This window comes from Pelophylax lessonae, assembly GCF_965119305.1.
Source record: "Pelophylax lessonae genome assembly, chromosome: 3".
NCBI lineage: Eukaryota > Metazoa > Chordata > Amphibia > Anura > Ranidae > Pelophylax > Pelophylax lessonae.
In genome coordinates, this window is record NC_138770.1 from 416549734 (window position 1) to 416693912 (window position 144179).

The window sequence follows — 144179 nt, forward strand, 5'->3', positions numbered from 1 at the left end:
TTTTCCTTGCATGCCCCCTTCAGGTTTTCAGAGACTGCACTTCCAAGTACACTTGCAGTGCACTTATAGTGCACAGTGGATTTGCCTTTAGTAAATAAACCCCAAAGGCTAACATGCAGGGGTATTTAGAGGCAGGAAAAAAAGACAGCCCATGCCAGACACCCCTAGGATCAGCTGTAATAATGTCCAATGTGCGCGAGGCCTTAGGGTGTAACATGGAACATGTTAATGCCTTCATTAGGACCCATAAGGCTGCATTCTTTAGGTGTGAGCATCAGATGAGCAACCTAAAAAAAGAAGATAAAAAAAAATCAAGCCTGTAGAAAAAACATTTTTGTAAAGTATAGTACAACGTGTATATATATATATATATATATATATATATATATATATATATATATATATATATATACATACACACACACACACACACATATATATATACATATATATATTTATTTTTTATATATATATATATTCATTATTTACACACACATATATACATATATAGCATATATAGTATAAAATCAGCATTAACCACTTGGCAGGCAGCAGCTGCAGGCACTGCAACATACTGCTACATCATGGTGCCTATGCGCACTGGCACGTGTGTAGACACAGTGGAATGCGGCACTCAGTAACTGGCCACTATGAGTAGCCGGGTATCATGTGATCACTATGATTGGTCATAGCAATCACACGATTACAATATAAACAAAACAGTCACAATGACTTCCATTCATGACTGTTTTGCTTACTATTGTAAAGCTGTGATTGGCCCACAGCTATCACATGGCCAGCTACAGCATCCTGTACCATATAATTAGCTGTAGCCAATCACAGATCACAATAGTAAGCAAGCTTTAATGAATGAAAGCCATTCATGACAGCTAAAACGATTGCTTATAACAGTGATCGTCTCTCTTATACGCAATAAAAAAAAAAAAAAACCCTGATTACCCCCCTCACCCCCCAGAGTAGTATAATGTCACTATGGTGACATTGAACTACTCTATAGGGAGTATGTAAAAAAAAGTCTGAAAAAAAAAATTCTTAAAAAAGAAAATAAAAAAAATAGTTTTTTTTTTTTTCTAACATACTGTCACTAGTTAGTATCCCCGATCACCTCCACTCCAGTTAAATGAAGATGAGAACTGCACTGGTGACAGTATGTATTAAGAAAAAAAATTTGAAAAAGAAAACAATTTTTACTGTGACAAAAAAATGACAACTTCAAAAAACGCCCCATGCCTCTTACTAAATACCTCAGACTGTCTACTTTCCAAAAAATAGTCATTTAAGGGGCGTCTGTACTGTTCTGGCATTTTAGGGCCTCAAGAAATGAGTTAGGCCCTCAGTACTTCAGGATTGATCAATTTTTAATACTCTATAACATTCATACAGACTAAATAATATACACTGATTTGGGTTATTTTTAACCGAAGAAATGTAGCAGATTACATTTTGGTCTACATTTATGAAGAACGATAATTTGTTTGCAACATTTTATAACAGGAACAAAGAAAAAATAAAATAAGTTAAAAATAGTTAATTTTATTGAAACCAAGGGGTGGAAAGGGTGTGATATGTGATATTCACTAAACTATTAAAGGAAGTGCACCTTCAATGATGTCACTATTTTGCATTGGGATGCTAGGACAATACATTGTATTCTAAAACACAATTTTCCACTAACTAGGGATGCTAGGACAATACATTGTATTCTAAAACACAATTTTCCACTAACATCAAGAGCTAGGAAAATACAGTACATGACACTGTGAAACCAAAGATTAGCAATGTTATTTACAGTGTCTTAAGACAATGTTGATATTTTTTTTTCCCATTTGTATGTAATTTAATTTATTATAGTTCTACCTATATGAATAACAAGAAAAAAAAAATAATATTAGAGATAGAGTTTTTAATAAATAAGGGAGGAACAGTTCATATACTGTAAATCACAGCGGTGGTACTGGTATGTGATCCTTAGACAATGAACTTTGACCGCCTGTTAAAGCGTTATTAAACCCAAAACAAAAACTGAAATATACAGCTTACTTATCATTAGATGAATTGACCACATTTGTTTCTTTTTTTGGCCCTTTCCCCTCTTTTTTCACCTGGTGACCTGGCCAATAAAAGTGCCTTCTTTATTAGAGTGCCTCCACTCTGGATGAAGGAAAAACAGAGACACCACTGGACAGCAGCATTGCCAATCTGGGAGGGCGGGGAGTGTTAGATGTACCAACAGATTTAAATACACTAACAAATTGAAGCCAAACTCCAGCTAACACTTTTAAGCAGTTACAGCAAATAGTTTTTTTCTTTTGGGATAAATAAAAGCAGACCATTGTAAGCAACCCTGCCAGTGGTAAATGGTTTGTCTCAATCCTCTAACTACTACATCTGCAGGACCACTTGTTCTGTTAAAAAATAACAGACTTACTGGCCAGATCACCATGAAAGAGTGTCTAAATAAGAAAACGAATGTAGCCAGCACATCTAAGAATTGGTAAGCTGCAATATAATAAATGTTTGCTTTTGGGGTTTATTACCAATTTCAATCTGAACTCCAAGCAAGCAGCTAAATACACAGATGAAATTCAGGTAAGGGAGATGTTTTCCCTGCCTGTAAGATTTGCATTTTTGCCCATTCAGTTCAGAGATTTGCACAGTTCTGACACACTACAAACCTCTACTTGCCAATAGAAAAGATCAGATTTTTCTCTGTTGCAGTTAAGACATACTCACCACACCCACCCCAAGAGGTGGCATATGGATGAGCTTGTCTCTTTGTCACTCTGCTTGGACTGCAAGAGGCTGATATAAAGTTAAATAAAAGATTGGCACCACCTTGCATTTAGAAATACATTTAAAGTTATATTAATCAATATCGAGCTGCATTATTCTGTGTGTCTTATTTTCGGTGTTGGGGTAGTTACTCAAAAAATGTAAATTGTAACGAGATTACTTTACTAGTTACTGCATTTGAAAAGTAACTTCACTACTTATTACTTTACTTTCCTCTTTCTTAATTGACCGTGTAGAAGATACGTGACACTCTTTCTGCATAGAGTTTATTGTATAAACACAGGCTTTGGGAAACATGAGAACAAAACCTGAAAAAACTGAATAAAACATAAAGTGCGAGAAAAAGTCATAAACTTCATCCCTCTCTATTCTTCGAAATAACGATTGTATCGCACGGCTTGGGTAACGCAGGAAAGCGCGTTCCTACAGCCTAGTAAAGTAGTGTAGTTACCAATATTAGTATTGTAACTAGTTACATTACTTAGTTACCAAAAAAAGTAATGTAGTTACTGTAATCAGTTACTTTGTAACTAGTTAACCCCAACACTGCTTATTTTCTTAGTTTAGGCTTAAAGGAATCCTACACAAAGAGTAATTTACAGGGACTACCAATGCCGACTTCTGTCTAAAAATACTAGTTTTCTAGCTGTCTGTAGACATTTTGAGTAAATGACCTGGAATATGCATGTAGCAAGTGAATACCTGATTTCCAAAACATACTATCAAGAAGTTTAAGGCCTCGTTTCCACTAGTGCGACTTGTTGTGCGACTTGACATGTGTCAAGTCTCATAACAAGTCAAAACCCATTAATTTCAATTAGGACCGTTCTAACTGCTGCGACTCAAGACAGAAAAGGTTTTTGCATTACTTTTGGACGACTTCAGTGTGACTTGTCCCTCATAGAAGGTAGTCCCCAGAAGTAGCCGCAAACAAGTCGCACTACAAAGTCGCGCTTGAAATCGAGCGACTTTGTAGGCGCATTAGTGGAAACGTAGCCTTAACGATTAATCAAGACAGCAATATCAATTATTGAATTACTTAATATACAACAGTGTTTCAGCCTTCTGGGGTGCAAATTAGCATAAAAAAATTGTTAAATAGAAACCACACTGACTTGATTAATTTCCTGAGTTTTTAAGTCTATGAAGAGATTTTTTTAACACAATAAATGTTTTCAATCAAAGCATGGACTACCTAACAATAAAATAAATACCAATTTATTCACCGTCAAGTCACTAATAATAACATATATACAGAATGTCTGATTTATCGCCATACATAAATATTTAATGTTGCATCAACGGTAATCAGTACAACTATAGCTTTAGGCCTAGGAACTTAGGAGAAATTAGATTTATTTTTCATTCAGCACGCATCATCGCCACTGTCTGAGAATACAATTTGGACTACACTGGTAGACAACAAGGTACACCCTAATCAGTCCCTCCCCTCAAATTCCCTGCAGCAGAATGCAAGAATCAAGCTTTGTTACTAGTTAAAGCTCAACTGAATTGCTTGATTTTTTTTAGTGGAGAGGACACTAGTGAATAGGATTTAATGCCACCAGTCTTTCATATAAAACAATGAAATACATATTTAGAACAATTTAGAAGTGAGATAAAACATTTTCAGGAGTGGTTATTAAATTATACCTTACCAGCAAAGATATTTGTGGTGGAATATGGGACCACACCTGGGGATTCATAAGGCTGCTTATGTGATGACCTGTAGAGAATGTGCAAAAGGCTTCCAAGAGATTGATTGATTGAGAGGATGTTTAGATCTAGAGAGCATGTGTGTCTGACACATGTATGTGTATGTCTGCTTTACACCCATCTGATTGAAAGGTATTATTATTGATTAGCCTAATGTTTACTTAGATGTTGACTATACCTGTCCACCAGATGGCGCTTAAAGACCATAAATTCCTCTTTGAAGTCTCTGAAAATTAGATTTCCTCAGATGAACCCTATCTGGGACACTATATTTTTACCTATAGGTTATTTTAGATATAATAGCAGCATAATAGTAGGAATGGAATTATCCCTGTTGGATAATATCATCTGCGATGTTCATTTTTAATATATCTTAATTTTAATCAAGGGACATTTGCTAAAGATGCATGGTGTATCTAGAGACCAATTTTGAGGTAGTAATATTATATAGTACTAGTATATTAATAATATTATAGTAATAATAAGACATAATTATTTTGTATTTTAGGTATTACAATTTACTGTATACACACAGTACCATAATTCTTGTCAAAATTGGGTCCTTTATATGGAATGATGCTCTGTATATAAAGAAATGGAAAAGTGTTTGAACACCTTATATTAATTTATATATATTTTTTTCCAATTGTGTCCCTGAAATCTAAACAATTTTTTAAATTCAGAAATTGTTCTTAGTTGAAATCGTGAAATAAAATTAATTCCACCCAAAGTGACTGCTCTCCAGGTTTTTTCTTCTGTGGAGAAATTCACAAAAAGTTTTTTTCTTTGTATACCAACTCAGTTTGTTAGCCATTTTATGACTGAGGAACAATAAGAACAGCAGAACAGGAAATGTGTATTGGTTCTTCCCAGCTAAATAAATACATTCTGTCTTTCTCAGTTATAAACTGGTTGGTGTCTGTTTGAATATCCAATCTTCCCATTGTTCATCAGCTTTGAGTGTCTTTGGTTGCAATTGGGCCTTTCTATATGTCTTTGGAAATCAACCCTTCAAGGACCTTTAGTTTTCAGACTTGTAAAGACCTGTTGTTTTGGGTTCATGTGAAGTCAGTCTGCATATTTCATTAATATTCATTTCATTCATAATTTTATTTCAGAAAAACCCTGACAATACTGAAGAATTTTGATCAGCCAAACAGCTCCAACTAGTTTTTCAGAAAAAAGGGCTCAACAATGTCTCTTTTACAGAAAATACTAGTTGCATTTTACCAACGATTTTAATACAATCAACTCACTATTCTCCCTTTATAGATACCTAGCAGCATAGTATGAAATATAGAATATACCAATCAAGATGGAAGCCTCAGTGTGATAGTATCCATCAGGCTGTCTTTCCTTATCCATTGAGCAAAGATCAATTCTGGACACTGTTTCGTCTCCAAAATAATGTTTCTTGAAGGTTCTGTACAAATTAGGGTAAATGATTACTCCCTGAAAAGAGAAGAATTAACATCACTCCATGTATCTTTAAAGTGTTTAAATATATACACCGATCAGACATATCATTCTGAGCACCCACCTAATATTGAGTAGGTCCCCTTTTTGCCACCAAAATAGCCCTGACCCATTGAGACCTATGTAGTAGTATTACATGCTTTTTGAGAATATGGGAATCTTGTTTATCATTTGGGTACAGCCGTACACCAAACCTTGTTCTTACAATAAGTGCATTGTAATTTAACTTCTACTTCAACACCTTTTCAGCTGCAAGTGGTAAACATTTTCTCTCTGTTTAAAAGGGTAGAAAAGATCGCTTAGAGACTTGTACCTACAAGTAAGCTTATAATAAAGCTTAACTGTAGGTATAAGGAATTTCTCCTAAATGTGCACCGATATTCTCTACTTCTACTGCCGGTGACATCTCTGGCGCATGAGCACTTTGTTGTCAAGGGACGGCATACTGAGTGTGCATGCGCGGGAGTGATGTCATCAGGGCTTGGCCATTCAAATGGCCGGAGCCCACAAATCTGGAAGGATGACCGGGTGAAGATGGAAGTCTTGTCAGCGGTGATAATGTGCTGACGGAGGGCTTTGCTGTAAGGTACGTTTTTCATAGGAGCCCACAAATCTGGAAGGATGACCGGGTGAAGATGGAAGCCTTGTCAGTGGTGATAATGTGCTGACGGAGGGCTTCAATGTAAGGTAAGTTTTTCATAATGTGCTAGTATGCGATGCAAATTAGCACATTTTTCTATTGCTTTGCAGGGGACTGGAGTTTTTTTTTTTTTTTCACAGAGTTTACTACCGCTTTAAGTCTCTTCCTTGGTTTACACCTCTTCTTCTTGTCTCATCCTTGTTTCCTTGCCACATATAACCCTTTTGCTACCAAAGCTGTTTTTGTGTTTTTGAACAAATTAAAGTGGTTGTAAAGCCACTTTTCTTCTTCCTATAATCCCATTGCTGATCTCTCCCTCCTGCTGCAAAAATGATTGTTTTCTTCCTATAATGCCCAGTGTTAAATTATAGTATGTGCCCGAGTGCATTTTATTTAAAAAAAAAAAAATGCTGCTTCATACCTAATTTCACAGCTCTGATTGGCACTCACGTGGCCGCAAGCCGCTGTCTTTCTCGATCCGACAGCTACAGTGGGTGGGGCTGAGAATACCCAACTGACGTCACCCGTGAGGAAGGGAGGAGAGCTGTGGGACATCACGTGAGCGCAGAGTGGCGCTTTGAAATTAGGTATGAAGCGGCATTTTTATTATTAAATAAATTATTCGGGATACATACTGTTTTAAAACACAGGGCATTATAGGAAGAAAACAATAATTTTTGCAGCAGAAGGGGAGCGATCGGCAATGACACAGCTGACAGGCAGGGAGGGGGTGGGGTGGGGAGAGAAGAGACAGCAGATGACGAAGGCACATAAACTGACCACGGTGTCAGGGCTCAGCAGCCACGATAAACCACGGTCAGTTTCCAGGGGCAGAGCAGAGCCAGGCAGGATCAGCCAGGTATTTTAGGTGATACAAAGAGCAAAATAACACAGCACAAGCAATGTGCTGTATATCATGCTTTAAGGGAACGGGATCCATTTTTTTTTTTTAGAATAACAACCACTTTAAAATGGATATTTTTGGCCTCAGGATAAGTTAAAACTGCAAACCTTATATATTTTCTAAAAGCGGAGACCCTTAAGAATAAAATGTATACCACATGACATTAGTGCAATGGTTTATATAATACACATTTTCAGTAAAAAATACACTAGTTAATTTTAGTACATACAAATGCAATATATTACCAATTTTTTTGGTCAAATATAAAAGTTAAGATTGTAAAAGGCAACAAATAAAAAGAGATTTCACACATATTGCAAACATTACGGGTATTGCTTGTGACACTGAGACATTTGCAAAGCAATTATTTTTAAAATAATAATTCTTTGCAGGGCTAATGTTTGCCTTTTGTTTGATTCCTGTTTTATTTATCACAATGTGTAAGCCATTCATTAAGGTGAATTTTTCTGAATCTAAATGTGATGGGCCAGAGGTAGCCCATAGATCCAATATGGGTTTGGAAACCTCTGGTTTGTAAATGCAGGAAAAAAAAAAACTGAACAGCCACAAATGTCACAAAAGTGATATCTGTCTTGTTCTGCTCTGATACAGCAGGGGATCTCCTGATGATTGAACCTAATGGTGCTAATGTGAAAGGGACCTAATGGATAGGTAAAAAGAGTTAGGGTTGGGACCTCAAAAAAGGAATAACACACAAAATGAACATGTAAGAATATATAGAGAGCAGTTAAATTTACACCTATTATATTTTACACACAATGTGGAGTGCGATCCACCTGATCTGCTATCATGAAATGCATCCTCTGCATTTTGCCCCTTTTCAGCAGATATATATGTTAAAGTAATAATACATTATTCTATTTTATAATACCAAAAGGGGGTTTATTTGGAACAGGCAACTTTATGTAAATTATATATATATATATATATATATATATATATATACAGTATCTCACAAAAGTGAGTACACCCCTCACATTTTTGTAAATATTTTATTATATCTTTTCATGTCACAACACTGAAGAAATGACACTTTGCTACAATGTAAAGTAGTGAATGTACAGCTTGTATAACAGTGTAAATGTGCTGTCCCCTCAAAATAACTCACAGCCATTAATGTCTAAACTGCTGGCAAAAGTGAGTACACCCCTAAGTGAAAATGTCCAGATTGGGCCCAAAGTGTCAATATTTTGTGTGGCCACTATTATTTTTCAGCACTGCCTTAACCCTCTTGGCCATGGAGTTCACCGGAGCTTCACAGGTTGCCACTGGAGTCCTCTTCCACTCCTCCATGACGACATCACGGAGCTGGTGGATGTTAGAGACCTTGCACTCCTCCACCTTCCGTTTGAGGATGCCCCACAGATGTTCAATAGGGTTTAGGTCTGGAGACTTGCTTGGCCAGTCCATCACCTTTAACCTTAGCTTCTTTAGCAAGGCAGTGGTGGTCTTGGAGGTGTGTGCTGGGGTTATTATGTTGGAATACTGCCCTGCAGCCTAGTCTCTGAAGGGAGGGGATCATGCTCTGCTTCAGTATGTCACAGTACATGTTGGTATTTATGGTTCCCTCAATGAACTGTAGCTCCCCAGTGCCGGCAGCACTCATGCAGCCCCAGACCATGACACTCCCCCCACCATGCTTGACTGTAGGCAAGACACACTTGTCTTTGTACTCCTCACTTGGTTGCCACCACACATGCTTGACACCATCTGAAGCAAATAAGTTTATCTTGGTCTCATCTGACCACAGAACATGGTTCCAATAATCCATGTCCTTAGTCTGCTTGTCTTCAGCAAACTGTTTGCAACATTTTTTGTGCATCATCTTTAGAAGAGGCTTCCTTCTGGGATGACAGCCATGCAGACCAATTTGATGCAGTGTGCAGCGTATGGTCTGAGCACTGACAGGCTGACCTCCCACCCTTTCAACTTCTGCAGCAATGCTGGCAGCACCCATGTGTTTATTTCCTAAAGACAACCTCTGGATATAACGCTGAGCATGTGCACTCAATTTCTTAGGTCGACCATGGCGAGCAACCATTCTTTTTTTGAGATCCTCATTGAGTGAGAGCAATAACACCAAATTTAACACACCTGCTCTCCATTCACACCTGGGACCTTGTAACACTAATGAGTTACATGACAACGGGGAGGGAAAATGGCTGATTGGCCAAAATTTGGACATTTTCAATTAGGGGGGTACTAACTTTTTTTGCCAGTGGTTTAGACATTAATGGCTGTGCGTTGAGTTATTTTGAGGGGACAGCAAATTTACACTGTTATGCAAGCTGTACACTCACTACTTTACACTGTAGTAAAGTGTAATTTCTTCAGTAATGTCACATGAAAAGATATAGTAAAATATTTACAAAAATGTGAGGGGTGTACTCACTTTTGTGAGATACTGTATAATATATATATAATATGAAAATAATCAGCTATTTCCTTTCAGGTACAGATGCAAAAAAATAAATTTTTTACAGAACAATATTGAAGGGTGAAACTTTCCAACAGGAAAATTTAAAGAGTGAGATACTTTTGCTACTGAAGTCTTTTTTTCTTGTGTCAGATGTTTATACACTTGCCATGCACACAACAGCAGGTTGCAGGTCAGGGCTTGCCAATGCAAATTTTATCTACTGGATCTTGGAACACAGGCTTATCCTTCATGGGGGCTATGAGGAGATTGATAAGGTAATAAAAGGCCAGGTCTACCACAAGAATTGCCTATTTCCAAAAGAAACCTTCCTCATTGGGATATTGGTGAGCGAAACATTTGGAGGTGAAACATTTTTTCTAGGTGAGGCCAGTCTCCCTATAAGACAGGTTCAACCAGCATGTGAATCGGAAAGGTCTTAGCTGGTGTGTGGAACTTTAGGGACCTAGACACCTTAGGGTGAGAAAACTTATGCCTCGTACACACGCAACGATTATCGGCCGACCGATAGGCCGTCTTTTGTCCAGAGTTGTGTTTTGTTGGTTGGAATGTGCCTAGACTGCACACGAATTTTCTCGGCCAAAAAAAATCAACTTCAGAAGTGATGTCATGTGCTGGTTTACTTTCCGTGTGTTTTTCTTCTCTGGGGATGCCCAGTCTTGCTCATCAGATTTTTGTCTGCCGAAATCTGTACTGACTGACGGAAAATCGGCCGTTTTGTTGACAGCCAACAAAAATTTTATACTGAAAAAAATTAAGATATGTTCCCATATTGGCCTCTGATCATAATCAAAAAATGATGATATATCAAAATGAAGATGATTAAACAACGCCTAGACAGGTAACCGTTGATCAGGGCATATATGGAAAAAAGGTTAAGTGGAAAGCAAAGTGTCTTTCCCCCTGAAAGCGATCAACTATGGGTAGGCAAGAGATATACAAACAATTCAAAAAAGCATGTTTTTATTAGGCACGTATGCCTTGAAAAAAAGGCAAGACTACACAAAGGACAGGGTGTGGCACCACAATATGTTAAAACGAATTAATTGGTTTTAACATATTGTGGTGCCACACCCTGTCCTTTGTGTAGTCTTGCCTTTTTTTCAAGGCATACGTGCCTAATAAAAACATGCTTTTTTGAATTGTTTGTATATCTCTTGCCTCACTGGTACCCATAGTTGATCGCTTTCAGGGGGAAAGACACTTTGCTTTCCACTTAACCTTTTTTCCAACAAAAATTTTATAGCCTGCACACCAGATTTTATTCAGCCGAAAAGGCGGAGTCGGTTGTCGAAAGCATCATACTAACAAGCCGAAAATCGGCCGATCGGACGTTTGCCGAAAATTCATGCCCAACTATCGACACGTGTGTATGGGGCATTAGGCTGCTCCAATGCTAAACAAGAGCATACACTTTCAACCAGAGTAGAAATAGTCTCCCTGAGTTTTGGAAAAATGTTTGCAGCAGGCATGCCATCCTGCTTAGATTCCTCAGAAGGAGAGGATTCTTCTCCAGCAGATTGCTCCTCCACTTGTACTGCATCTGGCTCAAGGGCAAAGTGAAAGACTGAATTCATAGGGGAGGTAGAAGAGGCTCAGCAATGATCCCTGCAGGGCAGAAATTCTGGCCATGAACTTTGACACTGTGACAGAAAATTCCTCTCTAGATGGAGAGGATGAGAGTAGTGTTCCAATGGGCCAGAGGAATGACCAGTGGAAGGCAGAGAGTCAGAATGGGGGTAACCATTAGAGGAGAGGGTAACAGAGCCCTGTCCGATGTAAAGGCTGTGCTTTTCAGCTCATCTGATCCATTAACTTTTGGCTCTGATAAGCCATGAACGTGAACAAAATGTCCCTGCTGGGGTTCTCATGACCTCTGAAGCAGTGGTGCAGGGAGGATACCTCAGTGCAAGCACCTGTAGGCTGCTGTAAACCAGGATCAGCAAAAGTTAATCGCTATTAACCACTTGCCGTCTGCTCACTAGAGCTCTACTGTGGCAAAGTGGCTCTTGTAGGTCTGACGACGTAGACCTACGTCGGCAGACACTCCCCCTTCTCGGCGGCGCGCTGTATTCAGTCACAGCGGGAGTCGGGCCAGGGGAGGAGCAGCGGCGATCGCCGCTGCTCTTCCCCGATTGTCAGGGAATTGAGTCTGGAGATCCGCCCGCTTGTGTAAACAAAGCGGGCGGATCTCCTAAGTGACAGGCAGGGTCAGATTGCAGGGTTCAGCACAGCTGAACCTGCGATCTGGTCCTTGTGTCACTCAGTCACCTCCCCCCACACACGTCAGTAAGCACCAGGCATACATTAACCCCTCCCTCTCCAATAAAATTAACCCCTTCCCTGCCAGTGTCATTTTTACAGTAACAGTGCATATTTATAGCACTGATTACTGTAGTAATGTCACTGGTAACCCCAAAAGTGTAAAAAATGACAGTCAAGGGTCCGATCTGTCCGCCGCAATGTCGCAGTCCTGCAAAAAAAAAAAAAAAAAAATCGCAGATCGCCGCCATTACAAAAAAACACCAAAAACGACAGAAATCTTTCCCTTAGTTAGTAAATGCAAACCAATCAAAATACGCTTATTGCGATTTTTTTTTACCAAAAATATGTAGCAGGAAACAAATTGGCCTAAAATGATAAAAAAATTAGATTTTTACATTTTTTGGGGGGGGATTTCATATAAAAAAATGTGAAAAATATTGTTATTTTTTCAAAATTGTCGCTCTTTTTTTGTTTATAGCGCAAAAAGTAAAAATCGCACAGGTGATCAAATACCACCAAAAGAAAGCCCTTGTTGTGGGAAAAAAAGGACGTAAATTTCTTTTGGGTACGGCATTGCATGACCGCGCAATTGTCAGTTAAATTCGCACAGTGCAGAATCGCAAAATGTGGCCTGGACGTAAGACAGCAAAATCCTCCGGTAGTAAAGTGGTTAATGTGCTCACAGGAGATGTTGCTTGGCCGGTGTCCTGAATCCAAACTGGAAGGGACAGGGTGCACATTTGCAGTAAACTCCTTCAAAACAAGGCAGCACATGTTCTGGTGCAGTACAAAGCCATAGTGGAAAGGGTGAATGGCACAACAGTGCCACCTACAGAAGTCATCTAGCAAAATACCTAAAACTGGCTTTAAAGCCATTAACTCTGGGCATCCTAGAATGTAATGGGCCATACACACTATACAATTGTCTTTAGATTTTTTCCTTTAGATTTACCAAAACCATATAATATGAGGTCAAATTTAAATGCTTTCAATTTGTATGCAATCAGGCCGACCCTTGCACTACATAGTTGAAGGTAAATCTAAAGGAAATCTAACAACAAAAGTTGTATAGTGTGTATCCAGCTTTAGGGTTGACAGCGGTTTTTGCACACCTCAAAAGTAAAATCAAATGGGTGCCCTGGGTGAATGTTTAAGGGACTTCCACCCTATATTTATTATGTTCAGTAGAAGTAATCAAAGGGATTTAACCCCATCCTAGTTTCGCCCTCCATGGTGGGCTTTTACTTGCAGGGGTCATCAAAAATTGGGATCTGTACCAGGCAGACCATGGCTCTGAACCTGAAAAGCACCCTGTGGCTCACTTCACATGCTGCACTATGTCTCACGGGGAGCAGCCACAGCACGATCCAGTGCAAGGAAACATTACAGTGCAGCCCCCTATCTTCCACCAGGAATGATCTGGGTAGGGTCCTCCAAGGCTCTGCCGAGGAGCCTACTGGTCTGAAAGCTGCTTAGAAACTTGCAGTGGCTATGATGCAGCTGAAGAATAATTTTGGTAGGAATAATTTTGGAAGAAATCATCAAGAGTAGGAGAAAAACAATCTCCAGGTAAGAAGGTTAGCTTCTCGGTAGATGAGATCAATCACCAATGGCACGAGCAAATAAAAATGTAAGCTAGCTGGGAGTGGGAGGGGTTATATATAGGGAGGTCCTTGCAGCCTTTCTATTTGCCAATGTCCAGTCACCTAAAGGTAGATGCATATAACCCAGTCATAATGATTAAAAGAAGCCTGTGTCCTGTACTGTATCATCAGAAGAAAAAAAATGTATCTACTATGTCTAGCTCCTTTCTCAATCTTCACCAGTTCAGAATAGGTTCACTGTAACCAACAATTCTTTCAATTTTTAGGTTTTAGGGGTGGAACACGTAACATGTTCCCAATGCTGCTCAGCCCCCCCCCCCCCCCCCCCGTACTAGCTGTCACTTTTTTAAATCAGCACAGCCAGCTCTGTGTGTGAATGTCAGCTGTCGGCTAGTAGTTTGTTGATTCTTCCTGTCAGTGTATTTGCCTGCCAGTACAGTATATACGGGCACACAGAAACACTGACAGGTCTGCAGGAGACCTGCGTGGCACCAGCAATCTGCTGATCGCTGGTGCAATGCTTTATAGGCTCCAAAATAAATAAATAAATAATAAATGCACATTTTTGTACCTGCAAAAAACTGTGCATTTATTTATTTATTTCTAAAAAGTGAACTTATTCTTTAACCACTTGCCGACCGCCAGCAGTACATATACTGTGGCAGGTCGGCTCTGTCCCGCAAAACGATGTAACTGTATGTCGTTTCGTGGGACCGCTAGCGGGGGCACGTGCGTACCGATTGGCTACAGGGGGAGCCAATCTGCGGGTCCAGCGATCGCTCCACGTGGAGACAGAATGGCGGTCTGTCTTTGTAAACACGGCAGACCGCTGTTCTGTCAGTAATGAATACAGGGCTTCTGTGTTTCTCTTAGTTCGGAACACAGGTCTCTGTGTTCATTCAGCAAGTCCATCCCCCACACAGTTAGAAAGCACCCCCTAGGGACACATTTAACCCTTTGATCGCCCCTGGTGGTAACCCCTTCCCTGCCAGTGTCATTAGTACAGTAACAGTGCACATTTTTAGCACTGATTACTGTAGCAATGCCCTGGTTCCCCCGAAAGTTTAAAAAATAATAGTTAGGTGTCCGATCTGTCCACCGCAATGTCGCAGTTCCACTACAAATCACTGATCGCCGCCTATACTAGTAAAAAAATAAAATAAACAAACATGACATAAATCTTTCCCCTAGTTTGTAGACGCAATACACTTATTGGGATTTTTTTTTTACCAAAAATATATAGCAGAATACATATTGGCCCAAAATGATCGAAAACATTTTTTTATTTTTTTATTGGGAATGTTTTATAGCAGAAAGTAAAAAATACAGTTTTTTTTTTTTTTTCCATAACTGTCGCTATTTCTTTGTTTATAGTGCAAACAATAAAAATTGCAGAGGTGATCAAATAACCCCAAAATAAAACTCTATTTGTGGGGAAAAAAACAACATAAATTTTATTTGGGTACAGCTTTGTACGACCACGCAATTGTCAGTTAAAATAACGCTGTACCGTATTGCAAAGACATGGCCTGGTCATTAGGGGGTAAAACCTTCCGGTCCAGAAGTGGTTAAGGTATAACTAAATGGAAAAACATTTTTAGATTTATATAGAGCAGTGAGGGATTAGAACAATTGTCAGGTTTTAACTGATGTGTGTAACCCCATTGGGGAGATTCACTCCCTTGTCCTGATTACCAATATTAGAGCGGAAATCTTAAAAAGGGGACACCTATTCAGTGACACCTGCCTAAGGCCCTTTTCACACAGGGCGGACGTTGGCAGCGGTTTTCCCCCCTCAGCAGGGGATCTCTCCGCTGATCCCCGCTAAGCAGGTGGAAGACAGGTCTGTGTCCACTCCGCTGATGCAGAGTAGACCCAGCCTGCTATTCTCTATGGGGTGGTTGGATGGAAACAGACCGGCTGCCCGTTTTCATATGACTGTCATCTGATCCGATCCGCCAGACAGATGGGGAATGGATCTGTCTGTTGTTAGCAGACCAGATCGGATGCCGGCAGATGTCATCGGACACATGTCCGCTGACATCCACCACTCCATAAAGAAGAATAGAGGTTTCAACCGGGTCCGCCTGAAAAACTGACAGGTGGACCTGACCGAAGAAGGAACTCTCCCAACGGAAAGGGAAATCTACCTAATAGGAAACATATGGAAAAAAAGAAAAATAAACATGTTCTAACCCCTCCCTATGCAATCCAAAATAAAAAAGAAGGTTTTGGTTTTGGATACTGTATGCTTTTAGGAGAAAATCAAACACAGAATAAGAATACATGAGAGTAATCCCTTCCTCTGTTCCAGATTCTATTAGACTCACATACCAACAACTTCAGCCAGCACTATTTGGTAGCATGTTTCAATTTACTTTCTGTCTATAGGCAAAGAAAAGCTCTGAGCAAATGCCCTTTCGTAGTGGATAATATTTTCAATATAGAAAAGAAAGTAATTTTATTTAGCATATTTCTTACCTCCAGTAAACAATGTTAAGTATACTTTTCCACTGCAAGATTAAAATAAAGGCAGATTAAATGGCTTATTTTTCTACTTTATTGGTATATTCTTCTAATATCCTACTGAAAGGTAAATGATAAAAATGCCAGCTATGACAGGGATTTCATGCTATTATTACCCCTAAATGACCATTAACTGTTGGGCAGGTGGCTTTAGCCTAGCTGCCATGACCATTCTAAACCCGCTCTTCCTTTTCAGCATCAAAAGTATTAATGCAGCAATGACATGACCTTGCACTACCGGGAAATCCATCAATATCATGCCTTGGAGTTGCTGGTGTAGTTTTAGAACATCTAAGGTTGGTAGACAGGAGAAAGGCAGTTGAAGGTGGCAAAGGTGATAAGGTGATAGTGAAAAAAAAATCTAGAATCCCCCTTTAAAGGACTCACCTGCTCTTGTAAATCCGGTGCACTTTCCATCTTCATAAGTGTCAAATGTGGTATAGAGCTTTTATTTACTACTTTAAAAAGCTCTTTGTCTTTGAATGTGTTTTTTACAGTATCTGCAGATTAACGAAAGAAAACAGTGTTAAAAAACAAATGTGCAACTATATGTTTAAAGTGTTCAATCTTAGCACAAAACACTTGAAAAAATAAGAAAAATTCCCTTTAAGAGAACTAGTTGCACATGCGGGTTAGGATGTTAATTTAGACTGGTGTGTTATTTTATTGAAGGCTAAGTGTCATTAGTTATGTTTCTTATGTAATACTACTTCATTGTTCTTAGGAAGGCTTTAAAAACATAGGTATTGAATTGAGGGCTTCACAAATAAAGAAGATACCACCAGGGGTCATTTATAATGGATTATGAGTTAGGATAGCTACAGTAATCAAATGTAAACTCCTATTTGGCCAAACTTTGCATTTTACTTGCCTCTAAATTAGTGACATCATCACAGGGGCCGCCAAGGTCTTTCCACTGCTAGATTCTACAGGAGGGGTCCAACAGAGCACATAGGGATTTACCTACTAAAGCTAAAGAGGGCGAAGTCAGTCATACTTCTACAGAGAAACCAATCAGTTTCTAACCTCAGCTTGTTTAATTAAGCTTTGGCAATAAAACCTGGAAACTTATTGGTTTCTCTGCAGAAGTGTGACTAATTTGCCCTCTTTAGGTTTAGTAAATAAACCCCATAGTTGTTGAATAGTTTTCGTTTTAAGGGTCCGATCCTATCTGCTATACTAGCCTTATCCTCATGCCCCTCAGCCCAAATCTTCCAAACCATTCCAGATCACGAACGGCACACGCCAAGGATGACCTCTCTTTCCCACTATCTTCAACTTAGTCATAGAGCCACTAGCGGAAAAGATTCGCACACATCCCTACATCTCACGGTTCCGGTTTAAAGACCGACCGCACACAATAAACGTATTTGCAGACGATGTCATACATTTCCTGACAAATCCCTTGACCTCACTCCCTCAAGCACACCAAATTCTGGAACACCTTAGCAAAATATCCTATTATAAGGTAAACCATAACAAAACCCTAATTCTAAAGCTAGGAATCCCTCTTTCAGAAAGCCAAATTCTACACACCCAGGTACCATTTATATGAAGCTCAAGAGGCATACCTTGCTTAGGTATCACTATAACAGAATCCTCAACCTCCGTAGCCCACTCCAACCACGCGCCACTTGCTTAGGTATCACTCTAACAGAATCCTCAACCTCCGTAGCCCACTCCAACCACGCGCCACTTATTTACAAAAAAAAAACTCACACACATGTCTCTGCATGAGCTTTCTTGGTCTGGCAGACTAGCAGCCTTTAAAATGGTAATTCTTACCCAGATACTCTATCTCTTTAGAGTGTTACCGATCTATATCCCGCCATCTTATCTTAAAAACTTAAAATAACTACTAAAGAGCTTCATTTGGGAAAACAAGAAAGCCAGATGCATACACCAAACTCTAATCAAACATAAATCTACAGGAGGAATAGCATTAGTAGACATACATAACTTCTTCTGAGCGACACTTATGGAACAACTCAAACACTGGTCTGGGAATAAGGATGACCCACTCTGGCTAGATATTAAAACCTATCTCTCACCCACTTGGGACCTTCACTCGTTACTTATTAGTGACATATGGAAACCCTTGGATGTACTCACCCTATCACCTCCCATCAAAGTCTCACTCCTTGCATGGAGGACATTGCTCCAACAATCCTCCAAATACCCCTTAGTCCAACCTTCTCACACTCCCCCTCCAAGTTTTAGATTCCATGTTACAAATACTCCACACACTCCCGCTTCACTCTTGTGGTCTAAATACGGTACAACAACTAATGAACGAATTTGGCATCAAACCATGGACCAGCCTAGGAGAGGAAATTATTCTCCCTACATCTACACAATTCACTTACATACACATTCAACACTTCGTTTCCAAACACCTAAGCATCCACCCTGGAGCTTGGGAATTCTACTCGACCCAGAAGTCTAAGACCAAAGGTATCTCCCTCTTTTATAACCTTCACAGGACAAAACTGGCCCCTCAAATCCCATACCATGCAAAGGTGGGAAAACGACCTTGGCGCATCCTACTCCCTGAAACAATGGCAGTTAGCCTTCAGGTCAATACACCGTTTCTCACACTGCATCAACCATTGGGAGATGACGTTCAAGATTACTCACAGGTGGTTTTACACCCCCTGGAAATTAGCTACATTTTTCCCTACCTTTTCCCCTGAATGCTGGGGCAAGTGTGGAAACACGGGTAACCTAATGTATATATTGTGGAAATGCCCTAGCCTAACTAGCTTCTGGAGACAAATCTTCCATATGCTATCATTCATCACTGGCATGTTGCTACCTCCAAGCCCTAGCCTAGCTATTCTCAATCTAGAAATAGATTTACACCCACACCACATGAGGCCTGTAGTACCACATATTCTTCTAGCAGCGCGTGGCGTACTGCTTAAAAATGGAAATCCCAAGAATCCCCGAATATCTCGGAAGTAGTGCACTGGGTCCGACTGAACCACCAATATGAGCACTTACTGACAATAAATGCTTCAACTTGCATCAAATTTGATCAACATTGGTCAATATGGACAGCGGAACAACCCCCCTTATGATAAGTGTATCAATACGGTTGACTAACCATAAAAACTGTCTCATACAAATTACATTCACTGTACTATAGATATGCCCCTGTTCTTTAACAAACACAATACAAATGAAAGGAAACTAGCTATGGCCATGTGAAAGAGCGAAGCATTGCTTACATCAGAGCCACCAGACCCCTAAAGGGAAGACATGCCTAAGTAGGCCCCTCTGGCCAGTGTGAGAGAATAGATGTGGGCTTACAACTTAGATCTCTGATAAGAATAATACAAAAAAAAAAAGAATAATACATGTTCTTCTTCACGCACAAATCTCTACCATGGTATAACTATGCACTTTGTTAACTGTGTACTGAACATGCAATGCTTGTTTGTTATCCTTTCTATGAAAACCAATAAAAAGATTGAAACAAAAAATAAACCCCATAGTGTCACTTCCTTTAGATACAGGGTACCCCACTGAACAAATGTCCTATGTTGATATGCAGTGAAGGTGCAATGCTGATACCCCTGCCCTTCAGTATGCGTAGTAGAGCAGCCCTGTAGTCCAAACAGGTATAGTGCCTCTCAGTTTTACAATGCTGCAATTAATTTTTCACTGTGCTAAACAGCTTTGTCACCCTGTAGGGCAGTGGTTCTCAACTCCGATCCTCGGGACCCACTAGCAGGCCAGGTTTGCAAGATAACTGAAATACATTACATGTGATATATTTTGCTGATCAGTGATTGCAGTATTCTAGTCTGCATCTCCCCAAGGTGATACTTAAAATCTGGCCTGTTAGTGGGTCCGAGGACCGGAGTTGAGAACCACTGCTGTAGAGGAAGACCCTTGGATTGGCAGGATCACCAGGAATTCATTCTATGAAGCAAAGAGCTTTAGACAACCTAAAGGATACACTTTTATTTATTTGTAAGAGGGGTTTGGCATGATAAATGTTACTTTTTGGATATAGATATAAATGTAATTATAGTTCAGATTAATTGGGATATTTGGACTAGTAGGCAGCCTATTTTTGTTAGGGGACTTGCCTTTGTTCCTACTTGGCACAATCTTCTTGTTCGCATCAGTGCAGTCCTGTCCTTTCCATGTTATGCCCTGTACTACATACATTTTGACATAAAATATTATTAAATATTCCACTAATCTGATTAGTTATTTACATAATGATGGATGTATATGGATCTTACTATGAAAATTTCAAGAATAAGGAGGTAATGGACATTAGGATCAGAGCAGGAGTACAATGAAGCACCCAGAAAAAAAAATAGTGATTGACTGGGGAAGCAGAGGAACTAGGGTTGGAGTGTACAAACAGAAGAGGATTACACAATGAAGGCAAATGTAAAACTAAAGATGAGAGCGGAGGAACAGAAAAAGGATCACATAGGAAGGCAACACTGTAAAGCAGAGCAGTAAGAGAGGGAGGGCCATAGTAAGCAATAGAGTTGAGGGAGAGGTAGGGCATGCATCGGAATTGTGTAGCACTACATTTATCCAAGAATCCTTTAGTACCGATGAAAGCAAACAGAAAGTGCCCTTCTCTTTTTATATTATAAAGCATACAATGTATATAACTTTACCTTTTGTTTGTACTCCAACATTCAATTTCTGCAACTACATAATATGAACACTAGATGGCCTCAGAACAATGTATCTCATATTGCCTTTTAAATTATTGCAGCTGTTCTTTGGGCACTAGATGTTCTTATGCTGTTTAGTCATGTGCACACACCCATGTGTCTTTGCATATACAAAATGATGTGTAGAACTCATTGTTGGCTTCTGAGACAGCAGTATCGATAAAACATCTATCTTCCTTCAGCTGCTGTGTTTCCGCTCTTTAGGGCTCATGCACACAGGACGTTCTTGCAGCTACTTTTTGGGGCGTCTGGCTTTTTTTTTTTTTACTTCCTTTGAAATCTCCTCCATGATAGACTATGTGTCCATGCACACATCATTTTTAGATGAGTTTGGAGGCATAAGTGTTTAGGGGCAGTAAAAAAAAAACAAAAAACAAAAAAAAAACAACTGCCAGTGTGTCTAGGAGAAGAGGCTGTTTGGCTGTAAAAATGCAAAACACCAAAAAAAGGTGCTAAACATGGCTAAACGCTGTAACAAGCTTTTAGCCGCGTTTGGCGTTTTTTTTTCATTTTAGAGGGTACTTTTACTGTAAAAACGCTTAATAACACTAACGCTCAAAAACGTGGGAAAACTCCTATCCTGAAGCAATCACTTGGACGATATGGGATAAAGACAGTGGGCTCAGTGGTTGGAAATGGGTTACTGTTTATGTTTGAGGAGCTTAAACGCAAATACCAGCTCCCTAACTTGCACCTATCTCGCTTCCTCCAGTTTAGGCATGCCTTTTCTGCCCAGTTTGGGTCTTCCAATCTAGATGTGCATGTTGGTGATCTGGAATCCTTGCTCAGAGACAAAGACCCCCCTAAAGCCCTGTCTGGTATTTATAAACAGTTATTCATAGATACTACCAAGGTTCTGGCCTCCTGTCACACTGCATGGTTGTCGGACTTCCCGCAGCTTTATAGTGATGGTTGGGATGATGTATGGAACTCTACCTTTACAAGGCTGGTGTCCACACAGGATCACTTGATACAGTTCAAATTTCTCCATAGAATATATTACACTGCAGCTAAACTTGAAAGGATTTTTTTCAGCGCATCCCTGCAAACTGTTGGAGGTGTGCTGCCCCTGGGGCAGATTTTCTGCAAATTTTTCGGCATTACACACCTATCCAGCAGTTTTGGGGGGAGGTTATGGACTGTGTTAAGTCAGTCACAACAATTACCATAAGACCTTCCATAGCAGTCTGTCTGTTGGGCCTGGTAGACCCATTAGCAGCCATAAAGGTGATCCCTACGCTACTTATGCTGCTTCTGTACTATGCACGTAAAATAATACTTTGTACTGACGTCATGATATTTATTCACTGCACCTGAGCAGTGCATTGTGGGGCGGTTTGTGATGTCAAATCTCTATAAAAGAGCTGTCAAACTCAAAACAGCTCATAGCGCGGGAAGCGTCCGGAGAAGCAGGAGCTTCTTTTTTTCTTTTTTGTATTTTTGGGGCGGGCGGGAGACTGATCATCAGGGGAAACTATTTTTTAATAAAGGACTTGTCCAAAACTGCCTTTTGTCTTTATTTTTTTGTACACTTTTTTGGTGAATGGAAAGGGGTGCAATGTACCGATATCCATTCACATAGGGGGGGGGGCGGGATTTGTGGGCCCCCTTGTTAAAGGGGGCTTTCAGATTCCGATAAGCCTCCCCCCGCAGACGCCCACAACCACAGCCCAGGGTTGTGGGAAAGAGACCCCTGCCCCCATCAACATGGGGGCAAGGTGCTTTGGGGTGGGGGGGTCAGAGCCTCCCCTGCCTCAAAGCACCCACCCCCCATGTTGAGGGCATGTGGCCTGGTATGGTTTAGGAGGGGGGGGACTCTCGCTCGCCCCCACACCCATCCTGGCCAGCCAGGCTGTGTGCTCGGATAAGGGTCTGGTATAGATTTTAAGGGGAACCCCACACCATTTTTATATTTTTATTTTGGCGTGGGGTTCCCCTTAAAATCCATACCAGACCCGAGAGGCCTGGTATGGAGGGGGGACCCCGGGCCTGGTATGGAGGGGGGGGGCTTTTTTTGGAGGTATGGTATGGAGACCGTTTTTTTTTTCAATTTTTTTATCTGTATTGCCAGGAGCCGACACTACATTACAGCCGCGAGCAAGTTTAAATTAAATTTTTTCTTTAGATATGTCAGTATTGCTGCAGCAGGCTACATACATCGCACAATGCGCCACTTTACAGGCACATTAAGGGGCCCCCCAGGCACGATATTTAAAGGAATTTTTCATTTTTCTTGTTTCACTTTAAACATTATTAAAATCCTTGCTCCTGTAAAAACGATAGTTTTTGCATTGATTCATGTCCCTCAGGGCAGTACCCAGGTCCCCTTACACTTTTTTGGGCCAATAACTTGCATTTAAGCCTTTAAAATTAGGACTTTTGATTTTTCATGCTCGTGTATCATAGACTTAAATGGAGTTCGCATGTTCGCTAGAACGTTTCCGCTGTTTAAGATCAGAGGAGTGTTCGGCTCATCACTAATGCTGAATATTTGTAGACCTTAATGGGCACCTGACTCAGTTACTGTTGGTATTTCTGGGGTGATTTGGTATTGCCTCTGTAAATCTTACTTTATTTCTTTTCATATACCTTTTTACAAGAAAACTGTCACTATTATTGGTCTGGGAGCTGCATTGTTTACTGGTGCTGATGCTTTTTAGGGCTGAATTTTGAATCTGTCTCTATGTTCGTAACTTTAATGTCTAAAATTTTAATAAAAATAATAAAAAAAAAAAATGTGGGAAAACGTGCATAAACGCTCAAAAACGTTATTCAAAAACAAAAAGTGCATTTTTAACGCTGCTTTTTCCTGACAGCAGCGCTGGCATTTTTTTAAACATCCTGTGTGTGGGAGTCTTTGGTGATCAATTTTATTACTATGCTTCATTCACACTTGTGCTGACGCCTGTACAGGGGATGACGCCATTCATCTCTATAAGATGCAATTGAGCAAGCATGGCCATCAGGGATATAGTATAGTATAAAATGTATACAAAGCTAAGGCCACTACTATCATTAAAGTGGAGTTCCGGGCACAAAATCTACCTTTTTTTTTTGTGCCCATCCGCTTGGTCTCCTTCACCTGAAAAGGAATTGGATAGTTAGGCATTTTTTTTTTTTTTCACTCACCTTGTAATTGTAGATTGAAAATACTCACCTATTCTGTACTTCCTCCCTCTGTGCCGCGGCTCCGCCGTCACTTCCTGTCTTGCGATGATTCCTGGGAGCTGAACGTCATGGCTTCCAGGAATCAATGCGACGGCACCGGCCCCGCTCGTCACTTCCGGGGCGACGCCGAATTCCCTGCCCTCCGGTGCTTCTACCGGGTCGTCTGTTAAATCAGCCGTTGTCGGCTGTCTACCAAAGAGCTGATTGAGGACCAGATGGTCCCTGGTCATCTTTATGACTTTCGGAGCCTGGGTGTGACGTTATGATGTCACGTCCGGCCTCGGCAGTTGTAAACACTGCCGTTGCCTCAGCTGGAAAGCCAAGATCGTTTTTTTTATTTCAAGTTTTCCAGCATAGAGGAGAGATCTGGGGACTTACAGACCCCAGATCTCTCTGTAAAGAGGACCTGTCATGCCCTATTCCTATTACAAGGGATGTTTACATTCCTTGTAATAGGAAAAAAGTGATCAAAAGAAAAAGAATGTAAAGGGAAATGCATATGTAATTGGTGTTTAAACCATACATGTGAGGTATCACCACAAATGTTAGAGCAAGAGCAAAAATTCTAGCCCAAGATCTCCTCTGTAACTCTAAACAGGTAACCAGTAAAAATCTTTAAAGTGTCGCCTATGGAAATTTTTAAGTACCAAGTGTGTGCAATTTTAAAGTGTGACATGTTAGGTATCTATTTACTTGGCACTTTTTTTACTTTTTTATTCCCTAGGAATATTAGTTATTTACTTTTTTATTCCCTAGGTTCTCTGCATAAAAAAAAAAAACATATAAAACGTTTGGGGGTTCTGAGTGATTTTCTAGCAAAAAAATTATGATTTTTACATGTAGGAGAAAAGTGGCAGAATTAGCCTGGGTGGGATGTGGTTAAAGACTGTCTCACTGATGAACAGAAAGCAACTACTTATCAGGTATATGCTGGCTACAATGGTTCCCCAATCACTATTTTTTAATTAGTGGAGCTTTATACACTTTTACTGGCCTCTTTCTGATTTAAAAAAAAAAAAACCCCAGTAATTACTTAAAGAGGAAGCAGCCCTATTAGTGATGTCCCATGGAATACTATTTTCAAAATGAAAATGGAAATATGAAAGTAGTGAAATATATAAACAGGTGCTACATTGAACACGAAACCTAAGTTATCACTATTTGCTGAGATTTTTTTTTTTTTTGTGGAAAGCTCTTACCAGTAATTTCTTTAAGCTTTGCTTTTGAAGAATCCTCAGCTATCTTTGCAAAGACAACTTGATTATTAAAATCAGATACACCAAGAAACTGAAGGACCAAATCTTTACCCTGCAGAATGTGCTCGATCTTCACCTTACTCTCCAAAAGTGCATCAATCGCTCTAGGAAAGAAAAAATAGATAAAATGCATGTCAGGGCAACTCAACAGATGTGTACTTACTTTCCCTTCATGCCCTGGCCACACTTTTCACCACCGGGAGCAAAGAATAAAGGTGATTGTTCCTCTCATGACAACACTGGTGTTTGTAAATTGGCTTACTGAGATTGATACAGAAGCTGCACACGGATCCTCCTGGCCATGTTGGGAAAGCAGCTGACTTGTATTTAACCAGCTTTAAGCTGCTTTTGCATTCCCATAGACTTTTATGGGAAGAAGGGCAAGTCTGATGTGAACAAAAGCCTATTGACTCGGGTTCCACCTGGCTGGTATTTCCTGGCCAGGATAGTAAAAATAGGACTGGACTGTAATGTGATTAATAGGCAAAAGATTATAAAGCTAAGTATTTTTTCCTAGAAAAGATGGCAGCCTTATCATCCACACAGGCCCTTAAGTGAACCTATTGATTTTCCCCTTGATGTTTAAAAAAAAAATGTGGGAGAGACATAATTTTGCCCCCGCACAAATTCACCTGGAATATGTAGTTCAGTTTTGTGCACCAGTTCACAAAAAGGATATCTTAGCTGAAAACTAAAAAAAGTACAGAGAAGGGCAACTAAACTGATAAGAGGCATGGAGGAGCTCGGCTATGAGATAGATTAGCAGAACTGAATTGATTCTCTTTTGAGAAGAGGCGATAAAGGGGGGATATGATTACCATATATACTGTAAATGCATGTGGTCCATATAGTAAACTTGGTGTTGAGTTATCAAGTTTAAGGTCATTACAGAGGACATGGGGGAAAAGCTTCTTCACAGTAAGAGCTGTGAAAATGTGGAATAGACTCCTTCAGGAACTAGTTCTGGACAGCTAAGTAGATTGTTTTTAAAAACAGCTGGATGTGTTCCTAAATGCACAATCTATAAATTGATATTAACATATATAAGTAATACCACTAGAGATTGTTGTTTCAGGGAATATATCGAATTACAGTAGGGTATTGTGAAGGATTCTTTTACTTGTTTTTTTTTCTTGTTGGAGCAAGTGGGACCAAGGTCATGGTGGACCATGGCTTTTTTTTTGCTTTCCTCTTAGTTAACTGTGGGTATAGGGTTCTGTATGTGGAGGTTTTCTGTATTGGCCGAACTCCATAAACTTGTGTATTTTTTAAATTGAATTATGTTACTATGTATATGTTGCTCATAGCAAACCTATTCCTTCTGGTGTCAATGAGGGTTTCAAAAGGAGAGAGAGAAATGATTCCCTGTTGACAACATATACATTTTATTTAGGGGTGCACCGATCCGACTTTTCTTGTCCCGATACCGATATCTGGCATTGTGTATCTGCCGATACCGATCCGGAACTACACACATACACAATATGCATGTGGCTGCAGTACAGAGCAAAGCCGCTGCTTCATGTGTATGGCTCCTCCATTCACAGGCGGAGTGCATCTGATATCATTCCGCCTGTGAGCCGGACCTATACAGGAAGTAGCGGCTCCCATCCCATACTACTACTACACCAAGTAAGGGACGGCAGAGGCGGGACTCAGCAAAACTGGATCGGCCCATGGATCGGCGGCTCCGTGCAAGTAAGGGACGGCTGAGCCGGAACTCAGCAAAACCAGATCGGCCCGTGGATCGGTTAATTTTACCGATCCCCCGATCCAGCTATTGTGGCAGTATCGGCGCCGATATCCGATCCTAAAATCGGATCGGTGCATCCCTAATTTTATTTTAGGTAACTTTATACATGAACCCCATTTGTTGCCATTCAATGACCAAGTGGACCCATCTGCTTTTACATCTCAAGTTGCTTCTCCAGTAAAGCTTTATTTTTTTTTTTTTTTTATGGTATTAGTTTTTCTGGAAAGAGAAATAGAAATAACTGTAACAGCTTATTTGATCACAGAATACTTTATACTTACACGCTCACATCTTCTTCTCTGGTTATTTGCATCAGGCAGAGCGTAAGGTGAAATGAGCCCTTCTTTTTCATCACCGAAGAAAACCTGTCATCCTTCTGTACAACACTATCTTGAAAAGTCTGGATGTTTTTAAGAATCTAAGCATGAAATTAAAGTGATAGTTATCTCTCTCACTTGTAACATACTGTATGTAAGTTCATGCTAGCATTGCATTTTTCTAACGAGCCTGGCTCTGTGATGTCAGCCGACAGCAGACTTCAGCTGAAAAACAGAAAACGGGTCACAGGAGTGCAGAATGTACTGCACTCCTGTGATCCACAGGAGAAGTACAGCCAAACGAGTTTTGGCTGTACTTCTCTTTTAATACTGCTTTAAAGCCTACGTTTATTTAAAAAAAAAACGCAACCTCCCAACCCTGCCATCATAATCTAACTAAATGTAGTCTTTAAATATATTGCATCGTTGGTATTGTTAGGGAAAAAAATCTAATCATGAACATGGTAATATATATTTTCTACAAACTTTGGACAGCACTCATTGGGGTTGGTTTACTAAAGGATTATCTGCTTTGCAAGAGAATGTTCCTTTAACTTATCGAATGAGGTGAAACTGTGTTGACTTCTGTCATCCAATCATTTGCAAGAAGGGATGAACTCAAATTCGGTTCGAACACTGGCTGTTAAGATGTTTGTCTGAACACCTAATGTTTTAAGTGTTCAGGACAGATAAGTGTGACAGCTTCCAGCTGTCATTGGTTGCTAAGGAAGAAGCAAGTACATGCACCTGCCACATCCTTACCAACCACTTACATCACCTGGCCCATTTACTTACATGTATGGGGGTTACATCATTGCTTATATTTGACCACAATGAGGGACTTTTTTGGATTTTTTTTAAAGGACTTGTAAAACATTTAGGTATCTTTTTTTCTAGGTTACATCATTTTTTGGGTTACTATGTAACCCTAACCCATTCACATGGGGGAGGGGGTTACCAGTATCTGGGCTTCTATATTTCAGAAAAAGACCCTTTCCCACAGATTCCCCCAGGTACCCCCCACCCCCATGGTGCAAGTGGTCTGGTATAGTTCGGGGAGAGGGGGGCATACTCTTTCTGCCCCTTTCCTGGCCAGCCAGGCTGCATGCTTGGATTAATGGATGGATATGGATTTTTAGGGGGACCACACATTTGTCTGTTTATTTTGCATGGAGACTCCACTTAAAATCCCTACCAGACGAGACTCAACGGGTTTATAATGTTTCACTTTTTACCATTCATTGGGTATTTTGTGCATAGAGAATTCTCACCACATTCACTGAGCCATAGCTCCTAATTGTCTCTTCTTTGGGGGATTGCACCCCTTTTGAGACCTTCATGCAGCCTCAGTTGTCCTCTTTTTGGTCTGATGCATACAAAATGTATAATTTTACTACCAAAGGTGTTATGTTGCGGTAAAATTTTTATCTAACCTCTATGTTGCTGCATTTGTTGTTTTGAAACGTCAATATTAGGGCAAAATAGAGGTCAAACCAGCATTTGTGTGGTTCAGCCCATACTTTTCTGCATATTAGATCTTTGTGGTCTACATAACCATGGCCATGGCAGGGATGTATCCTTAGCCTACATATCACGCACTAAAATGTGTTCCTGTTTATCATTTTAGAAAGTTGGGAGATATGACTAAGCTAAGTGAAAATTCCCATGCAAAGTAAAAATTCAAGCAAATGTGCTCTACTTAGTCAACCACATTAAATCAACCCAATTATGCCATGCAATGAGAAACAGGAAAAAAGAGCAACTGCCTTGCCACCTTCATCATCAAACTGCACAAGGTTATTCCTGCATTGATCCTTAACACGTACAACTTACGAAACAAAGAGCTTTAGATGTATACTGTGAGTGTAGAATTTGTCTTGTGTTTATAGTCAATGGTGTATTGTCTATGCTTGCATCCATCTTGTTGACTTATACTGTGGCATATACACCACTTTGAACAGGAGTGCTATTATACATTCACTGTAGAAAATACACCTGTAGCACCCTCTAGCGTGTGCTAGAAGTTAGTGTAGGCTAACTATACTCCGACTCACATTTTAAGTTGGCAACTTGGCATGTCTTAAAGAGGTTGTAAACCTCAGGGAACAAAAAAAAATTAAAAACTTGAAAAACAAAGGAAATATGAGCTAGTATGCATCGCATACTTACCTTAGAACGAAGCTCACCGCTGACACGGCCGACATGTTCAGACGTCATCCTTCCAGGTTTGCATCCTCAGGCCATCTGATTGGCATGACATCACTCTAGCGCATGTGCGCAGGAGCCGCCGTTCACAGCACAGGGCTCTGAAGGAACGGCATGGGCGGCCGTTCATTCAGAGAGCATGCGTCAATGATGTCACTGGCTGCATGCAAAGTAAATATCTCCTAAACTGTGCCAGTTTAGGTGATATTTACAGTACCTACAGGTAAGCCTTATCATAGGCTTACCTATAGGTACAAGTTACAGAGGAAGCTTTACTTCCACTTTGATTGGGTCAGGGTTTATTAGAGGTCAGGGCAGGATGACTCATCTCCGCTGCCTCCCCTTTTAGCAGAGTGTTGGAGAATGTTCTGGAAGATAGTGGGTGGAGACTAGGGGGGCCGCTTAGCATATTTAGAGGTATATTGATGAGTCATGCCAGCAGGGGCAGTTTGGTGGAAGATGGAGATGCGGTGTTGAGGAGGCTGTCGGTGGCCCTTGAGGTCTGGAGAGGGGTGTTAAGGAGGCTGTCGGTGACCCTTGAGGTCTGGAGGGGCATCCTGCCTCGGGCTGGGGCTAGGGTGCTGGAAGGATCCTGCCAAAAACACAAAGGGAGGAGGCTTTTCTGGAGGCACGGAAACAAGAGAGGACAGAGAGAGTAGAGCAACACTGTTGGGTACTAGCAAGAGGGGGAAACTGCCACACGTAGCCAGTCTCCCTTAAAGACAGGGGTGTGCTTCAAGTGGAGTTCCAGTCATTTTTGTGTTTTTTCAAAGTCAAAAACTGTAGCTGCTGACTTTTAATAAACACATACTCGACTGTCCCACAATCCAGAGGTGCACTCACTTCCTCGGCAGCGCCAGCATCTTTACCATGGGCACCTAGCTGTGACAGCTTGCAGCTTCACAGCCGGGTGCCCACTGCACATGCGCGAGCGGTGCTGCGCTCTGTGACTGGTCCCAAAGTCTTTGTGTCCTAGAAGCCTGCAGGACGGAGGGGGGTAGGAGAACTTCCGCTTCCACTCACCTAAGGCGACCAGAATGGAAGTGGGAGCAGGTACCTGTCAAAATCTGGTACCCGCTCCCCCCCTCCTCCCCAAAAGCTCATTTTCACAAACAGGACCTGGGGAGGAGGCCTTAAAGTGGATTGTCCACTTTTGGGTGGACCTCTGTTTTAAGCCTTCAGTGCTTTCCCTGAGAGATCTCCTGAGAGTCAGCCGGGTGGGCTGCTGAAGAGTTAGTCAGGTAGACTGGCGTGGAGAGGCAGCCAGGAGGGCTGGTGAAAGGGGCAGCTGAAGCCAGGTGGGTTGGCAGCTCCTGAAGAGGTGGTGCTGTGATAAGTGGCCACAGAGGAAATGTTACATGCTGTTTCACTATATCTGAGCTATACTTAAAGGGGCTGAGAGTTCCTGCCTGTAATGGGCTGTTGCTAAATCTGACTCAGAGCCTGTCAGATCATTTCAAGAGAGATTCAGCTGGAGCAAGCAAGTGTATGTGCTGGTGGAAGGAGGAGAAGAGACTGTATACAGAAGTATATAGGAAGTTGTCCCTGAAGTTGCTGAAGTCAAGTGGGCATCCCATAACCTCTCATTCCCATCCAAGCTATTAAAGCTATTAACCATCTAATAAAAACACACACAAAAAAACAAAGCCATGCGCTGTTCTCTGACTCTGAGTGCTTGTGAAGAGGTGTGCCTGGCTGCGCAGGAGTGGGGGATCCATTTCATCTGCAACCCCTAACGGGCTAGGGCTACATACCTTTTCATTTGTAACAGGAAGAGAAACAAAATAATTGGCAACCAAGCGTTTCTTTTTTTTATTGCCTCTTTGATGCGAAAACATGTTTTGATTTGTTTCCTTTTTTCTCTTTTTTTTGATCCTAAAGAAAAAAAAGTTTAATTTTAGGGTAAAATACAGCATATAAAATTATCACGTATCTTTTCTTAAACTTAGTACTGTAGGGAACCATGTTGTTTTTATTGAGATGATCCTCTTGAAACCCTTAAATGTGTTCTTGTTCATGTGCCTAGCTTATAGAGGCAAGTTCATTGTATTTAGGGGGTAATATGTAATATATTCAGCACCCCCCACCTCATTTCCCATCCCTCCCACCTCGTATCTCTGTGATAGTGGGCAGGGGTTCTTCTCACCATGGCCGCTGTCACATTTTGAAAGCAGTAAGTCAGTAATGGGGAAAAGATCAGAAGCAAGGACACCAAAGGCAATATTAGTGACTATAAACAGGCAAAAAATTTGGGGGAGCATACCCATGTATTTCTAAAGCTGCTGCAGCTATGAACCAAAAGACATGTATATAACCCCCATTTTTATTTATGGATTGTCTTCAGATTTGGTAGTTATTTCTTTTGCATTTGCGCGCTATTCTTTTTTAATACACATGTCTTTTGGTTCATAGCTGCAGCAGCTTTAGAAATACATGGGTATGCTCCCCCAAATTTTTTGCCTGTTTATTATGTATTCGGTCTGACCAGACTATCGAGGTTGAGCAACCCTCCCCACCCCCCCACACACACCTGTACTCAATCAGTGTCCACCATCAAGTTGATATAGGAGGAGTCCCCTGTAGTGCATTTGCACATCCTTCCCAGCAAGGAGTATTATCTCCAAGGGTTAGGCTGGATTCATCTCTTTTTCATGGATAGTGTAGGACCCACTGATAATGGGGTACTTTGACGCAGTAGTGGGCTTGAGCACGATATGGCCATATGGTGGGACCAAACCCCCATTTTTATTTATGGATTGTCTTCAGATTTGGTAGTTATTTCTTTTGCATTTGCGCGCTATTCTTTTTTAATATACATGTCTTTTGGTTCATAGCTGCAGCAGCTTTAGAAATACATGGGTATGCTCCCCCAAATTTTTTGCCTGTTTATTATGTATTCGGTCTGACCAGACTATCGAGGTTGAGCAACCCTCCCCACCCCCCCCACACACACCTGTACTCAATCAGTGTCCACCATCAAGTTGATATAGGAGGAGTCCCCTGTAGTGCATTTGCACATCCTTCCCAGCAAGGAGTATTATCTCCAAGGGTTAGGCTGGATTCATCTCTTTTTCATGGATAGTGTAGGACCCACTGATAATGGGGTACTTTGACGCAGTAGTGGGCTTGAGCACGATATGGCCATATGGTGGGACCAAACCCCCATTTTTATTTATGGATTGTCTTCAGATTTGGTAGTTATTTCTTTTGCATTTGCGCGCTATTCTTTTTTAATATACATGTCTTTTGGTTCATAGCTGCAGCAGCTTTAGAAATACATGGGTATGCTCCCCCAATTTTTTTGCCTGTTTATTAAATATTAGTGACTATACCTTTGCCTTTTACCTGTCTTCACTTTGGGTACTGCTTCTGGAGTTCAGTTCTTTTTTAATGCACCTGAAGACATGCTGCCCCTCTGCACAAGCCCTATGAAGATAACTCTATTCAATTTTGTTAATTCCCAAAGACGTTAGAGCAGTGGTTCTTAACCTGGGTTCGATCGAACCCCAGGGGTTCGGTGAGTCAGTCTCAGGGGTTCGGCGGGAGGGCAACTGGGCAATTGCTCCCCCCGAGAAAATATTACTGATTGTGAGGCCAACCCCCCCCCCCCCCCCAGGAAATCACAGCTGCGGTCGGGACGACTCACAGCCATTACACATAGACACTTGACGCTCTGCCCTCTGTACCTCCCCCAGCAGGTTTCCAGCCTATCTCCTGCAGGCTGCTTTCTGCTTGAGTGGGCGGGATGGGGATGTACCTGACCACGGAGATCGCGCCCGCCTGGAAGAGGGAAGTGTGAGCAGCTGAGCAGAGGGAGCCGAGTGAATGTTCCTGGAGGTAGACTCAGCTAGCTGTACATGGTGGATTAGTTTGCAAGCACCTCTATGCTAAGTCTGCTGAGTTACTGCAGCTTAGCATAGAGGTGCTGTTAGCTGACAAATGGAAATGCATGTCCTTTTCATTTAGCTCAATAAGCATTGCGAATGCCCCCTGGTGTGTGCCCTCCCAGCCCCCTGTTGTGCGGCTTTACTGATCCATGTACACTGTCCTATCCTCTGTCCTGTCAAGTCCTATCCTCTGCCCTATTCTCTGTACACCGTCCTACAGCCTACTGTCCACTCTATCCTTCCCTACAATCAACTGACCCGTATACGCTGCCCTACATGCTACTGGCCTCTGTACACTGCCCTACATCCTACTGACCTTTCTACAACGCCCTAAAAACTACTGACCCCCTATACACTGCCCTACATGCTACTGACCTCGCTACACTGCCCTACAAACTACTGAGCACTATACACTACCCTACAAACTACTGAGCACTGTACACTACCCTACAAACTACTGACCACTGCCCTACAAACTACTCACTACTGCACACTGCCCTACAGCCTACTGACCTCTGTACGCTGCCCTACAGCCTACTGACCTCTGTAGGCTGCCCTACATACTACTGACCTCCTGTACATTTTACTTTGTATGATACGTTTAATTCAGTTCTGTAAAAAACACCTTTTTTTCTGGCAGTGCCCCTCCCGAGACTAGACTCATAAAATCATATTTTATTTTTCCAATTAAGAAGGGTTCGGTGAATGCGCATAAGAAGCTGGTGGGGTTCAGTACCTCCAACAAGGTTAAGAACCACTGCGTTAGAGGCTTAGGCTGGGCTCACATATATGCGAATTGGATGTGGGTTTCTGCGCATCCAATTCGCATAACAGAAGAGTGTGACCAGATCTCAATGAAGCCGGTATTCTGTCAAAAAGTGCAGATTGTTGGGTAATGCATCCAACGATCTGCGCATGCGCAGTGTTGACGTAACGCCAGCTGATATGCAGATCAGCTGAAAAAGTGCCGTCACTACTGCACATACGCAGATCATTGGAGGCATTAGCCGACGATCTGCAGTCATTTTTGCAGCCCATTATGATATCAGCCTGCTGCGGGAGGTCATCCACCACAATCTGTTCTGGGTGTGGAAGTTTGGCCAGGTGTGGGTGGCAGAGAGGATGAGCACAGCCCTGCAGGGAGAAGGCTTTAAAGTGGATAGTAGGAGGTGCAGAAAGAGGGCCGCACTACTGCTGGATAGGGAGGAGCTTCGAGTTTGAGTCGAAGCTAAGTTCGACTCGAACATCGGTCGTTCAATCATTCGTCAAATGACGAACAAATGTGCTTCTTCGCAGGAAATTCGAGATTCCCATAATGCACTGCGTGTTATGTGATTTGCCAAAGCATGCACCCTGACCTCATGCTTTGGCCATCAAAATGATCTCTGCCATGATTGGACAAAAGGCAGGCTGCCTTTAGCCAATCATGGCTCACTACATAAAGGCTGCTCGCGCAGCCGCAGCATGTAGTGTGATTGTGCGGGCGAGGAGACAGGGAGAGGAACGCGTTTGAGGCAGTGCAAGAGTCGCTTTTTTTGGAGTTTGTCAGACAGTGCAGAGAGACATTCCTAGCAGTGTAGGGAGGGACAGGAACGTGTTTGAGGCAGGGAGAGATTTGTTTCTTTGCAGTTTGTCAGACAGTGCAGTGAGACATTCCTAGCAGTGTAGAGAGGGCCGGGAATGTGTTTGAGGCAGGGAGAGAATAGTTTCTTTACAGTTTGTCAGACAGTGCAGTGCCAGTGATTCATTCTTAGCAGGGAGGGAGAGAGATTTTTCATCTATAGGGCTATCGATTACATCACATCAGTGAGAGTATTGTTAATCGGTTACTTGCGTACATCTATAAGCAGCACAGCTCATCTATAGGGCTATTGATTACATCATATCAGGTCATTGGGTATCTATTGGTCAGTTGCGTATACCCTATATTGATCTGTATCAACATCATGTCCGATAGGCCGACAAGGAGAGGCCGGCGCTCACAGGCCAAGAAAAGAGGGCAAGCAGCCTCTTTGTCCATTGTGAAAAGTGGTGGTGACAGTCGACATAGTGCATCCTCTGCAGGCGGGGCACAACCGTCCTTTATTTCCGGTGCTGCCTGTGCTATTCAGCCACAACATGTAGAAGAGTTGGTGGAGTGGATCAATAAGCTGTCCTCATCCTCCTCATCCTCTGACACCCACGCTCACAGTAGTTTGCCTTCCACCACAGCTGCCAAAGCGGCCCATTCCACAGGCTCCTTCTCCACAGCTACTCCTTCTGTCGCCCCACCATCATGCACGAAGGAGTCACCTGAACTATTCGATCATAGTGTCAGTGACATATAAGGGATAGACCTATGCGCTACAACAAGTAGATATAAGACGTAAGAAAATGAAGGAAATGGATAAAGATGTAGTGGAACACCTAGGATCAAGCAGCTAATTCAGTAGTGTCACCACGTACCACAATAATTTGTGCTCTAATCCTTAAAAGCGTTGGACCACCCAATGATAAAAAAACTTAAAAAGTTAAAGTTCAAAATATGAAAAGTTAATCATGAGGTGATGTAGTAAAAGCAATGTCCATGATGTGATAAAAATATAAAAGAAGTGTAGATATAAAAATACTTATAAATTGCAGTGAATCTCCAACATGTGATAAAAATATACAAATAATATAATCAATCAAATAGTCTCACACAGAATATGAAAATTCATGAAAAATAATGCATTAATATGTGAATAAAGTGATGAGTGCAGAAGTGGTGATATGGTAAAAACACCAATAGCTAAAAGATGTGACAGTGATCCGACTACTTAAGATATTTGCCAAAATCCAAAAATAAAAAGTATGGCGAAAAATGACGATATAAAAGTGAATAATAAGTCCAAGAAATATTCAATAAATATTATATGTGAATAAATTAAGTGCTGAACAGTCCATACATAGGTTATAGTAAGTGAATAAAGTGCTCAGTTGTCCATTAAATAGATCAAGTGATTAAAAGATGCAGTAAAGATTACCCTTTGAAGAATGCTGCAGCAGAGGGCCATCAATGAGTACCTGTGTGAGTATGGAACAAGGACAGGGTCAGTTACAAAAGGTGTTAAGAATATTGAACCAAGTAAAATATAACTGAACACTAGCAGCGCTAAGGTAAACAGATCTATTGTATAACACAAAGTCCCTGAAAACTCATAAAATATATATGTGTATACAGTCCATACAGTGGTATATCAGGCACAATCCATCCACCAGGGTAAGGGAGTGAAGGGTCTTGACTGTTCTGCCAAAGTTCAACCACACTCCAGTGCTCCCCCCCTTAAATTGAACACTCACCAAAACACGGTGAATATAGAGCCTTCAATACGATCCACCAATCAGCGGGTGTATAGATCACTGCTGGGCTGTACCTAGCTGCTCCTCCCTCCAACTTTTCCTCCGTTCAAAAATTCATGTAAATGAACAAAGTGGGGGCAACAATAGTGTAATTCTGCAACACTTTATTTAAAATCACACAAAATGCAAGCCCCTCTCCCCTCCAGATGGCTACTTACAAGAGGGCTATGGAGTGAAGGCATAAAGCTAAAAATATGCACACTCGATGACCATTCCAAAGAGCATTCCTGCAGCCTGATAGGAATCCCGAATGATGACCAGTGTGAAAGGTATAGCGACCGCGCACATCAGCTCTGACGTTTTGTCCACTTGACTTCTTCTGAGAGCCCCTTATTTCATGAGACTGGTATTCCGGTCACACATTATTTAACTCTTTGTTTTCCAAGGACAGGGTCAGCTTGGCTTTTTTTCACCACACCAGTGGCTTTTGTTTAAGGATGCATGCATAGTCCTGTCACCATTTGAGGAGGCCACAAGGATGGTGAGCCGGGACGATGCATGCATCAGTGACACTATTCCGCTAGTCTGCAGGGCCACAAAACACACAGGAGGAAGAGGAGGATGAGGATTTCGGCAGTATGGATGTAGAGGATAGCATAAAGCAGTCTTCAAGGGATGGTTTTGATTCCCCAGAAACCCCAGGAGTTGTACGTGGTTGGGGAGAGGTTGCTCCTGCTGACAATGGCATCCTTAGTGACCCAGAGGACTCAGAAGCTCATGCCTCCTCCAACTTAAGTTGCATGGGCTCCCTAATTCTGCAAAGCCTGCGAAAGGACCAGAGGATTCGTGCTATCAAGGAGAGGGATCAATACTTGTTGGCAACCCTTCTTGATCCACGTTACAAGGATAAAGTTGCAGAGCTCATCCTGCCTTTGCAGAGGGAGCAGAGGATGAAACATCTTGAGGAGGACTTGAAAAATAAAATTGTGTACCACCTTTCCAGACACTGGGAGGTCAACATTCTCTGGACATGTTTCTGAGGCATCGTTCAGCCAAAGGAGGAGCAGTGGAGAAGGTGGCCGGCTGACCGATGTCTTTAAACTGTTCTTTTGTTCTCAGCAGCACCCAAGGATCATATGGTGCATGATTATCTAGGCGCAAGAGCAGACTTGTAGACCTTTCCAGCTGAGCATCCACTTGGTTACTGGGTTAAAGGCCCAATTTTTGCACCTGTATAGCACATGCAATTTCAAATTTGTATGGAATTCTTACAAGCAGGTCCCTTTCCTGCACCCAGCAAGAGTATCTCTGAGTGCTTGGTTACGGTTTTTATGCACCACCAACCACAAAGGCCCAATTTTTGGCACCTGTATAGCCCATGCAATTTCAGATTTGTATGGAATTCTTACCAGCAGGTCCCGTTCCTGCACCCAGCAAGAGTAACTGCGAGGGCTTGGTTACGGTGTTCAGGCACCACCAACAGCAAAGGCACAATTTTTGGCACCTGTATAGCACATGCAATTTCAAATCTGTATGGAATTCTTACCAGCAGGTCACATTCCTGCACCCAGCAAGAGTAACTGCAAGGGGTTGCGGTGTTAAGACACCACCAACGACCAAGGCCCAATTTCAGTTTCAGTTCCTGCCGATACTAACCTTCCAGGTCCCCATCACTCCAACCAGTTTGCATAGCCGCCACCCAACCGTGGCCAGGTCAGATGACAGCACAGCGCCCCCACTAGATCACTAGATCACTGATGTGAACCCACAGAACACTTGATCTTGGCCAATTTTAAATTAGTATGGAATTTTTACCAGCAGGGCCCATTCCTGCGCCTGGCAAGAGTAACTGCGAGGAGTTGCGGTGTTCAGGCTCCACCAACACAAAAGGCACAATTTTTCTGCACCTCTATGACAAGTGACAAGTACTGTACATGCAAATATAAATTTGTATGGAATTCTTACCAGCAGGTCCTATTCCTGCGCCCAGCAAGAGTAACAGCGATGGGTTGCGGTGTTCAGGCACCACCAACAACCAAGGCCCAATTTATCTGCACCTGTATGGCAAGCAGAGTTGTATAAAGTACTCGAAACCCATACTTGAGTAAAAGTACAAGTGCTCGATCAAAAAGTGACTTGAGTAGAAGTGGAAGTGCTCGATCAAAAAGTGACTTGAGTAGAAGTACTAAAGTATTCAACATTTTTTGTACTTAAGTATTGCAAGTAGTTTTTTTAAAAAATTTTCTACTCAAGTACTGAAAGTAAAAGTACAAGTACTGTGTTATGTAGTTATTAAATAAAGAAGTCAAAAGTTTGAATATCATATTGTTTTTTATTATTTTAAGTGCAGCTTTTATTTCTACATACAGTAGCATTTATTTTCGTATGCGCTGATAATACACATGTTTTGAGCTTCATGAAGCCTGCCATCTACTGTTCTGGCAGTGGTAATTTTTATAATACGATAGTAACGAGTAACTATGCAGCACAAAAAAAATATTGGAGTAGAAGTATTGAAATCATTGAAAAAATGTAGTGAAGTAAAAGTGGAAGTAGGAGAAAAAAATTCTACTCTAGGAAAGTACAGATACCGCCTTTCGGTACTTAAGTACAGTAGTAAAGTAGTTCTACTTAGTTACCATACATCTCTGATGGCAAGTACATGCGATTTCAAATTTGTATGGATTTTTTAGCAGCAGGGTCCATTACTGCGCCCAGCAAGAGTAACTGCGAGGGGTTACAGTGTTCAGGCACCACCTACGACCAATTTTTCTGCACCTGTATGACAAGTACATCTGATTTGAAATTTGTATGTATATTTGTATATTACATTTTTTGCTTTAGAAATGTCAGTATTGCTGCAGCAAGCTACATACATCATAGAGATGCACTACTCGTCAGGCACATGCAGGGGACCCCCCATGCACAATATTTGAAGGAATTTTTCATTTTAATAGTTTCACTTTAAGCCTCATTAAAATCAGTAAATCACTACTCCTTTAAAAACGATCATTTTTAAAAACTTTTTTTTTCATTGCTACGTGTTCCCCAGGTCAGGACCCGGACCCCTATACACTTTTTTGGGGCAATAACTTGCATTTAAGCCTTCAAAATGAGGCCGTTTGATTTTCGAGGTTCGAGTCCCATAGACTTCAATGGAGTTAGTTTATTCTAACAAACTTTTCCTCTGTTTGCGGTGTTCTGGTGCGAACCGAACCGGGGGGTGTTCGGCTCATCGCTACTGCTGGATTATTAAAAGGGGCAGCGCTCCACCACCTCATGCCTCTGCCCTACTTCCTGACTATTTTTGTGAGAGAGCGAGGCAGAATCTGATGATCAGATTCTGCCTTCGCACTTTGCTGATCGTCAGATAATACCTCCGATGATCGGACATGTGCAGTGTTGATGTCATGCCAGCTGATCGGCACATCAGCTGGAGTGATGTTACGTATTGCGCATGTGCAGATCGTTAGTGGGATTATCCGCCAATCTGCACTATTCGACAGAACACCAGTTCACACAGCTCCGGGGCGTCCGCAGCCCACATCTGGAACGGGTTCTGTGCGTCTTTGGATCCAATTCAGGCAGAAATTCAGACCTGGTTCGCACCTAAATCAGTGAAAAGGGACGCATCGGACCCCCTGCTATGAACCGCAGCCGCAGCATGTGTGAACCCAGCCTAGGAGGTTACAGTCTCCCTCCCTGAATTTACAGAATCTGGGGAATCTTCTCTCACCAGCACCTGTCAAAGCCATGCAATTCGCTCACCCATGAACAAATGAAAAAAAAAACTACAAGTCCCATCTGTTACTGTGGCACAGGAACTGTCGCTCTCAATGGAGAACATGTGTGGTGACATCACTGCACTTTTAGTTCACTAATACTTCTTCCAGCTTTGTAGCTTAAGGTCCATACCTTGGTACAGACCAGAACTGGAGGAAGAGCCTGCAACCCAGCCTAAGAGGTCACATTCCCCCTCCCCAAATGTATAGAATCTGGGGATTCTTCTCCCACCAGCACCTGTCAAAGCTGTGCAATTTGCTCACCCATGAACAAATGAAAAACAAAACTACAAGTCCCATCTGTCAAGTCCAATTCCCACAGGAGACCCACAGGAGATACGGCGAAACACTGCACACACAGCAGCTGACCAGCGTGCATTGAGGCTCACCCCTACAGGATATCCCTGATTTCCCCGTTTGTATATGCTCAAATGCACCCCTACCGATGAAGTTAACGCTTGATGTAACGCGTATAGGGGGCGGAGCCTGTCAGTCACATCGCCTCTCTGCTGAGAATGTGGATACAGCCGATATAGCTCACACTGCTGAAGTGCTGTGTTCGTAAATGTAACTTTTTCTCAATAAATGTATTTGCATCATATCAGAGAGCACTAGATGTCTTTTACTCTCCCCTATGTATACAGTGGGTACGGAAAGTATTCAGACCCCCTTAAATTTTTCACTCTTTGTTATATTGCAGCCATTTGCTAAAATCATTTAAGTTCATTCTTCTTCCTCATGAATGTACACATAGCACCCCATACTGACAGAAAAACACAGAATTGTTGACATTTTTGCAGATTTATTAAAAAAGAAAAACTGAAATATCACATGGTCCTAAGTATTCAGACCCTTTCCGGTGACACTCATATATTTAACTCAGGTGCTTTCCATTTCTTCTGATCATCCTTGAGATGGTTCTACACCTTCATTTGAGTCCAGCTGTGTTTGATTATACTGATTGGACTTGATTAGGAAAGCCACACACCTGTCTATATAAGACCTTCCAGATCACAATGCATGTCAGAGCAAATGAGAATCATGAGGTCAAAGGAACTGCCTGAAGAGCTCAGAGACAGAATTGTGGCAAGGCACAGATCTGGCCAAGGTTACAAAAAGATTTCTGCTGCACTTAAGGTTCCTAAGAGCACAGTGGCCTCCATAATCCTCAAATGGAAGACATTTGGGACAACCAGAACCCTTCCCAGAGCTGGCCGTCCGGCCAAACTGAGCTTTCGGGGGAGAAGAGCCTTGGTGAGAGAGGTAAAGAAGAACCCAAAGATCACTGTGGCTGAGCTCCAGAGATGCAGTCAGGAGATGGGAGAAAGTTGTAGAAAGTCAACCATCACTGCAACCCTCCACCAGTCGGGGCTTTATGGCAGAGTGGCCCGACGGAAGCCTCTCCTCAGTGTAAGACACATGAAAGCCCGCATGGAGTTTGCTAAAAAACACCTGAAGGACTCCAAGATGGTGAGAAATAAGATTCTCTGGTCTGATGAGACCAAAATAGAACCTTTTGGCTTTAATTCTAAGCGGTATGTGTGGAGAAAACCAGGCACTGCTCATCACCTGTCCAATACAGTCCCAACAGTGAAGCATTGTGGTGGCAGCATCATGCTGTGGGGGTGTTTTTCAGCTGCAGGGACAGGACAACTGGTTGCAATCGAGGGAAAGATGAATGCGGCCAAGTACAGGGATATCCTGGACAAAAACCTTCTCCAGAGTGCTCTGGACCTCAGACTGGGCCGAAGGTTTACCTTCCAACAAGACAATGACCCTAAGCACACAGCTAAAATAACGAAGGGGTGGCTTCACAACAACTCCGTGACTGTTCTTGAATGGCCCAGCCAGAGCCCTGACTTAAACCCAATTGAGCATCTCTGGAGAGACCTAAAAAAAGACTTGTTGCATCTTTCCCAAAAAGACTCCTGGCTGTATTAGATCAAAAGGGGGCTTCTACTAAATACTGAGCAAAGGGTCTGAATACTTAGGACCATGTGATATTTCAGTTTTTCTTTTTTAATAAATCTGCAACAATGTCAACAATTCTGTGTTTTTCTGTCAGTATCGGGTGCTATGTGTACATTCATGAGGAAGAAGAATGAACCTAAATGATTTCAGCAAATGGCTGCAATATAACAAAGAGTGAAAAATTTAAGGGGGTCTGAATACTTTCCGTACCCACTGTATATATGCCCGGTGTGGATTGTGAGTGATCTGTTGCTGGTCCTGGGATAATCCTTTCAGCTCCAGGTTTCCATCTGGTCATCGATCCACTATCCCTTAAGGGAACTACTTTATCTGACCCATTGGTGATTCTTGGGTCAGATAGGAAGGTGAGAGCGGGGCTTGATTACTTGGTGGTGGTGGAACAAGAAGCACTTTATTCTATCTGATCACCACCAAGGTGGACAAGACTGGAGTTGTTCTTTCATTTTTCTTTTTTTTGGACTTTTTTGACACTTGGACTTTTTGCACTGATTCATCCCTGGTATTATTTTTTTATTTCAATAATTTTTATTAGAAAGTTTAATAATAAAGTACAATAATACAAGTAGAGAAACAAGGAACAATGAAAAAAAGTAAGGGGGGGGGGGAGTCATGGGAAAGGGCATGGAAACGGTCCCAGTGCAGGGAACAGCAATATAAACTGTCAGAGAGGGGTGAATCTATGCGCTACCACTAAGGAATAGAGGTGGGAGTAAAAAGCTGGTAACAGAAATGGAGCACCCGGACTCTGCTGCTAAAAAACATTTAATTTAATCACAACGTATTGCACTTACATTTGTCCACGGCCGAGACCGGAAGCGCAGGAATGGACCGCAACGGCGGGAGCTGTGTGTTTTTATGCTGAATTTTATCTTCACAAATGTAAGTGCAATACGTTGTGATTAAATTAAATGTTTTTTATGAACATACTACACCATGAGGGTCCCCTTTATCCTTTATTTTTGAGAAAAAAGTATTCCAGGAGGTATATTTATCGGAGGTCACCAAGAAAGTATATTAGCCTATCTATCCAGTACATCCAGTACTCCAGGAAGCATACGGACATCCCAGAGGCTATTAGGAAGATACTTCACTTTATCCATCCATCCGTATAGCGTATCCAGTATACAATAAATTGGAGGAGTGTGACCGAGTGATTAATTGGAGATCGGATTCAAAGGGTCTACAGGTTGACCTTACACCTGAAAGCGCTCATTTGAGTGTTAATGGAGGTGAGCGACCATTACACACTTGTGTGGATCTCCTAAGCTCACGAAGGGTTTCCCTCACTGGGACGTCACTTGAAGCACTTTTTGCACCTTATAATACCTTATATGAACATTTATTATTTGAACTTTTTATTATCATCACCTCTTGTTTTATAAAGAGCACAGGGACTTCGTTTACACGTTCTTTATATGTGATCACCACACTTGTGCATATAGCATTTTTGATATTTACTCAGTATTTCTATGTAATTTATTATTGGATGTCTTTACAGCACCAGCAGTTTTGCAATTTGCACAAAAGTTTTATTCTTCACATCCTTTTTTCCATTCACTGTGGACAGAGGTTCACTCTTCAGAGGTCACTGTCCCTCATCTTTGTTCAATTTGAACAGTCACCTTTACTTCTTATCTATTAGTACACTTTCACGGTGTTATCTCTTTTTTAATGGTCCACCCACCAGAGGGCACGTCTTTCATTTTTTCACTGAAGAGTTCATTTAGGGGTTTACCCTTCAGAAACACAATTTCCCTTACCACCAAAAACCCTTACCACCAAAAACACAATATTGCAATGTGGGGATATGGGTGGGCCTAGTAGGAACAACCCAAAACGTGCACACATTTCCCACCCCAAACATCCCCGACCCCGCACCATCATATGAAAGAAGAAAGAATAGGGGGTTGGGGGGACCCCCCACCTCCGGCCTAATGGCCGCAATTAACCATCTTCCACGGAGGGACCATCAAAGTAACACATTAGGGGGGAAGGGAAAAAAAGATAAAGGAAAAGAAAGAGAAAGAAAGAAAGAGGAGGAGGGAAAGAAGGGTAAGATGGGGGACACAGAATCAGTGCATAAGTGCCTAAAAGTCCAGCTGGCGTAAATAGGTGGCCATCCCCAGAGGGAGGGCGTGCCCCACCCCATTCCTTCTCCAGAGAGACCCTACCAGCCAGAGAGGCGCCAATCAACCCTAGTCGGTCCGGGGGTCTTCCTCCAAATATCGCAGCCATGGGTGCCAATTACCTTCTCAAACAGCTTTACCCTATCATTCAACACTGCCGATAATCCTTGTATTATTTTTATTCACATTAGCAATTATGTGTTCTTTATTATACCATTCTTCCTTTGATGGACACACTTTGGGGTGATTTATTGATCTTATTTGCACATTACTCAGAGTTATTTAATTATTGGGTCATTCACTATTTATGTAATAATCTGGCACAGCACATTTCCTTTGTTATTGATGTTTATTTGTGTAGTGAAAACACATTGAGTGATAGCTGCTGGAGTTAATTGTTAGATTTCTTTATTTACTGTATTGCACATTGACCTTAGTTGTGCTGATAGTCTTTATCTATAGTTTATAACATACATTAGTATTACATGCTACATTTACATGCTCTGGCACATTTATGCTTCACCTATCAATGCTGCCTATTTGTATGTAAATTCACTACATGTAGCCTGTCCAGCTTCTTACACAAGTATTTATTTTCATCGTTCAGCATCATCAGAGATATAATGATACTATTATTGCCAAACACAACTGAATGTCAAGAGCAGGGGACGGGTAGGCGGGGCTAACACTTGAACCAATCGGAATTGGCAGAATCGAGCTGGAGAGTCAAGTTAACACTAGCAGTGCTGTTGACACCCATGAAGGCTGATCATACGATCCCCCAAGTCCTGTCCAGCATTCCCTTAATGTACACTTAGAGATCTACTTACAGAATGCCCGGGCTGCGGTCACAGCAAGATGACAGCTTCCTCCCAAATGTCTTGTAATGCACTGCACATGCGCAGTAGAAGCAGCCGGTGGGAGAGAGCAGAGACTGGAGGGGAGAGAAATGAGCAGTGTGTAACACTGAGGTAAATGAGCAGATTGCAGTATCTGATAGCTCTGTATACAAACATATGGCTTGTTGTGTTCATAAAATATGTGTTATTACTCTGTAAAGAGACATTCTGAAGTGAAATATTCCTGATTTATGATGTTATATTCCTGCTTAGTACTCAATTAGGACTTGAAAAATGAGACCCTTGGGGTTTATGTATATGAATATAATTACAAACAGGATGGTGCTGGCAGGAAGAGCATGCATTAAAAAAAAAAAACATAGGTAAGGGTACATGCACAAGGGAGGCCATATGTAAATACAGCAATCAGTATGTGTAAATAGTGCCCTGTACCCTGCATGCAACATCAACATGCATACAGCCGTAACACAGCCTATTGGGTGATAGGAAAGCTATTGCCACTTTGTAATCTGTAGCTAGGACGTAAGAGGCTATTGCTGCCTCTTCTGATTTGTAGCTATTGTCGCTTAGTGTATTCTGTAGCTAGGATGCAGGAGGCTATTCCCACTAATTGTATTCTGTATCTATAGGATGTTATTGCTACCTAGTGAATTCCGTAGCTAGGACGCAGGATGTTATTGCTACCTAGTGAATTCTGTAGCTAGGACGCAGGATGTTATTGCTACCTAATGAATTCTGTAGCTAGGACGCAGGGTGTTATTGCTACCTAGTTAATTCTGTAGCTAGGACGCAGGATGTTATTGCTACCTAGTGAATTCTGTAGCTAGGACGCAGGATGTTATTGCTACCTAGTGAATTCTGTAGCTAGGACGCAGGATGTTATTGCTACCTAGTGAATTCTGTAGCTAGGACGCAGGATGTTATTGCTACCTAGTGAATTCTGTAGCTAGGACGCAGAATGTTATTGCTACCTAGTGAATTCTGTAGCTAGGACGCAGAATGTTATTGCTACCTAGTGAATTCTGTAGCTAGGACGCAGAATGTTATTGCTATCTAGTGAATTCCGTAGCTAGGACGCAGGGTATTATTGCTACCTAGTGAATTCTGTAGCTAGGACGCAGGATGTTATTGCTATCTAGTGAATTCTGTAGCTAGGACGCAGGATGTTATTGCTACCTAGTGAATTCTGTAGCTAGGACGTAGGATGTTATTGCCACTTGTTATATTCTGTAACTAGAATGCAGGAGGCTATTGCTGCTTAGTGTATTCTGTAGCTAGGATGCAGGAGGCTATTGCCACCTAGAAAATTCTGCAACTAGGATGCAGGATGTTATTGCCACTTGTTATATTCAGTAGCTAGGATGCAAGAGGCTATTGCCATTTAGTGTATACTGTAGCTAGGATGCAAGCGGCCATTGCCATTTAGTGTATACTGTAGCTAGGATGCAGGAGGCTAGTGCCATTTAGTGTATACTGTAGCTAGGATGCAGGAGGCTAGTGCCATTTAGTGTATACTGTAGCTAGGATGCAGGAGGCTAGTGCCATTTAGTGTATACTGTAGCTAGGATGCAGGAGGCTAGTGCCATTTAGTGTATACTGTAGCTAGGATGCAGGCGGCTATTGCCATTTAGTGTATACTGTAGCTAGGATGCAGGCGGCTATTGCCATTTAGTGTATACTGTAGCTAGGATGCAGGAGGCTAGTGCCATTTAGTGTATACTGTAGCTAGGATGCAGGCGGCTATTGCCATTTAGTGTATACTGTAGCTAGGATGCAGGAGGCTAGTGCCATTTAGTGTATACTGTAGCTAGGATGCAGGCGGCTATTGCCATTTAGTGTATACTGTAGCTAGGATGCAGGAGGCTAGTGCCATTTAGTGTATACTGTAGCTAGGATGCAGGCGGCTATTGCCATTTAGTGTATACTGTAGCTAGGATGCAGGAGGCTAGTGCCATTTAGTGTATACTGTAGCTAGGATGCAGGCGGCTATTGCCATTTAGTGTATACTGTAGCTAGGATGCAGGCGGCTATTGCCATTTAGTGTATACTGTAGCTAGGATGCAGGCGGCTATTGCCATTTAGTGTATACTGTAGCTAGGATGCAGGAGGCTAGTGCCATTTAGTGTATACTGTAGCTAGGATGCAGGCGGCTATTGCCATTTAGTGTATACTGTAGCTAGGATGCAGGCGGCTATTGCCATTTAGTGTATACTGTAGCTAGGATGCAGGCGGCTATTGCCATTTAGTGTATACTGTAGCTAGGATGCAGGAGGCTAGTGCCATTTAGTGTATACTGTAGCTAGGATGCAGGCGGCTATTGCCATTTAGTGTATACTGTAGCTAGGATGCAGGCGGCTATTGCCATTTAGTGTATACTGTAGCTAGGATGCAGGCGGCTATTGCCATTTAGTGTATACTGTAGCTAGGATGCAGGAGGCTAGTGCCATTTAGTGTATACTGTAGCTAGGATGCAGGAGGCTAGTGCCATTTAGTGTATACTGTAGCTAGGATGCAGGCGGCTATTGCCATTTAGTGTATACTGTAGCTAGGATGCAGGAGGCTAGTGCCATTTAGTGTATACTGTAGCTAGGATGCAGGAGGCTAGTGCCATTTAGTGTATACTGTAGCTAGAACGCAGGAGGCTGTTGCAGCTTAGTGTATTCGGTAGCTAGGATATAGGAGGTTATTGTAAACTGTTGTAATTTGTAGCTAGGACACAGGAGGCTTTTGCCAGCTGCTATAATCTGTAGCTAGGATGCAGGAGGCTATTGTAGCTTAAAGCGGAGTTCCAGCTTTTTCTGCATTTATTAAAAGTCTGCAGCTACAGAAAGTGTAGTTGCTGACTTTTAATAAACGCACACTCACCTGTCCCACGATCCAGCAATGCGGCTGCCCAAAGCCTCGGTTCTCTCCCTCGGCTCTCCCTGACACCGGCATCACTAGTGTGGGCACCTGGCTGTGACAGCTTGTGGCTTCACAGCTGGGGGCGCACTGCGAATGTGCGAGTCCCACTGCGTGTCCTGAATGGCCTGGGCAATCTTCTGGGACCTGCGACATGTCCCAGAAGATTGTAGGGAGGGAGGGGGAGAGGAGAACTTCTGCTCGAGCTGCCTAGGCGGCGTGGTCGGAATAGGGAGCGGGTACCTGTCAAATCTAGGTACCCACTCCCCCCCAAAAAATGATATGCCAAATGTGGCACTTTTGGGTGGAACTCTGCTTTAATATTATCTGTAGCATAAAGCAGGATGCTATTGCTAGCTGTTATTTGTAGCTAGGACTCAGAGGGCTACTCCCACTTAGTGTATTCTCTAGCTAATGCGCAAGTGGCTTTTGCCATCTGTTGTAACTTGTAGCTAGGCTGCAGGAGGCTATTGTCCCCTAGTGTAATCTGTAGCCTAAATGCAGGAAACTATTTCCACCTAGTCTAATCTGCAGCTAGGCAGCAGGAAGCTGTTGCCATCTAGCATTCTATGCTGCTAGGACAGAGGAGGATATTGCCGCTTAGCCCGGGTACACACCATGGGGTTGATTTGCTAAAAGCAAATAGACTGTGCACTTTGCAAAGTGCATTTTTACTCTGCAAGAGCAGTTGCTCCAGAGCTTAATTCATGAGCTAAAGCTTCACTTTGCTAAGAGAATCATGTGCAAGGAACATTAAAAAAAACAGCATTTTTACTTGTACATGATTGGATGATGAAAGTCAGCAAAGCTTCTGCTCATTTACTAAGCTCTGGAGCAACTGCACTTTTCAAAGTGCACAGTCTATTTGACTATTAAATCAACCGCTTTACGTTCCTTTTCATTCAACCCAGTGGGCTGAATGAAAAAATAAATAAATTACAGATCGCTGTACTAACACATACCATGTTAAAGCAGCAATCTCTCTGCTGAGTTATTGTGTTCTGACAGGGCGACTGCCCATGGCTGTGAGGACTGAATTGATGCTGGTTTTCCCGGAGCTGTACAAACAGACCGAACGTCAGCCAGTTCCTGCCAAAACAACCTTTTTTGGTCTGTTTTTGTACCCAGTCCCAGTGTAATCTGTAGCAAGGAGGCAGGAGGCTATTGCTATTTAGTGTAATCTGTAGTAAGGACGCAGGAGGTTATAGCCATTTAGTGTAATCTGTAGTTAGGATACAGGAGGCTATAGCCATTTAGTGTAATCTGTAGCTAGAATGCAGGAGGCTATAGCCATTTAGTGTAATCTGTAGCTAGAATGCAAGAGGCTATAGCCATTTAGTGTAATCTGTAGCTATGATGCAGGAGGCTATAGCCATTTAGTGTAATCTGTAGCTAGGATGCAGGAGGCTATAGCCATTTAGTGTAATCTGTAGCTAGGATGCAGGAGGCTATAGCCATTTAGTGTAATCTGTAGCTAGGATGCAGGAGGCTATAGCCATTTAGTGTAATCTGTAGCTAGGACGCAGGGGGCTATAGCCATTTAGTGTAATCTGTAGCTAGGATGCAGGAGGCTATAGCCATTTAGTGTAATCTGTAGCTAGGATGCAGGAGGCTATAGCCATTTAGTGTAATCTGTAGATAGGATGCAGGAGGCTATAGCCATTTGGTGTAATCTGTAGCTAGGATGCAGGAGGCTATAGCCATTTAGTGTAATCTGTAGATAGGATGCAGGAGGCTATAGCCATTTAGTGTAATCTGTAGCTAGGAGGCATGAGACTATAGCAATTTGAGGTATTCTGTAGCTAGGATGCAGAAGGCTATAGCCATTTAGTGTAATCTGTAGCTAGGATGCAGAAGGCTATAGCCATTTCGTGTAATCTGTAGCTAGGATGCAGGAGGCTATAGCAATTTGGTGTAATCTGTAGATAGGATGCAGGAGGCTCTAGCCATTTAGTGTAATCTGTAGCTAGGATGGAGGAGGCTATAGCCATTTGGTGTAATCTGTAGATAGGATGCAGGAGGCTATAGCCATTTGGTGTAATCTGTAGATAGGATGCAGGAGGCTATAGCCATTTAGTATCTGTAGCCAGGACGCATGAGACTATAGCCATTTGTGGTATTCTGTAGCTAGGATGCAGGAGGCTATAGCAATTTAGTGTAATCTGTAGATAGGATGCAGGAGGCTATAGCCATTTAGTGTAATCTGTAGCTAGGATGCAGGAGGCTATAGCCATTTAGTATGATCTGTAGCCAGGACGCGTGAGACTACAGCCATTTGAGGTATTCTGTAGCTAGGATGCAGGAGGCTACAGCCATTTGGTGTATTTTGTAGCTAGGATGCAGGAGGCTACAGCCATTTGGTGTATTCTGTAGCTAGGATGCAGGAGGTTATAGCCATTTGTGGTATTCTGTAGCTAGGATGCAGGAGGCTATAGCCATTTAGTGTAATCTGTAGCTATGATGCAGGAGGCTATAGCCATTTAGTGTAATCTGTAGATAGGATGCAGGAGGCTATAGCCATTTAGTGTAATCTGTAGATAGGATGCAGGAGACTATAGCCATTTAGTGTAATCTGTAGCTAGGATGCAGGAGGCTATAGCCATTTAGTGTAATCTGTAGATAGGATGCAGGAGGTTATAGCCATTTAGTGAAATCTGTAGCTAGGATGCAGGAGGCTATAGCCATTTAGTGTAATCTGTAGATAGGATGCAGGAGGCTATAGCCATTTAGTGTAATCTGTAGCTAGGATGCAGGAGGCTATAGCTATTTAGTGTAATCTGTAGCTAGGATGCAGGAGGCTATAGCCATTTAGTGTAATTTGTAGCTAGGATGCAGGAGGTTATAGCCATTTAGTGTAATCTGTAGCTAGGATGCAGGAGGCTATAGCCATTTAGTGTAATCTATAGATAGGATGCAGGAGGCTATAGCCATTTAGTGTAATCTGTAGATAGGACGCAGGACTCTATAGCCATTTGGTGTAATCTGTAGCTAGAATGCAGGAGGCTATAGCCATTTAGTGAAATCTGTAGCTAGGATGCATTAGGCTATAGCCATTTGAGGTAATCTGTAGCTAGGATGCAGGAGGCTATAGCCATTTAGTGTAATCTGTAGATAGGACGCAGGAGGCTATAGCCATTTAGTGAAATCTGTAGCTAGGATGCAGGAGGCTATAGCCATTTAGTGTAATCTGTAGCTAGGATGCAGGAGGCTATAGCCATTTAGTGAAATCTGTAACTAGGATGCAGGAGGCTATAGCCATTTAGTGTAATCTGTAGATAGGATGCAGGAGGCTATAGCCATTTAGTGAAATCTGTAACTAGGACGAATTAGGCTATAGCCATTTTGTGTAATCTGTAGCTAGGACGCATTAGGCTATAGCCATTTAGTGTAATCTGTAGCTAGGACGCATTAGGCTATAGCCATTTAGTGTAATCTGTAGCTAGGATGCAGGAGGCTATAGCCATTTAGTGTAATCTGTAGCTAGGATGGAGGAGGCTATAGCCATTTGGTGTAATCTGTAGCGAGGACGCAGGAGGCTATAGCCATTTAGTGTAATCTGTAGATAGGATGCAGGAGGCTATAGCCATTTAGTGTAATCTGTAGATAGGACGCAGGACTCTATAGCCATTTGGTGTAATCTGTAGCTAGAATGCAGGAGGCTATAGCCATTTAGTGAAATCTGTAGCTAGGATGCATTAGGCTATAGCCATTTGAGGTAATCTGTAGCTAGGACGCAGGAGGCTATAGCCATTTAGTGAAATCTGTAGCTAGGATGCAGGAGGCTATAGCCATTTAGTGTAATCTGTAGCTAGGATGCAGGAGGCTATAGCCATTTAGTGAAATCTGTAACTAGGATGCAGGAGGCTATAGCCATTTAGTGTAATCTGTAGATAGGATGCAGGAGGCTATAGCCATTTAGTGAAATCTGTAACTAGGACGAATTAGGCTATAGCCATTTAGTGTAATCTGTAGCTAGGACGCATTAGGCTATAGCCATTTAGTGTAATCTGTAGCTAGGACGCATTAGGCTATAGCCATTTAGTGTAATCTGTAGCTAGGATGCAGGAGGCTATAGCCATTTAGTGAAATCTGTAACTAGGACGAATTAGGCTATAGCCATTTAGTGTAATCTGTAGCTAGGACGCATTAGGCTATAGCCATTTAGTGTAATCTGTAGCTAGGATGCAGGAGGCTATAGCCATTTAGTGAAATCTGTAACTAGGATGAATTAGGCTATATCCATTTGAGATAATCTGTAGCTAGGACTCAGGAGGCTAATACTGCTTTGTGTAATCTGTAACTCGGATGCAGGAGGCTATTGCCATTAGGTTTAATCTGTAGCTTGGACTCAGGATGCTATTGCCATTTACTGTAATGTGGAGCTAGGATGCAGGAGGCTATAGCCATTTAGTGTAACCTTTTTTTTTTTTTTTTTTACTCTACTAAAAAATGTTTTTCACTGCAAACTCTGTCCCCACTGAAAATATTTCCCATCACTTCATAGTTCTTTGGTCCCCCGGGGAGACCTCCCCAGGTAAAAACCTCACAAATGTTATGATCCTTTTACTCCAAACCAAAAAAACATTTGACTGAAGTTAAAATGCAAAGGGATTCTGTCATGAAACTGTAGGTGCCAGTAAAAGCTTTCCCTGTGTAAAATACCTAGCTCTCCTTCTCAGGGCAGCTGTTAGAAATTATGGGGCCCCACACAGCATACCTGACAGCCCCCCCCCCTTCCCTGCTGAAAGTGACAACAGTTTATCAGTCCCTTCTTCACCAGCCTCAGCTGCACAGATGAATGAATAGGAAGTGCTCTGAGGCTTCCTACTCATTCACAAAATGAAGCATAGTACACAGTTTACTATGCTTCAACTATGCTTCTGTGACAAATGGACACAGGAGTGATTAGTACTGATCGCTCACTGTGTTCATTCAGGAAAGGATGAAGCCAGTGAATGACATCCCCCTCTGTGCCCGCAGCAGCTGCCAGCAAGAGAGAAAGGAAGCCAGCAACGCTGTGAGGGAACGGGGCACACAGGATGGCCTGGACAGCAGATGGAAGGGGGGCATGTACTAGAACCAATCCCCTTGCAGTGCAGCGGGAGGGAGGGAGAGGAGGAGAAGCTGGCAGTGCTGCAGTGGGAGCCAGAGGAGGTTTGCTGTCTGCAATAAGACAGTACAGCGGGCCCTTCTGCTCAGCAGATGTCTGTTTCAGTACAGCCGTCCCTCGGAAGTTTCGTCCTCCTTCTCCTTCCCCACCGCCGAGCCAATAAGAATGTGCAGCACGCATCACACATGTGCAGTAGGCATCCGGCTGTGAAGCCGAAAGGCTTCATTGCTGGTTTACCTTAGAATGAATGGCGGTGGCAGCACCTGGCAGCCGATACGAAAATCGGCTGGGGTGCTGACATTGCAAACTCCCTGGACAGGTAAGTGTCTGTATATTAAAAGTCAGCAGCTACAATATTTGTAGCTGCTGACTTTAATTTTTTTTTTCCCCAGCTGGAACACCTTTTTAAGGTAAACTTTGCAATATTGTATATCTGCATTATTTCATACAAATATTATTAGTGTATAAAATGCAGCAGTCAGGACATACAACCATACCTCCCAACCTTCCTGGTTTCTGCCAATTTGGGCTAGAGTCCCAGAGTCTAGTGCCAGGATGAGTTTCTCATAGCTTTGTGTAGTATAGTACCCAACTGTAGCCCCAATTACTACAGTGCCTTAAAAAAAGTATTCATACCCCTGGAAATGTTCCACATTTTGTCATGTTACAACCAAAAACGTAAATGTATTTTATTGGGATTTTATGTGATACACCAACACAAAGTGGCTCATAATTGTGAAGTAGAAGGAAGATTATGAATGGTTTTCAAACTGTTTTACAAATAAATATATGGAAAGTGTGGCATGCATTTGTATTCAATACATTGTAGAACCACCTTTCACTGCAATTACAGCTGCAAGTCTTTTTTGGGGATGTCTCTACCAGCTTTGCACATCTAAAGAGTGACATTTTTGCCCATTCTTTTTTGCAAAATGGCTCAAGCTCTGTCAGATTGGATGGAGAGCGTCTGCGAACAGCAATTTTCAAGTCCTACCACAGATTCTCAATTGGATTTAGGTCTGGACTGTGACTGGCCCATTCTAACACATGAATATGCTCTGATCTAAACCATTGCATTGTAGCTCTGACTGTATGTTTCGGGTCGTTGTCCTGCTGGAAGGTGAACCTCCGTCCCAGTCTCAAGCCTTTTTCAGACTCTAACAGGCTTTCTTCTAAGGTTGCCTAAGGTTGCCCAATATTTGGCTCCATCCATCTTCCCATCAACTCTGACCAGCTCCCCTCTGTCTGCTGAAGAATAGCATCCCCAAAACATGATGCTGCCACCACCATGTTTCACAGTGGGGATGATGTGTTCAGGGTAATGTGCAGTGTTAGTTTTCCACCACACATAGCTTTTGCTTTTAGGCCAAAAAGTTCAATGTTGGTCTCATCTGACCAGAGCACCTTCTTCTACATGTTTGTTGTGTCCCCCACATGGCTTCTTGCAAACTGCAAATGGGACTTTTTATGGCTTTCTTTCAACAATGGCTTTCTTCTTGCCACTCTTCCATAAAGGCCAGATTTGTGGAGTGCACAACTAATAGTTGTTCTGTGAACAGATTCTCGCTGTTCACAGGGGAAGCTGATCAGCGGGGCTGGCGCCCGCGATCGCTCCCTGTGGAGACAGAACGTTGATCTGCCATTGTAAACACGGCAGACCGCTGATCTGTCAGCTATGAAGACAGGGATCCTGTGTTCTTCTAATTTAGGAACACAGGTCTCTGTGTTCATGCAACATGCTCACCCCCCCACAGTTAGAAAGCACCCACTAGGGACACATTTAACCCTTTAATCCCCCTTGGTGTTAACCCCTTCCCTGCCAGTGTCATTAGTACAGTAACAGTGCAGATTTTTAGTACTGATTACTGTAGTAATGTCACTGGTACCCCCAAAAGTGTCAAAATTGTCAGTTAGGTGTCCGATCTGTACGCCGCAATGTCGCAGTCCAGCTAAAAAAAACCAAAAAAAAAAACATAAATCTTTCCCCTAGTTTGTAGACGCGATAACTTTTGCGCAAACCAATCAATAGACACTTATTGGGATTTATTTTACCAAAAATATGTAGCAGAATACAAATTGGCCTAAAATGATAAAAACATTTAATTTTTATTTATTGGGAATGTTGTATAGCAGAAAAAAATATTGTTTTTTATTCTGAATTGTTGCTCTTTTTTTGTTTATAGCGCAAAAAATAAAAATCGCAGAGGTGATCAAATACCACAAAAAGAAAGCTCTATTTGTCGTGGGAAAAAGGAGATACATTTTTTTAGGGTACAGGGTTGCACGACCGTGCAGTGCCGTATAGCAAAAAATGGCCTGGTCATTAGGGGGTAAATCCTTCTGGTCCAGAAGTGGACCATACCTCCCAATCGTCCAGGATTCCGCGGGATCGTCCCGCGATTTAAAGTAAGTCCCGGGGTCCTGCGGATCTGGGCTGAAGTCCCGGATTCCCAGTTCCTCACACCTACGCCCCCCGCCTCCGATGAAGGACAGCTCCGCCCCTCGCCTTCGGCTTCGGTTTCCTGCCTGTCGTGTCTGGTAAGCCATGTAGCAGCTTTGATAAGAGTGGACAGCTCTGCACCTGCCTCTGGCTTCAGTGCAGGATAGCTCCGGCTCCATCACGGGATAGCTCCGCCCCCTGCCTCCAGCACGGGACAGCTCAGCCCCCCGCCTCCAGCTCCAGCACTGGATAGCTCCACCCCCGCCTCCGGCTCCAGGGAAGGACGGCTCCGCCCCCGCCTCCGGCTCTAGGGAACAGCTTCGCCCCCCCGCCTCAAGATCCAGCAAAGGACAGATCCACCCTCCGGCTCCAGTGAAGGAGAGCTCTGTACCCCACCACCAGCTCCTGCATCATGCCTGTCAGCGGCTGCTACTTGGTAAGAAGAATGAGGGGGGACTCAGTGACAAGGGGGAGCACAATGACAGGAGGCTACACAGAAGAGAGGGGGGCACAGTGGCAGGGGGAACAGAGTGGGGGAGAGGAATTCTGCTAGAAATGGAGATTGGGAGACATGTGCTTAAAGAAGGAGGAGAGAGATTGGGTTGGAAGGGGGAATGAAGGAAATGGAAAATTTGTCCTGGGGAAGGGGAAGAAGATTTGTGCTGGGAGGGGGAATTTGGGTGGGAGGATGTGTGATAGAACTGGGAGCGGACTTGTGGGATTTGGGGGAGAGAGAATTTGTGCTGGAGAGGATTTGGTTTAGGGTGGGGGGGGGGGGGTTGTGTTGGAAGGGAGTACTTGGGAGAGAGGATCTGTACACACTCCTGTGCCCTGCATTCTGTACATTACACACTCCTGCCCCTTGCATTCTGTACAATACACACTCCTGTCCCCTGCATTCTGTACATTACACACTCCTGCCCCTTGCATTTTGTACATTACACACTCTTGTCCCCTGCATTCTGTACATTAAACACTCCTGTCCCCTGCATTCTGTACATTACACACTCCTGTCCCCTGCATTCTGTACATTACACACTCCTGTCCCCTGCATTCTGTACATTACACACTCCTGTCCCCTGCATTCTGTACAAATTTCACTCCTGCCCCTTGCATTCTGTACAGTACACACTCCTGCTCCTTGCATTCTGTACATTACACACTCCAGTTCCCTGCACTCTGTGCATTACACACTCCTGTCCCCTGCATTCTGAGCATTATGTACCCCTGTCCCCTGCATTCTGTGCATTACATACTCATGTCCCCTGCATTCTGTGGATAACACTCCTGGACCCTGCTCTGTGTTGTCATGTACTCCTTAACCCAAACCTAACTAAACTTAAAGCGGAGTTCCACCCTGGATTTTTTTTTTTTAATACCCCCGGGACAGTCAGGGCTAGTGCATTCCACAATGGCTAGCCTCTGATCTGTCCCGGGTTGCACTTACCTGTTAGGACAAATACTTACCTTGCAAACGTCTTGTCCAGCGCTGCCATCTCAGATGTGGGCAGCTTGAAGCCAGCGCGTCCTCTTCGGCGTCTTCTTCCGCCTTCTTTGGTCCCACGATGCTCTGCGCCGGCCCCGACGTCACTTCCGGGTCACGCGCGTCATGCCTCCACAGCTTCTGGGCATGCCCAGAAGCTGTTTAGAAGGGGATGACGCGTGCGACCCGGAACTGACGTCGGGGCCGGTGCAGGCGCAATGATTCCTGGGAGCTATGACGTCCAGCTCCCAGGAATCATTGCAGAGCCAGGAAGTGACGACGGGCCGCGGCCGAGGAAGGAGGAAGAAGGAAGTAAGGTTAGTATATTTTCTTCGCTACGAGGTAAGTAAAAAAAAAAAAAATATGCGATTATCCATTTCTTTTTCAGGTGACCCGGAGCGAGAAGATGGAGGTAAGTATAAAAATAGGGTGGAACTCCACTTTAACACTGACTGCAACACTCCCCAATCCCTGTGCTCTGCATTACACACTCCTGCACTATATACACAATACTGTACATTATATACTTCTCACCAAAGTCTTCGTTGTCTTAACAGTTGCTGGTTGCGATGCAATCCCTGACTATTTTAATGAAGTTCGTCTTTAAGGTAGGCTCAGAAAAAGCAATCAAAGCATATTTTTAAAGCGGAGTTCCACCCAAAAGTGGAACTTCCGCTTTAGGTATTCTAACCCCCTGACATGCCACATTTGGCATGTCATTTTTTTGGGGGGGGGAGCGGGTACCTAGTTTTGACAGGTACCCGCTCCCACTTCCGCTCGGAGCGCCGCCGCGCCCTGAACGGAAGTTCTCCTCTCCCCCTCCCTCCCTGCAATCTTCTGGGACATGTCAGAGGTCCCAGAAGATTGCCGGCCAATCAAGACGCGCAGCGCGACTCGCGCATGCACAGTGGGTACCCGGCTGTGAAGCCGCAAACTGTCACAGCCGGGTGCCCACAGCAGTGATGCCGACGAGACCAGAGGGAGAGGATCGAGGCTTCGGGCGGCCGCATCGCTGGACCGTTGGACAGGTGAGTGAAAAGGCTGGAACTCCGCTTTAAGTACAATGAAGCTTGGGTTATGTTTAACCACGCCCCTTAAGCCCCTCACACTTTTACGCCTTTGGCCACACCCACACTTTGCCACGGCGCACATAGTAGGTCACTCCTTCCCTCAAGTGTCCCTCATTCTGAAGTTCAAATGTTGGGAGGTATGGTTAAACAATGCTCTGTGAGATGTTCAAAGCGTGGGATACTTTTTTAAAACCTAACCCTGCTTTAAACTTCTCCACAACTTTATCCCTGACCTGTTTGGTGTGTTCTTTGGCCTTCATGATGGTGTTTGTTCACTACAGTTCTCTAACAAACCTCTGAGAGCTTCAGAGAACAGCTGTATTCATACTGAGATTACATTACAGACAGGTGGACTCTATTCACTAATTAGGTGGTTTCTAAAGGCAATTGGTTCCACTAGATTTTAGTTAGGGGTATCAGAGTAAAGGGGGCTGAATACAAATACACGCCACACTTTTCACATATTTCTTTGTAGAAAATTTTGAAAACCATTTATCATTTTTTTTCCACTTCACAATTATGTGCCACTTTCTGTTGGTCTATCACACAAAATCCTTATAAAATACATTTACCGTACGTTTTTAGCTGTAACATGACAAAATGTGGAACATTTAAAGGGGGTATGAATACTTTTTCAAGGCACTGTATAGTGCTAGTGGTCAAGAACTTGACATTTTTTTTTTTTTTTTAATCCATGTCATTGCCATTTTCTAAAACAAAATCAATTTTCTCTTTATCCCTGCTCCTTTTGACAAAGAGTAGAAAGCAATAGTAAATGTGGTATAAAATGATTGGTTTATTAGATTACAAACTTTTTTGTTAGAATAGTAAGTGAAGTCAATGCTCTAATTATATTTTTGTGTACCGGTTTTGTTTGATTTGTTATTTTAATATCAGATTTAGCAGTCGAATACCATACTCCTCGTCTTCTATACAGCTCAGAAGAGCACTTCTTATTTCCCAGTAAAATGTAAAAGACTGCAGCAGTTTATGTATTGTGCTGCCCGGATTCATCCTTTAGACTAAAGGAATAAAGCAGCTCATTGTTCTTCCGGACAGCCATGCCAACAATTGGATTACATTCAGAAACCTGCTCTAGCCCTATTATTTAATCAGCAGCCATTCTCCTCTCGCTTAGCGTTGCCTCTAACGAGGGGAACAAACTCCAATAACCTCATCAGTTTGCATGCTAACTACATTGCTTGGCAAAAATCATCGCTAGGCTCATGAGCTTAATGAGCGTATTGTATTGTGAATACTTTTTAAAAACAAATTTGTAATATTGCTACATTTAATGTTCATTTTATGTTCTTCTTTATTTCACAGTGCCCAATTTAACATATTTCAGACCAACTTTCTTTCTATGAACACCATAGATAGGCAGATCAGCCACTCACTGTGATATCTCCCCATCCATATCACAGTTTGAATTTCTGTGGGAAAAAAAAAAAAAAAAAAAAACATTTAAAATCTTAGCTTTTGATTAATGACCCCCCTTTTATTGGTATGTGTTCATTATTGTTTGCTTGATAACCCATACATAGCTCAATTATTACACAAGATAATCAAAATCTGTTGCTCCGCTAAGGGCTAAGCTACATGGACTACATGCTACAAGTTTAAACCCTTGGAAATCATCCCAACTGAATACATTACCACTTAAGGACGGGAAGGTTTTACCCCCCTTAATGACCAGGGCATTTTTTTTGCGATTGGGCACTGCGCTACTTTAACTGACAATTGCAAGGACGTGCAACACTGTACCAAAATAAAATTGATGTCCTTTTTTTCCCCACAAATACATTTGATGTCCTTTTTTTTTTCCCACAAATAAAATGGATGTCCTTCCCCCCCCCCCCAAAATAAAATTGATGTCCTTTTTTCCCCCCCAAAATAAAATTGATGTCCTTTTTTTCCCACAAATAAAATTGATGTCCTTTTTTCCCCCCAAAATAAAATTGATGTCCTTCCCCCCCCCCAAAATAAAATTGATGTCCTTTCCCCCCCCCAAAAAATAAAATTGATGTCCTTTTTTCCCCCCAAAATAAAATTGAGGTCCTTCCCCCCCCCCCAAAATAAAATTGATGTCCTTTCCCCCCCCCCACCAAAATAAAATTGATGTCCTTTTTTCCCACAAATAAGATTGATGTCCCCCCCCCCCCCAAAATAAAATTGATGTCCTTTTTTCCCCCCAAAAATAAAATTGATGTCCTTTTTTTCCCCCAAAAATAAAAATGATGTCCTTTTTCCCCCCAAAATAAAATTTATGTCCTTTTTCCCCCCAAAGATAAAATTGATGTCCTTTTTTCCCCCCAGAAATAAAATTGATGTCCTTCCCCCCCCCCCCCCAAAATAAAATTGATGTATTTTTTCCCCCACAAATAGAGCTTTCTTTTGGTGGTATTTGATCACTTCTGCTTTTTTGTTTTTTGTTTTTGTTTTTTTGCGCTATAAACAAAAAAAGAGCGACAAATCTAAAAAAAAAAAAAAAAAAAAAAAAAATATATTTTTTACTTTCTGCTATAAAACATTCTCAATTAATTTAGGCCAATAAGTATTCTGCTACATATTTTTGGTAAAAAAAAAAATCCCAGTAAGTGTATATTGATTGGTTTGCGCAAAAGATATCACATCTACAAACTAGGGGATAGATTTATGTCATGTTTATTTATTTATTTATTTTACTAGTAATGGCGGCGATCAGCGATTTTTACCAGAACTGCGACATTGAGGCGGACAGATCGGACACCTAACTGACACTTTTGGGGGGACCAGTGACACTACTACAGAAATCAGTGCTAAAAATATGCATACTTACTGTACTAATATAAACTTTTTTATAGAGAAAATGCCCCTGGAAATTGGGACTTTATAGGCACTTAACGAGTATACTGAAATATTGTAAAAACCATCTTTAATTTGTATCACAAAGATAAAAACATATGCACACTATGGAACAAAATACATGGGATGTACAGAAATTGCGTTGCACCAATACATATGTTTGAAGAATTATACGGATTAACGACAAGATTACCCGACACGTTTCAAAGCTTGCATAGCTTCTTCTTCAGGTAGTGTGTTAATTCTCACGCCCCCACTATCTGTTACACGAAGCGACGTAGAGGTACGTTGTTTCGTGTAATAGAGTCGACCTGTGGCATGAAAAACTACAGCGACTGGTCGGCAAGTGGTTAAACACAAACGTTTTGCCAAAGATGTAACAGCTAATTAGAGGTTCAATTCTCTATCTGGCCTTTTCTGGCACTTTTTGTTTACAAGTTTAAATCAGTACTTTTTGCTAGAAAATTACTTATAACCCTCAAACAATATATATATATATATATATATATATATATATATATATATATATATATATATATATATATATATATATATTTTAGCAGAGTCCCTAGGGAATAAGATGGCATCGGTTTTTCAAATGCAATTTTTTTTTTTTAAATACACTTTAATTAATTTTAAAAAAATGAAACGCAATATATACCCCAATTTATTTGTAAAATATGAAGAATTATAATGGCGAAAAACTATGGTACTTAAAAATCTCCATAGGCAGCTCTTTAAACATTTTTTTTTACAGTTTACCTGTTTAGAGTTACAGAGGAAGTCTAGAGCTAGAATAGGTATTTTTCCCGAGGTATCACTCGCTCTAACATTTGCAGTAATACTTCACATTTCTGGTACGAACATCGTTTACACGTGCGTGCGCTGCTTACATATTAGTTCGCTTCTGCACACGAGTACGGAGGGATGAGGGCGCTTTAAAAAAAAAATTTTATTATTTATTTTATGTTTTATTTTTACACTGTCCCTTTATTTATTTATTTTTTTATCACTTTTATTCCTTTTACAAGGAATGTAAACATCCCTTGCAACAGAAATAAGGATGACAAGTCCTCTTTATGGAGAGATCTGAGGTAAAAAAAAAAGACCCCAAATCTCTCCTTTATCTTTAAAAGCAAAAGATTAAAAAAAAAAAAAAATTGGATTAAAAAAAAAAAAAAAGTTTATTTCCGCCCCAGACCGGAAGTGACGTCATGAAATCGCTCAGGACTTTTAAGGCCATACAGGTGATCAGAAACATTCTGGTCTCTGTTCGCCTCTGTGACCAGCTGGCCGCACCATTGGATCATTTCTCGGGCGGACTGGTAAAAACAGTAAGCCCGAGAGACACCGGCGAACGGCGGGAGGGAACATTCTGAAAGCGATCCAGCGGCTAATGAGCTGCTTGGACCACTTTCCTGAAAAAGCCAGCTGCTGGCTAAGAAAAAAAAAAAATATTTGGATTCAGCCATAATCTCATTAAAACACTTGCAAACTGCAACGTATAATTACATATTGCAGTTGGCAAGTGGTTAAAAAATTAGATTAAAGTGGTTGTAAACCTCAGACATGCAATATGAACAAAGCATATCCCTCTATAGTGTGTACTTGTCTCAAATAAGAGCACTAAGTGTCATTCCTGCCTGCTGCGTTGTTCCTCTGCTATCAGCACAAGTCACTTCTGACAGGTTTTCCTGACACCAAGAAAAATGCTGACAGGGGAGGGAACTCTGGCTGATTTGCAGCCTCAGCTCTGTTCCTGTGTGCTGTGTGAAGGGGGTGTGTCCCTTCCCTCCAATCAGCTCTCAGAGCTCTCCTCCCTTAGTTCTGAAGAGTATGACTTCAGCTCCCCACCCCCTTTTTTTAACTCTCAGACAAGCTTTATAAATTCTGGACTTTGAAAGGCTGTAGAGAAGAGAAGACTGCAGATAAACAGGTACCATTTATGTAGAAAGATTTGTTTAATCTCTGTGTAACCCCTGGGGCCAGTCACTTCACTCAATATATGAAAGGGTTTACAACCACTTTAAATTATCAGTGTAATTTATTCCTTAAAAAAGATCATACCCAATATGACTAGAGTTACATTCTGTTAAAACAGAACCGTTTGAACCTACATACATACGTATGGATCAATTAAAAAAGAGAACACATAAGGATATGTATTTTTTTTTTTGAGTGACAGTTATTTGCAGTTGAGTCCAATGAAATTTTAAACTTAAAATCACATGACTGGAAAAAAAAGTGCCATAGGCTATAGTTAAAGCGAAACTAAAGGTTTACTGTTGTTGATTGCCAGGGGGCGGGTTTTATTGTAGAAGAGATATGCAATGTCTATTCTGCAATAAAATACACTTGCCTGCCTTTTCGCAGTATCCCCTGGCATGTAAATGGAGCTGCACATCCTCTGCTACGCTTACAATGGCCAACCCAAGCCCTGTGTGCTGCAGTGACAGCCTCCTGCGCATGCACATGAGTAATGTCATCCCATGCTGGCCAATAAAAATGTCCGTAAACCAGCACACAGGAGAAGATAACGGTGCCTGTGAGGGATGGTACAGTTGGAAGAAAGGTAAGTATAAACTGCCTTTAGTTACACTTTAGTGCCGGTTCACACATATGCGATGTCAGACATTGCATGTGATTCGCACCGCAGTGCTGTCCAAATCACATGCGATATCAAATTTAGCCATGCAATCGGAATTTGCATCGATTTCAGACCAAAGTCGCACAGGACCCTTTTTTGGTCCGCACCAGAATTGGATTGCATGGGTGTTCACACCTATGCAAGCAGATTCATGTCCGAACTGACAGTTCGCACTGCGATATGCAAACTGATCTGGGAGTGTCGTTAACTTTGCATTGACACCCCCCCCCAGCAGTTCGCTTATGGCAGTGTGAATTGCCTGCAAGTCGGGTACGATGCGGGAACCCGCAGTGGATTTGCAGGGTTTCCACATAGCGCCAATGTGAACCGGCACTTAAAGCTTTGAAAATGCATCTTATAGTCTTGTACAGTTAGATATGTTTTACATTTTAAATTGCATTTTAAATTGAGTTTTACAACAGAATTTGATATCTACAAAAAATAGGAATGTAATGAGCAGGCTAGTGCAGACCCAGATTGCTTTCCTAAACCCAGGAAGAGATAGAGAGATCATAGCAGATAGGTAGAGATAGATACACCACAACATAAGGGTTAAGGATATTTCCTCCTCTTTACATATTCTAATATTCTTTTAAATTCCTTTCTTTACTTCATGAAGATAACTACAACAATAATTTTAGGGCACAACTACAGCCAGAAATAACAAAATAAAAAAAAGCCCATTACAAAATAACATAACCAGCTTTTAGTGAAATATTCACCCAAAAAAAAAAGAAAAATTAAAACTGTAGTACTATTTTTCTGCCACTAGATGGCCTCTGTCTGATGGCCGGCACATTTAATCCAACTTCCTTTGAGACCCACGCCAACCTGCGAGTGAATAGTGAAAGGTAACGCAGCACAGCGATGAGCTCTTCTCTCTGTCATTATGCTTTCTCTTCTCATCAGCATGTTAGCACATGTACTGATTGGCTCCTTGTGCTGCTTTCTCGCCTTCTTTAGCCCTGCTCTACAAGGACTGCTAAAAGCTAATACCAGTAAGAATTAAAGTGTAACTGAACCCAGGATCCTACATTCACTATAGCTGGTCTCCCACAGTACACAGACCATGGAAATGCAAGTATCTTAGTAAATATAAACTGATGTAATATCTTTTCTCATCAGCAGTATATAGCAATCCTTTGTCTTCTATGGGTGTCTGGTTAGAACTTGTAGGAGGAGTTTTCATTCTTCTCTGACTTTCCTATAAAGGCTTAAGGACCCCTGATACTCTGTCTTCCCAGTGCTGATTGGCCCTGTGCTGATCACATGCACCCTCCCAAGGAAAAAAAAAAAAGGCTCTGTTCTATCAGCAGATCCTATATGTAAAACAATACACCCATATATATTTCCATTACCCTGCAGGGTTCCAGTAAAATATTAAAACATTGATATTATACAGACTGTATAGCCATACAGATTTCATTAACATTTTGTTTGAGATGATTTATGTGTTTTACAGATCCTACCTGCTTCCTCTGACCCTTTATCTGCAATGGAATAAAAATGTCATCATTCATAACAATATTATATACTTTACAGCAGTATTTATTACAACACCCAAAGCTTTTCTCTTTCATTATAAAGGGGAGAAGACCACAAGCGCCATTCTAAGTTTAGCAGTTAAACATTGTAATACAGGATAAAAAATTCTTATTCACAGATTAGTATAAAATAAGCGTGGGATAGTGTTTGATGGTCCTTGGCATCGGCATCAAGGGGTCCCTCTTGTTGCATTCACAGCTGTTTCTGGGAGTAGGGGTCCCCTGTGTGCTGGCAGGAGGGTTCCCTGGTCTGTAGATTGCCAGGGCTCATCCGTCCAAGTGCCGTGACGTCACTTCCTATATGCCGGCCTGTAGACTAGCGGCAACGCGTTGTGGAGCATACACTCCTTCTTCAGACTGTGCAGGGTCCATATTGGAAGACTATGCATAAAAGCATAAAAGCCCCCTTCCAATATGGCCCCTGCTAGGCCTGAAGAAGGAGCACATGCTCTGCAAGGCTTCGCCATTAGTCTACAGCCCGGCATATAGGAAGTGACGTCACGGCCCTTGGACGGAGAAGCCTCCTGTCAGAACATAGGGGACCCCTACTCCCAGGAACAGCTGTGACTGAAACAAGAGGGACCCCCTTGATGCTGATGCCAAGGACCATGGAATACTATCCCACGCTTATTTTATACTATTCTTGTAAGTAAGAATTTGTTATCCTGTATTAAAATGTTTAGCTGCTACACTTAGAATGGCGCTTGTGGTCCTCCTTCTTTTGTTTTGATGACCAAGCTGCTTCACCAACAGCAGCCATCACAGTGTGCAGATATCCCATTGGATCTCTTCCTGCCCCCCCCCCCACCCCCCTTTCCATTTAATTCATCACAGACTGCCTGAGACTTATTGTTCATCTGGCTTGTGCCAATACCTGTTTGTCTGTTTATCTTTCATTATGCATATAATATTTGAATGTATTAAGCACATGCAGTATGCTATACCGGTTACATAAACACCTTGATTGCACAGGGAACGCTCATAAAGTATCACAAAGACCTCATACATTTTAATACAGCATACGTCTAATGTACCCCTCCCCCCCCCCCCCCCCCACTCTGCACAGGTTAAATGCTTGTTACCTCTAGGTTTAGAGGAAGAGGCTGTATTACTTACCTTACCCCTTGCTCTTGCTGTATTACTTACCTTACCCTTTGCTCTTGCTGTATTACTTACCTTACCCCTTGCTCTTGCTGTATTACTTACCTTACCCTTTGCTCTTGCTGTATTACTTACCTTACCCCTTGCTCTTGCTGTATTACTTACCTTACCCCTTGCTCTTGCTGTATTAATTACCTTACCCCTTTCTCTTACTGTATTACTTACCTTACCCCTTGCTCTTGCTGTATTACTTACCTTACCCCTTGCTCTTGCTGTATTCCTTACCTTACCCCTTGCTCTTGCTGTATTAATTACCTTACCCCTTTCTCTTACTGTATTACTTACCTTACCCCTTGCTCTTGCTGTATTACTTACCTTACCCCTTGCTCTTGCTGTATTACTTACCTTACCCCTTTCTCTTACTGTATTACTTACCTTACCCCTTGCTCTTGCTGCATTACTTACCTTACCCCTTGCTCTTGCTGTATTACTTACCTTACCCCTTTCTCTTACTGTATTACTTACCTTACCCCTTGCTCTTGCTGTATTACTTACCTTACCCCTTGCGCTTGCTGTATTACTTACCTTACCCCTTGCTCTTGCTGTATTACTTACCTTACCCCTTTCTCTTACTGTATTACTTACCTTACCCCTTGCTCTTGCTGTATTACTTACCTTACCCCTTGCTCTTGCTGTATTACTTACCTTACCCCTTGCTCTTGCTGTATTACTTACCTTACCCCTTGCTTTTGCTGTATTACTTACCTTACCCCGTGCTCTTGCTGTATTACTTACCTTACCCCTTGCTCTTGCTGTATTACTTACCTTACCCCTTGCTTTTGCTGTATTACTTACCTTACCCTTTGCTCTTGCTGTATTACTTACCTTACCCCTTGCTCTTGCTGTATTACTTACCTTACCCCTTGCTCTTGCTGTATTACTTACCTTACCCTTTGCTCTTGCTGTATTCCTTACCTTACCCCTTGCTCTTGCTGTATTACTTACCTTACCCCTTGCTCTTGCTGTATTACTTACCTTACCCCTTTCTCTTACTGTATTACTTACCTTACCCCTTGCTCTTGCTGTATTACTTACCTTACCCCTTGCTCTTGCTGTATTCCTTACCTTACCCCTTGCTCTTGCTGTATTACTTACCTTACCCCTTGCTCTTGCTGTATTCCTTACCTTACCCCTTGCTCTTGCTGTATTACTTACCTTACCCCTTGCTCTTGCTGTATTAATTACCTTACCCCTTTCTCTTACTGTATTACTTACCTTACCCCTTGCTCTTGCTGTATTATTTACCTTACCCCTTGCTCTTGCTGTATTAATTACCTTACCCCTTTCTCTTACTGTATTACTTACCTTACCCCTTGCTCTTGCTGTATTACTTACCTTACCCCTTGCTCTTGCTGTATTACTTACCTTACCCCTTTCTCTTACTGTATTACTTACCTTACCCCTTGCTCTTGCTGCATTACTTACCTTACCCCTTGCTCTTGCTGTATTACTTACCTTACCCCTTTCTCTTACTGTATTACTTACCTTACCCCTTGCTCTTGCTGTATTACTTACCTTACCCCTTGCTCTTGCTGTATTACTTACCTTACCCCTTGCTCTTGCTGTATTACTTACCTTACCCCTTGCTCTTGCTGTATTACTTACCTTACCCCTTGCTCTTGCTGTATTATTTACCTTACCCCTTGCTCTTGCTGTATTACTTACCTTACCCCTTGCTCTTGCTGTATTACTTACCTTATCCCTTGCTTTTGCTGTATTACTTACCTTACCCCGTGCTCTTGCTGTATTACTTACCTTACCCCTTGCTCTTGCTGTATTACTTACCTTACCCCTTGCTTTTGCTGTATTACTTACCTTACCCCGTGCTCTTGCTGTATTACTTACCTTACCCCTTGCGCTTGCTGTATTACTTACCTTACCCCTTGCGCTTGCTGTATTACTTACCTTACCCCTTGCGCTTGCTGTATTACTTACCTTACTCCTTGGTCTTGCTGTATTACTTACCTTACTCCTTGGTCTTGCTGTATTACTTACCTTACTCCTTGGTCTTGCTGTATTACTTACCTTACCCCTTTCTCTTGCTGTATTACTTACCTTACTCCTTGGTCTTGCAAGCTCCAGTGCTCTCCTCTTCTCTTCGTTGCTTCAGGTTGCGGCATACATTGGAGGACAATTGTTTCTGCATTGTATGCACAGGAGGTAAACCTGTGGGAGAGTGCCTTTGAGGGGAGGCTGCTGGGTCCGACCACAAAGGAATAAAATAAGTATTACTCCTTATTAGACCTTATGGCTATTTAACCCTTGCAGTGTGTGTGAAAATGTAGGGGGGGGGGGTAGAGTTGGGCTTTAATGATATATTAATGATTACAAAGCTTGTGTCTTTTATATTTGCCTAGAGTTTAGCTTTAAATGCTATATCAGTATCCAAAGATATAATTATAGAACCTTTTACAATCTGTGTAGCAGTTAATATTATAGCTTTTAATGTAAGTGTGACTGTTACTAAACAGTATAATTGTTTAGTCTAGAATAGACTATACATATGTATACTATATTATATATATTACTATACTATACATATCTATGTTTTCTTTAGCTATTCTACATGTATAGAAATGGCACTAATGACAGGTATTAGTACAGATGCTAGCCTAATTTGCAATATGCTAAACAATATTATCAGTATTATATTATTATCAGTATTATTATTATAATATTATATTATTATTATTATTATTAATAAAATATTTTATTATTATCAATATTATAATATTAAACAATATTATATATATATAATAAAATATAATAATATACTTATTATCAGCAGCCAAATATACAGAATTTGTATATATTAATTAATTAGTCTGCACAGATGGTTAAATATACTGTATTTAAAAAACATGACTGTTTAACACACTCATTATAATTTATTATCATGTTGTTAGGTGATCATCCTAGAGGACGGTCAGTGTAAATGAGTGCATTATATACCTTTAATTTCTATAAGCACCATTGCATATGTATTTAGTAATCCCGTGATTAAGTTCATTCTAAACATTTCCGTTCTGCTTTTAATTAGAAATGTAAAGGTAACATGCATTCTGCATTCAAATACAACGTTTTCATAAAATGAGGCAAAATACTTTGTGCTGTCTTTTTTTTTATAGACGTGTACGTATGTAAAATGATAAAATGTAACTTTTCTCCCCTAAAATGACCTCTTTTGAAATGAGTTCAAGGGCTTCGAGCCAAGCATTTAATTTCCTGACCCTTTGTGTGAGCCTGGAGTATTATCCATACCACGCCTCTTGCCAGGCTATTGGTGTTTGAGGATGGGTAGGGTTGGACCCCTTTCTTCTAACCAAGGTCCAGCCCCCATCACCAGTTGCAAGTCTCCCAATAAGTAGGGCTGCCATGTAAAGTAAGACAGAGCATCTCCTAGACAAGGAAAAGAAAGCCATTTAAACCGTACACTGTGCTCTCTATTACATCCCCGCTGCTAAAATGGTAGATGCTTTCTGTGCCACCTGGAAGCTGGTTGACAGCCAGAACTTCGATGAGTATATGAAAGCCTTAGGTGTGTGTGCTTCCTTTAATCTGCAGATTTGAACAGCATCTGCTCTAGATAACGGAGACTACGTGCATTGAGCATCAAGCCAGCCTTTTGTAACTTGCCTCCTATTAACCTCCTGCAGACTGCACTCATGAAGTTAGTTGGCAGATAGTAGATACTTCTGTTGATATGCAGCAAGATCATTTAACTTTTACCTAAATGGCTAAATATTTGCTTCCTAAATTGCATCCATACAATTGTTTCCACGACTCTGACTGCTTACCTTTCTGTTCTCTGCAGGAGTTGGCTTTGCCACCAGACAGGTTGGCAATGTGACCAAACCCACTGTCATCATTAGCCAGGAAGGTGACAAAGTGGTGATCAGGACCCAGAGTACGTTTAAGAACACCGAGATCAGCTTCAAGCTGGGAGAAGAATTTGATGAAGCCACAGCTGACGACAGAAACTGTAAGGTGAGAGCTGCACAGAGCATGAGGATCTTATGCCGGATAAACTTGAGAAGGGGATGGGGGACACAAAGCAGCTTCCGTTATGCGTGTTGAAGCTTGGAAAGTAAAGTAGAAATGACTATTTTCTCGTTGTATTTTTAATAAATAGGCAGATGAAAGTATATGCATTTTAGGTACTTTACTTTGTTATTCCAAGCTAGTTTGCTTTGCATATTTGATTATGGATCTAGTCAAAGCCACATTGCTTTTGTTAGGGTATGAGCAAGAAACATATTCCTGAACTATATAGTATGTATTTTTTACTTTATAGACAGTTCTCAGGTTATATTCTTAGGGATCTAAATTAGCATTTAAATGTCATCAGTTACAAAGCATGTGGAAATTGGAATTCGATAAAACGTACAAACTGTTGGAATTTTACACAATTTTACAAAATGTCGGAATATACCACGTAGAAGTATATGTTCTTAGCTCCAATTTCACGTCCAGATTAGTTCTATCTATTGGCTTTATTTGATAAGCATATTTTATTATTATTATTTTTTTTTTTACTAAAGGTATTTGTTGACCATTTAACTTGCTAACTTATTTAAGCTGTCAGTTTAGTTATGCTGTGACATAACTTTATTTTGGCATGCCAATTATCTAAAAGATCGAAATCATAAAATAGTGGGTATGTATTATTTTCCAAACTTGAGAGTTGAATTATGTTGTATGAAAAACCATTTGCAGAATGTTGATCTGCCTGACAGGCAATGTATATATTTATTATTCATGGTAGTGTAATGGGTTATAATTTAGTCCATTATTAAGGTTGCTGAAGCCTAATTATTGTTAATGGGGTTGATTTACTAAAGGAATTGAGACAGGCAATGTAGAAAAGTGTATGTTCAATTGGTTTAGTAAGTAAGGTGAAGCTGTATTAACTTTATCAAGTCATATGCTAGGGAAATTATAAAAACACTTTATGAAGCTAAGCCCCCGTTCACATTAGGTCGCTCCGACTTCGGGGGCGACCGCGACTTTGACGCGACTTGCACGGACTTCACATAATGGAAGTCAATGCAAGTCGCCTCCAGGTCGCCCCGAAGTAGTACAGGACCCTTTTTCTAAGTCGGAGCGACTTGTGTCGCTCCTATTAGAACGGCTCCTGTACTACACAGTGGGAGCGACGGTGCACGACTTGTCAGGCTGACAAGTCGTGCCAGTGTGAATGGACTCTCAGTGAACATTTGTTTTTGAAAATAACATTAAAGTGTTTGTTACCCCAACATTTCACATTCCTTATATGTGCTTGTTGTACCATGTACTTGTATGGAAAAGTATCCTGTTCTCTTTATATTGTTTCCTTTATGTGAAATCCCTGGTGATCCTGACAGTCCCTCTGCTTTCCTATTAAAACTGACCACACTAAGCTGGAGCGCTCATTATGGTCAGTTCCCTAGCTGTGCTGGAAACTCAGGCTGCACTCCACCAATTACCAGACTTGTCCTGACACCCCCCTGCAAAGTTTTTCAATGGGAAAATGATTGTACTGCTGCTTCTCCTCCCCAGCTCTTATGCAGCTTAGGGAGCAGAGGGATTGTGATCACTTATAAAAAATGTGAAAAGGTATTTATAATATTTTTTTTTAATATCTATACACAATTTTTTTCCTTTAATTTCAATTTTAAACTGAATGGGTTATTTTACAAGGTGATTGTTTACAATGACTTAAACTTTTGGTGAAACTTCAAATGGGAAGTTGCCATTTTACCCCCCCCCCCCCCCCCCCCCACACACACACACACTTCTACCTCTTTAGGATTTTTTCTTTCTGGGAGCAGGTACCTATTTATGGCAGGTACCTGTTTCCACTTTCATTTGGCTCCCCTATGCGATCAGGGCAGAGGTTTGGCCCCCCTCCTCCACACCATGCATCCTACTGAAACACGCCACATGTTCCAGAAGGCTAAATGTCCTTCAAAAAGCACAACACGACTCGTGCATACACAGTGGGGAGCTATCTGTTAAGCCGCAGCCAGCTTCCCACACTTAACATGGCAGCTACTGGGTCCACTAAGAACCAGCCTGGACCGAATCCCTGGACTGGTAAGTGTCTGTATAATAAAATTCAGCTGCTACGGTATTTGCTCCTCTTTAAGTGAATAGCTGCTAAACCTCTAGTACAGTGATGGTGAACCTTGGCACCCCAGATGTTTTGGAACTACATTTCCCATAATGCTCAACTATACTGCAGAGTGCAGGAGCATCATGGGAAATGTAGTTTCAAAACATCTGGGGTGCCAAGGTTCTCCATCACTGCTCTAGTAAATCAGCACCATTTAGCCTACTGTACTTATCAAGGTAAATGTTGATTTCTATTAGGATCTAAACTTTAGACTGTTCCTACATTTTGGTAACTCTTATCTGTTCTTAACAGTCTATTGTAAAACTGGAAGGAGATAAATTAGTCCATGTACAGAAGTGGGATGATAAAGAAACAAAATTTGTAAGGGAAATAAAGGACGGAAAAATGACTATGGTGAGTATATTAAAGCACAGAAGATTATAATGTCTCTGAAATCTGATATTTTATTTAGTTATGTATTAATTACAGGTGCTTATATAGTATTGTCAATTTACACAGCGCTTTATGTATATTGCACATTCACATCAGTCCCTGCCCTCCAGGAGCTTACACTCTAAGGTCCCTAACTCACATTCACTCACATAGTACAGCCAATTTAGACAGGATCCAATTAACCTTCCAGCATGTCTTTGGAGTGTGGAAGGAAACCCATGCAGGCACATAGAGAACATGCAAACTCCAGGCAGGTAGTGCTGTGGTTGGAATTTGAACCAACAATCCTAGTGCTGCTAGACTAAAGCTTCGTACACACAATAAGATTATCGGACGATCTTTCGTTCGTTTTTTGTTGCATGCTAGTCTCATATGGAAAGTGAAGAGGTTACTTTCATGCGACAATTCTCGTACGACAGAATTCAACTTCAGAAGTGATGTCATGTGTTGAATTGTTTTGTATGTGTTCTTTTGTTTCTGAGCATACCTAGTCTTGCTCTTATGTTTTTTTTCGGACGAAAACTGTACTAATTAAAAGAAAATCGGACGTTGTGTTCACGTACCATAAAAATTTTATAGCCTGCACATCCAGTTTTTGTCGTCCGAAAATTCGTAATTGGCTGTCGAAAGCACTATACTAACAATCCGAAAATTGGCAGATCGTTCGTCAGAAGAAATTTTACTTCTGATTTTATATTGTGTGTACGGGCCTTAGGGCTGGATACCACAATACAACTTTTGTTGTTTGATTTCCTTTAGATTTACCTTCAACTATGTAGTGCAAGGGTCTGCCTGATTGCACACAAATTGAAAGTGTTTAGGTTTGACCTCATATTATATGGTTTTTGTAAATTGTGGGGAAAAAATCTAAAGAAAATTGTATAGTGTGTATCCAGTTTAAGCTCCTCTTTAATAAAAAGTTGCAGAGGAAAAACAAAAAAAATCATCCAAAGGCATATGCCAACCTTCAATGTGACATGTGGGCTTTCCTAATGTAAGTATGCAAATACAGACTTTCTGAAACACAGAAAAAAATATATTGTTATATCAACCAAGGGATTCTCAAGTTGCCTCTATTTATTTGTTAAGATTATTGTAATGTTGAGTAGAAAAGTGGGTTGCTCCCCACTCCTTTTCAAGACATATGGGATTCCATGAAAATCCTTAAAACATTGTCCACTTAGACCAAGAATCTGATTAAGCCAATAATTTAAATCTATCCTTTTATAAGCTTAGCCTTCAAGTCTTTATTGATTGGAAGCATATAGACATTTGAATTGAAGAGGGTCCGGTGATTCCCAGACTTTAGAGTGAATCTTCTTAGTTAAACCCAAATTACTTAATCACTAGCTCAGTAATTATGTCAAAGCCATCTGTGTTGAAATAAGACATACTCATATGGTCTATACGTTACCACCACCAGTTCTTATAGCACTATACTAAGCCGAATGGTTAAATTAAACAAAAATCTAATTATTTAGCAGCTATCCCTAGGCTGGATACACACCTTACAATTTTCTTTAGATGTTTTTCCTTTACATTTACCAAAACCATATAATATTTAAACCTAAACACTTTTCAGTTAGTATGCAATCAGACAGGCCCTTACACTACATAGTTGATGGTAAATCTAATGGGAATCAAACAACAAAAGTTGTATAGTGTGTATCCAGCTTTAGTTGTATGACACTTTGCCTTGTGTAGAACATTAGGTTATCTCAGAAGTGTATAGAATATTATAGCGTTTCATTCTAGAAGCTTTGAATAGTGCTGAATCACTAGTTGCTCGTCACCTAAGCATCCTTGGATTTTGCTGTATCTGCTGAGCCAGGCACTAAGGAAATCCATGCAGCAGCTCAGCATTTAGGCTAATTGGTTTTCAGCCGTTTGTTATTCTGTTTATTCGAAAGGCCCAGTTTTACTCAATGATTTTAGTTGTTTAGTAGCATAACATTAAACCCCTTCCTAACAGTTTTCCCCTTTGGGATAGATTGATTTTAATATATTTAGCAGAAGACAGCTGTGAACAAGGAATTCATCTGTTCTGCTACTATTATGCTTCTTCACATTAGCTGCGGCTCACAGCAGGGGTCCGGTGTGTCCCTGTTCTCCGTTTCCGGTGCGAATCAGGTCTGAATTTTTGCCTGAATTCAGACCTGAACCTGAGCCAAAGAACCCTTTTCCAGTGCAGGCCGCTACTGCCCCGGAGTTGTGTGAACCGACTCCATTGAGAGCCGATCACATTCTCCGGGCATGCGAATTGCGAGTAAACCCACATCCAATCAGCGTGAACCCAGCCTAAAGCACTCCTACAATATTTTTGAACATTCTCCTTTAGACCAACCAATAAGTATGTAGTGCAAGGGCCTGTCTGATTGGATACAAACTGGAAAGTTTAAGTAGGTCCCCATATTACATAGTTTTGGTAAATCTAAAGTTGAATATACATAGATTGTATGGTAAGCCCAAAATATTATTATTTCTTCCATGTACCTAAACTGTAAGGCTTCGTGCACACCTGAGCGAACTGAATTGCCGCGATTCTGCCCATGATTCCAAATCGTGGCATGTCTGTGTGATGCCATTACTTCCCAATGGCACCCCAATTGGGTCGCAATTATGCCGCCACTGTCATGTGATAAATCACGCTGCAATCGCAGGAAATCACAATACATGATGCTGTCGCTCAGAAGAAGCTCCTGCTCCTTTTTGAGAGACAAGCGTCATGCGTTGGGATTTGCTGCGATTGGCACGCAATTTTTTGCACGACAATTGCGGCAAAATTGCACTGCAATTGGGGTGCCATTAAGAAGTGATAACAGCGAAGAAGCATCCTGCGATTTGACGCAATTTCGAATCGCGGGCGATGCCGCCTGCGATTCGGCTCGCTCAGGTGTGAACGGAGCCTAATGAAAAGAAGATACTATATATATGAAAAAAGCCTTGCACTAAAAAGAAGCATGCTTTCCTCAAGGATATATTGTGGATAATATACAGAAACCTTTCTCAAGCAGGGTTCTTCAGAACCCTGCTGTTTCTCCAGAGGTTGCCAGGGGTTCTTTGAAGAAAAAGCTGTGGCCATTTGATCCTCTGCCTACAATGACCATTCATTTAAAGCGGTATTAAACAAAAAAAAAAAAAAATGGAATATATTGCAGCTTACTGATCATTAGATGTGGTGTCTGCATTTGTTTTCTTTTTTTACGCTTTATTCCCTCTGTTTTGGTGATTTGTGCCTACACTCTGGACAAAGTAGCACAATGGGGCACCTTTAGACAGAAACATTGTACTGGCAGATTTAGATACACTAACAAATTGAAGCCAAACTCCAGCTAATACTTTATAATCAGTTACAGTTTTTGTTTCCTTTTGGGATAAAGGTTTTACATAAATAATAAAAAGCAATCATTGTAAGCACCCCTGTAGTGTTAAACGATTTGTCTCACATCTCTGTTGTAACTGCTACATTCTGCTGGAGAGCTTGTTCGTTTGAAGGACAACAGACTTACTGGCTTGATCACCAGATGAAAATATAAGAAAGAAAGCCTAAAAAAGAAAACAAATGCAGCCATCACACTTAGGGATTGGTAAGCTGCAATATAATGTTTGCTTTTGGGTTTAATACCACTTTAAAGTGGTTGTAAAGTCACATTCTAAACTTCTGTGTCCCCCTGTGTGTGCTGACCATAGTAATCATGGCTGCTGATCTATGATACGGTGGTCAGTTTACATGCCTCTGTCACCCCGCTGTGTGTTCTGAGTCTTTCGCCTTCCCCCCTCCCTCCCTGCTTGTCATTTCCTAGTCAGTGTAAGAGCCAATGTCCTCGCTGCCCCTCCCCTCCTGCTGCTATTCCACTGCAATATCCAACACAATGACTTGTATCTCCTCTAGTTTATAAAAACATAAACTACAGTGTGTGTTTTTTTTAAATGATAATGCTTTTCTCACACTGCTGCTGTTCGGTCACATGATCCCCCTCCACTCTTCTTCCCGGATCTATGGAGAGCAGCGCTAGGGACTGGGATTCCCCCCTGACATCAGTCAGCCAGCAGAGGGAGATCATGTGACTGCACAGCAGCGATGTGAGAGAGGGTATTTAGCATTATCATTAAAAAAAAAAGGGGATACAAGTCATTATGTTAGCTCTTGCAGTGAAATAGCGGCAGGAGGGGAGGGGCGGCAAGGAGATCAGGTCGCATACTGACTATGAAATAACAGGCAGGCAGGGAGGGAGGGGGAGAGGGGGGGGGGATTCAGAACACACAGCGAGATGACGGGGACACGTAAACTGACCACGGTATCAGCACCATGATAACCGTGATCAGCACACACAGGGGGACACAGGAACATGCTGGATCAACTAGGTATTTTACAGCATAGAGAGGGACAAATTACACCACAGAAGAACAATGCTATGTATCATGAAACAGGAGCTTTTTTTTTTTAATGTTATAACCACTTTAAGGGGTCAGTACAATTTTTCCACTGCCTGTTTCCTTTCAGAAAATTATCATTTTAATTTTAATTATTTTATTTTTTGTTTAATTGTGTGATGATTACTGAAGACAATTATTTAATATAGGATATGGTGGTGGTGGGGTTAAGTACACCCTATTCTTTAAATTACAACTCTCTACAAACTGCTGATCATGCTAATATACCCAGTTATGGGACCCAGCGCCCAGGGCAAAGATACCAAACCTCGCCCCCCCCCCCCCCCCCTCCTCCGTTCATGATCTACAAGCTTAGGGGATCCTACGCTCAACAGTCACTTGCTTGTCAAAATCACTGCCACTGTCCCTACGCCTGCCAACCTTGTAACAGAAGGAAAGCGCCCCCATCCCTACAGTAAATCATTGCACCCAGGGCAGCCGTCCCTCTTCCCCACCCCTAGTTCCGGCCCTGAATATACCATGAGATGTAGGTATAAATGTATTTAGTGGGGGATTTCTTAGAACCTGAATACTATTTCAAAAGTTCCCCCATGGTAAAAAAAAAAAAAGGTTGAGAAACGCTGATATACAGTATGATGAATCACTGTCTTAAATATAACAATTTATAAACAGATCTTTTTTTTTTTTAATTCTTTCTGCAGACTCTTACTTTTGGCGATATTGTCTCTGTTCGTCAGTATGAGAAAGCATAGACTGGTATTCTGCTCATCATCCACAGAAGTGTTATTCCTCTTATATGAACTGAACATGCTGCATCTTAACAACCATTTTTTTATACCCAAAACCATTCCATCTATTTCTGATTTGTGTACACTACCAAATTGACAACTTTGTATTTTCACTGAAGATGAAACTGTAACAACTTTTTATTAAAAATAAAAAAGTATATTCTTATGCATTGTGCTAGCTGTTTTTATATCATTTTTGTTTATCTGTCATATTGCGCTTTTTGTTGCTGGTTGGATTGGACTGGGAAGGCAGAGTGGATATCTTAAAACTGAACTCTAGGCACAAAACCTTCACTTAAATATAATGCACAATACCTACAAATGATATAAATACACTTTGTGAGTACCAAATGCCTTTACAAATACAGATATGACCTTGTAAAAGTAGCGGTGACATCATCACAGTGCTGTACATATCAGTGTTGGCAACCTACTAGACTGAAATTGACTGACATGACACCCAAAATTTACTGGCACAGCCACGTTTTTACTGGCATTTCCAGAACTTACAAAATTACAGTTTTAAGTGCGAATTTCAGTATTTAGGCTACAAACAAGTTCAATATGCAATCAGCAATGTGATTTAAAGTGGATGTTTAGGCAAAACCTAACTAACGCTAAATCTGTTCTCTGCCACATTCTAAACCTAATCTTTCTAACCCTGTAAAGCAAAAATTGCTATACTTACCTATTTTACAGCTGACCTGGTCCGGTCCCATGCTGAGCTGTCAGCAGCGGCTTCACTGTGGAGGTGGGTGCAAGAGAGGCAGCCAACAACGGAAGCCCAATAGTAACTCTATGGGTGACGTCACTTCCCATTTATTTCACAGCCGTTGTCGGTCCTCTCTTGCACAGAGCTTCTGCCACTGGAAACCAGACCAGATCGGCTGCAGAATAGGTAAGCATAGCCATTTTTGCTTTACAGTTTTAGATAGATTAAAGTTTAGAATGTGGCAGAGAGCAGGTGTAGAGTTAGTTCGTTTTTGCTTGGACTTGCACTTTAAGGTAGATAAAAAGACACAAACATATTTCTTATTTTATTTTCGATATAGTAAGTAATTAGCTCCGGGACAGGACTCAGGAGGGCAAGAAATTAGAATGGGCAGGCACACGCACATGAAACTGACTCTCACAGTGACACTGACAGCAGTGTGCAGCAGCACAGATGATGATGACACCTCACTGATGCAACACCTCCCTTCCCGAGTCATAGTGACAGTCTCTCTCCATGCCAGGTAGTCCCTTCAGTCCTCTCCAGTTCAAACAGCACTGACAGTCCCGTTCCCGGCTTGCCTTGCTCCCATCACACAGACCCAAAACACGAGACTCCGGTCGCTCTGATAAGCTCCCTTGCACCATGACATCACATGACATGCTCAGGCACTGGCCCTGCCAGACCAGCCCGTACACGCTGTAGCAGGCACTCGGATAGTCTCTGCCGGCTCTGGCCCAGAGCTGCGCATGTGCATGTCCAGAGCTGAGCGTCACAGCCATATTTTTTACTGGCAACCTTTTCCTGTCACTGACATTTACTGGCAAGAGAAAAGTGTCTGTATTTTACTGGCTGCCAGTAAATATTCTGACGGTTGGCAACACTGGTACATAGTCTGTGCAAAGGGCAGAGCTATGGGAGGGGTCCAGTAGGCCCCATGCACTACAGGCTGCCTACAGAAAACTACAGGAGGGGTCTGGGACAGGATCAGTCACCCTGCACAAGGAAAAAGGGCATCAGTGACCGGTCTTTATTACAGAAATCTCCTGACAAGTTTCACACTGAATTTATGCACAAATCTGGAAGAAATACAGAAAGCACCCCAAGATTTGAATGAGAATACACACGTCTCTTGTATTTCGATGAAGTTCAGCTTTAAGGTTATAAAACCTTTCCCTCGTTCTACAGTATACAAGAGAGAGGGAAAGAAGCCTCCATGGGTAGGAGAGCTAGGGATTTTTAAGGTGCCAAATAACTCTAGTCATAAAATTGTCTAAAAGAATATAAATGTTATTCTTCAAAGATTTAAAATACATAAATAGACCACAATATTTAAAAAAAGAAAAATGCCTGTGTAGATTTTTTCAAAATGTAATCACATATTAATCACATATTAAAATAAGTCTCAGGGCGAGGTTGCACAGATGCGGTCCCTACCCAGTAATCTGCATCACATTAATGCAGATCCACTGAGCTGAATGTCACAGTGGTTGGCTAGGCCCCAGAGACCCACTGTGTCCCCTTGAAGAAGACAGCCTGTCCTGCAGAAAGCCCTGCACTCAGAGAGTGATCCCGCTGCTCGCAGTTAAATATATATCTGCTCCCCCAGAATCCACCTTGCTTCACCAGCCTTCTGGTGTAGTCCAGTCAGCACTCAGGGACACAGTATGTATTGACAGAGGGACTACCGGTTCCAAGCTTCTCAGCTATCCAATAGAATTAGCTCTCACTTTGCAAACAGGAAGTGATGTAGTTATCCTAATAATGGGCACTAAGAAGAGGCTTAATCCACAGTCCCGCTTATACACTAAGTGTCATGATTCTAGGACAATATCCCCCGGACAATATCCCCCCTGGACAACATCCCCCTGGACAATATCCTCCCTGGACAATATCCCCCTAGACTATATCCCCCCTCTAACCCTAACCGTCTAACCCTATGTCCAGGGGGATATTGTCCCGGGGGATGTTGTCCCGGGGGGATTATATCCAGGGGGATGTTTTCCGGGGGGATATTGTCCTGATACCAAGTGTCACTGAAGTTCATCATATCATAGCCATCACCTGGCTACATCTATGATCCTGTATTATTTTAGAGGAGAACTTCAAGTAGAGAACAATAGTCAGCAATGGGGTTTTGGTACTTTTCAATAATTTGTGATTAAAGGAAAAGCCATTGTTCGATTAGAGTGTTTGGTAAACTCCAGTGAATTTTGCATGTCAGCAAAACAAACTAAGTTGAGAAGACAGTTTGCTGTTGGTTTCAGAGCTACACATTGGAAAAGACTCAATTTTAGGACATGTTAATCCAGATCTACTTGTTGAGTCCTGGGCTTACACAATACATCAGTTAAGGTTGGAAAAGATGCAGGATCCACTTTTTCAACAGGAGCCCGGGACACTACTGGGTGTCCTGGACTTTCATGAATATGCAGCATTTTTTATGGTAACAGGGCCTTTTTAAAGTTTGAAGTCCCTAGTGACTTTAGTGACACTAAACTCTGGTTTTAAAAAAAAAATCCATATAAGTATGTATTTTTTAACTCCTAAAATACCTTCTATGGCTCCCGCTTCCTCCAAATCTCCAAATTTCTTTTTTTTTTGTGATCTGACTTTCTCTTAGAAGGAGGCTATGTTCATTCTCCATGGCCCCACTAGATGTAGGAGTGTGGCTAACCTCTCTCCTTCTCGCTCCTGAGATGGACTATAGTATTTGTAGTGTGGACAGAGTAGTGTGCATGCAATAAACATGCACTGTTCATTCCAAACAAATGGAAGTGAAGGGGAAAAGAATAGGTTCATGAGCTCACAGAGGTCATTACAAGGAGGCAGAAAAACACAAAAACAATTTAATGAAAAATATATTGCAGGACCATTAAGTAGTGGATGTGTATGGAGAATTAGTCCCCTTTCACACGGGGCGGACTGTGTAATGTGCATCTTCCTGCTCAGCAGGGGATCTCTTTGCTGATCCTTGCTTAGCAGGCTGATGACAGGTCTGTTTCCGCTCTGCTACACAGAGCAGACATGGACACAGCCCTGCTGTTCTCTATGGGGTGGATGGATAGAAACAAACCACCTGTGATCCACCGGATGGATAGGGAATGGATCCCCCATCCGTCTGTTTTTAGCCAACAAGATTGAATCGGATGCCAGTGGGGTCTGCTGACATCTGCCGCTCCATAGAGAACAATAGCTGGCCTGATCCGGTCCATCTGCAAAACTGACAGGCAGACCTGGTCAGACCACCTGTGTGAAACCAACCTTAGGATATTGTTTAGTATCACTTTAACTGCTGGATCTGTTCCTGTTTATGCTCCTAAAGAGGATTACGTACATGTTTAACATTTTGAAAGGACCACTACTTAATTTACACCTGCCATTTTCCTACAGGTAAATCATCCATTTTTATACCGATAGGCTGTGATTTGCTCTTGTATTTTCCTTCTTCATACATCCAAGGTACAGTGGGGATCGAAAGTTTGGGCACCCCAGGTAAAAATTTGTATTAATGTGCATAAAGAAGGAAAGATGGAAAAATCTCCAAAAGGCATCAAATTACAGATTAGACATTCTTAATAATAATATGTCAACAAAAGTTAGATTTTATTTCCATCATTTACACTTTCAAAATAACAAAAAACAAAAAAATGGCATCTGCAAAAGTTTGGACACCCTGCAGAGTTAATATCTTGTACTGCCCCCTTTGGCAAGTATCACAGCTTGTAAACGCTTTTTGTAGCCAGCCAAGAGTCTATCAATTCTTGTTTGAGGTATCTTTGCCCATTCTTCCTTACAAAAGTCTTCCAGTTCTTTGAGATTTCTGGGCTGTCTGTCACGCACTGTTCTTTTAAGGTCTATCCATAGATTTTCAATTATGTTGAGGTCAGGAGATTGTGAAGTCCATGGCAAAACCTTCAGTTTATGCCTCTTGATGTAATCCCCCGTATATTTCGAGGTGTGTTTAGGATCCTTATCCATTTGTAGAAGCCATTCTCTCTTTAACTTCAGCTTTTTCACAGATGGCATCAAGTTACCATCCAAAATTTTCAGAAATTTTATTGAATCCATTTTTCCTTCTACTCGTGAGATGTTCCCTGTGCCACTGGCTGCAATACAACCCCAAAGCCTGATTGATCCACCCCCATGCTTAACAGTTGGACAGAGGTTATTTTCATTAAATTCTGTGCCCCTTCTTCTCCAAACGTACCTTTGCTCATTCCGACCAAAAAGTTAAATTTTAACCTCATCGTTCCACAGAACTTGTTTCCAAAATGCATCAGGCTTGTCTATATGTTCATTTGCAAAGTTCAAACGCTGATTTTTGTGGTAAGGATGTGGAAGAGGTTTTCTTCTGATGACTCTTCCATGAAGACCATATTTGTACAAGTATCTCTTTATAGTGGAATAGTGTACCACAACTCCAGTGTCTGCTACATCTTTCTGGAGGGATCGTGCAGTCAAACGTGGGTTTTGAATGGTTTTTCTCACAATCCTGCGAGCTGTTATGTCTGATATTTTTCTTGGTCTTCCAGATCTTACTTTAACTTCCACTGTTCCTGATGACTGCCATTTCTTAATTACATTCCGAACAGAGGATATTGACATCTGAAAACCCTTTGCTATCTTCTTATAGCCTTCTCCAGCTTTGTGAGCGTCAACTATTTTCAGTTTCAGTTTTCTAGACAACTGCTTAGAAGATCCCATGGTGCTGATTGTTGGGGCAAGGTCAGATTAGTCTGGGCATTTAAAACCTTTGAGATTGACATCACCTGCTCTTCCCAGACGATGATTGAGAACAATCCATGAAACTGGCAGGTCTCAGCCTTGCAAAGGGGGCAGTGCGTGCTATAAATTCTGCAGGGTGCCCAAACGTTTGCAGACGTCATTTTTTTGTTTTCTGTAATTTTGAAAGTGTAAATGATGGAAATAAAATCTAACTTCTGTTGACATATTATAAGAATGTCTAATCTGTAATTTGATGCCTTTTGGAGATTTTTACATTTTCCTTGGCTTCTTTATGCATATTAATACAAATTTTTACCTGGGGTGACACAACTTTCGATCCCCACTGTAGCTGCCACAAGAGAAGTTCATTGAGCAAACTTATTTAACTATATTGTACTTATAGCAAGTGATAATAAAATAAAATGTTATTTATGACTATTAGGAGTGACCTAAACCTGAGAAACTGTAGCTGCCCTAAAGTTATAAGGAAGTATTTCTTTTTTTTTTTTTTTGATTGCTTTTTGCAGAACGCACATGCTCTTGCTGTTGTGTTTAGATTTTTCTCCTTTGGCCTTCATGTTTTAAATTTTTCTCCTTTGGCCTTCATCCTTATACTGTTTATCGGCCACCTGTACCCCCCTGGTTTAGAACTACAACTGCATACTAAGAGAGACAGAATGTCACCACTGTGAAGAAGGAGAAGAGTCATGGCTTTGGCTCTGTGTCACTCTCACTCTGCCTGTGTGTGTGGTGCTGGGAATAGCTGCACAATTGTAGTTCTAAATGGGAGTCAATGCATAATGGAGGCTCCGGTAGGACTCCAAAGGTCCCAGCAGACACAGGAGGCACCCATAAACCTGAAGTGAGGCAGCATGGCCAGGGGGGAATATAAGTAGGAAACGAATAGAAAAAAATGATTAAAGTCAAATTTTGTTTTACTAAATTAACTGCTAATAGCAAAACTTACATGCTCTTGCTTTTGATTTTAAGTGTTACTAAACCTACAACAGTAAAATCAGTCTGTACAGTATATGCAGAAAAGCATGCTTGGTATACTCACTGTGGAACCTAAGGAGTTAATCCTCTGCATTATGTAAAAAAAAAAGCTGTTTGATCCTGTCTTCTCTGATCCTCTCCTTCTTTCACTGTCCACAATCCATCTTCTGATAAGACAGAGCCTTGGGGGCACTCTGCACATGCTCAGTTTGGTGTGTAACACTTTATTTTGCCTCGGTGTATGCCCAAGGGCGTACACTGAGGCAAAATACCGGAAGTGACGTTACGGGACGCAGGAATAGGTCCTGCGGCTCCACGAGCGTACAGATCGGAGTAATTTTAAATGTAAGTGGCTAAGTTTTTTTGGGAAAATACATTTTAAAACATACTACACTATGATGGCCCCATTATTTTACTGAGATGTAAAGATCACATACGAGGCAGAGGAATGAATACCCCTGTTTAAGGAGAACCCACAGTCTCTCTGAGAATCTAGAGCGGTGCCACGCTGAGACAGGAGTGGTGGAGTTATACTTACCCTGCCAATAATACTACAGGCGTATTATTTGCAAAATTGAGGTGAGCGGTTAGTGCACCTAGAAGTGCCATCTTACATTTTACATGGAGCGGACCGTATTGCGATCCGCTCCGGCACTTTTTTTTTTTTTTTTTACCGACACGTATGACACTTGTGTCATCCGGTCCGTATGTCCGCATATCATCCCATCCGTTTGCGGATGATATACGGACATAATGTATGTCTATGGGATTGCGGATATCAGTAGATGACACCGCTGACATCCACTTTTGGAAGAAAAATAGGGTTCTGTTCCGTTCCAAAAAACGGAACAGAACTAAAAGGACGCAAATCGGAATGTCAGCGGATGGTCATCCGCTGACATCCGCAATCCCATTGACATGCATTATGTCAGTATATCACCCGCAAACGGATGGGGTGATATACGGACATACGGAACGCCCGTGTGAAAGAGGCCTTACTCATGATTTCCTGAGGTGGAGGAGCTGTGTGAAAGCGATTGAATACAAAAAATACTGGGAAATTATGACTTATAAATTGGACACTATAACACGTTTTAGTTTATGGAATGCTTTTGGAATACTATATATTCGTAAAGAGTACACCAATTGATTTATTTGCACTAATATATGTACTTGCACTTTATAAAGAATCGGATAGTTGCACAAATCCACAAATCTGGGTTACATTAGAAGCACTTTGTATTAATTGGTTATTAACTGATTTGCACAATAATTCACTTTGCACATATAATATATTTTTCTGATTATTATTAATATTATTATTTTTATCGTGAATTATTGATTATTGATTTAGATATTTTAAGTTTTAACACTAAGATTGATGAACTGAATATTGCACAATAGCACTATCTCCCTCTTGAATAAGAACAATATTTATTTACCTATTTATTTATTCATGAACTAAACATTAGACTTTTCTTGACTTGAAACTAGAAACTTATATTTATATTGATATGATATACCGATTCGCATCTATCACCCTTGAAGCGCAGTACTCCCCCTATATTAATTGTTTAATTGGACTGTTTGAGGTACCAGTTACTGTACCTGCAGCATCAGGGGTACAATTAAATTTACATTTAATTTTCCTATGAAAGCGCAAGAATCACACCCATAGAAAAAAAATCTGTGATAGTCTAGACAATGGTTGGGGACCTCTCTGTGGTATGGCATCCTCGGGTACATTCCAGTTAACGATGGGTCTACTGGGAGCTGGAGACATAGAGGTCTCTGCGGATAGTTTGGTTATTGTCTCTGAGCCAGTGTGTTGCGGCTAAGGGCCTATTGTTTCGCACATAAAATTAACCAAATTTGGGTTTAATGCCTCCAAAGATCAGCTACCTTAATACATATATTGTTTTAAAGGAACTGGTTTTTGTTACTATTGTTACTAAGATTGATGAACTGAATATTGCACAATAGCACTATCTCCCTCTTGAATAAGAACAATATTTATTTACCTATTTATTTATTCATGAACTAAACATTAGACTTTTCTTGACTTGAAACTAGAAACTTATATTTATATTGATATGATATACCGATTCGCATCTATCACCCTTGAAGCGCAGTACTCCCCCTATATTAATTGTTTAATTGGACTGTTTGAGGTACCAGTTACTGTACCTGCAGCATCAGGGGTACAATTAAATTTACATTTAATTTTCCTATGAAAGCGCAAGAATCACACCCATAGAAAAAAAATCTGTGATAGTCTAGACAATGGTTGGGGACCTCTCTGTGGTATGGCATCCTCGGGTACATTCCAGTTAACGATGGGTCTACTGGGAGCTGGAGACATAGAGGTCTCTGCGGATAGTTTGGTTATTGTCTCTGAGCCAGTGTGTTGCGGCTAAGGGCCTATTGTTTCGCACATAAAATTAACCAAATTTGGGTTTAATGCCTCCAAAGATCAGCTACCTTAATACATATATTGTTTTAAAGGAACTGGTTTTTGTTACTATTGTTACATGTTAATAAAAAGCTGATATGGCCAATTTGTATCCAAACTTTGGTGTGGTCTGGTTATTGGCGGGTATAGGTACAGAATTGGTTTGGATAGCATAGAAGGTAATGTTATTAGGACTAGGGGCATCTGTTCTACCTCAGTCATGTGTTATTGAAGTATTTATGAGTTGAAGAAAGATAAATTCAGTAATAATGGTTGTGACATCAAGGCTTGCTGTATCAATCAAAAGCCTATAGCAGCCAATCAATTTTGTCTTTTATTATCCATCTTAAAAAAAACCAAACACAATCTAAATGGTTGTCCAGCAAACATCTTCTTTCAAGGCTGATTCACATACGTTAAGCACAAAGGTTTCTGTTTGCAATGGGATAACATCACTATGAGTTTTTTTATATGTCAAACTAGCAAACATAGCTTTTTTTCCCCTCCATGTTTGTTGCAGAGGAATGCCTTGATTCCAGTGTGTTTGATAGCAATGAGTTTCCACGCTGAGGTGAGGCATCACCGCCAATTGCATCACAGTATCCCAGTGCCTCTAATGAGCGCAATGAACTCAAGTAACCTCCTATGACTTTGTGAGCATACAAATAGGGTGAATTAGTCTTTTCAGTGACACGTTATGAGGTAATTACTTTTCTTTTTCATAGGCAGAACTCAGCTGAGAAATCACTCAAGTATGTTTGGTTGTTCATCTGTTGCTGGGCTCAGGATAGTGTGTGTGTGAGAAGGTTGGACGTAGCTCCGAATTCCCACAGTTTGAAGTGAACATGTTACAAATCTTGCTGCCTGACCTCTTGGCATGCATGACTACCCCCATCCATCTTAGAAGGGGGGCATTGTTCCCTGCAGAATAACAACAAGGCAGTTCTACTCACACACTGGGATCCACGATGGCAAGCATCCATGGTGGAAACACCAGACATCCTCACTAACCATGCCTGCTGTGCATTGAAAACCTATTCTTTTTAATGAGTTCACTAATGGGGATTGCAAAGCTTAAAGCGCAATCTGTCATCCCTAAATAATAAAAGTACATTTGAAAGTTATAAAATGTATGAATACATTGCAAGATATGGCACATTTGCATGTACAATTCTCTTAAGATGAATTGTGCATTACTGTTAAGATAAACTAACACCTCTCCAGTTGTGATTATTTTTTATTTATTTGAATAAATATAGAATCTATAATTGTATTAAAAATCAAAGACTAAAAGTAAACATATGCAGGTCTGATCAAGGGTTACTGAAATCGCTTGCTCAAAGTCATTGCTGCCAAAGGTGGTTCTACCAGCTATTAACTCCAAGAGTTCACTTATGGCACTTTTCCACTGCAAGTACCGGCTCGGCTCTACTAGGCCCTGCTTGGCCCGGTTTGCTTTTCCACTGCTGGTACCGCATGGTACGGTGTTGGAACGGTTCGGTACGGTTTGGTATGGTTTGCTTTTCCACTAAAGTAGTACTAAAGTTAAGTGGGTGGGATAACAACGATTCTCTGACCAATCAGTGGCTAGTAGTGACTGCATGCAAAGGATTGTGGGATATGGTACCGGTATGGTACCTCTTGGAACCACAATCGAGGTGGTACTGTTTTAGAGAGCCGTACCATTCGGTTCCATGCAGTGCAAAAGTGCCGCTGTACTGTACCGTACCGAACCCTTCCTACACCATACCATGCGGTACCAGCAGTGGAAAAGCGCCGCCGTACCGTACCGTACCGAACCGTTCCTACACCGTACCATGCGTTACCAGCAGTGGAAAAGCACAAAAGCGAGCCGAACCATTCGGTTCCATGCAGTGGAAAAGCACCATTACTTTTCTTCCAGTACTGTGATTATTTAATTGGTTTATTTATTAAAGTAATGTAACAGATATTACAGCACTGACCACAATGTAACAGGTATCAGTCACCACACTGACCAAAATGTAAGATGCATCTCTATACTGACCAAAATGTAATGGATTTCACTGCACTGGCCATCAATGTCATTGGTATTAGCATACTGACTATAGTGTAATGTGTGTCAATGCACTGACCACATTGTAACAGGTGTCTGCAAACTGACATATAATTACACTGATTACACATGTAATGGGTGCCACCTCGTTGACCAGCAGTGTGGGCGGCGTCACTACACTTACCACAATGTAAACTGGGGCAACCAAACTAATAACAATGTAATGCTTTTCAGCATATTGTCCATTTATGTAAAGTTTGTCAACCTACTGACCACACAAGTAACTAGAGTCACCACACTGACCTCAATGTAACCCACCCTACCACCACATGAAGCAAAATGTACACCCAAGTAACCTAATGGGTGTCAGTGTTTTGGCCATGATGTAACCCATGTCGTCCCACCAAACAGCAGTATACTGGGTGTCCCTGCACTGACCACAGGGTAGTACATGTCACTGCTCTGACCACAAGGTTACATGTGTCACTGCACTGACCACAATGTAAATATTGTCACTACATTTTACTCCTCATTACATGTTTTCCCACTGGTACATGTGTATACTTTATGGAACATAACTTGTGTTTTTACTCAGGATATTTCTGCCAACAAGATCCTGTGTACAACGTATAAACATCAGTAAATTGTTACTTTTATGAGCAAGAGACCTTCGTTTAATCTAGCAGGTGTTCGGCACAAGTTTGGTTTGCAGTGCAGGGACCTTTGACTTGGATATTGTTCAAGTTGGATATAAAACCTTTTTTTATGCAGACTTGTACATTAAACAAATATAGCAAAGGCTCTGAGACAAGATTCCCAATACCTAATGGAATGGCATACAAGAAGTGCAAGACAAACAAGAGAATCTTAAGGGGTATGGCTACATTCTATACAATACCATCTGCTAATATGATCTTCATCTTTAAAGGTACATGAATGATTGCAGATCTTGTTTTATTGCTTGATATTTATAGCATCTTTCTTCTTCATGTGCGTAAATATAAACGGAGTACTAGACTGACCTTAAAACTGGGTCTTTACCTATTGCATTTTAATATACCTGGATATACTTACAGACCAGATAATAAGGAACACTATATTACTCTAGGTAGGGTGTCTCTTTGCTCTCAGAACTGTTCCAAATTCCTTGTGGCACAAAATGCACATTAAGCAAACATTCTTTTAAGTGAATGTTGATATGGTGTTGATATGATTGCACTACAAAAATTCTGAAGATTTGTCAACTGCACATGCTGTGAATATACTATTCTACCTCATTCCAAAGGTGTTCTATTGGATGCAGACCTGGTGAATGGCCCACAATATGTATGTCTAAGCATAGACACATGACTGACACATTTATAGGATGTATGATGCTCTCTTGAGGTCATTCCACAGCATCCCTATGGGGTTAAGATTTGGACTCTGACTGCTCCTCCAAAAGGTGAATTTTCATTTTCTGAGTGAACCCAAAGATTAATTACTTCAATTAAAACTAACTGGAGTCAGTAGTTTGCACAACTGGAGTTCAATTAATGAAATGAGATTGGAGGTGTGGTCTAGAGCTACAGTACTTTGATTGATAAAAGTCACTCAAACATTTTAGGATTGCTGTTCATAAGAAGCATCAGCTGAAGTGAACAAAGCCTCGCAAAAAGTATACAAAGCAATGTCAAAGTATTGTCATCCATTAGTCAGCAGTTAGACACACAGATGGAGACAGTTTAGTACTGTGGTTACTCCTCCTAGAAGTAGGTGCCCAGCCAAGAGGACTTCCAAGGCACAATGCAGAATAGTCAATGAGCTAAAGAACAACTCATGAGTACCAGCTAAAGGTTTGAAGGCATCTCTGGAACTGACAAAAACCCTGTTCATGTGTCTACCATATGTAAGTCTTTGAACAGGCAGGCTGTCTATGGCAGGACACCATGCAGAAAGCTGCTGCTTTCCAAAAAAAAACATTGCTGTGTGCCTGAAGTTTGGCAAAGAGCACATTGGCAAACCACAATGCTACAGAGAAAATGTTTTGTGGACTGATGAAGCAAAAGTTAAACTGTTCTCGAAGAATACTCAGCACTCTATTGCACAATAAGGGCACAGCATAAGTATGGTGGAGGGAACATCATGATTTGGACTTGCTTTGCTGGTTTAGGGCCTGGACCACTTACCATCATTGAGGGGAAAATTAATTTCCAAGTTTACCAAAATATCCTACAGGATAATATCAGGATGGCTGTCTGCCAGCTGCAGCTTATTAGAAGTTGGGTGGTGCAGCAGGACAATGAACCTAAGCATTCAAGTAAGTCCACCACAGACTTAAAGCAGAGTTCCGGCCACGAAAAATTTTTCTTGATGAATGATCAATGAAAATACCCCCGAGACAGTCAGGGCTAGTACATTCCACAATGGATAGCCTCTGATCTGTCCTGGTTCGCACTTACCTTTTAGAAGAAATACTTACCTTAAAAATGTCTTCTCCAGTGCTGCCATTTCGGATGTGGGCATGCCTAGAAGCTGTTTAGCAGGGAATGAGGCGCCGCACCGGAAGTGACGAGCGGGGCCGGTGCAGGCGCATTGATTCCTGGGAGCGATGACGTTCAGCTCCCAGGAATCAGTGCAAAGAGGAAGAGACGACGTGGGCCGCAGCCGCAGAGGGAGGAAGTGGAAGAAAGGTGAGTATATTTTTCTGCAATAACAAGGTAAGTAAAAAAAAAAAAAATCTTAATTATCCATTTCTTTTTCAGGTGACTAGAAGCAAGCGATGGCCCAAAATCGACTATGTCGATTTTGTGGCCGGAACTCCACTTTAAGAAAAAAAAAATGGACCTTTTGGAGTGGCCCAGTCAGAGTCCAGATCTTAACCCCCTAGTGATGCTGTGTAATGACCTGAATAGAGCTGTTCAACAAATGTGTCTGAGCTGAAGTCGTTTTGTAAAGGGGAATGGTCAAAAATTCCTCTTGAATATTATGTAGGTCTGATCCAGGGCTACTCAAATCGACTGCTCAAAGTCATTGCTGCCAAAGGAGGTTCTACCAGCTATTAACTCCAAGAGTTCACTTCCTTTTCTTCCAGCACTGTGATTATTTAATGGATCTGTTTAATAAAGACACCTTTAAATTAAATTGTTTGTGTGTTATCAGCTTAAAGAGGAAGTAAACCCTCCTCAGGAAGTTGTACCTATAGGTAAGCCTATGATAAGGCTTACCTATAGGTACTGTAAATATCTCCTAAACATGTACCATTTAGGAGATATTTACCTTTAATGCAGCCAGTGACGTCACTAGCGCATGCGCTCTGAAGGAACGGCTGATCGTGCCGTTCCTTCAGAGCCCCGTGCCGTGACCGTCGGCTCCCGCGCGCGTGCGTGGGAGTGACGTCACCGCGGCTCCGGCCAATCAGATGACCGGATGCCGCGATCCCGGAAGACGAGTGACATGTCATGTCGCCCGTCATACAGGTAAGCGGACGGCACGGCGGGGGCTCGTTCTAAGGTAAGTATTTCATAATGAGCTAGTATGCGATGCATACTAGCTCATTATGTCTTTCTCTTGCAGGTTGTAAAAAAAAAAAAAAAATTTTAAACAAGTTTACAACCTCTTTAAGCACATTGTGTCTGTCCATTGTTCTGATTTGTGATTAAAGCTAGGTATACATGGGCTGAAAACTTGCCAAAAACAGTCGGTTCGGCAGTTACCGGCTGATTTACAGCTCCTCATCTGACAGAAGCCGGTCTCATGACGTGCATACTGGAAAACTAACGGCTGATCATCATCCGATCAGCACTTGCAGTCATTGTGTGTTCTGGCAAGGGGAGGTCTCCCTGTCAGAACACAAAAGCACAGCGAGGGAGATCGCTATACTAACATCACATATTTAGTAGAGTGACCTCAGTTTTTGTTCATACAGCCCGCTAGGTTGAACTAAAATAAAATTTACTGTGTGCACCAGGCTTTAGATAAGGTGCATATCACATTTGCAATTTCTACATAAAACCAGTTAATTCCAAGGAGTTCCCAATGCTACCTTTATTTCCACTGTAATTAAAAAGTCACTAACAAGATGGTCAGAATGAAACCATCTCTCTGAGCTAGCAGCCCAGAAAGACAGCATATTTGACCAAAAAAAGCAGACTACCTAAAAAGATTGAAGGGCATCATAAATCTCAACTAACCCAGGGTCTTCAAATGGCTTATGATAAAGCCGTGTTGTGAATGGTCCCGTGGTCTAGAGCTAGATTATTGACCTATTCTGATTTTGTGAGGAACTTTCCATAGTAAAACTTTAGACCATACATATTCCATAATTTCCATGGTAATGGTGTTACCTCCTAAAAAGTAGTTAAATTATTGTAGGAGAAGATACAATTCAGTTGGACAACAACTCAATTACAAGGTCCAGAAAGCTAGAAAGTCACATTAGACCTTCTAGGAGAAAACACGTTATAGATTTGCCATACTTGGTCACAATTTCATTCTGTTAAAAAATATGCTGACTTTTGGATTGTAAAACCTTGCCATATGAAAAGATAGATGTACCCAGGATATATGTACCCAGGATAGCTAGCATTAGGGGTTGTCCGCTGGGCATTTTAAAACACTCCAGCACAACTACAACCACTTTTAAGAGCAGTTCTCTGCCACCCTGTCTAATGGAAAAATAGAGCTGCGCTAGCAGTTAGGAGCTCTTGTTTTACCATCAGAACTACCAAGGAATAATAATTTATGTGCCAGAGGATTAACATAAGATCAAACTTATACTTCAAGTGATCTTAACTCTGCACTGTATCAAAGACCAGGGGGACTTTCATTTTTCACTTTTAAACCCTTTTTACTGTAGCTAATGTCTGTTTTGTAATATAATTTCTGTTAAGAGATTTGGTAATGTTCTAACAAGAACATTGGGAACTTAAAAGAAGCTATCATACATGCCCATACAGTTACCCTTTTTCGTTCTTTCATCTTCAGGAGCAAGCAGGGATCCAGGACAGTTTTTTAAACACAGATGCACTGGGAGCAGCTGAGGTGCGGTGGGTGAGTTTGGGGTGGAGGAACTTGACTGGCCTGCGCAGAGTCCTGATCTCAACCTGATAGAATACCTTTGTGATGAATTAAAGAGACACACTCCTAAATCTTGTGGACAGCCTTCCCAGAAGAGTTGAAGCTGTTATAGCTGCAAAGGGTGGGCCAACTCAATATTATACCCTACGGACTAAGACTGGGATGCCATTAAAATTTATATGCGTGTAAAGGCAGGAGTAGAAATACTTTTGGTAATATAGTGTACCTTTTATCATTCATGAAAATATTTAATAAATGCAGCAGGTTACAGCAGACAACACGATGTGGCAGAAGATTAAAATGGTAGTATTTGCAGGTAAAAACATAGTAATGCATTCCCCCGTGCAAGCAGATTAACATTTGGTCATGAGACAAGTGGCCATTTTTATCCCATGAAGATAATGCATGAAGGAAGGGGAAATACATCATAAAATGGGAGGGAACACAGAAAAAGATGCAATAAGCAAAATAACCACTAGATGGGAGTAAGTTAACCAACTATACTGAGGCCAAATAAACAATGGCTTAAAGTGGTTGTAAAGTCTCATTTTTTTTCTCTTAAAATACCAAACATGTTGTACTTACCTCTGTGCAGTGGTTTTGCACAGAGCAGCCCAGATTCTCCTCTTCTCTTGACCCTCTTCTGTGATCCTGGCCCCTCCTTCCTGTCAAGTGCCCCCACAGCAAACAGCTTGCTATGGGGGCACCTGAACTGAGTCACAGCTCCCTGTGTCCATTAAGACACAGAGCCCCGTTTCTGCCCCACCCCCTCTCTCTCCTGATTGGCTAACTGACTTTGATTGACAGCAACGGGAGCCAATGGCACCACTGTTGTGTCTCAGCCAATCAGGAGGAGAGTCCCGGAACTTGTAGATATTGCTGGAGGAAGATGGGGCTCAGGTAAATACAGGGCAGCTGCTGCACAGAAGGATTTTTTTTTTCATCTTAATGCACAGAATGCATTAAGATAAAAAAAAAAAAACTTATGACTTTACAACTCCTTTAGGGTAATTAACTACATACATTTTCAGTTCACAGTAATATAAACATTAACCATGACAATGCACTGTATTATATTTTCTTACGACAAGTGTAACAGCACAATGGTAGGTGGAGTTTCCAGGAACATGTCACTGCTGAGCCAGGGATGAGAGAATGGTGTTTCCAGGGCCCTGTCACTGCTGAGCCATGGATGGGAAAGTGGCCTTTTTTAAGGACATATCACTGCTCATCTATGTGTAGCACCACCCCTGCAGGAGCTGCTGGTGAATAAGGGATCCCCCACTCGGCGCAGCCAAGCACACAGAATTTTCCACATCACTCTTAGTAACAAACAGTCCTTGCAGCTTTGTTTTTGTATTTAATTAGGGATATTGAACTGGGATAGGAATAGGGTTAATATAGTATGTCCACTTGACTTTAGCAGAACTCTTCAGGGACAACTTCTTCTGTACAATCTATTTACACATTCCTCAGCTCCTCCAGCAGATTTTAGCAAATGCCCTTTACAGACTGGGGCCGCGGGCCCCTTGGATGTGTAGCATAGTCCTATTGCCCAGCTGTCCTTCTGTAGCTACTGATCCCAGCACCACCTCTTTAGGCACTGCCAGCTTACCTGGCTGCAGCTGCCCCTTTCTCTAACCCTCTTGGCTGAGCTTCCACAGTCCTCCCAGCCTGACTCTGCATGCATCTCAGACTGCTCTCACCCAGTCATCTCTGGCTGCCTCTCAGTCCTTCCTGACTGTATCCCTCACCAGCCCATCTGGCTGTCTTCTTCTTGGAGATCTCCTCAGACGTGCTCACTGGCTCCTGCTGTTCTCAAACCTGCTCCTGTGCCACTGGATAAGATTCCTCTTTGGGATATCAGAAGATCTCTCCTGCACCCGAGCTCCCAGGCTGAAGGTCACCCCCCGGACTAGGGGGTTACCCTCAAGGGCCCGCTGACAGCCTCCTAGCAATCTATCTCCAACTTCCACCCCGAACTCTCCTACCCAACTGGGCTGACCCTAAGTATTTGAGGGGGCCTGCCCCCTGCCATGTTATCTGTTGGGGATTGGCCCTCATATATACTCCAGGCAGCACATCCTAACCTCCCCTCTCACTCTTCTGGAAGTTTCCAGCAAGTTCCAGAAGTAGGGGGTGGTACCAGAGATGCTGCCTGATTAGTAATTCCAGCCTCCCTGGATCATTCACCTGACCCAGATTAAAGCAATTTTACCTACACTACAAAAAAAACCTAACATTACCTACTCTAGCACACTAGAGGGTGCCACATATAGATGAGAAAGTGGCCTTTCCAGAGACATATCACTGCTCATCTATGAACGAAAGAGTGGTCTTTCCAGGGACATATCACTGTTCATCAGGAATAGGAGAGTGGCACAGCAGACCTCCTAACATAGAAAACATGAGAAGGGAGAACCGATCTAGCGCAATATCATAAGACATTTATTGAAAGATTAAAACACATGCCACACATAGTACTCACAAACATACAAACATATGATATTGCACTAGGTCGGTGCGCCCTTCTCTTGTTTTCTATGTTTGCAGTCTGTATGGATACCCATTGTCCTGAGAGGGCAGCAAGATCCTAGAAGCCAATTAAACAGCCATCCTTTTAACACAGCACTCAAGCGCAGGAGACTGTATCTATCTTGTTAACAGCAGACCTCCCCCCAGCTTTGTAGTGGTTCCCCCCTGTAAGTTGGGGGGGGGGGGGTCAGGGGGAAGGCTCCGAGCTTACAGGCAAATTTTACACAATGAGAGGGAAAGGTGGAATATAAGTTTGTGCTTGAGATATTTGTGGAGGATGGGGGAAAAGGAGGCTACATGTGCTGGAAATGTTACTGGGGATTGGGGGGAATTTTTGTGCTGGGGGGGGGGGATTTTTGTGCTGGGAGGGGATTTGGGTAAGAAGGGAGAATTTGTGCTGGGAAGGCTAAATTGGAAGGGTTGTGCTAGGGAGAGGGATTTAGGGGAATTTGCCCTAGGAGGGGATTGGATGGAGAGGAATTGTGCTGGTAGGGAGGATTGGGGGAAGGGGATTTTGTGCCAGGAGGGGTGGTGGAATTTGGGCCAAAAGGAGGGACAGAGGGGGGATTGTGCTAGGAGGGGGAGTTTGGGGGGGGGGGGGGAGGATTTGTGTTAGGATGGAAAATTGGAGAAGAAAAAGGAAGTGTGATACACTGATTTTTTGAGGTGAGTTAGATGTGTGCTAGGAAGGGGAATTGGAGTGGGATCTGAACTGGGAGGCAAAATTGGGGGGCAAAGATTTGTGCTGGGAGAGGGAATTTGAACTGGAAGGAAGGTAAGTTTTTGCATTTATTATGGAATTTATGCTTAGGGGATGAGTGTGCTGATTAGTGCATTTTCTTTTTTTTATGGGGAGGGATTTATGCTGAGACTGGATGCTCAAACTTGGGGGGCAGCACAGTTTGTCATCTTCACCCTGGGTGCTGGGTGACCTTGTCCCGGCACTGACCACACTACACACAAGGCACTCAAAAGATCTCCTCCCCCCCACACAGAATACAGCTGAGATGGGATTCCCTTATAGACACAGCCTCAATCTGCACAGTGTATATCTAGCTGCTATGTAGCAGTTCTAACCTGTGAAATTCCCAGATTGGAAAGGCAGGGAGGCTGCAGTAGTCAGCTGAACACTATGCAAATTGAGGCTGTGCCTGTATATAATCTCAGCTATGTTCTGAGGGGGGAGGAATAGATTGGCTGAGTGCCCAGGCTATGTGCAGTGCAGGGATGGAGGAGGAGCACTGCTGAGAGCTCTGCCACCAGTAGCGCTGTCCTCTTCTATGCAGACCCATGTACACTGCCTTACTGACCCCTGTCCTCTACCCTGCTGAACCCTGTACATTACCCTGCTGACCCATGTCCTCTGTCCTGCTGACCCCTTGTACGCTGTTCTTCTGATCACTGTCCTCTGCCCTTCCAGCCCTTATTCCCCTGTCTTTCTGATAACACCTGTTCTCTATCCTGCTGACCCCTGTCATCTGCTCTTATTTTATTTTATTTTTATTGTTTTTTTTTTTCTTTAACTAGTAATGGCGGTGATCTGTGATTTTTAGTGGGACTGCGACATTGCAGCGGACAGATCGGACCCCTAACTGACATTTTTGACACTTTTAGGGGGGGACCAATGACATTACTACAGTAATCAGTGCTAAAAATATGCACTGCTACTGTAATAGTGACACTGGCAGGGAAGGGGTTAACACTGTGGGTGATCCTATATAGGAGGATCACAGGCACTCTGTGATCATTCCAGAGAAAAGAATGGTCAGCTGTGTTTACAATAGCCGACTATCCTTCTCTCTCCGCGGGGAGCGATCGCGGGTGGCAAGCGGCAATCTGAGCTGCCTGCCCCGTACATCGGGGTCCTCCGCTATCAAGTGGGGGCGGCAGCTCACAGGAGGGGCTGCCTGCCGCAGTAAAACTGTTGCGGGCGGTCGCTAAATAGTTAAAGGTACAGCAATAAAAATGAAAAATTCCTTTAAAGATATTGCCCAGATGGTCCCCTTAATGTGCCTGTAGGTCCCCTTAATGTGCCTGTAAAGTGGCGCATCTGTAGCATGCATAAAACATGCTGCAGTAAAAATGAAATTTCTGATGAAAAAAAATAAAAATAAACGAGTCAAATCCCATATAAAATGACTTCCAGTTGTAATTGCCAACACCCGGCTATTGAAAAAACCCTGGGCTGTGGTTGTCGGGGTCTGCGGGCGGGGGGCTTACTGGAATCTGAAAATCCCCAAATCCCGCCCCCCCATGTGAATGGGTATCAGGTACATAGTACCCCTACATATTCAACAAAAAAGTGTCAAAAAATAATGAACACAAGAGACAGTTTTTGACAAATCCTTTATTAAAATAAAGAATAGTGTTCCTCGATGGGAAAATCAAAAACGCTCTCGCCCTCTGGGAGGCCTCCCACCAAATGCCCCCTCTGCGCTTTGACATTTCTTATATAGGTAAAGGGCGGTGCCACCTGGCTACGTCACCCCCTTCTGATGTTACAGAAGGGGGTGACGTAGCCAGGTGGCCCCGCCCTTTACCTATATAAGAAATGTCCTGCCTGCTGTTACTCAGTTTTAACAAACAAAACAGTCATAGCTAGCAAGGTGCCATGGCCATAATAGAAGCTACATACATGTAGCACTGCCCCCTTGGGGGTTGCTTGTAGTTGCATGTTCTTCTATGCCGCTTTACCCTGTAAAGTGTCCAACCCTCATGACACTCTAGGTTCAGACATGTTGTGTATACCTTTAAATGACACACTGACACAATGCAGATCTGTTTAACTCTTTAGATTTTACTTTACTAAAAAGGAAGGCTTAACAGAGTTATTAATCAATTAGGCTCTAGGTGAACCGCCAGGACTCAGTTGAAGTAATACTAGGAAAACTGTTAGATAACCATTTGCAGTAAAAAGCAAATAACACCAACATACACAGTATCAGACAGTAAGTGAATGTATCTCTCAGAAAGCTATGAACTGCTAGATGGAATATTCCTACTAAAGGGGAACCCCAAGCTGGCCTATGGTACCTGTATCCTAATGAGAGATGAAATAATCTAGATATCAGTAGCGTGTCAACCTTAAAAGCAATTAAATAGCAATGTTCAGAATAAAAGGCCTTAGTATTATCTTCACTTGCAGTTGGAGCTCAAAGAACAAATGTTTCCCAAATCCAGCACTGTGTGAGACAAGCAATGCAAGATAGCTAATTCTGATTAATGATGATCCACTAACTGATCCAGACATAGGGTGTCTGTATACAGTGTTCAAAGGGATGAAGAAGTGGTTGATAACTGGACTTTGCGCAGGTGTTCTCTCACCAAACCTGGTGCCTTCTAACTCCTTGAAGACCAAGCAAAGTTAGCTCTCCACGCTGAGATGGCTATGCTCTGCTGATTCAGTGAGTCTCACTGACTCTAAAACAATCAGGGCGGGGATGTCCTCACTGTAGCGAGCGTCGTCCATCCGGCCTGGGCTGAGTCTGCAGACAGCTGGGTGGTGTACAGGAAGGCCGCAGTCCTCTTTCTCTCTCTGCAGCCGACCGATGCACACACGTTGGATCCCAGGAAACAAGAGAGCGTGGGCCGGGTCAGCAGATCCCTTTAAAGTCTCGCCCACAGTTCTCCCCTGGAGTGAATGACCTGCCTGGAGATGTAGTCCATAAACAGTTCAGCAGAGCAGTAATATCTTTTCAGAAGACTACAGTTTTCACAATGCTCTCTTCCAGTCTCAGGGGTATGATGCATGAAATCCAAGACCAACACTAGGGGAGCACAGAGATAGCAGAGAACAAGTCTGCAGTGTCAGGTAACTGTAGTCTGCTCCTGGCTACATCCAATTAGGTAGGGATTGCGCTGCACTCAGTGTCACATAGAACATATCTGAACTTTGTGGAGATGCACTTCTACCTGTGCTGTTGCGGCAAAAATGGAGGGTTTGTGATTGTTGGGGTGCTTCCCTCTTACAGCTTTCTAGGCACAGCTTTGAAAGGGACAGGGCTGACGCTAGCCTAAGGCAGTATAAACAGCTGCCTTAGGGCACTGGGCTAGGGGAGGGGGCAGTAAAATTCTTATTCCCAGCCACCTACTGGGAATTCAGATTTTTATGTTTTCTGTACCCCCCCTGCCCCAGCAAACTAAAACATCCACACTGTTCCCTGTAAGAGAGAGTTTGCCTGCTTTTTACTAGGCTACTGGCAGAGCGAGGAGAGAGCAGTAAGCAGGCAGTGATGTCTGCAAGTCCCTTGAAAGAGCGGGCCTGCAAGGCTGCAGAGGAGGAAAGAGCGATGGGCCGATCCAGGTGTGCTGGGAGCAGCTGGGGTCCGCTGTTTAATGCAGGCTCCAACGAGGAATGGCGGGGTGGGTCAGGCGAGGGGGTGATAGCAGAGGGCCCGTGGAGGAGAAGGGGAGAAGGAAGAAGAGCAGGAGGTCAGGGTGAAGAAGCACCCCCCCCCCCCATCGCTCTATGCTGCATCTGCTGCCTAACATCTTCTGCTTGCCTGGGACACAACTACCCCTCCTTGCACCAGATACTCTCTACACTGAAAAAATGTATAAACCCCGCTCTCCCGCCACGCTTATCCAAATATTCTACAATCAGTGTTTCAAACCACAAAAGTAATTACAAATATATATAATGATACTGAGACAACAGCTAGCATTCCCAGCCAGAAATGTAACTGTCTTTTGAAACCAATAAATCAATGGGTTTAGTTCTGCTTTAAATTCTAAAGTTAGAAGGTATGTTGTAGTCATGCATGGTATATGGCCTGATTTTAAAAAAGTACTCCTAAATTGAGCATTACTTACTAAGTTTAAGCAGGATTTTGGCTATGCAGTGAGACCGTAAGAATAACAAAACCTAGAAGGTCATAATATGTTTTTAAACTTTATGAAAAATGTGAAATCTGGTACAACTAATTTCTTTTCTGTTGAAAATGAAAACAACTATTTAGTATGTAAAGGATGTACCACTGAAACCTGTGAGCTAGTTTGAATATCACATCAGCTCCCGGAAGTGTAGCATTAATTGTTATTATGAGTAGACAATATCTTGATATTTGTCATTATTGATGAGACCATGTATCACCAAAAAAACATCAAGTTGAACATACATAATATTGGGTAAGCCCACTCAGAAGTGATATTTTTTTATTATAGGTGAATCCTGGCAAACAGAGCTAGCCCTTGGCTTCTTATTTATCTTGGATACTGCAACAAATAGATCTACCTGTCATAGGTCCTGTGAACTTTGGGTGTTTCCATCCTTCTTTGCTTTTTTAAGCATCACCTCTAATATAAAATAAATTACAAATCTAGTGAGACCCTCTCATAATGTCAACAGCAGGTAAGCAAACCCAGGACCTCTAGCGCATAGATCCCCCTAAAAGAGACCCTTAAAGATACCGCGATTGTCATCTGGCTTATGTAATTAGCATCTATTAACCACTTTACTACCGCTTACGGTAATAGTACTGCGGCAGTGTGGCTCGTTCCCGTCCAGTCACGTAGTATTAACGTGACTGGACTCCTCCCCTTCTGGGCGGCGCTTGCGCGCCGCCGGAGGCTCGCTCCCGCTGTTTTCATTCACAGCGGGAGTCGGGCCAGGGGAGGAGCAGCGGCGATCGCCGCTGCTCTTACCCGATCGTCGGGGATCGAGTCTGGAGATCCGCCCGCTGTGTGTAAACACAGCGGACGGATCTCCATAGTGACAGGGAGTGACAGATCGGACTGTTCAGCATAGCTGGACATCCGATCTGTCCATGAATCACACAGTCACCTCCCCCCCTACACGTCAGTAAGCACCAGGCATACATTAACCCCTCCCTCTCCAATAAAATTAACCCCTTCCCTGCCAGTGTCATTTTTACAGTAACAGTGCATATATATAGCACTGATTACTGCAGTAATGTCACTGGTACCCCCAAAAGTGTCAAAAATGTCAGTCAGGGGTCCGGTCTGTCCGCCGCAATGTCGCAGTCCCGCAAAAAAAATCGCAGATCGCCGCCATTACGCGTTAAAAAAAAAACACCAAAAATGACAGAAATCTTTCCCTTTGTTAGTAAACGCAATAACTTTTGCGCAAACCAATCAAAATACGCTTATTGCGATTTTTTTTACCAAACATATGTAGCATAAAACAAATTGGCAAAAAACTTTTAAAAAAATTGGTTTTTACATCTTTTTTGGGGGGAATTTCATATAAAAAAATGTGAAAAATATTGTTATTTTTTCAAAATAAACGCTCTTTTTTTGTTTATAGCGCAAAAAGTAAAAATCGCACAGGTGATCAAATACCACCAAAAGAAAGCTCTGTTTGTGGGAGAAAAAGGACGTAAATTTCGTTTGGGTACGGCGTTGCACGACCGCGCAATTGTCAGTTGAAGTCGCACAGCGCCGAATCGCAAAAAGTGGCCTGGACGGAAGACAGCAAAATCCTCCGGTTGTAAAGTGGTTAAAAACTGAAATATCAGTTTTGGGTAGACTGACACTTTAAGTGATTGTAAAGTCTTGTTTTTTTTTCCTATAAAAATAACAAACATGTTATACTTACCTGTTTTGTGCAGTTGGTTTTGCACAGAATGGCCCAGATCCTCCTCTTCTCGGGTCCTTCTTCTGTGATCCTAGCCCCTACCTTCTGTTCAGTGCCCCCATAGAAAGCAGCTTGCTATGGGGGCACAGGAGCAGAGTCACAGCTCTCTGTGTCCATTCAGACACGGAGTCCGGACCCGGCCCATCCCCTCTCTCTCCTAGTTGGCTAGCTGACTTTGATTGACAGCAGCGGCAGCCAATGTCTCAGCCAATCAAAAGGGAGAACCACAGGTGGCTGAGACACTCATGGACACCGCTGGACAGAGAGGGACCTCAGGTAAGCATTAGGGTTGCTGAGGGGGGCTGCTGCACACGGAAGATTTTTTATCTTAATGCATAGAATGCATTAAGGTAAAAAACCTTCTGACTTTACAACTCCTTTAATGATCAAACATGATCAAAATTTAGACAAACCTATGAATACAGCATACATTGGCGCATCCATAACAGTGGTCTCAAACGTTTCAAAAACAAATGGCCACTTTACTGTCCTTCATAGTTTAGTGGGAGAAGACAGGGCCCTGGTGTCAGTGGAAATAAACAATGCCCCAGCATTGATATTAGGTGGAGTAATAATACCCCATCATTGGTGTCAGTGGGAGGAATAGTGTCCCATCATCGGTGTCAGTGGGAGGAATGGTGCCCCATCATTGTTGTCAGTAGTAGAAATAACACTCCATCATTGGGGTCAGTGGGAGGAATAATGACCTATCATTGATGTCAGTGGGAGGAATAGTGCCTCATCATTGGTGTCAGTGGGCGGAATGGTGCCCCATCATTGTTGTCAGTAGTAGAAATAACACTCCATCATTGGTGTCAGTGGGAGGAATGGTGTCCAATCATTGGTGTCAGTGGGAGGAATGGTGCCCCATCATTGTTGGCAGTAGTAGAAATAACACTCCATCATTGGTGTCAGTGGGAGGAATAGTGACCTATCATTGATGTCAGTAGGAGGAATAGTGCCTTATCATTGGTGTCAGTGGGAGGAATAGTGTACCATTGTTGGTGTCAGTGAGAGAACTAGTGCCCTATTGTCAGGGTTGCTGGCAGAAACTATGCCCCACTGTTCCTGACAGTGGGGGGAATAATGCCCCTAGAGTCAGATAAAAGCAAGAAAAGGGCTGCATCTTGCCTCCAGGATGCAGTTTGGAGACCACTGATCTATAAGTATGCAGAGGGTGGGAATCCAGTTTTATTATTCTTTCTCAGAACATATTATTTTTTTTTTAAAGTAGAGGATCAACTGAAATATTTTTAATAACCATTCATTGTCACCATTGTATTACCTTTGCTTTGTGAATACACTGAGGAAACATTCACATTTTTCAAGGTTGTTGCAGTGCATTAGTGCACTCTTGTTAACAAGTCTAATATATGTATTACCATGCACTGTAGGCAGGGAAATGGCCTGAAATTTATTGCATGACCCTTTTTTTTTTTAACTTAGTGCAATGTAATGCGCATCATTAGTTCTAAATGAATGGCACTGCATGCATTTTATGACATTTTACCTTAGGTCATTGTAGCCGTATAATCATGACATTTTACCATATTGCAAAACTGGTAATGGGCTCTAAATCCTGATTTGCCAGATGTCATGTGGCTGGGACCCCCACAGGGATCAATAGTGAATGACTAAAAAAATTAATGATTCACCATCTGCGAACCAGGTCAGGACCAGCAGCTGTAATATTTGCCTTTTTATAAATAGTGAATGTTAGTAAAGCCTGGACTCATCATCAGAAAAAATGGAAATCCAGATGCATGGTGAATGGCAACAAATGCAATTTGATTTAAGAAATGTGAAAGCAAAATCAACAGGTTAGCAACATGCTTTAGAACTACAGTGAAAGATCCAAAGGTCTCCACTAAATAAGTTACTTACAAATGATAGCTGTACTGATTATTTTTCTCTTTATAGCAATACTGTAGTCATTGCTGTCAGTAATTCAAAGCATCAAAAATGCAATAACCTGTATCAATCAACCTTATTTCAGTTTACTACAATCAAACCAGTTACAAAATAATTGATTTTAAATTAGTGTGGCTTACTGCATTTTAAATAGAATTACTGATTGACTACTTTTCTACAGCCTGGATTTCGAAAAAATCTATCGAAACATCTTGCTGGTTATATTTGCATGAAACATGAGTTAAAAAGAGAACAAAAACTGTTACTAAAGGCTATGGAATTGGATGTAAATATAGTAATTATCTGTGGTGTTATTGTTGATTTACAGTATTTTACTGTTTTTAAGTACAATGCTTTAGAACAGTATTTGCTTCTTCCAAGCCCTGTAGATATCTTCTAAACTATGAACATTTGGGAAAAGAAGAACAATGAAATATGAATTACTGACTGTTTCAGCATTTAAGAAAATCTGTTTTATTTTAATTTATAGATCAAGTGTTTCATCTGATTTTAAGATTGTATGTGATAGTTCTATAAACACATTCTCAAATTCTAGCTTCTGTCTGAGCACAGGGATGAATGAAGTCCCTTTATTACTCAAGAATGAAGAAAATGACCTAGGTTTACCCCAAGCAGAGACGCTCAATGCATACATAAAAGATCGAGAGATTTTCAACTTGGCCTCCCTGAGAAAGATCCAACCAAAGCGTCCCCTTTACATTTCATGCTTCATTGATGCTTTGTGCAGTGTGAATGCTTTCCTGCTTTTGCTGCCTTTGTAAGGACAGCTTGGGCTAAGATGTGATTTACTTGTAAGCCGATTGTTGTTCCATGTGTGGACGGGACATGACCAGTTTGGCTTCAGCCAGTCACTGAGAGCCACAGCCATTACATCACCATCAGACCATGGCTTAGCCAGACACTACCAAACAGCCTTTTTCTTGTTGGCTTTCAAAAGCAATAAGAAAAGGCTGGGGGAAAAAGAATACAGCAGAAGCTTTTCACAGGGCTTCTATTCATCTTATCTGTATCATAATAAAATTTAAAAAAAGAAAAAAAAAACTCTTATTATTAAGGCTGCTCGGGTAAAAAGAAACAATGTCAACACCCATTATTCAGCATGATCAATCGCTGTAGTAGCGTGTGACCATCCTGGTGCACCTGCACAGATAGTGCCTTGTTTAAACTTTTTGCTTTATCCATTCGCATGGAACAATTGTATCCAGACTAACTGGAGCTAAATTCTTCAAGGGGCTTATTAACATTTTCATGTATGTTATTGTTTTCCTGCTGGGTGTGCCACATAGAATTCAGTGGTTTGTGTTAGTTGACTTCTTGAAAAACGTTGTCAGCTTTCATTTTAGTTTCATAAATTGATGTTAAAGTTCTCACAAAATCCTATGGCACCAGTGAACTCCTAGCAGGGAATCAACCCTTTAAGAGAGAAAAGACACTGTATTTTTTTTATTGATTTTTAATGTGCCTCTGGACTTGCTTAACTTCTTCCCTACTGGCACATTGTAAAATGTATGTCTCCTCCCTCCGGGTGGACGTCATATGACGTCCGCCCGTTCTTGCCACACTCCAGCGCCCCCGGGGGCGCGTAGCGCGGCAATCAGGGATAAGGTGTGTCCCTCGGGACACAGTCCATCCCCGATCAGTGTAAAGAGCGAATAAAAAATGCCTCTTTACCATGTGACCAGCTGTGTCCAATCACAGCCGGCCACATGCATGCCACTCGTGCGAGCCCCCAGGGCGTGCAGAGAAGCAATCGGGGATGGAGGGTGTCACTCTGACACAGTCCATCCCCGATCTGGGTAAAGAGCAAATTAAATTGTGAGGAGGAGATTGCGGTAACAGCTAGTTAAAGATTACAGTTCACACCAAACACATTGATTGCCCCCCCCCAATGAAGAGGACCTGTCACTAGCCCATAACAGTACCTGTCACCAGCCCATCAGGTACTCTGATGACAGGTACTCGGGTACTCTGATGGGCTGATGACAGGTACTCGGGTACTCTGATGACAGGTGCTCTGATGACAGGTACTCGGGTACTCCAATGACAGGTACTCTGATGACTACTGTACCTGTCATCAGAGTACCCAATTACCTGTCACCAGCCCATCAGAGTACCTGAGTACCTGTCATCGGAGTACCTGAGTACCTGTCATTGGAGTACCCAAGTACCTGTCATCAGAGCACCCGAGTACCTGTCATCGGAGTACCCGAGTACCTGTCATCAGACTACCTGTCATCGGAGTACCCAAGTACCTGTCATCAGAGTACCTGAGTACCTGTCATCAGAGTACCCGAGTACCTGTCATCAGAGTATCTGTCATCGGAGTACCCGAGTACCTGTCACCGGTTTACCCGAGTACCTGAGTACCTCTCTCTAGCCCATCAGAGTACCCGAGTACCTGTCTCCAGCCCAGAGTACCCAACTACCTGTCTCCAGCCCAGAGTGCCCAAGTACCTATCTTCAGCCCATCAGATTACCCGAGTACCTATCTGCAGCCCATCAGATTAGCCAAATATCTGTCTCTAGCCAATCAGAATACCCAAGTACTTCTCTGCAGCCCATCAGAGTAACCGAGTAAGTCAGAGTACCCAAGTATCTGTCACCAGCCCATCAGAGTACCCGAGTACCAGTCATCAGAGTACCCAAGTACCTGTCATCAGAGTACCCGAGTACCTGTCATCGGAGTACCCAAGTACCTGTCATCAGACTACCTGTCATCGGCGTACCCAAGTACCTGTCATCAGAGTACCTGAGTACCTTTCATCAGAGTATAAGAGTACCCGAGTACCTATCTGCAGACCAGAGTATCTGAGTACCTGGCTCCAGCCCAGAGTACCCGAGTACATGTCTCCAGCCCAGAGTACCCGAGTACCTGTCTTCAGCCCAGAGTGCCCGAGTACCTATCTGCAGCCCATCAGATTACCTGAGTACCTGTCTCTAGCCCATCAGAGTATCCAAATACCTCTCTGCATCCCATCAGAGTACCCGGGTACCTTTCTGAAGCTGATCAGTGTACCTAAGTACCTGTCTGCAGCCCATCAGAATACCTGAGTACCTATCTGCAGCTTATCAGAGTACCTGAGTACCTATCTGCAGCCCATGCCTCCTAGATTATGTGTTGGGGTGTTTGCTTTCCAAAATGGGGTCATTTTGTGGACGTTTCCATTGTCCTGGTGCTCCAGGGCCTTCAAAAGTGTGATATGTAAAACAAACAAGTTTCCTCCCTCATCTCTGAGAAAAAAGCTGCCAGGTGCAGCAGGACTTTTTTATCACATCCCCTATTATTGTCTTCATAAGACTTTTTTTAAAAAGACTCTCTTATTGGACTTATATTGTTCATTATAATATCATGCTATGCGGATGGACTTCTTAGCGCCTATATGGTTGTGTTTTCAAAAGTGTGATAGGTTGTAATTAAATTAGATGTGAAATTTATGCTCCTAGAACGCCTGAAGGTGCTACTTGGATGTTGGGCCTCTGTATGTGGCCAGGCTGTGTAAAAGTCTCACACATGTGGTATCGACATACTCAGGACGAGTAGCAGAATGCATTTTCTTCATTTCCCCAAGAATTGTGGGAAAAAATTACAACTTCAAAAAACTCACCATGCCTCTTACTAAATACCTTGAACTGCCTACTTTCCAAAAAGGGGTAATTTGGGGGGTATTTGTACTGTCCTGCCATTTCAGGGCCTCAAGAAATGAGATAGGCCGTCGGTACATCAGGTGTGATCAATTTTGAATGATTGGCACCATAGCTTGAAGACTTTATAACTTTCACACAGACTAAAAAATATCCACTAATTTGGGTTATTTTTACCAAAGATATGTAGCAATATAAATTTTGGCCCAAATTTATGAAAAAATTTACTTATTTGCAAACTTTTTATAATAGAAACTAAAACAAAATGCTTTTTTTTTTTTCAAAATTGTTGCTCTTTTTTCACTTACAGTATATCGCAAAAAATAAAAAACCCAGTGGTGATTAAATACCACCAAAAAAAAGTTATATTTAGGTGAAAAAGAAAATAAAATATTTGATTGGGCACAGTGTTGCATGACTGAGTAATTATCATTCAAAATGTGAGAGCGCTGAAAGCTGAAAATTGGTCTGGGCAGGAAGGGGGTGAAAATGCCCTGTATTGAAGTGGTTAAAAATGTAACTTGTATAGAGAAAGTCAATTTCGGAGCACAACTCCCTCCCTCGTTGTATGCCATAGTTCTCCACTCTTCTGGGATTGTCTAATTGCACTCTGTTCTGGCCAGCTCCTCCGACCATAACCTTTTATGTAGCTGCTGTGGGAGAAGCAAAGGGGGATTCTATTAAGTGTGTCACTTGATTAAGTCTGTTGGGGCTGCTGAGACCACATCAAAGATTCCCAAAGACATCCAGACCGGGACTTTGGAGGTGTCATAATGTACATCAACTATCATTTTATATACAACACAGTAAAATATACACAACTTCAATTTAAAAATGTGTTTTACATAAAAAAAGGGTATAGTTGTTTGTTTCTAGAACCACAATCTTATTGGTAATGCAATACTTTAATTTTTTTTTTGGTGTTACCTCACATTCCACAAGTTGTTCCCCACATTCCATTCAAATTATTATAACTTTGATGTTATCAGACTGTTTAGCCATACTGATTACATCAATCAGACTGTTTAGCCTTACTGATTACATCAACATTTTGATTGCAAGATGGTTACTGTAATTGTTTCACAGATCTTTCCTACTTCCTCAGACCGTCTATCTACAATCATATGAAATTGTAATTAATCCTACCAATATTATTTATTTTACAACAATATTTAGTACAATACCCAAAGTTTTTCTATTTTAAAAATACTCTACATTTGCATATAATACTATGCGGTATTATAATGTATTGTGTAGGTGAGGAATTAGGCAGGATCTGCAAAAAAAGACGTAACCCTCTTACAAATTAAATGTTCATATAATCTGTATGTGTAACGTTAAAGTGTTACTAAACCCCCAACAGTAAAATCAGTGTGTATATGTAGTAAAGCATGCTTGTGATACTCCCTGTGGATCCTAAGGGGTTAATCCTCTGCATTGTGTAAAAAGGCTGTTTGATCCTGTCTTCTGTGTTCCTCCCCTTTTTCCAATGTCCCCAAACCATCTCTTTATAGAACAGAGGTTAGGGGGCAAACTGCACATGCTCAGTTTGGTGTGTATTGCTAGAGAGTTTTCTTTTTTTCTTTTTGGGAGAGTGCATGGGATCAGCACAGGGCCAATCAGCACTGGCCAAATAGAGGGTCAGGGGTCCTACAACCTGATAGGACAGTCAGAGAAGACTGACAACTCCTCCTACAAGCTTTAACCAGGCACTGATAGAAGTCACAAGACAATTGCTGATGAGAAAAGGTATTTAGCAGTTTATATTTACTAAAATGATTGTATTTCCATGTTCTGTGTACTGTAGGCAACCAGAATGCAGGGTCTTGGGTTTAGTACCACTTTATTGTTTTAATAATTCCATTGGAACTCTGCAAGGTAATGGAAATATATATGAAAAATATTGTATTACATATAGGACTGTGGTACCAGAAACAAACAACAATACTCTTTTTTTTATGTAAAAAAAAAAAAGTTTTAATGGAAGTTATGTAAATTTTAAAAGTTGTAAAAAAAATTATAGTTTTATACAGTTTATAAAATAAATTTGGAACCCCCCGACCTCCAGTCGCTGTACCTCCAAAGGCGACAAGAACTGACATTTCACCACAGGGTGTAGATCTAGGTAATGATGATATATGTGAACAGATGGGCATCAGTCACTTTAAGATGCAAACAAAAAGGAGTTTATTGCTTATGTTCAAAACTCCAGAGAGAGAGGGTAGGGAGTTCAGAATACCTGTTACTGGCCTGCAGGCTCAATAGCACAACAATAGAACCTGGTATAGGTAAAGGACCATTAAGCTGAAATCCAGAACCTGTTTTAGTAGCAGCCCTCTCTGATAGCAACCTCATATTTCCCAGTAGCAGCAGCAACCTCCTTGATGATCTCTTTTCTCTCCCTGGCCTCTCAAGGAGTTCCTCACCCAGGACCTCACGTGGCAAAGTAACCTCTGGCACTTCATCTCAGACATCATCTTCTCCTCTCCTGTCCCTTGCAAGGATTCCTAAACACAGGGCCTCAACCAACCAGACAAATAGGATAGGCAGGCTCCTTCTTCTCCAGCACATGCACAGGCCTATAAGGCTTAGGTCTAATCATTCAGCTGCTTTTCACACACACTTCCCAGGCTGGAGCTCAGGAGAAGAGAGAGAACATCTGGCCCTCCCTAAATATTTATACTGCCCCCCAGCATGCACCAGTGGTAAGGCAACACCTACTGGCATTAAGCATAGATATTAATAAATAACTTTTACTGTAGCTTCTCATACTAATACCAGAGGTATTTTTTGTGGTGTACATTTTAACTCTAAAGTCCTTATCTGGATGTCTTTTTAATAATGTTAGTCATTGGGATGTGGTGCCCAATAATGGGACAATTTTTCATATATTATCACATCGAAGATGCCAGCACCCAGCAGAAGTTTCCGTTTTTATCTTAAGGGGAGATTTTTGTTGAAATTAATGGTCTAGTAATGGGGTGTCACGTACCTGGTCAGAGGTCGAAATGCTGAGAGGGCTTCCCTTGTAGTTAAGCGCAGAGTGTCCGTGAAGGTGGTAAAAGGGAGTGCTATATTCAGAGAAGCAGGGGTTGCCAGCTGTCACAGGCTGAGGTGATCAGGAGACATCCACTGGATGGCGGCTGATGAACAGGATACACTGGAGGAGCCCCTCAGGAGTACCAGGTGAGACAGGGCAGAAGGGAGAGCCAGGAGCAGAGTCAGGAGCCAGGAGCTAGGCCAGAAGTCATGCATGGAATATCAACCGGGATAAAGGCAGCAAGCAGAGTCAGGATTCAGCCAGGGTCATACACTGGTAATCATGCAGCAGTGGAGTCAGATGAGCAGACCAGAGGTCATACATGGATCAGCAGGCAGAAGCGGAGTCACTGGAACAAGCCAAGTGTCAAAGCTAGGAATGGAGAAAAGACAGGTCAAAGGCAAGGCGGGTCGGTAACAGGAAATCCGATAATAGCAGGAACTCAGGAACACACGGGGGAGCTGAAGATCATCCAGCAACTAGTGGCTAATGCTGCTGGCTTTAGTTAGACAACTGGGTGCCAGTATTTGTCACGCATTGCGAGTGCACTGGCACATGAATCTTCGAGGCTGTTCGTGCCCATGTGCACATGCACATAAACACTGGCAAATTTCTATGTGCCAATCTGTGATTCTGCTGGGCATTAGCAGATATGCCAGTTCTTCTGTGGACTGTTCTCTGACACTGGGTTTCTTAAAGCGACCCTGTCACATAACAAAAATTTCCCATGAACACTATACAGAGAGAAATGGTGAGCGCAGTGGAGAGCCAGGAAGATTGACATACCTGAAGGCACTAATTTACGGGAGACATAGCAGGAAACCACTTTTTTTTAGCCACTTGCCAACTGCCTGCATTTTACTGCGGATGGACGGCTTATACAGGCACAATAACATACCCGTATGTCAGCACTGTATTCTGGTTTCAGGGCACGTGCGTGCCCCCTCCCCCGGTTGACAGCTGTTGTGATTGGCCACAGTGGGATTTTGTCAACAGTTTTCTGCTAATCGGTTATATTCAATCACAGCCCAAAGACCTTTGTTGACAAGCAGATATTAAAAAGCAGCACATACTACACATATTAAAATTGTTAGGCGCTTTCACGCAAACCAATATACACTTTTAAGACTTTTTTTAATTTTTTTTTTTTACCAAAGGCATGTAGGAAAATACATTTTGGCCTACATTTATGAAGAAATTAGATTTTGTTTTATTTTTTTATTGAATATGTTTTATAGCAGAAAGCAAAAATAAATATTTTTTTTCAAAAGATTTGGTCTTTTTTTATTTATATAACAAAAAATAAAAACCCAGTGAAGATCAAATACCACCAAAAGAAAGCTCTATTTGTGTGAATGTTTTTTATAAATTTCATTTGGGTACAGTGTTGAATGATGCCATAATTATTACCAGTTAAAGATGCACAGTGCTGAATAGAAAAATATGGCCTGGTCATGAAGGGGAAAAAACCTTCTGGTAGTCGAATGGTTAAAGTGTATGTAAACCCCATTCATGAAATTTGACCCAGGCACATCTATTTATAGTGTGTACTTATCTCTCTTCAAAGCCCTTGGTCCTGTGGCTTTCTCCTGCTCTGTTCTTCTGTTATCAGCATGATACCTTTTTACAACTTCTCGGTCAACTGAGAGAATACCAGTCTGAAATTTGTGTCGGGGTGGATGCATATAAATAGATTAGCAGACAGCTGGTCTATTCACAGCACAGCTCTGCATGATTCTTCCTTTTTCGGCCTATGTGGAGAGGGGGTGTGTGCCTTTCCTCCAATCAGCTGTCTCACAGTGAAAGGCCAGTTTTCCCTCCCACAGGTGAATCAGAAAGAGAAAATTCTAACAGAACATGTACTTTTTTAAACAGTGTAGAAAGCTGAAGACAGCACATATACAAATAAAACTTATGTAGGGAGATTTGATTTATCTCTGTGTATCATCTGAGGCTGTTCACTTTACTGGGTATATGTGAGGGTTTACATCCAATTTAACCACTTAAGCCCCGGAGAATTTGGCTGCTCAAAGACCAGGCCCTATTTTGCGAGTCGGCACTGGGTGAGTTTAACGGACAATTGCGCGGTCATTCAACGCTGTACCCAAATTAAATAGGGGTCCTTTTTTCCCACAAACAGAGCTTTCTTTGGTGGTATTTGATCACCTGTGCGATTTTTATTTCTTGTGCTATAAACAAAAAAGTGCGACAATTTAGAAAAAATAAATATTTTTCACATTTTTTATATGAAATTCTCAAAAAAAAAAAAAAAAAATGTAAAAATCAAAATTCTATAACATTTTAGGCCAATTTGTTTTCTGCTACATAGTTTTGGTAAAAAAAAATTGCAATAAGCGTATTTTGATTGGTTTGCGCAAAAGTTAATTGCATTTACTAACTACGGGAAAGACTTATGTCATTTTTATTGTTTTTTTTAACTAGTAATGGCGGCGATCTGCGATTTCTTTTGCGGGACTGCGACATTGCGGAAGACAGATCGGACCCCTGACTGACATTTTTGACACTTTTGGGAGTACCAGTGACAATACTACAGTAATCAGTGCTATAAATATGCACTGTTACTGTAAAAATGACACTGGCAGGGAAGGGGTTAACTTTATTGGTGATCAGTGGGTTAAATGTATCCCTAGGGGTGTGATTATAACTGTGGGGGGCGTGGCTTGTGATGTAACCACAGAGACATACAATCCTACATAGCAGGATCGCATAGCCTCTGTGCTTACATCAGGGAGAATGACAGATGGCTGTGTTTACATCAGCCGTCCGTCCTTCTCCCTCTCCTGTGGAAGATCGCGAGTGGCCGGCTGACATCGGAGCCGCCGGTCACATGCGTGGGGAAAGCAGGGAACGAGCGGGGACGGGAGCGCGCCTCCGACGGCACATGCTCGCCCCCTACAGGCTCCTGGGCGAGGAGCGGCTGTCTACCGCAGTGAATAGTCGTGTGGCGGTCGGCAAGTGGTTAAAGCAAATCTAAACTCAAAAACGAAATATCATTTGCAAAAAAGTAGTAATGTGGAGTGGGTGCAGCGCTGCTATTTATCCTATGAATGTGTATTAATAAAATAGAATCAATGTGCCACGAATCATCAAAAAATATCCGAAAATCTATAACAAACATAAATATCATAATGAAAAATATCAAATTAGTAACTGCTCTCCCTTTTCCATAAATTCATCATCATGAAAACAATGTAAAATGTCCATACTAGGGTTGCTACCTCATCCCTTTCAACCAGGACACACATTAATTACACAGGTTCTGTGGTTGATTAAGGTGCCTTATGTGCATTATATTAGCCTCAGAACCTGTGTAATTAATTATGTGTCCTGGTTTAAAGGACTGAAGTGGCAACCCTAGTCCATACACGACCACTATGTGCTCCAAACGACCACTATGTGCTCCAAACAGTGAGAAATAGTGATGTAGAAATCTTCTCAAGTGGTTCCACACAGATTCACAGATTCACTCCCTACTTACCAGACACAGGAATTTAGGATGCATAATAGGTAACTATGAGAGGATCCTCTCATTTGGAAATGCCGTTCCACAATTGCACCCCACTCTAGTCAGGAGGTAACTCCAGATTAGTGTACCACCTCTTTTTACCTTCTTCTCTCAGTTACTGCTGAAAAACTTCCTGTTCTGAGGACATAGGCCGCTAAGTGACACTTGGAGCCTCCCAGTGTGGGAGGAGCTGGAGCAGAGCTAGAGCGTCATTGCGTCAGATCCTGTCTTTGGAGTACAGGGAGTTCCGGATTTTCTGGTTTATGTTACATGAACATTGTTGTTTCATGTTGCTTAATGTAAGTGCAATCTATACCTTTTAATAAAAGTTTGGTTAATGGTATTCACACTATGGAGGCTCCTATTATTTTTACTGGTTACCTCTGAGGCAAAGCATGATAAAGTTATAAAGGCCTCTGTGGGGACCTTTACAAACAGCTATTGGCACTGATAAAGTGAGTCTCCCCTCTAGGGAGATCGATCTGGTGAGTAGTGATGGAGGAACATCGGCCGGGGCGGTTCTCGAACGCCAGCCGCAAATTTTCTCAAAAGTCCGCGAACCGCGAGTTTGCGGCGGGCCCCATTGACTTCAATGGGAGGCGAACTTTAAAAACCTTTAGGTCATATTTGCAGCCACAAAAGACGTACTGGCTGTGCACAAATAGTCCCAGCACATGGACAATGTCATAACAGAAGTATTGCAATTGAAAAAAATTGCCCTAAATTTTTTTATTTTTTTTTTTACAGCAAAAAATATATATATATTTTTTCATATATCAGCCAGAACTGACAGCAGCTGGTAAATACATTGGCTAATACATATAGGGTCCATTCACACATCTGTAAAATGGGTCCGCATCCCTTCCACAATTTGGCGGAACCTTTACAGACCCATTGTTTTTCATTTCCAGTCTGAAAAATTAGGCATTCACAGGATAAAGAAGTAAGTGTCGGCCATTCCAGGCCCCAAAAATTAGCCCACATGCGTTTACCTGACAGCTAAGAACGTAGTATTCTGTGGCTGAAGGTACATTAGGCATTCACAGGTAACAGAAGTAAGTGTCGGCCATAAAAGGCACCAAAAAATAGCCCACATGGGTTTACCTGACAGCTAAGAATGTAGTATTCTGTGGCTGAAGGTACATTAGGCATTCACAGGATACAGAAGTAAGTGTCGCCCATTCCAGGCCCCAAACATTAGCCCACATGGGTTTACCTGACAGCTAAGTACGTAGTCTTCTTTGGCTGAAGGTACATTAGGCATTCACACAGTATACAGAAGTAAGTGTCGGCCTGTATAGGCTGCAAAAATTAGCTCACATGGTTTGAACTGACAACAAAAAACTTAGTTTTTGATGGCTAGAGGTATGGTAGGTGTTCACAGTACACAGAACCGTAAGTGTCAACCTGTATAGGCTCCAAAAATTAGCTCACATGGTTGGAACTCACAGCAAAAAACTTACTTTTTGCTGGCTAGAGGTATGGTAGGCGTTCACAGAACACAGAACCGTAAGTGTTGGCCTGTATAGGCCCCAAAAATTAGCTCACATGGTTTGAACTGACAGCAAAGAACTTAGTATTTGGTGGCTGGAGGTACATTAGGCATTCACAGAAAAAATATATTCGCTGTATGTAGCGAAGTCAAGGACGAGGAATTGTTGTGGGTGGAGGAATTTCGATGAAACCTGGTCTACTGGTCACATGTGTTGAATTCCTCAGAGATCCATGCCTCATTTATTTTTATAAATGTGAGGTAGTCTACACTGTCATGAGCTAGGCGAGTACGCTTTTCGGTCGCGATCCCCCCTGCTGCGCTGAATGTCCTTTCGGACAAGCCAACATTTCCATTGCAAATTGTGCAAGCTCTGGCCAGAGGTCAAGCCTGCCCACCCAGTAGTCCAGGGGTTCATCACTCCTCAGAGAGTCCACATCGGCCGTTAACCCGATGTAGTCGGACACCCGTCGGCCTAGGCGTTCCCTCATGCTGGATCGGGAGTCGATGGTTCGGCTGGAAGAAGGATCTCATATCTGAAGTGACCAAGATATCTTCCAACCGCCCTCTTCTTGCAGGCGCTGTTGGATTGCTACCCGCAACTGTCTCACTGTGACTGGAAATTCCTCTGCCAGCGCATGGAAAAGCAGAATGCAGCATTTCCCGCAGCAAGGCCTGGAAGTGCTGCATTCTGACCGCCCTCTGTGATTGTGGTAACATTTTCACCATTTTGTGTTTGTACCGGGGGTCTAAGTACGTTGCCACCCAGTACATGGTCCTTGGCCTTTATGCGTTTTATACGGGTGTCCTGCTTAAAACACTGCAGCATGTAGGCCCCCATTCCCACTAAACTGGAAGCGGTATAGTGGCCTGCTTCCAGCTCATCATCCAGGATAATGTCGTCCACGTTCTCCTCCCCCCATCCACGGATAACACCAGGGATCCCAGAAAGGTTTAAAGCATGCTCTTCTTGCTCCTCCTCATCCCCCCCCCCCCAGCACCATCCTCCTCCTCTGACTCCTCTTCAGACTCCTGCTGTTGATTTGTCTCAGATGGAGTAGCGCCCCCTGGGAATTCATTCAACATTGCGACTTCCTGATCTTCCTGCTCATGCTCCTCGACAGCTTGATCAATGACATGACGCAATGCACGCTCCAGAAAGAAGGCATAAGGTATGATGTCACTTATGGCGCCCTGGCCGTGACTGACCATTTTTGTGATCTCTTTGAATGGCCGCAGAAGTCTGCATGCGTCCCGCATAAGCAGCCACTGGCGAGTTGAAAAAAACCCAAGCTCCCCAGAACCTGTCCTGCCGCCGAGTTCGAACAGGTAGTTATTAACTGCACGTTTCTGCTGGAGCAGCTTATCGAGTATATGCAACATTGAGTTCCATCGCGTCGGGCAGTCACAAATAAGACACCTGAGGGTCAGGTTGTGTCGCCGCTGAATCTCAGCAAGGCGAGCCATGGCTGTGTAAGATCTTCGGAAATGGCCCGAGATTTTCCTGGCCTGCCTCAAGACGTCTTGGACCCCAGGGTATTTGGCAATGAATCGCTGCACCACCAAGTTCAGTGGTGGTTCAGTTCAATATGATTGCTAGAGGTACAGTAGGCGTTCACTGTATACACAAGTTGGTGGCGGGCTGTTTAGGCCGCAAACATGAGCTCACATGGGTTGAACTGACAGTAAAGAACATAGTATATGATGGCTAGAGGTACAGTAGGCATTCACTGTATCAGAGATGTATAGTAACTAAGTAGAACTACTTCACTACTGTACTTAAGTACCGAAAGGCGGTATCTGTACTTTCCTAGAGTAGAATTTTTTTCTCCTATTTCCACTTTTACTTCACTACATTTTTTCAATGATTTCAATACTTCTACTCCGATATTTTTTTTTTTGTGCTGCATAGTTACTCGTTACAATTATAAAAATTACCACTGCCAGAACACTAGATGGCAGGTTTCATGAAGCTCAAAACATGTGTATTATCAGCGCATACGAAAATAAATGCTACTGTATGTATAAATAAAAGCTGCATTTGAAATAATAAAAAACAATATGATGTTCAAACTTTTGACTTCTTTCTTTAATAACTACATAACACAGTACTTGTACTTTAACTTTCAGTACTTGAGTAGCAATTTTTTTTTCAAAACTACTGGTACTTTTACTTTCAGTACTTGAGTAGCAAAATTTAAAAAAAAACTACTTGCAATACTTAAGTACAAAAAATGTTGAATACTTTAGTACTTCTACTCAAGTCACTTTTTGATCGAGCACTTCCACTTCTACTCAAGTCACTTTTTGATCGAGCACTTGTATGGGTTTCGAGTACTTTATACAACTCTGCACTGTATACACAAGTTGGTGGCGGGCTGTATAGGCTGCAAAAATGAGCTCACATGGGTTGAACTGACAGCAAAGAACATAGTATATGATGGCTAGAAGTACAGTAGGCGTTCACAGTATACACAAGTTGGTGGCGGGCTGTTTAGGCCGCAAACATGAGCTCACATGGGTTGAACTGACAGTAAAGAACGAAGTATATGATGGCTAGAGGTACAGTAGGCATTCACAGTATACACAAGTTTTGCTCCCACTGGGCTTGGTGATGGGATTTCAGGTGCCTTCTTAAGGCGGTTGTCCCTAGGTGAGTGTTGGGCTTACCGCGACTTATGGGTTGACTGCAAAGGCTGCAGATGGAAACACTGGTGTCAGCAACGGACACATTAATAAAAGCCCACTCTGCGGAGCCATGTTTCGGCGTCCTGGGAACGCCAGATGTGACTGTATATGGTTGATGGCTCGCTCCTGATACATTTGCAGTCTGCTTTCTACCTCTTCTGCAATGCAAGTTCTGCCTGCCTCTCCTCCCTATCTGCCGGTCCGTCAGTCCGCCAGTTCTACAAATAATTGGCCAGTAACTGTTGTCACTTTGTGTAGCAGAGTTAACACAGCAAAAGGGGCCAAATGTTTGCAGGACTAAAATACAATCTTAGAAAAGTATACTGTTAAATAACACCTAAATTCAATATGTGGCATTGAGGGGGGTGGCACAGGTTTATTACACCAGTTCTACAAATAATTGGCTAGTAACTGTTGTCACCGTGTGTAGCACTGTTTACACAGCGAGAGGCCACATTTTTGCAGGACTAAAATACACTCTTAGAAATGTATACTGTTAAATAACACCCTACTTTAATATGTGGAATTGGGGGGGAGCATTGGTGTAGCACACCAGTTCAAAAAATTGGCCAGTGAGTTAGGCGCTGTGTGTACCAGACTTCACTCAGCAAACTAGGCAATATTGTTGCATGACACAAATACACTTGAAAAAGCTTACTCAGAGAACACCCCAATTCAATATGTGGCATTGGGGGGGGGGAGCATTGGTGTAGCACACCAGTTCAAAAAATTGGCCAGTGAGTTTGGCGCTGTGTGTACCAGACTTCACTCAGCAAACTAGGCAATATTGTTGCATGACACAAATACACTTGAGAAAGTTTACTCAGATAACACCCCACTTCAATATGTGGCATTGGGGGGGGGGGGGGGCAATTGGTCTATCACACCAGTTATAATACATTATAAGTGCTTTTGTCACTGTGTGTAGTGTTGCTGCAGAAACGCTCAGTCTCACCACCACACCTGTCACAATGCTGCACAGTGCACAATAATACTACTAATCCACTATAATATGCTTTCTACAAAGTATATTATACTGTGGATTACCCCCCTCCCCCACCCCCTTTTTAGTGCACTGCACAGCAATACCAAAAAAATTGCAGCCCTTTACATGACTTTTGTGGACATTAACAGAGCAATTTGTGTGTGACTGCAGCCGATCTCTAACTGCCCCTAAAGCAACCACTGGATACCTGCCCCTATAGTACCTTTTCTGAAGCTTTTCTGTGACTCACACTGTCAGGACGGAGCAGGTGAGGAGGCAACATATTGCCTTTTCACCACCTGTCAAATGCCTCTGAAAAGCAATATGAGCATGGATCGCTTTTCAGAGGAATAGCATTTTCTTGCTGGTACTATGAACAAGCTGTAAAAAAAAAAAAAAGATTTCTGATTGTACACATATATGGGGTCAGGATTAAAAGAAATATGCACACACACACATATACACACACAGTGAGAGGGGGTTGATAAAAAAGCAGAGATTAGCAGAGGAATTTAGAAGAGGGGACACTATAAATACCCCATTAACATCGTTGGTCAGTGTAAATATCTCAGTTACATTAGTGATTAGTGCAAATAAACCTGTTATGTTGGGGTCAGTGTAAAGATTTTCATTCCAGTGTAGAATCCCTTCATTATACCAGTGTTCAGTGTAAATATCCCCTTAAAATAGTGATCAATGTTAATCCCCCCCTTGAATTGGTGATAAGAGTAGAATCACCCTTACTGTATATTAGATAGTCAGTTTTAATCCCCTCTTACATTGGTGGTCACTGTAGAAACCCTCCTTACAGTGTAAATTCCCTAGTATAGTACAATGTAAACTCCTCCTAACATTATTGATTAGTGTAAATTCCCTCTAGCTCTGACTAAGGCTAGACATACACGTGAAAATGTCTCTTGTTCAGCCCTGAATAAAAGAAATCGCTTGATTCCTCCATCCAAACTAAACAGTGTGGATAGGGAAATCTCTTCTGGTGGCTAATATATTTAGACATCAGCAGCCATGGCTGTCAAATCCTGTGATTCCTGTGATGAGGAGCCAAGGCTGAGCTGTCTATGTCTATGGATGCATACAGCACAGCTCTTGCACAGAGCAGAACTAACCTCAATGCTTCATAATGCTCCACACCTAAATAAAGTGCATTCTCAGCTTACAATTGATTGCTAGGAGCACAACAGAAAAAAAGATGCCTCTGGAATTTTTTTTAAAATATTGGATACTATGGGAGGGGCATTGGTAGTTTACAGCAGATAGCTTTATTTGTGCTTTCAGTAAATTCTAAAAGGAGAAGTGTGAGATATAATAAACCCCCAAACATACATACTCACCTAGGTGGCTGCACCATCGATCAGATGCTGCAGCTATTTCCCGCCGGCTCTAAGACCAAGAATTGAGCAATCACATGGCATGGCATGGCTAATTGCTCAGTTTTCAGTCTTCACTGTTCTGCCCCTCCAGCGCTCACAGGAGCTCTGGGCTGTGGAGGGGATGGGAGCAGTTGGCTCAGGCTGGCTCGCTGAGAGGCTGAGCTATCTGCTAGTCAAGCATCTGGGTGAAAACCAACATTATTGTTGGAATCCCTAGACTGGCATTGTGATTTAAGTCAGTAGGTTGACTTAAAAAAAAAATGACTTGATTCCCCCATCCACATCAAGTGTGTGGCTGGGGGAACCAAGTCATTTTCTTTCTTTCTTTCTTTCAATCCTTTCTGCTGATTGTACACAAGATCAGACATCCTAAGTCTCCCGCAACTTGCGGGTGTCTCCCGCCTTTGGCCGGCGGCTCACGAACACCCGCAAGTGCTGTGCGATCTCCCAGCTGCCGCGGGAGACTTAGGATGTCTGCAGTCAGTGACAGAGCCGCTGCCTCCTGTATAGTTCCGGCTCAGGCGGCGCGGAATGCCACCGCCCTAAAAATGAGTTTGCCACCTCCCTGAAATGAGTTTTTGCAGGTTGGGATGCCTGCAAGATTGAGTTGTATACAACCAGCCTGCCCATACATGGATTGAAAATCGTCTGGTCCCTGTTTTTTTTACATGCTTCTGTAACTGCACCATGACTGCAGAAGTGCAGATGGCTGCTTTCTTAGCTGTACCCAACTGCTTTCTAAGTAAAAAGTGAACAACATCTATAATGTGGCCCTGCACTGCTGAAATGCCATGTTATAGTTTAGTGTTGTGATCATTTAGTGCCTTATGAGTATACACGCATCATTTTAGCATCTCTTTTTTACATTTCACTCTATAATGAATAAGGATTCTAAATAATACCAGGCATTCTGAATTTAAAAAAATCTACTAAATTAAAAAAGTTTTTAATTTGTAGTTTGTAGGTGCTGTTACATCCACTGCTGTTGAAAACATTTGACATTCCAAAGAATGAATGTGGAGCATATACAGTTTAAGAGCAAGTTGGTCTTTATTGCCATCTTGTGTCTGAATGTGGTAATTCTATTTTCTGCTTTATATTTTGCTTGAGACTATAAGAAATAGTAACTCTATAAAAAATAATAGAAAAGATCTATGCTTAAATGAAAACTGTAGTTAGAAAATTGTAAAGATATACATTGATCTCTCCTGCTGAAAATGCTAGCTGACTCAAATGGGAGGAGGAAGAGTGGGTTTATTAAAACTGGAGAGTGCAAACTTTGGTACAGCTCTGCATAGAAACCAATCAGCTTCTTGGTTTTATTATCTAATATTTTAATAATTCCATTGGAACAATTCCATTGAAGTGTTACTAAACCCAGGACCCTGCATTCACTATATATGGTCTCCCACAGTACACAGAACATGGAAAAGCAATTATTTTAGTAAAAAATAAACAAATAATTTCCTTTTCTTATCATCAATATATAGCAATCTTATGACTTCTATCAGTTCTTTGTAAAGCTTGAAGGAGGAGTTTTCATACTTGATACAGCACTGAGATTTCTTATCAGGATCCAGGATCCCTGACTAGGGATGGCCTTGCGGTTCGCCGGGCGGTAGGTTCGCGGCGAACTTTGTTTGTTCGCAGCCCGCCGATTTTGCGAACACATGGCGTTGTTTGCAGCGGCCATATTAGTTTACATTGAACTTTGACCCATGCCAGAGCCATCAGGTGGAACGGGACAGCCAATTAAAACATTGCAGCACATGGACATACCCCCTACCCTATAAATAGACTGAGCTGGCGGCCATTTCACATTCTGATTTTTGTGATTGTAGGGAGAGGTCTGCTGTGTGCATCAGGGACAGATTATCAGTGACACAAATCACTCTGTTAAGGTCCACAAAAGTCATTTTAAGGACTGGTATTTGTTAAAGGTGTGCAGTGCACTATATAGGGGTGTAATACACTTATACTTTGTAATATAGAAAGCATATTATAGTGGATTTGTATTGTGCACTGTGCAACTGTGCAGCATTGTGACTGGTGTGTTGAGCGTTTCTGCATCAATACTACAAACAGTGACAAAAGCACTTTTAAAGTATTATAACTGGTGTGATAGACCAGTGGCCCCTCAATACCACATATTGAAGTGGGGTGTTATCTGATTATAGTTTTATAAGTGTATTTGTGTCCTGCAACAATATTGCCTCTTTTGCTGCATTAACTCTGCTACACACAGTGCCAAACTCACTTGCCAATTTTTTGTACAACTGGTGTGATAGACCAGTGGCCCCCCGATACCACATATTGAAGTGGGGTGTTATCTGAGTATACTTGTGTAAGTGTATTTGTGTCCTGCAACAATATTGCCTCTTTTGCTGCATTAACTCTGCTACACACAGTGCCAAACTCACTGGCCAATTTTTGTACAACTGGTGTGATAGACAAGTGGCCCCCCAATACCACATATTGAAGTGTTATTTAACAGTATACTTTTCTAAGAGTGTATTTCGGTCCTGCAAAAATTGGCATCTTTAGCTGTGTTAACTGTGCTACACACAGTGACAACAGTTACTGGCCAATTGTTTGTAGAACTGGTGTGATAAACCTGTGACCCCCCCAATACCACAGATTGAAGCGGGGTGTTATATACCTTAAATATATAAAAACTCAGCGCTTGTGGTCTGTTTGGGTAAAATATGTACTCATACTAATGGGGTGAGTATTTAAAGCGCTAATGAATATAATATATAATAAATAAATATATTGCACTCTAAAAAGAGAAAAAGGAAGGTAGTGCATATATAAAGTGACTGGTTCAAGTACAACCACTAGGTGGTGTCATTAGTGTAGTGAAATACAAATGGATATAGAATGTATATTTTGTGGTATTCAAATAAATATAAAAAGTAAAGTGTGGATATGAATCTGAGTGCCAATAATTTGAAGTGCCACGTGCACTGGTAACTATGGATTGTATTAATAAACACAGGACTTAAATGAGAAAACAAAAACAAAACACAATTACACAATTTGTAGTTCCCACTAAATAAAAGTGCTGTGCATAGGTGTTGGTGACAAATAAATATTGGTGACTAAAATTAATTAAATAAATAGTGATCCAAAGAATGTCCAGATATGAGCATATAGTCTATATAAACCTATAAAGGTGAAGTGGCAATAATAGAGATAAATACATATACGTGATGGAAAAAGTCCAAAATAAACAGCCAGTGATAATCTTCTAATATACACCTGTGGTGGGTGACCCCGTGGTGGGCAGTGAGGTACTTGGTGACCCCTCTAGTGAATAGAACACTCACCAGAAGTACCCACCCCACACAGGGGTATAGAGCGGGTATGGGTGGTAGTCCGATGAGTGGCTCCCAGTATCCTCCTCCGGTCCTTGGTGTACACATCCTGCGTGGTCTTTAGGTAGGTCCCGTGAGGTGAGGATTCCTGAGGGGGGTGGTTGGAGCCTAATAGGGTCCTGACTGTAACAGTGGGCAGTAGGGGTCCTAGATCCACGGGGTAACACTCGTGTCGAGGGAATAGGGGTACCAAGGCAAATAAAGAGGCATATAGTGTGATACCGTTTTAACAGGGTTTATTCATCCAAATAAGTAAGAGAGGTACTCACAATTTGGTAGATAAATACGAGCAAATAACGCTGCAGGTGGAGCGCGATGCGGTCCAGACCTCGCTCTCGAAACCAGAAGCGATGCGACACGCTGTACGCGTTTCGTAGCAAGTACGTCTTCAGCAGCGTCGGGTCACTTCCGATGTCGTCCTTGATATACATGCAGTTGCCAGGCAACTAAGTGTAAACAAATCTCCTTGGTTGTCCGGAAGCGGAATGGAGTACCGCGGGCTCCACCAAGATGGCGGATATGTTCACTATAGATCGGCCCAAATGTAAACAATGGCTAATATATTGAAATAGTGCCGATATTTAATATGTTAGAAATAGTTTTGATGCCGAACCCAGGATATAATAGTCTATATACTCTGGATATGTACCCAGAACTGTATGTATCAGACCAGGTCCGGAACTTCACATATGCAGACTTGTCATCGCATGTATATGGTAAGGGTAAAATTACATGAATGTCTAAATCACTGAAAAACTTAATACATATATGAGTAAATACAAATAAGAATAAATTTAAATGAAAAACAACTAAAAAATATAATTTATTAGTTAAAAATAAAAATAAATGAAAATGAAAATGGAAAAATGAGAAGAGTGCTGAGGACACCTACTGGTGTAAATAGGGAAGTGTTTTGGTAACCTACAAGAGAAATAGGTTTTATAAAACGCATGGTGAGAGATATTATAATAATCTGGGAAGGAGGTGGATGAAGGACAAGGTATAACAATTATTATATGTTGGGGTTATTTTTTTTTTTAAATATTATAATAATCTGGGAAGACAAGGTGTAACGATTATTAAAATAATGTGCTGGGGGGTTATTTAAAAAAAAATATATGGTGAGAAATATTATAATAATCTGGGAAGACAAGGTGTAACAATTATTAAAATAATTTGAAGTTATACCTTGTTCCACATATACTGCGCTTCTCTAGATACTTTTGTCACAGGGTAATTTAAAAAATGACAGGCAGAGGAAGAGGCAGGCCCTTACGCAGGGGTGGTAGGGATAGGGCAGGAGCAGTAGGCCGGAGCCAATGTGGGAAGTTTCAGAAGGTGCGTTCGATTACTTCAAAGGACGCACAAGACTTGGTTGAGTGGCTCACTCAGCCTTCCTCTTCTGCACCCTCCTCATCCTCTCTATCTGCACCCTCTTCACTCTCTGCTGTGTGCACCCCAAAGACACCACCACCACCAACACCACCACCACCATATACCCTTCTGCTTGAGTCACTGGAATTATTTTCCGATCCATCACAAGACATTTGCGATGCGCAGCCATTGTTGGCATTGAATCAGGAAGAGGAGGTAGCAACAGCCGCCATTCAGCAGTCTGATGACAGTACCCAGATCAGCCCAAGGAGGTTGGTCCCCACTGTTGCTGCCTACTCCGAGATCTCAAATGTTAGTGGTGGGGAAGGTGACATGGATGATGACGTGTCTATGGACATCACGTGGGTGGCCACAACAGAGGAAGAGAAGGGGAGTTCAGAGGGAGAGACGGACCAGCAGATAGGGAGGAGAAGCAGGCGGAACTTGCATTGCACAAGAGGTACAAAGCAGACTGCAAATGTATCAGGAGCGAGCCATCAACCATGTACAGTCACATCTGGCGCTCCCAGGACGCCGACACATGGCTCCGCAGTGTGATCTTTTTTTAATGTGTCCACTGCTGACAACAGTGTTAGCATCTGCAGCCTTTGCAGTCAACGCATAAGTCACGGTAAGCCCAACACTCACGTAGGGATGACCGCCTTAAGAAGACACCCGAACTCCCATCACAGAGCCCAATGGGAGCAACACCGTCAGAACCCACAAAGCCACACTCAGGGCACTCACCGTCCAGCCTCTTCTCCTTCTCCTCTCTCCTTACAATTGTCCTCCACTCCACCTTCCATGATGCCATTGTCACGTTGTTCTGGAAAAAGGCAGGCTTCCGTGGGCCAAATGTTGGAGCGGAAAAAAATGATGACGCTGGATAACCCTCTTGCCCAACGTTTGACTGCTGGCTTGTCGGAACTGATAGCCCGCCAACTACTGCCATATCTACTGGTGGACTCGAAGGCCTTTCGGAAATTTGTGGCCATTGGAACACCACAATGGAAGGTCCCAGGCAGGAAATATTTCTTGCAGAAGGGCATTCCAAAGCTGTATGGCCATGTTCAGCGGCAAGTGAATATATCTCTGGCACACAGTGTTGGTGCCAAGATACATCTGACCACAGACACATGGTCTAGAAAACACGTTAAGGGAAGGTATATCACTTTTACTGCCCACAGGGTGAACCTTCTGACGGCCGTCAAGCATGTAACCTGTGGCACCCGTGTAGATTTAGTTGTACCACCATAGATTGCATGCAGGCCTGCCTCTTCTTCTCCTCCTCCTCCATCCTCCCTCTCCTCCTCGGCTGACTCCTCCTTTTAACGCTGCTACCATCTCTTCTGCTGCGCCGCCCAAGATCCCCAGAACCTATTCCACATGCCAGGTGAGATGTTGCCATGCTGTGCTGCGTCTGTTGTGCCTGGAAGCCAAGAGACACACTGGTCCTGCACGCCTTTCAGCTTTGCGTTCACAGGCAGATCAGTGGCTGACACCGCTCAATTTGACAGTTGGTAAAGTGGTGTGTGACAACAGTGCCAATCTGCTGAGCGTGCTTAAACAGGGCAAAATAACACACGTGCCATGCATGGCACACGTCCTGAACTTGGTCGTGCAGCGATTCGTTGCCAAATACCCTGGGGTCCAGGACGTCTTGCGGCAGGCCAGAAAAATATCGGGCCATTTCAGAAGATTTTACACAGCCATGGCTCGCCTTGCTGACATTCAGCGGCGACACAACCTGCCCATCAGGCATCTTATTTGTGACTGCCCGACGCGATGGAACTCAACGTTGCATATGCTTGATAGGCTGCTCCAGCAGAAACGTGCAGTTAACGACTACCTGTACGAACTCTGCGGCAGGACAGGTTCTGGGGAGCTTGGGTTTTTTTCACCTCGCCAGTGACTGCTCATGCACGACGCATGCAGACTTCTGCGGCCATTCGATGAGATCACCAAACTGGTCAGTCACGGCCAGGGCACCATCAGGGACATCGTACCTTATGCCTTCTTTCTGGAGCATGCATTGCGTCGTGTCATTGATCAAGCCGTCGAGGAGCAGGAAGATGAGGAAGTCGCAATGTTGGATGAATTCCCAGGGGGTGCTACTCCATCTGAGGAAAGTGAACAAGAGGAGTCTGAAGAGGAGTCAGAGGAGGATGGTTTCGGGGCGGATGAGGAGGAGCAAGAAGAGCATGCTTTAGTCCCGGTTCACACTTCTGCGATGGGGAACGCTGCGAATATGCAGCGTGTTCCCGCATCGCATCTACACCCCTGGCAGTTCACACTACCATATGCGATACGCAAGGGATGTCAATTAAAAGTTAATGACACCCCCAGTTGAGATCGCATATCGCAGTGCGATCTGCAAGTTCGCACAGAATCGGATCGCACTAGTGTGACCCACCATGCAATCCGAATTCTGCTGCGGATAAAAAAAAGGGTCATATGCGTGTTTAGTGCGATTGCAGTGCAAATTCAGCCATACAAACTGTATGGCTGAAATTTGCACCGCACAGAGATTGCATGTAATTTAGGAGCAGTGCGCTCCGAATTACATGCAATCTCTGTGATCGCACTAATGTGAACCGGCACTTAAACCTTTTGGGATCCCTGGTGTTATCCGTGGATGGGGGGAGGGGAATGAGGACGACATTATCCTGGATGATGAGCTGGAGCCAGGCCACTACACCGCTTCCAGTTTAATGTGAACGGGGGCCTTCATGCTCCAGTGTTTTAAGGTGGACCCCAGTATAAAAAGCATAAAGGGCAAGGACCAGAACTGGGTGGCAACGTACTTAGACCCCCAGTACAAACAAAAAATGGCAGAAATGTTACCACCATCACAGAGGGCGGTTAGAATGCAGAACTTCCAGGCCTTGCTGCGAGAAATGCTGCATTCTGCTCTTGCGTGCGCTGGCAGAGGAATTTCCAGTCACAGAGAGACAGTTGTGGGTAGCAATCGAACAGCGCCTGCAAGAAGAGGGCGATTTGAAGATGTGTTGGTCACTTCAGATATGAGATCCTTCTTTCAGCCGACCCATCGACAGCTGTACTCCGGATCCAGCATCGGGGAATGCCTAGACCGACAGGTGTCCGACTACATTGGGTTAACGGCCGATGTGGATGCTCTGAGGAGTGATGAACCCCTGGACTACTGGGTGGGCAGGCTTGACCTCTGGCCAGAGCTTGCACAATTTGTAATGGAACTGTTGGCTTGCCCCCCGTCCAGTGTCCTGTACGAAAGGACGTTAAACGCAGCAGGGGTGATCGTGAGCGATAAGTGCACTTGCCTAGCTCATGACAGTGTTGACTACCTCACATTTATAAAAATGAATGAGGCATGGATCTCTGAGGAATTCAACACATGTGACTAGTAGACCATGTTTCATTTAAATTCCTCATGACAGGCCACAAATATCCGCCATCCAACAACAATTCATGGTGTTTGTTTGCGCTAAATACAGCGGCATAAAAGGCATTTCATGTCCATTGAATGCCTAATTTTTGGGGCCTTTCATGGCCGACAATTATTTTTTCTGTCAATGCCTAATGAACCTTCAGCCACAGAATACTACATTCTTAGCTTTCAGTTAAACCCATGTGGGCTAATTTTTGGGGCCTTTTATGGCCGACACTTACTTCTGTATGCTGTCAATGCCTAATGTACCTTCAGCCACAGAATACTACGTTCTTAGCTGTCAGGCAAACCCACGTGGGCTAATTTTTGGGGCCTATACTGGCTGACATTTACTTCTTTATCCTGTGAATGCCTAATGTACCTTCAGCCACAGAATAGAATGTTCTTAGCTGTCAGGTAAACCCATGTGGGTTAATTTTTGGGGCCTATACAGTCCGACACTTACTTCTGTATCCTGTCAAGGCCTAATGTACCTCTAGCCACAGAATACAACGTTCTTAGCTGTCAGGTAAACCCATGTGGGCTAATTTCTGGGGCCTTTTAAGGCCGACACTTACTTCTGTATCCTGTGAATGCCTAATGTACCTTCAGCCACAGAATACTACATTCTTAGCTGTCAGGTAAACCCACGTGGGCTAATTTTTGGGGCCTATACTGGCCGACACTTACTTCTGTATCCTATCAATAACTAATGTACCTTCAGCCACAGAATACTACGTTCTTAGCTGTCAGGCAAACCCACGTGGGCTAATTTTTGGGGCCTATACTGGCTGACATTTACTTCTTTATCCTGTGAATGCCTAATGTACCTTCAGCCACAGAATACAATGTTCTTAGCTGTCAGGTAATCCCATGTGGGCTAATTTTTGGGGCCTATACAGTCCGACACTTACTTCTGTATCCTGTCAAGGCCTAATGTACCTCTAGCCACAGAATACAACGTTCTTAGCTGTCAGGTAAACCCATGTGGGCTAATTTCTGGGGCCTTTTATGGCCGACACTTACTTCTGTATCCTGTGAATGCCTAATGTACCTTCAGCCACAGAATACTACATTCTTAGCTGTCAGGTAAACCCACGTGGGCTAATTTTTGGGGCCTATACTGGCCGACACTTACTTCTGTATCCTGTCAATACCTAATGTACCTTCAGCCACAGAATACTACGTTCTTAGCTGTCAGGTAAACCCATGTGTGCTAAGTTTTGGGGCCTATACTGGCTGACACTTACTTCTGTATCCTGTCAATACCTAATGTACCTTCAGCCACAGAATACTACGTTCTTAGCTGTCAGGTAAACCCATGTGGGCTAATTTTTGGGGCCTTTTATGGCCAACACTTACTTCTTTATCATGTGAATGCCTAATGTACCTTTAGCCACAGAATACAACGTTCTTAGCTGTCAGGTAAACCAATGTGGGTTAATTCTTGGGGCCTATACAGTCCGACACTTACTTCTGTATCCTGTCAATGCCTAATGTACCTCCAGCCACAGAATACAACGTTCTTAGGTGTCAGGCAAACCCATGTGGGCTAATTTTTGGGGCCTTTAATGGCTGACACTTACTTCTTTATCCTGTGAATGCCTAATGTACCTTCAGCCACAGAATACAACGTTCTTAGCTGTCAGGTAAACCCATGTGGGCTAATTTTTGGGGCCTATACTGGACGACACTTACTTCTGTATCCTGTGAATGCCTAATGTACCTTCAGCCACAGAATACTACGTTCTTAGCTGTCAGGTAAATCCATGTGGGCTAATTTTTGGGGTCTATACTGGCCGACACTTACTTCTGTATCCTGTCAATGCCTAATGTACCTTCAGCCACAGAATACTATGTTCTTAGCTGACAGGTAAACCCATGTGGGCTAATTTTTGAGGCCTTTTATGGCCGACACTTACTCCTTTATCCTGTGAATGCCTAATGTACCTTCAGCCACAGAATACAACGTTCTTAGCTGTCAGGTAAACGCATGTGGGTTAATTTTTGGGGCCTGGAATGGCCGGCACTTACTTCTTTATCCTGTGAATGCCTAATTTTTCAGACTGGAATTGAAAATCAATGGGTCTGTAAAAACGTTATGCCAAATTGTGGAATGGATGCGGACCCATTTTACAGATCTGTGAATGGACCCTATATGTATTTGACATGTATTTATTGGCTGCTGTCAGTTCTGGCTGATTTAGGAAAATAAAAAACATTTTTGCTGTAAAAAAAATAAAATAAACATTTTTAGGGCAACTTTACCAATTGCAATACTTCTGTTATGACATTGTCTATGTGGTGGGACTATTTGTGCACAGCTAGTAAGTCTTTTGTGGCTGCAAATATGACCTAAAGGTTTTTAAAGTTTGCCTCCCATTAAAGTCAATGGGGCCCGCCGTGAACTTGCGGTTCGCGGACATTTGAGAAAATTTGCGGCTGACGTTCGCGAACCCCCCTGGCCAAAGTTTGTCTATCACTGCCCCTGACCCTTTGTCTGGACAGTGCTGATTGGCGCTGTGCTGATCACAGGCACTCAAAAAAAAAAAAACTCTTTAGCAATACACACCAAATTGAGCATGTGCAGGCCGACTCCAAAGGCTCTGTCTTATCCAGACATGTTCTGGAGTCAGTTGAAGAAGGGGAGGATCTGTGCATACAGGATCAAACAGCCTTTTTACACAATGCAGAGGGTTAACCCCTTTGTTTCCACCGTGATTATAACAAGCATGCTTTCCTGTATATACAGACTGATTTTACTGTTGTGGGTTTAGTAACACCTTAAAGATAAAAAAAAAACGAATGAAACCAACCTTGGAGACTTTTCTAACAATTTAGTAGCATCTGCTATGTATTTACATTACCCGTTTCAATACTGGACACCTTTACCCCCTTCCTTCCCAGGCCAATTTTAGGATTTCAGTGCTGTCACACTTTGAATGAAAATAACATGCAACACTATTTTCTTTTGGTTGTGTTTAATCACCAAAAATGTTAAACAAAAACCCCAAACTTTTTATTAGTTTCTATAACATTTTGCAAATAAGTAATTTTTCTTCTTCACTGATGTGTTCTGATAAAGCTGCACTGATGTGCACTGATAGACACAGATGAGGCTGCACTGATGGACACTGATGAGGCTGCACTGATAATCAGGGCACTGATAAGGATGAACTGATGATCAGGACACTGTTTAGCACTCTAAAAACGACTCATTGCTCCACTCACAAATCTTCACAGAGTCTGTGTGTGAGGGAAGGAGAGCCGTTAAAAGGCAAAGATCTGTTATGTTGTGTGAGTGCCCTGTAGGTTGCTGTGGGTTACATCTTCTACTTTTTCCTGGTCCTGCTTCCCATCCAGGCCATGGCAAAGAGTCCCTCAAGCAGTGCCTTCTCCCTATTTATTTACACACAGGGTGGAGGGCAGAGCCCAGAAAAGTCCAGGAAACTGTTTATCTGAGCATGCAGCCGGGCAGGCCAGGAAAGGGGGTGTGGAGACGAGCGAGTGCCCCCCCCCCCCCCCCTCCTGAACCATATCAGGCCACCATGTATGTGTTTTCCAGGGCTTTTTCACAGTAGTGGCAGGGACTGCCACTCTTTTGAAATGCGCTTCATGTTTAGATTGCATTTCAGAAGCAATCTGACAGGTGGTGAAGAGGAAGTATGTTGCCTCCTCCTCCTCTTCATCACCTGTTTTAACCCTCTTATTGCAGCACCACCATTGCATGCACACAGTTGCGGGGGTTGGTTGTAGCATGGCCCTATTCACTGGTGGTATAATACCTGCCACAGCTTCAGCATGTGTTTGACCCTGGCTACTGCCTCTGCTGCTAAGAAGGGAGGGGGGGGTAAAAACATGGCTGAGCCATGTAATTTTACTGTGCCCCAACCTCACCTGTGAAAAAATCCTTGGTTCACATCTGTGCAGTTGCGTGTTATGTGCAGGGCACATGTTTTCTAAAAGTTGGAGTTATGTAACTAGAAATGTATATGAATTTATTTATATATATTTGAAATGATTGGCTTTTAAATGAATACTTGAAGGTCTTAGTTCATGTAATGCTTTGTTAATCACCTTTCCTGAGATTTTCCAACATACAGTCAATTTTTATTATGAATATCTATTACCAGTCAGAGGGTTTTGGGTTAAATTAATTCCACTTTGAAAATGGCGGCTCCATGGCTTAATGAAGACGCGATTGCCGAAACTAGTTGAGGCTCCACGCATGCAGTCACTTCCGGGTCTGTTCTGAAGAAACGTCTGGCCTAAACTTCCGGTATTTGGAATGTACGCTGGTTCCTAGTCTAAGACACGGCGGTGTGATTTCCTAGCAAGACTGTTTATATTGGCACCAAGGTTGGGCACTTTTAAAAGTGAGTGGAATACCTTTTATGCTTTTTATCTGCTATAATAAAATACTACACTTAGTTTACATTTCTTTGGTGATTTGATGTATTGGTGTTTCTGGAGCGAAAAAAGATGATAGGATGATATCTCAGAAGATCTACTAAGAAATGGTTTGATCGATTTGGAGGTATATATATGGATAATCTCCCAACGCATATTGACCTTTATTAAATTAGGGGTCACTGAATTGGCGATGAGGGCTAATTTTTTGTGGCGGTGGTGGTGTAAATTGGTGCACTATTGGAAGAACATCTTTCAAAGATGTCTTCACTTGGTGTGGGGATTATTACGCACAATTTATGGACAACAAAATTTGTATTTTATGGACATTTGGCTGTGTTGGTGCTATATTCCTTTTCTTTTTTAATTATTGAGGGTGTAATTTTTCAGAAGGGCGCCTATAATTGCTTCCTAACCACGCCATACCTGAAAGACAGCTACAGCCTGGCTCTCTTGTTCTGGGAGGGAGTCCATGGATGTCCACCTGGAACCACGCCTCTCAGGCGCCCCTTGGGGCGTGCATCTGGCGCGCTCTGTGATCGATGTGTCCTTTCGGACAAAGCTGATCACAGATCATGGTAAAGGACCAATCACATCGACCCTTTACTATGTGATCAGCTGTGTCCCATCACAGCTGAACACAATGTTAGCAGAGTCGCTGGTTATCGACTCTGCATTCCTCGTGCGTTGTCACAGCGTGAGCGGAGGAGAGCCGATAAGCAGCAATCCTGACAGGGGATATGTATACAGTGTTTTGATAAACATTGCAGCCCAATCAGTGCCAATAGGTGCCCATCAGTGCTGCCTATCAGTGCCCATCAGTGCTTACCATCAGTGCCTATCATTGCTCCATATCAGTGTTGCATATCAGTGCCGCCTATCAGTGCCCGTCAGTGCTGCCTATCAGTGCCTATCACTGATGCTCATCAGTGCAGCCTCATCAGTGCCTCCTCATCAGTGTCCATTAGTGCAGCCTATCAGTGCACACACAAGAAGATAAAAAATAACTTATTTGCAAAATAGTATAACAGAAACTAAAGAAAAAGTTTGGGTTTTTTTTTCAAAAATTTCCATTTTATTTGTTTGTTTAGCAAAAAAAAGAAAAAAAAAACCCAGTGGTGATTAAATACCACCAAAAGAAAGCTCCACCTGTCTAAAAAAAAATTATACAAATTTCATATACGTAAGTACAGTGTTGCATGACTACGCAATTGTCATTTAAAGCGTGACAGCGCTGAAAGCTGAAAATTGGCCTGGTCAGGAAGGTATACTGTAAGTGCCCAGTAAGCAAGTGGTTAAACACGTTATCTTATGTGCAGGGAAGTCCATTGATTCAATGGACGTCCCTACCTACAAAAACACAGGAAAAGAAGTGTCCAGTCCTTTTTTAAAACACTGAGCATTTGCCAATGTGTGGGGTTATTATTAGGAATTATTGGCATTCTGTGCATTTACGTATTGGGAACGCGTGTAACTTTGTGCATGCTCCTGACATGCAGTAATGTAAACTAAGCCATGGACTGGGGCGCCTCGAGACTTCTTGAGAATTCTTTTCAAGGGTGCCATGACTGAAAAAAGGTTGAAAAGCACTGATTTAGGTTATAGTTGTCTTGAGAGAAGGTCCTTCTCGGAGAGTTCTTATTATATTCCTGACATTGAATTGATCTTATTAGTTGCAATAATTAATGCATTCATTCAAAACATCTAGGTACATGAGTCACTAGAGTGAAAGGTAAATCATTTTAGCAGATTTGAGATCACACACACTCTCTAATATGTCACACTCACACAGTAAGTGCTTGCATAGTCAATAATGCTGCCCCGCTTTCAGAGGGGACTTTTTCATATTTTGCAATTTTTAAACAATATTTTACAGCATTATATATTTGATTGACATGATCAACCCCCACATGTATCACTGTATTGAATAAATCATTTATAATTATAAGTGATTCATTGTAGCCAGGGCTGAACTGATTGAAAAAATGTTTAGTTTCTCATGTATTATCAGATTATTAGTAAAAGATTAAGAAATGCTGGATGATTTCTGCAGCCAACAAAATGCTCAGGACAGATTTCTCCTTGAACTGACTCAGTTCAATTATCTCTACTGATTGCCAAATAATCTTATGTGTCTGCAGTTGTCTGGACTTACAGCTTGGCACCAGTATCTTAGAGCACAGAAATTTGAGGGATTGGCACAGATATATACAGAAAAATGTCATAGTATAGTCTTAGGGCATATTCTGGGGGTCATGTTAGGTTATTATGGTGGGGTGAGATCTCATTCTTGGGGTTAGAATAAATGTTGGGGTTATGATTACAATTAATTGTAAAGGTGTACGTTAAAGCATTTGTGAACCTCAACACATAAAATCTACACCATGTCAAAGCTTTCCCCCTGGTAAAGCCTGCAGTTTATGTAAAAATGTTAATAGTATGTTAAAGTACATTTTCTGCCTTTTTTTATGAGCAGTTATGTGTCCATTGTGTCATTTCTTCTGCCCCTGCTCTGGGCATTTGTGCCAATGTCACACATCCCAGGAGCTCTTTTAGTTTTATAGAGATTGTTAGAACTTAGCTTCCTGAGGCTATAGGCAGGGATTAAAGAAAGAGAGGTGGGCTTAAGAGGCATGCAGGGAGATAGAGATGAAAGGTGGGCAGAGAGGCATGGTTGATAGGTGGTCAGAGAGATGGGCACAGAGGCATACACACTAGAATGTACAAAACAACATGCAGCATCCTGTATACTGATTCAGAGCACAAAAGGGCTGGGAGGGGGGCATGGCTGTAACTGCGACAGCATTGGATCCTCTAACTTCAAGGGGGAATGACATGCAAACTGACCATGAATCTGCTTCTGTGCTTTGCATGGTCAGATTGCAACATCAAGCAATACCTGGCAGAATCACCAGGCACGGCTAAGAAAACTAGCAAATAAAACATAACAGGCTACAGTAAAACACTTACTGTACAAAAAACACATGCTTGTCTTTTTCTGGAACTATCCCCTGCAGTAATTCCTTTTTCTTACAAGATCTTCTGGGTTGAATGGCTCCCAGCCTCACTCAACCCTGAAGATTGTAGACATACTTTAATGTGGTTGTTAATTTACTTGTTTAAATCACTGGCATTCACTCTGTTTTAGGCAGATACAAAGCACAGAATGTCAATTAAAAAAAAAATTATAATCTTAAATACCTTCTTGCACAGCTCTGCTGTTTGGTCAAATGATCCCTCCGCTCTCCTTCTCTGATCTAAGTAGAACAGCGGAAGGGGCTGAGATTCCCTTCTGACCGCACACGGGAGCTGTAAAAGAAGGTATTTAGGATTATAGTTTTAAAAAATTGACACACTGTGCTTTATACTGTATCTGCCTAAAACAGAGAGGATGCCAGTGATTTTAATACTTAACTTTACAGGAATAGTGTCTGGAGGGGCGGGGGAGAGGAGATCAGCTCTCACACAGACCACTGAGCTGGGCATGGAGGGAGAGGGAGAGACTCACAGCAAAGAGAAGAGTACTGGATGATGACGGCACGTAAACTGACCACAGTATCATGGATAAGCAGCCATGATTACCATGGCCAGCATACACAGGGGGACACAGGAACAGACATGATCAACCAGGTATTTTACATCATATAATAGAAGAAAATTCATGGCACATGCACAATGCTAAAGATCATGTTTTAAAGGAACACAAGCATTTTTTTTCGTTTTTGGGTAACAGCGCTTTACATGCAAGGAATCATGGACCCACCGTGTAAAGGGGTGTTACCATAGTGCCATGAAATCACAATTTATTGATACAGAGTGTTGTTGACCATAGGAGAAGAAGTGGAAATGCATCTAGGAAGAGGCTTTCATGTAGGTAGGGGCAGAGTCTGGATTTGGGGGTTGTTAGCGGGTGCTGTAAAGTGTGGGCCTTTGTAATACACAGCTGCTTTCCAACAATTGTTAGAGAACTGTGACCAGGGTTGGGAGTCTCAGGACAAGAATGGAGAGGCAGAAGGGACAGCTGCCTTGGGCATAGCGTCTTCATGTGGAAGGGGAAGCTCCATGTCATGAAGTGCACCCTTTTCATCATATGCAGGAGAAATGGTCCCTAGAATGCCTCAGTATACCTCACTCTCATTAGATGTGTTGCATTCTGCAGCTCCAATCACTCTCTCCCCCAAGGAGTTTCCAGAGCTTGCCCCAGACCAGCATAAAGAGATTAGAGATGGAGGAAAGGCTGTATCCTGACCTGCTCCACCTTCCAGCCTCTGCCGTGCCATGCAGTAAACCCACCTTGCACCAAGCATGTACAGTATCTCATAAAAGTGAGTACACCACTCACATTTTTGTAAATATTTTATTATATCTTTTCGTTTGACATCACTGAAGACATGACACTTTACTACAATGTAAAGTAGTGAGTGTACAGCTTGTAAAACAGTGTAAATTAGCTGCCTTCTCAAAATAACTCAACACACAGCCATTACTGTCTAAACCGCTGGCAACAAAAGTGAGTGCACCCCTAAATGAAAATGTCCAAATTGGGCCCAATTAGCCATTTTCCCTCCCCAGTGTCTTGTGACTCGTTGGTGTTACAAGGTCTCAGGTGTGAATGGGAAGTAGGTGTGTTAAATTTGGTGTTACCCCTCTCATACTGGTCACTGGAAATTCAACATGGCACCCCATGGCAAAGAACTCTCTGAGGATCTGAAAAAAGAATTGTTGCTCTACATAAAGGTGGCCTAGGCTATAAGAAGATGGGCAAGACCCTGAAACTGAGCTGCAACACAGTGGCCAAGACCATACAGCGGTTTAACAGGACATGTTCCACTCAGAACAGGCCTCGCCATGGTCAATCAAAGCAGTTGAGTATCCAGAGGTTGTCTTTGGGAAATGTATAAGTGCTGCCAGCATTGCTGCAGAGTTCGAAGGGGTGGGGGGTCAGCCTGTCAGTGCTCAGACCATACGCCTCATACTGCATCAAATTGGTTACATGGCGTCCCAGAAGGAAGCCTCTTTTAAAGATGATGCACAAGAAAACCCGCAAACAGTTTTTTGAAGATAAGCAGACTAAGGACATAGATTACTGGAACCATGTCCTGTGGTCTGATGAGACCAAGATAAACTTATTTGGTTCAGATGGAGTCAAGCGTGTGTGGCAGCACTCAGGTGAGGAGTACAAAGACAAGTTTGTCTTGCCTACAGTCAAGCATGGTGGTGGTAGCTTTGTGGTCTGGGGCTGCATGAGTGCTGTCGGCACTGGGGGATCTACAGTTCATTGAGGGAACCATGAATGCCAACGTATAATGTGACTTACTGAAGCAGAACATGATCCCCTCCCTTCGGAGACTGGGCTGCAGTTTTCCAACATGATAACGACCCCAAACACACTTCTTGCTAAAGTAGCTGAGGGTAAAGGTGATAGACTGGCCAAGCATGTCTCTAGACCTAAACCCTATTGAGCATCTGCTTGGCATCCTCAAACAGAAGGTGGAGAAGCGCAAGGTCTCTAACATCCACCAGCTCCGTGATGTAATCATAGAGGAGTTCAAGAGGACTCCAGTGGCAACCTGTGAAGCTCTGGTGAACTCCATGCCCAAGAGGGTTAAGGCAGTTCTAGAAAATAATGGTGGCCACACAAACTATTGAAACCCAATTTAGACATTTTAACTTAGGGGTGTACTCACTTTTGTTGCCAGCTTTTTTAGACATGAATGGCTGTTGGCTGTGTGTTATTTTGAGGGGACAGCAAATTTACACTGTAATAAGAGGTGTACACTCACTACTTTACATTGTAGCAAAGTGTCATTTCTTCAGTGTTGTCACATGAAAAGTTATAATAAAATTTTTACAAACATGTGAGGGGTGTACTCACTTTTGTAAGACACCGTATATGTATATGTTGATCAAAAACTTTTCACACTTTTTTAAACTCTTGTTATTAAACATTTCAAACACAAATTACATTACTTTTCTACATAGTCACCTTCCTGAGATGCATTTTTCTCAGCACCGTAGCAACTCTCAGACACGACCAACTCCTCCCACCCTCACCATATCCAATGAAAATATAATAGTATGGAAACTTTTTGAAGACCCCTCAAATATATATATCTATATATATATATATCTATATATATCTATCTATATCTATAGATATATATATATATATATCTATAGATATATATATATATATATATATATATATATATATATATATATATATATATATATATATATATATATATATCTATATATATATATATATATAGATATATATATATATATATACATTATATATAGGATGTTAAGTCAGATAAATTGTATATCAATATTTTTTTTTTTTGAAAGCAGGAGAAGCTTTAAACTTCAAGATGAAATTTACATACATCTGAAAAACAGTGGTGATCCCGTATTGTGCAATTCAGTCTAATGTTTCACTCAAGAAAAGAAACACCTCAAGGTAGGCTGCAACTGCTGTACTGTCTTCTGTAGTCAATTATTAAATGTTTAGAAAACGAAGACTATATACATATAGTAAAAAACAAATAGCAAATGATAATTTCAAAACTTGTAAATGTAAAATTTGTAATGTGAAAAAAAAAATACAATTGTATTTATTGCTTTATTTAAAATATGTTTTTTAAACTTTCTTTTAACTGAATATCTAATTTCTTAAATAAACTTTAAGGCTTGCATCACACTACCGCAGTGCAATTTTGACGTGATTTTTAGTGCAATTATGTAGAGCGACTTTGATGTGACTTTGGTTGCATTTTGGATGTGGTTCGCATATTCTATGGGGATCATTTTTTTATTGGTGATTTAGTAGGTGTACTAGGCTCATTACAATATTGATTTAAAACAAAAATGCAGCTGCCTTAAATAATACTAGCAAATATATAATTGTTTTTACCTGCTTGCCGACCGCCGCAAGTAAATTTACTGCGGCGGTCAGCCCCTCACAGGCAAAGTGACGTTAATTAATGTCACTAGCCTGGGAGGGTCTGGGGAGCGAGCGCGCGCCGCCGGAGGCGCGGTCACGGACCCCCCCGCGCGTGTGACCGGCAGACCCGATGTCCGCCGGTCACTCGGCGATCGTCGGGGGAGAGGGAGAAAGTCAGGCGGCTTGTGTAAACAAGCTGCCTGTCATTCTCCTCGGTGTATGTAGAACCGTTGATCAGTGTCCTTACACCTCAAGTCACAGCCAATCACAGTAAGAATCACACCCCTAGGGACACACACAGCCCCTCCCTCTCAAATAAAGTTAACCCCTTCGCTACCAGTGTATTTCTACAGTAACAGTGCATATTTATAGCACTGATTACTGTAGAAATGTCACTGGTAACCCCAAAAGTGTCAAAAATGTCAGTCAAGGGTCCGATCTGTCCGCCCCAATGTCACAGTACCGCAAAAAAAATCGCAGATCGCCGCCATTACGCGTTAAAAAAAAACAACAAAAATGACAAAAATCTTTCCCTTTGTTAGTAAACACGATAACCTTTGCGCAAACCAATAAAAATACGCTTTTTGCGATTTTTTTTACCAAACATATGTAGCATAAAACAAATTGGCTGAAAATGTTAAAAAATTTAGATTTTTACATTTTTTTGGGGGGAATTTCATATAAAAAAATGTGAAAAATATTGTTATTTTTGCAAAATTTACGCTCTTTTTTTGTTTATAGCGCAAAAAGTAAAAAGCGCACAGGTGATCAAATACCACCAAAAGGGAAAAAAAGGACGTCAAATTTGTTTAGGTACAGCGTCGCACGACTGCGCAATTGTCCATTAAATTCACGCAGTGCCGATTCGCAAAATACCCCTGGTCGTTTAGCAGCCAAATCCTCTGGGGCTTAAGTGGTTAAACAGTTGAAATGTTAGAAGAGAGGTGTCTTGTGAGTGTATTTGGCCTGGGAAGATAAGTTGCTGGCAGATATGCATTGGTGTAAGTGGAAGAGGGGATCTGCAGAAAAGTGTGTTTTGTTTGGGGGGAGATTTAATGATCCTCATAACTGGGTGATTCCTATTGTATAAGAATGCAGCAAGTGAATTACCTGCTATCATTTTGATAGCAAGTTAATCATTGCTACATTCATATACGGTAGGCCTTAATTTTTGTGACTGTGCCATAGCTTGAATCAATTACTTATTATATTAATACAATAATCTGCAACAACATTACTTTCTTATGGCTGCTATTAAATTAATGGTGGGACCTAACTTGTTATTAATGTTTTTAAAATATATAAGAAACCAGTGCAAGAATAATATAAGAATGTGGCTCATCTTTCCAAAAACCATGAAAAACTGCAATGCTTTGGATAGAGTTGGCCATTAACCCCTTCATGCCGACGTAACACATACTGTATATGTGGCCTCACCTAACTGGGCTTTTTTCCGTGGGGCCGCATATATGCGTATCTTCCTTTGTGCTGGGAGCACACCACGCAGCGCACTCCCAGCACAGGGACTAGACTCTCACCAAGGATCTAGTTCTAACAATTGGAACCCGGGACTGGCTATCACAGTGATCAGTCACTGCGAGCCCGTCCCTGTGTTTATTTCCTCTTCTGACTGAAGAGAAAGAACCTTTGTATCTTCCTATTCCTGCAGGAGAGGAAATGTAAACAAACCGAAAACCAAAAAATAAAAAGTCAAATAAAAATTAAAAATAAAGAAAAAACGAAAAAGATCAACGTTTGGGTAAACTTATTATTATTATTTTTTTTAAATTAGTATCAATGTCAGTGTGTTTTAAGCAAAAAAAAAAAATGCAAAATGTGCACCATTGTTTCTGGGCTATACTACGTGTTCAAACAACAAGTAACATACACATACAGTATGTGGTATCTCTGCAATCGCCAGGAGCAGAAGAATTTACTTTCAATCAATTCTTATTAGGAATATCAAGAGACAAATTATAATGAAATACAAAAGCAGGAACATCAGCATATCCTAAAAAAGTTGGTCTGACCGTTAAGAAGAGAATTTTCCAGGATAAATATAGAATAGAAAGTTACAAACAATCAAAAGGCAACAAGGAAAAGTCAAGGTGTACACAAAGTTCTTAGGAACCAATTAACCACTTCACCCCCTT

The 144179-nt window shown here is 42.1% G+C and overlaps 2 protein-coding genes across 2 annotated transcripts; one reads left to right on the forward strand and one right to left on the reverse strand.

Moving 5' to 3' along the window:
* Window positions 1-224: 224 nt before the first annotated feature.
* LOC309551356 (A-kinase anchor protein 7-like) lies at window positions 225-45774 on the reverse strand. Its single transcript, XM_082251910.1, has 7 exons — window positions 45750-45774; window positions 31566-31686; window positions 27571-27707; window positions 25480-25640; window positions 16791-16903; window positions 5838-5982; window positions 225-287 (listed from the first exon to the last, which is right to left on the reverse strand). The coding sequence occupies exons 2-7, from the start codon at window positions 31647-31649 to the stop codon at window positions 262-264; spliced, it is 666 nt and encodes a 221-aa protein (XP_082108036.1). The 5' UTR covers window positions 31650-31686; window positions 45750-45774; the 3' UTR covers window positions 225-261.
* Window positions 45775-70338: 24564 nt separating this feature from the next.
* On the forward strand, window positions 70339-78879 carry FABP7 (fatty acid binding protein 7). Its single transcript, XM_082252459.1, has 4 exons — window positions 70339-70517; window positions 70794-70966; window positions 73386-73487; window positions 78623-78879. The coding sequence occupies exons 1-4, from the start codon at window positions 70445-70447 to the stop codon at window positions 78671-78673; spliced, it is 399 nt and encodes a 132-aa protein (XP_082108585.1). The 5' UTR covers window positions 70339-70444; the 3' UTR covers window positions 78674-78879.
* Window positions 78880-144179: the final 65300 nt, after the last annotated feature.

What these genes read in the sequence shown, in the direction of transcription:
- LOC309551356 (XM_082251910.1), bottom strand. Translation starts at nt 31,649, where the DNA reads ATGTTTTCGCATCAAAGAGGCAATAAAAAAAAGAAACGCTTGGTTGCC. An exon ending in AAAGCTTAAAGAAATTACTG is followed by an intron (nt 16,904 to 25,479) that starts GTAAGAGCTTTC and finishes GTTAATCTGCAG; the next exon opens with ATACTGTAAAAAACACATTC. An exon ending in CACCGGATTTACAAGAGCAG is followed by an intron (nt 5,983 to 16,790) that starts GTGAGTCCTTTA and finishes TTCTCTTTTCAG; the next exon opens with GGAGTAATCATTTACCCTAA.
- FABP7 (XM_082252459.1), top strand. Translation starts at nt 70,445, where the DNA reads ATGGTAGATGCTTTCTGTGCCACCTGGAAGCTGGTTGACAGCCAGAAC. An exon ending in TGAGTATATGAAAGCCTTAG is followed by an intron (nt 70,518 to 70,793) that starts GTGTGTGTGCTT and finishes TGTTCTCTGCAG; the next exon opens with GAGTTGGCTTTGCCACCAGA. An exon ending in AGGACGGAAAAATGACTATG is followed by an intron (nt 73,488 to 78,622) that starts GTGAGTATATTA and finishes TTCTTTCTGCAG; the next exon opens with ACTCTTACTTTTGGCGATAT.